Consider the following 144,179-nt stretch of genomic DNA (forward strand, 5'->3'; position numbering starts at 1 on the left):
AATGACTAAGCTATATTTAACAAATTTCATTTTCTCTAACGCTATGCAATATCCGTAAAAGAATAATTTAAAGACTGTAATTCTGTTGCTTTTTTTGTAAGAAAATGACTAATTGAAGTTTTGACAATGACTACAGGGAACAGAATCCTGCCAGTCCTTTCTCCGTTTAGTTAGTTACATTGTTTACAAAGGAATGAGCTGGCAATCTGTCACTATAGATAATTGTTATATTTCTAAAAATATTAGATACAAAAGAATCAATTGAAATCGCAGACTACGTGAAAACACAATTCATATTACAAGACATCTGTTTTTATTTAATAGCATCTCTGAAATATCTTGGGTTCTTGCCTTCAGTTCTTTAAATCTCTTCCTCAGTAAAAATTCCGTAACACAATATATGTGAATATAAAACATGTTTTTAAATCTTTTTACTTAAAAACATTATTAAACAATTGATAGCATCCGAGATATAGTAATTTGAATTTGCCAAATATCAGAGAAGTGTTAAGTTGAACAATTAAACTACTACCGCAGTAACAAGTCCAGTCTGCTCAGTTTTTTAACTTAAAATCTCAAAATCCTTTAATAACTTGTTGTTGTAATACATTATATTTCAATTTTTTTACTACTAGGACATTTACGGTATCGAATTTTCTTTAGAAAAATTACGATTAATCTCGTGATTTTTCGCAATGATCAACTTTACTTCATGTCCATAGGTAGCTTATTTTTCAACGAAATTTCATACATTCTAGTTATTAGGTGGCACATCTCTTGCTGAAGCTATTGTAGAAAAACAAAACGGCTGGCAGCTAATGAAGGCTCGTAGTAGAACGCTTGTAGAAAATCAAGGATTGTACGTGTACCTACCTACCGAAGCCGTGTAACTGACAATTTAGGGAGGAGACTACGTGATATGGAGTCGGCGACTTCTGGGCGCCATCATCGCGCGCATGGTGATTTTTCAGTTGTTTCCTATTGTCTTCTACCATTGTTTTCAAACTAGTACCGTCGGAGAGATCTTGTAAACGCGCACAACTCCTGCGTGATGGAATTTGTTTTTTTCCTAGGGGCGAAATTAGCCCCCTCTTTCAAGGCGCTTCGAGGTGCCCAAAAGTTACCGACCGCTGTGAGGTTTGAAACGCGGTTTAAAGTTTCTTGAAGCTCGATCTTGAAAAGTGCCCCAAAAATTCAATACTTTTTTGTAGAGGGTTTTAGCGAAATCCATCAAAAAGGCGCCTTTATATAACTGCGGGGGCGTCAGAAGCGGGTACCGACAAAGGAAATGCGGTAGCCTCCTACAAGATCTTGTTGATCGTGAAGTCAAAATTAGCGAATAGAATACTAATCTGCCACACAAAAATGCGGAGAAGTCCATTCGATATCACACGAGGATTTTGATAAATTTTTGTAAGACGAGGAAATACCCAACCTGACCCTAACTAAACGATTAACTACATTAAAAAATTAATAAACCCATAAAGAGCGTTTAAAAAAGCGCCAGAGCACCTCGGTGTGATCCCACGGAGCCATTGGATTTGAACCATTTTCAATTGGCTTGTTACATGTGGTGTATATGTTGTTAACAGTGCAAAGTTTGAACTAAATCGGTCCAAGCGTTAGACAGTTATCGTGTTCACGGACAGACGGACACCATCGACTCCCCTATAAAGCTTTCATCGCTTTGCTCTGCCGCTTAATAAAGAAAATGAATTATATTCCAAAGATCCAAAACATAAAAAAATCAAAGTGAACGCAAAACATAAAAAAGAACATAGTGTTTGTACGCCGTTAAAAGATGTAGAGAAATTGGTTGGAATATATTTTTTCTGACGAAACATGTGGCGCGAACCATCCAAAGAAATTTGGACCCATCAAGACAATCGAGCTAACTGTGCCCAATATCGAGGGATCATTGAAAAAATAAACGGAAACAAAGACGGTTTTTTAGCAGGATGTAGGAAAAAAAGACGGGTTCAGCGGATTACCATAACGAAAAATAAAGCATTTGAGAATAGGAGAATTTAATCAATGGCTCAGTAAGTAGAACGTTTTGTAATAACTGCGAATGGCCATTATGGTAATGACTTTGATGACGATGAAGGTTTTGAAGAAGATGAGCAAACAATGCATGTATTCCTCACTTGTTTACTTACTTTAACACAGGTACCGTTTTGTAAAAATCATCGAGCGTAACATGTACCGTGTACAACTACCCCCCTCCCTCTGCTCCGCTACGGCTGTTCTACAAACTCGTTCCCTCACAATATATCAATTTCTGGAGTCATAATATCATTTTAATTTTCTTTTATTGGTACCTACAAAAATTTTGCGATATCCTTGTACCGTAAAATTTCATTGAAAAAGCGCGCATTCGTGTTCAAATTTTGTTATATTTTTCACAGTTGAAATTACACACGAAATAGTTGATTACTAAAAAGCGATTTATTTGATACAAATCGGTTGAGTAGTTATTTCAATACAAACTTAGTCAGCGCACTAAACATTTTACTCCGATTTATCAATCTTAAACTATAATTGAATATATTTAGGATATTCTGCAATGGTTCTAAGATGGTGCTGGTAGAGCGGCGACTTAAATTTTTAATTGAGCAGGTGGCAGTGCTTCTCAGTATGTACTCAATTTTCGTCGTAATATTTACGAAAACTAAGTAAAATTAGGAATAAACAAGGACCCAGTCAGCAGTCACTAAGGCACATGTTAATGTGGCGACTAAAACAATTCCCAATCAAATTTTTATTATAATTTGTTTTTAAATAATAGGTAATTAAAAATTTAACTAATTATTCATTGTAAGCCAAAATTAACAACAAAATGAAACTGAATTTGCAATAGCACCTATCTTCATTGCCGTAATTCATAGAAAATGAGACGCTAACGTTTGTAACGTCGGTAATACAGAAAACGCATGTATCTAATCCAAAACGTATATACATGCCATATAATCCCATGTATATACATAGAAGATCCTCGTGAGGAGGTATAAGATTTATACATAACAGATGCATACAACGTGTGTGCCTAAACATCCATATCACATCCAAAATGTATATTTGTAGAATATCCATACTGGACATAAAATACATATGTCTATAGTGAATATACATAGTATATATATACATAAGATGGACAGGATATTACCTGTACATTATGGATTTAAAATGTATATAGGTACATAAAATATCGAATGCTATGTGGTAGAGTCTAACAATTATTAATGTCTTTGAAGTATTGAAAAGACAGCCTTTTAGACTTGTATAGGTCCCTTGAGAGCCTTTTCCAAGCTTCTAGTAGCCTGTAAGTGTTTAGCGTATTTATGGTTTTTTTTAATATTTAAGAACCTTCACTGATCGAACCTTTGGAGGTGTTTATTAAACTTTAATTAAGAGTAAGATCATTAAAGAGCTTTTATGATGGGCGGAATTTTAATTCCACCCTACCAAAAATTTATGTTTTTGTGAGCCGCCCGCATTTTTTGGGGATTAAATTAACGACCTCCCTTTGAAGTTTTTCTTACTCTTTTTAGTGCCGAACAATCTCTGGGGGCACGATCCAGCTTTACTGCCTGTAAGTACCCCTTATTCTGCTCTTAAGCGGGATATATTTTACAGAAATTAAACATAATCCTTATGGAAGCTGATTTTTCGAACAAAATTATTTTTAGCAATAAAGCGCATTCTCATTTTGATATGACTTCGTAAATCGTCAAAACTGTCGTACTTGGGGTTCAGACTTCAGAGAATCCACGAGTCATTTTTGAAACAAAATTGAATCTACAGGTTGTCTGTTTGGCCTGGAATAATTATCGGATAGTCAAGCAATAACGGTTAGAAGTGCTCGCTGTCGCGACGTGATAGTCCAGTTTTTGGTAGATAAATTGCGAGATATGGAAGTGGATGACCTGTGGTTTCAATAGGACGAGGCCACATGCCATACGGCCCGCAACATAATTCAGCTACTGCATGAACCCACTCCCTTTTTGGCGATCAGAAAAAAACATGTTTGCTACTAAAATTACTTCTTGCGTGTATTTTGGGACACCCGTTATAACTAATTTCTGCAACATATGCCGCCAATTTTACTTTCATTGAAATGTACTGTGTTTCGCTTTCATAATCCTTCTCTCTGTGCTAATCTCAATTATGTATTCCTAAACTGCATTAATTTATTTAATATTAAATCACATCACATTCTTCGCTTCCAAAGAAGCAAATGTGTACATAAACGTTTAATACAACATCCAAATTTGCTGGTTATTTAAGTTAAACTAGGCACGTTTTGTGAACAATGGAGTTCGTTGGGTTGCGACGTGGGTCACCGGTAGATTTTATGAGTTAGGTACCTAATGTGTGCACGTTTTGGACAGCTCACTCTCAATTCAAAGTATTTTTGATGAAAATTTCAATGGGATTAACGCAAATTAAATTAGGAAAACCTTGTAAGATCTCGATCTCAGTGTTTACGTTAACTAAAATGTCATTGTACCCTAGCATAGATGCCATATAAAAGCGACAGGGTTACATCAAATAATATAAACAAATTCAGCGCCTTTAAACGGTTTAATTACAAACACTTTGTAATTGTAAATACTGGGAACACATGTAATGCACTTAGACTTCATTGGCTTATTTTCGAACATCTAAAGTGGTTGAAATCGATGGACCTATTTTAGACTCGCCACTGTATTCATGAAAATTTCCCAAAAGCAACAACCCCTCTCGTTCCAAATGGTATTGCGAAACTCGATCTACATTTCTACATTATTGTTATTAAACCCGAACATCTTAATCATCATACTGTGTCACGTTCACTCAATTCTGAAAAATGTACTCTGTGAGCACGGCCTTTTCGTTTGAGCGATGAGGTGGTTAGCAGCTGTTGTGGTTGTTTCCGGGTAAGTTTAATGCCATTAAGCGTACCTAAAAATGTCATCTGTCTAGACATTTACTTAATATTCACAATGACTTCTGTAGAAAAGAGAAACAGTGTTAAAACACTACTGGGGCTTTTGTTTTCGACTGACGCTCGTAAAGGAAGTATGGAAATTTTAAATTTCTCCTTTTCGTAGGAAAATAAGTTGATGGCTAACACAGCGCTACCTGGACGGCCTCCAGCAGAATCGATTTGTCTGACCGTTTCCGAGCACGATAGGAACTCCACGACACCGAAACGAAAGCGACGTCTACGAATAAGTCCAGTGACAGTAGCAAATGTGTCTATTGTTCTAATAGGTAAGTCGACTTTTACTTTTACCTTGTACAATAAATCAATTACACGGTCATGATTCATGAAATTCGCTCGTATTCAATTCAGTTACGTCATCATTTGTTAGACGACAAAAGTGCGCATCTACCATGACCGCGCTTACCTACTTAAATGTAGTAATCACACTTGATTTATAAATTACTAGTTTAATTAGAGCGACACGATAAGCTACAGTGATTTGGGCATCGCCAAAAATTTAGCGCGCTTATTGATCCACTGAAAGGTTTAATACAAATAGAAGGGGTAGTTCTACAAATTCGGGTTAGAAAGGTTTCGCGATATCCTTTGCGTTACTAACTTTAGTTGTGGCGTGTTATTAACAACACGCTATCTAATCGGCTAAATTATAAATAATCAGGATATTTGTTTCACTCCCGTTTTTGGAGAGTAGGCTGCTTCCAGTACTGAAATTTCTCTTCCTCTCTCCCAAAAACCAACCAATTGAAACAATTGACCGAAATTATTTCTAATTTGATTCGTAATCATCTGCATTGTGTATAATTTATCATGACTTTTATAACGATGTATTGTTCTCGAATTCGCTACGTAGTTTTAAATTATATGAGCCCATTAGCTTCAATTTCGCCTTCAGATTTCTAAACAGGCCCAATTCTGAAGGTAGTGTAATCTGTACGTAATTGGTGATGTAAAGATTCGGTTCGTTGATTTCGCTGGAAGTTGAAGGACTAAGGTTTTATGTAATTTGGGATCATTTTTCTATATATTACTGTAGGAGAGCCCTCGAACTTCGTACCGCCTTTGAGAAATCTCGTTTTCTTGGATGAGACAAACGTTCGGTTTCGGTGGCTGCACCGCCTCGCGTCACACTTTTCTGGTGAACTTCGTACCGTGTACCAGTCAATGTTTTCTTGAATGGGGTTTCGATTTCCCTTTAGAATCATCCGAAATTCAATTTGATGGCTACAGTGTAAAATTTACTCAAATTCAAAAATTTAGTAAACATTTAGTTACTTTTAGGCATGTGATGTTTCTTTTTACATTTTAGTCCTAGGGGAAAACCACCAAAGAAAATTGGATGCACCACATTAAACATTAACTGCATTAAAAGATACTAACTGCCATTAAATACATTAACTGCACATCTCAGGACGTCGACAAAATTTATTGGAACAAGGTTTTATATTACATATTTGTTAATGATACTCACTTTTGTAACATAAATTGAGGTGGGCTATTTCGCATTTTAAAACCTTTTGCTGTTTGCTGAAAATTTTGATCAAAACGAGGATCAAACCAGCTCGAGGGTATTCATTAGCGACTTCTTTTTTGATTTTTAGATGAAATTTTTATTGAAATATGTAGAAATTGTACAATGTAAGAATAAACCCATAAAGAGCGTTTAAAAAAGCGGCAGAGCACCTCGGTGTGACCCCACGGAGTCATTGGATTTGACCCATTTTCAATTGGCTTGTTACATGTGGTATATATGTCAACTGTGCAAAGTTTGAACCGAATAGGTCCAAGCGTTTGGCAGGGACAGAGAATCGTGACCCCACGGGGTCATTGGATTTGACACATTTTCAATAGGCTTATTATTTGTGGCATATAGGTCAACAGTGCAAAGTTTGAACCAAATCGGTCCAAGCGTTTGATAGTTATCGTGTTCACGGACAGACGGACACCATCGACTCTCCTACTCGTATAAAGCTTACATCGCTTTGCTCTGCCGCTTAATAAACAAGTATAATTGTACACAACTGTTGTACAGATAAAGCGCATTTTTTTAAAACCGAAATATCTGAATAAATGGTTGAGTAATGAGGTAGTAGCATGCTATATTTATCGATGTTTCCTTTCTTGGTAGATGATTATTCTGAAGAGGGCTCTTTACACACCAATATTTAAAGGCCGCCTGGTATATACATTAAAGATCTACACTATAACATGCAAAAAGAATCGAGACCTTAGAGATATTCTCCAAAATTTTGCATTTTGCCTTGTAGGTATAGTGGTATGCCTCGAGGTATACCTTCCTTCAACATTGTCGAGATATTCACATTAGATTTTACATCGCCATTAGATATGTCTCGTCTAGATGATTTTTCCGCCCTTCGAGAACCTCTGTTCTGCAGATATTTGCACTGAAGGTTTTGACATCACCAATAGATATGTTTCATCCTGTCGTTCTACTTGCCCTTTATGAGTACCATCTTCCGACACTTCGTTTTCAAAATATTTGCTTCGACTTCTCCAATGTTTCATCCAGACGATTCATTTTGCCTTTGAGAGTATTTTCCTCCGACAAACCGTCTTCGAGATATTCGCTTGTGTAACATCCTAACTTCCCTTTGTGAGTACACAAATCTCCAACAATCGGTTCTTGAGATATAAGTGTAATTATACACGATGACGATAACGGGCCGAGGAGGAGGACTAGAGTTCGTAGAAATTAATGCTATTCTTTGAGATATTTAGAGTATTATTAGAGTACCTACCAGTTGCGGCCCCCAAACCTCCCCTTTTGCTAACGAATCAAAAAGCCGGTAGGTGATTCCTTTTGGTGAGACCTTTAATTAGAATACCATGTAAGATAAAATCACCCCCCCCCCCCTCTCCGTGCCCGTCCCCGTTCCGTCCCGTCCTGTCACTGAGCTCGAAAAGAATTGCTTGGGAAAGTTATATTTTCTACAAACCAATTCATTTCGATAAGACCTTTCATTAAAATACCAAAAAGGGTAGAACCATTTTCAAAAGTTTTACTAGCACCACTAAAGGTATGCTTGGTTATGTTTATGCAAAATCTGAGATCAATCAGTTGTCGCATGTAAAAGTTATGCACGTTTTACTTTAAAAAACAGCATCTTAAGAAATGTTACGTCTTTAAAAAAATGCGCTAAATACATTGTCAGGGCAATGTCCACCATGGTCACGTATACCTATATAATATACATGCCTCGATCTTCTGGATAAAATTTGTCACGTTTTGCCACGATTGTGGCTCACTTGCACGAATTACGCGTTAGATGTTGGCTTTAAAGTGTCAAATTGTTGTTAAATTATGCTTATAAACTTCATCTTTCATGGTAGTAATCCAATGATGTCAGGATCACATGATTTTAGTGGCCAATTCACCGCGACGTTTACCAAAATGTTGTGCGCAATAAAGGGATTGTTGTTTGACTTGTATGACATGTCCCACCATCTTGTTGAATACCATAAGTTATCAAAAGTTATCAAAAATGGGCATATTTAGCAAGTTAATATTATCGTAATAGTGTTTTTGATGTTATGTAACCAGTAACTGTGGCATGTAGAAGGGTCCTAACAGGATTCTTTCCAAATAAACAGCAGGTCCAGAAGGGTAATTTGGCAATTAACCCTTCAAAAAAAGCGTTTTTCTTTAATTTTTTTCAACCCCAAAACGATCCTAAACGGGAATGCGAAAAAATCTGATCTCGACGAAATCGGGAGATACATATCTGGGGGTTGTTGAACAGGGGAATAACCAAGAATCAAACTTCGAAAAAAATTCCACCTGGAATTCTGTTGTTGTTTTCGATTTATCAAGGTCGAAATTTTTTGCACCCCTGTTTAGAGGAGCAACATCTTGTGGTGGGACTTTTGGAAATATTTTTTCGAAATCAGAGAATGGATACCTAGGCTGCAAGTCTTCCTGTGTTATGGGTGGTAAGAGAAAGTTAAAGAAGATTCGCAAATTTTAAGACTTTTGGTCCTTTGGATCACAAACATAAGTTCTTTTTAGAAATCTCTTTGGAAATATCCTTCCTGGAAATTTTGTTGGATAATTTTTTTTACTCTTCTTTGAAATCATATATAAAGCTCTATTGAAATCCTTTTAAAAATCTTTAATCTTTCCTAGAAATAATCTGTTTTACTAGAAACCTTTTCACAAACTAATAAAGAACGTGAAAAATCACAGGAATTTGGACTAATTTGAAAAATGTTCGATATCCGAAGGACCCACGACGAATTGATTTTGAAAAATTCCCAAGTATATTTGGTATATCTATAATTTAAAGCATCTGAAATACAAGAATGGGGGGAAAAAGGATAAAATGAAAATTCGGAAAAATCCAATTAGCTAATGTCAAGAATCCGAATCCATTCGAACAACTTGAAGGATCGAAATAGGATTCTTTCCTGGATGACAGTGAATATCGTCCTTTCTTGATCCATAATATACAATTTGAATAATTTGAAACAACAAAATTTTGAATTTGAAGATTTATAACAATTAAAAATAGGACGAATTTTAAGAAACTGAAAAATCTGAAAAATTGTAAGAATAACGTTCTAAAAATTAGTGATTTTAAAGAATATCATCGGAAGGTTTCGCACGGTCTAATAAATTTAAGTAAACCTCGTGGATGTAGGATCCAGAAAAATTATAGCCAATTAGCTCGAGATATAAAGTGTCCCAAAAATGGAGGACTATCTTGGGGAGGGTTTTAGCGAAATCCACCAAAAGCGAATTACGGGTGAATGGGACATCAGAAGTGAGTACCGACAAAAGGAATGTAGTAGTCCCCGACAAGATCTTACTGATAGTGGAGTCAAAACTTCAAGCACGTGCGGGTGAACTAGACGTCGGAAATGGGTACCGACAAAAGGAATGTGGTAGCCCCGAGCGAGAAGGTCTTATTGATGGCGGAGTCCAAACTGGCTCATAGAATACTGATCTGTCACATAAAAATGCGCTAAAGTCCCTTCGATCTTACACGAGGACTTTGATAATTCTTCTGTATGCCAAGTTTCTTCTGTTCATGGCGAGGTTCATGGTGTTATTTGAGTTCAGCCTAATTATTGCATTCTGTCTGTTAATATTTCTGCCATCATAAAAGCCCCTCTCAGTGGTAAATTCTTTACTTTTCCACATATGGTATAACACGAGGTATATAACACTATTGGCGGTATTCGAGTGGATTTTCACTTTTCCTGCCACACTCTTAGATATTTGGTTAGGGATTTTCAAATTAGCACTCCACACAGAAGACGAAGAAACAAAGTTTTCTTTATTATTTGTCTGGCTTAGATGAGTGAGATTGTAATAAAAATTAACGAAATGTTCAACTAATACTAATTCTAATGAGGGAAATTTTCACATTATCGTTATCTTTTGTGATAAATTCGCCGCTGGTTTTTCATTGAAATTTCCAATGTACACGTTTCCCTCAATTTTCCTATTATACACGATCGGAAAAAGTCGTCGAACTAAATCTTGTAAACTATTAAGGAATTAGCACATTTGCCCTTAATTAGCATCAAAACCGAATGCATTGGGCTTTGTTATAAAAACGCGAAAAACATTCATTATTTTAATTAAATTATGCAATACTTTTGTTTTTGCTTTGCTTGTTATAACATCCAGCTGTCGTTTTTATCGTGTCGCTTTGATTTCCGCCCCAGGAAATATTGATCGAAATGAAGTTTTCCTTCAGTAAGTTGTTCTTTACTTTAGGAATCCAATCAAAGACTGATTATATATCACAATCTCTTTGAGAGTAAAGATCAAAGCTCGTCTGCAAACATGGCGGTTGTTTTTCCTCTATTTCTCCCTTGATTATTAATATCTACAAAGCGGCAAGAGATCGCCACAATATTTACCGAAGTGTAATTAAATGAATAGCGATTAGTAACATCTTGCTTCTGCAGACCGCTCCCATTTTTTATTGTTTTCCATTGAAGTTTAATTGGGTAACACCGACGGCGACGGTTGCGTTGCGTTGCATTATTTTGCCGTTATGCAGAGAGTATTGTGGGTGAATTGGGCAACTGTCTTGCTTTCTAATTGTACTTTCCGTTTTTTGACACATTTCATTTACATTTCAGCTAATTAGGGAAAAGCCCAGTTTCTTTAATTTCTACAGTAATTGGTAAACTGTAAATGTCGAAACGAAAAGTAGAATCTGCCATTACCGCGCTTTTGCATACTGTCAAATCATCACGCTCACAATGACGAAAGAACTTACAATTTTCAGTCAATGATTACGTCCTGTGAAGACTAGTATGTCACGCGGTCTTCATTTTGGTGCTTGTAAGTCAGCAGTCGTACTCTTCAAGTATAGTCAGTAATTTTGTTTCAGTTTTCGCATCGCTCGTATATTTGGAGTACGGGCCGACTCCTACGGCAAAGCTGGGCTTTTACTGCAGAGATCCCTCCATATCGCATCCGTACAAGGGCGACAGCGTAACGCTCCACGCGATTTTGGGCGGAAGCATCGCCGGACCTCTTCTGATCATCGCCGCTGTCGAATTGTACAGGGAGAAGAACTTTAGCAAAAGATGGGGGTTGGAGATATGGAACTGGTTCCGAGACTTCATGATTGGGTTAACGGTGAACTTGGTGCTCACTCAAGTTGGAAAAGTGCTCATTGGAGAACATCGACCGCATTTCTTCGACACTTGCCTACCAGATGTCGGACATACCTGTTCGCCGGGCGAATTCGTTACGGATTATAAATGTACGAATTCATTTTACAGCAATTATGTGATAACGGACTCGTCGAGATCCTTTCCGTCGGGACACGCGTCCGTTTCTGTTTACACGTCGTTATTCTGTGCCGTAAGTATAACGCTCTCTTCCGTTACCTGCAAACTATCAAGTTCATTTCAGTTCTACATTCATTTACGCCTGCCATCGCATCAGTTGCGACTTGTGATAAAACCTTTTATTATCGTTTGCATTCTGCTCTGGAGTGTCGTATGCTGCTCTACAAGAATTACGGATTACAGGCATCACTGGTGGGACGTTTTAGCTGGGCTTATTTTAGGAATTGCCTGCGTCGTTTACACAGTGCTCACCTTGTGCAAACCGTTCGAAACGCCGCTAGTGGTGTCCAAGACTCACCGGCCGAGCGCGTCAACTACTACCCTTTTAGATGTGAAAAATAAAGACGCGACCAGTGTTATTATATGATTAGTGCGCTACAATTTAGCAAAGTGACCTTCTGAAGTACTGCCTCCGGTGATACAAATCGACTTTTGTGTACCTTTTGTGCTTTTCTATTCAATTTTTCAATCAGAAATCATTTCGATTTAGTCAAGACTAATGGTAAAAATATATTGGTGAATGTGTTTTCTTTTTATCATTTTTATAAGAGCACCTCATTTGAAATGTGACAAGTCATACGCTAATGCAGAAAATGTATGTAGAAGAGCTTTAGTTATGAAGCGATGTAGAATGCTCCGTTTTTGAGAGCGTATTGATTTTAGTATTATGGCCATTAAATATATAGGTTTTCCAATAAACCTCATATAGGGTCAAATGGAATAAATGGAAATTGATTTGGTTCATCCATACATATTCCAAGTTATTTATTATTTATGTATTGTAATGTTCATATTTTAATTACAATTAAAAAGCAATACCACAAGTAATCGTTTCACTTCTCCAACCTCAGCTCAAGGCACACAATTTTCATTAAAACATCTTTCCATGCGACGCAAATTAAACACCCTTACGATTTCCCCACTATTTGTTCGTTTAATTACAAAATGGGATTCAACGTGAAAAGCATTACAGTTTCATTACAAATAGAAAAAGTTTTAGAAACCTGTTAATATCCCTCAGTTTCCGTTTTTATGCCGCACGTCGGATGGCTTAAAACAAATATTGTTAACGTTATTTTATGGATAATAAAACCTCGAGGCGTAAAAATGCCAATACCTTTTTTCGTGTAAACGAACAAAACGAAATGAAGATCAACAAACTCGAGTTTACGTTTAAATGCGCCAATAAAATTTTCTTCTGTATTTTGCGAGGTATTTTGCTTCGCAACGCGAAATACTTTTTCTTAGTTTGATTTAATGCGGCTCGCATATACTTATTGAGTGCATAAAAGGCCGTAGATCTAGGCGAATATCTTAAATACATGTTATTTTTAGCTAATTTAAAAATTTGGCATATTGTTTGATGGTACGGTAGTCGGTAGGTATGCCCAAATCTAAACAAAATCGAGGGTTGAAGCTTATCGCCTAAATCCTTCGGAACCGGAAGACTAATCGCAAACTACTCTCCATAAAAATTGAGGTTTTTTCTTGAAAGTTAGTAAGTATACCATATCAGCTCCACCATTGCCATTAAAAAAATTATTCGACCCAATTTATTTCGTCTAAATTATGTTTTGTAATTTGCAAAGGGGAGAGACACATGGGTGCTATTCTGGAAAAAGAAGAAAATTAGGCAAATTGAGAGTAATTCGGCCAAAATTGTGTCAAGTGCATTTTCTAATAAAGAATAAAATAACCGTTAGAACACAAAAACGAAGTGCAATTGACAATTTGGTTCTATACCAGAAAGGGCTATCGAAAAAACCGATAAAAATAGTTATTTGTACAACTAGTTTTGAAAGTGATACTTTTTTTCATGAATTTGCATGGAATTCATGGAAAGAAGACACTTTCAACACGTGTTGTACACGAAATTTTTTTGCATAGTGATCTATAATACCCCACAATTGAATAATTTGATTGACATTCGCGATTTACTGTCACTCAAAAATTGGACTATTGTTCGTAGGCAGGACTAAACTCCATGGAAACGCATAGTAAAAATCGTGAAAAAAGTACCACTTTCCATACAATTTTTCGTTAAAAAAAGTCCAATAATTTCATCACTATGTAAAAAAAAGTATTTCATGTCTTTTCCCTTTTCGATTTGACACAAATCGTTTTGACTGAATTTAATAGACACTATAAATTGTGATTTTGATTTGAAAAAAAATGCAAACAGTCCATTTAGAATTACTGGTCAATACTTCGATTGAGATTATTTTTTTCAATATAACTATCACAAAGCTCTAGGCGGGATTAATAAGTGTTGCCATTCAATCGATCGATGTAAAAAAATTAAACGATTGTGTAAGAATAATTAAAATTCCTTGTAAATTCGTATGGCCCCTCATCTCATTTCATAATTTGTGGGGGATTGCACCCGTAGCACAGGGCTAAAGTTGCAAGAATTATTTTGGCTACCACTACGATTCCCAACCGCCTCCAGTTAAAAACTTCGAAAAGATGATAACGGAGATATATGAATGTTAGATTTTGTAATTTTAGGCCTATATGTTCATGTGACTTCGCGCAGTCGTTGACTCGCCCTGTATATAATCTTTGCTTCGAAAGTTGGCTAAAAACATAGACATTTGACATGTGGAAACGAACACGAAACTTGGTTTAAGAAATAGTACGGCATTGCCTCAAAAGTCCACCTTAGAACCTTACCTGGAGCAAACAAAAAAAAGTATATTAACGATAAGACCAAACGTACAGTCTTGCCTCGAAAGTCGAACAAAATCGACGAGGAACCACAGCTTTTAATAGGTTTTGGCATGTAGAAAATAAAAACAAAAATCCACGACATAATAACCGATTTTTAAAAGAGTCTGATTTTTCAGAACAGAGTGGTCTGAAAACGGTTAAAGTACTTCAACCGTTTGACTTGAGGATATATGCGATAAATGTCCGGTACTCTCGCGATATGTTATACGTTCACTTTGAGCAAACGTAACAAAATTACAAGTAGATAAGCACACGGTAAACTCAGGTAAAGTAGATGTGGGTCAGGGTGAATAATTGGGTTCTTCTGTATTAGCCAAAACGAAGCAAAAATGACATGTACTAATAATAACCGGCCGGAATTTTTTTTAGCAAAAAGGGGATCGATCAACTCGTAGTCTGGAAAACTTTCCAAATCAGAACAGGCTTCCGCAGAAAATAACGGAGCTATAATGGTTAGATGACCATCAAAAGAATGTTGTAATTAGTTAATTACAATTCGATTGTATCGCAAACCAATATGTCGTCGAAAATAAAAATTACCTTTGAATGGCCCTTTGAGGTCAGAAGGGCGCTTTGCTGCTTTATCTGTATCAGATACAAATACAAACACAAACAAGACGGATAGTGAATAGCGCGGCACATAAATATTGGGGTACCAATGTCTAACGTTTGCCACTAGGGTAAATCGAATACCAAAACCGTAATTAATACTGAATAAGAATCAATAATTCAATTTACGTTAACCAAACAAAAGCAAAATTTTGATGGACAACAAATCGTCCGTACAAAACGGTAAAATAGGCAAAGACGTGATGTTAACTTAGAAAAAACCCATTTACGATGCACAAATAACTAAATTTCTGCACAACAAATGTAATCAAATTGATTCAAAATGTAAATAAACTAAAACGAACAAATTATTCGGAGTGACACAAACAACGTAACTAAAAATCGTAGATATTGGTCTCGTAATTTCAAAAACGAATTTACAAATCAAAAGCAATTCGCTAAATATGTAAACAGATTAATATTATGGATATGAAATGTAATTAAAACGTAGATAAAATCGGGTCTCGGAAGATATATTCTTCGTAGCGACACAAGTAAGTAAAATCAAAAATATTCGGTAATACTTGCAGTTAAACAGGAACAATAAGGAAAGTGTAAGGAACTTTCATGTAAGTACGTCAATTCGGCGTAGATATTTCACAACGGATGTTGACGTAGTAGTAGTAGTAGATATTTAATAACGGAAAAGTAATCCAGAAGGAAAAATTAGGAGAAACATAGAAGCATTTGGTCTTGTGGGGCAGTAATTTCAATATAATTATGTCCTTTTACTGGATTTCTCTCATCACAGACGTAAATGCGCTCTGATTTACCTTCCAGAGAATTGTTTTTAACAACTTTTTTGAGTAATTAAAAAAGTCAAGCACTGTGTAAGGATTTACAGCAGACATCCATACAAACTCACCCCTTTTATTTATTCAATGCATACAGTGATTTCCTGTCCGGTCATCTCTATAAGTTCTGTTTTCAGTTTCCAGTCGTGAACAGCTCGACAACTTCATCCGTTCATAACGCAAACGCCTCATTTATTTGACACGGATGAAGTTGGCTTCGAACTCTTCCACCTAGACCCCCATAGGAAATTATTCCTTTTCTTCTGGTTATTTTAAAGTAGTGGGTGCGGAGTGGATCAGGGCACTTATTCAATTTCCAAATTTCCTTTGCCGTTTTTCTGGCATTGCCGAAAGATGCTCTTCCCAGTTCATACGAAAACCATATCGTAAACGTGTAATTTAGTGTATGGTCAAAACTCGATCTGTTACGCTGGAGGGGTGTTCCCAATACCCCATCTTTTAGCTTGAGTAACATATTCCCTCAAATACGAGCATTCAACAAATTCACGATTCAAGCATCTGATTCCAAAGGTAACACATCTCTATAAACTAGACATCCATTTTTTTTTATTGAATTTTCAGTCTTCCGAAGCGGAAAGCTTCAGGCGATACAGTAACGAGCGTTGGGTTTATTCGCGATATATATCTCCGTGCTTTTGAAATTTTTAATTCTTATAATTGCGAATAATGTAGGTAAACTTGGCACGAAAGCCCCTTTTTACATAGGTACATTCTGAATATGTACTCCATTAATTAGACACTTTTTAAAACGAGTAATACTACCCTATGGAAATAATATAATGGATCAACTTGTTTGTTTTGCCTCTATTTGAGCCAAATTACTTCCATTCGAAATACTCAGCGAAATTTGAGATTGAAAAGCTTTTCGATGATGCATTTGGCAGGTAGTTGTCAATGTGTTTACTTTCTTGGCAAGGAAATATGCAAAAATGTATTCGTATTCACATCATCCGTCACTCGGACTCGATACATTAAATCAATTAAAACTTTTGTGACTCCATACCAAAATGGAAATAGGTGGTTTTGATTTACATCCATTTAACATACTTCACACTGGACGCTCTTCAATCAATAACGAATTCTGCACATGACTAACAATGTGTCTTCGAAGGCGCCCCACATTACTTTAAATAATAAATATGTGCGCTACCCTAACCTGAGCTGTCATGCATTATTTACCAGAGATGCTTGCTTGTTAACAAGCGAAAGCTGTTTGGGTTAAATCCCAAATCTTATTTTTTGCTTTATCAAAAAGTAACCGTAACGACACGAAAAGCATATAATACATTTGTTCGAGTTTTCTGCTTAGCTTGTTTACTAAATGGGCTCATAAAGTTTCGTAATAAATAAAACGAAGGAAAAAAATTATAAAAACATTAAAATGTAATATCTCACAAGTCCGTAGATCTCGAAATCGTAAATTAGGTAAATCACTGCAATTGTGATATATCAAAAATTTTATTGATGGTCGTTATAAATTATATGGACGAATGATTAATTGCGCAAATGTTTCAAATAAATTAATACACCACTCACGGGATTTAAAAAAAAACCCGTCTGCTTGTTATGAAATGCGATTTGAGGGAAGCGTGGAGTTTCATCAAAGGCTAAAATAGTTTCACCCTTACATTGATTGATTGATAAGTTTATTTGTTGGTCACTGAGGCCGCCCGTCACTCTCTGTATCGAAGGATTAAGGAACATTAGTTCAAGTTGAAAAGAGGTGGTGTGAAAACAGGAACTTGTTAACAGTTTTAGTTGAAATTTTGTTAAACACATAGAAATTTGCTTAACAGTCTCCCTTGCAAATAATAATTAAAAATCCAAGTGGTCCTAATATACAAACAATGCTGGAATTTATACATCCTATACCAATTTAATTTAAGCGAATAACTCGACAACTGTAATGCCTTTAATTCAGGTGGGGATTTTATATTTGCTACGGGGGTTGATTGAAAAGTATCCCGTTTTTAAACAAATAGCAATCGCACATAGTCCCATTCATCCTTGTGTTTTGTCTTGATCTAATTAGATTATACCCCAAGTCGAAGAGCCGGCTCTGGCTTACGAAACGGTTGTTTTGATGCCCTTCTAGCTAGGTTGTCTGCTTTTTCTTTGCCTTTTGCTCCAGAATGATCGTTGACCCATACGAATTCAAGGGAGTTGCTCTAGTAAATGATAACATTCAAGCACCTTGTTGCCTAGAGGTGATTTTACAGTAGCCGAGTGCCCGAAAGGCAGCTCTGATATCACTGGATATTCATATTCTTTTACTCTAAACTGAAAACTATCGCTGAGCATTATTCCTAACCAATTCCGTTTGAAATATGGTTGATAATTAATCTAGTGGTTGGGTGTCTGTACCTTCCGTTGCTTTGGATCCATCTATGATGATGGATATATCAGGTTGAGGTGCAACCTCATCGAGCAAAATGCGGTGGTTCCTCACTATAACTGAAGCACTTTCGGGTTCGGGTTATTTGTCGAACCCGTCTCCGGCTCCCGTTACCCTCGCACTAGTTGTGTCGTAATTACACCCCCTAGTGTAGGCCCTATGTCCCACTTCAAGGTATTAAAACCTTTTACATTGTCGCCTTAAAAGGGATTATAAAAGACACGAAGGTATCCATTTTATTTATTGTCAAGAAGTATACAGTACCATAGAGTACATAAACGTGTAAAACATAAATTCTTTTCATGTAACAAAACAGATGGCGCTTACGGTACTAAATAGAAACTATTTGGAGATGCATCAACATTTTAACACCTCCACTGCAGCGAACAAATATCTAAATTTTACTTAAACCAAGTTCAAATAAAAACATCGTATGTTTAACAAAACTCAAACTTTTAGTTAGTATATCAGCTGTCATTTCTTCAGATGGCAAATATTTTAAATCAATTAATTTTTCAGATATTGCTTCTCGAACGAAATGATGTTTAATATCAATGTGCTTGGTTCTACTGTGACCTACAGGATTAACGGACAACTTTTGAGCACTTTGATTATCGTTATGTATCGTTACAATATTATCAAACCCAGTTAATTCTAACAACAATCTTTTTAAGTAAATAGCTTCTTTTGCAGCCTCAGAAATTGCTACATATTCAGCTTCTGTACTAGAGAGACTAACACAAGATTGTTTTTTACTTTCCCAAGAGACAGCCCCATTGCAAAGTTTAAAAACAAATCCAGAATAAGATTTTCTGTCGGTTGAATCACCGCCCCAATCACTATCAACAAAACATTCAAGTTTAAATTCATTACTCTTTTCAAATTTCAAACAGTAATCTTTAGTTTTGTTTAAATATCTCAATATTCGTTTTGCTTGTTTCCAATGAGTTTCATTAAAGCAAGTATTGAATTGACTCATATAACTGACGCTGAAAGCAATATCAGGTCTAGTTAAAACTGATAGATACATCAAACTTCCTATAAGCTGTTGATATGGAAACTTCATATCACAAGTATCTGATTTATCTAAATGTATATTGGATTCTAAAGGCGTGTTAATTCCCTTACAATCCTTCATATTGAACTTGACCAATAACTGTTCAATGTAATCCTTTTGATCAATTGTTACAATGTTATGTTCTTTGTCAAAATTTACGTTTATGCCAAGACAATGTTTCATTTGACCCAAATCTTTAACTTTAAATTTTGAACTAAGTTCTGATTTTACAAAGTTAGATTCGTTCCCATCATTTGAAAAAACAAAAAAATCGTCAACATAAAGAGCTATAATTGTCAATAAATCATTGTTAAATTTCATGAATAAACATGGTTCTAATTTTGATTTGACATAGCCAATGTTCGTTAAAATTTCATCTACTTTCTTATACCATGCTCTCGAGGACTGTTTCAGCCCGTAAATGGCTTTATTTAATTTTAGAACTTTACCTTCTTGTCCCTTAACCTCAAAACCCTCTGGTTGATACATATAAACATTCTCTTCTAAATCTCCATTTAAGAAAGCAGTTGTCACATCCAAGTGACTAACATTTAAATTTAACTGAACACTTAAACCTAACAAAAGTCTTAAAGTCGAGTACCTTACAACCGGTGAGTAGATTTCGTTGTAGTCCACACCTTGTTTTTGTTCAAATCCTTTTGCAACTAGTCTGGCACGATAGCGCACTTTGTGAAGAACGTCCTTTTTCTTTTTGAACACCCACTTGCGCTTCACAATTGTACCTTCTGTCGGTTTCTCCACCAGTTCCCACGCCTCATTTTCTTCGAAACTACCTATTTCTTCTTTCATAGCTTTCCTCCATCTTTCTGCATCTGCTAATGATAGAGCTTCACTCACAGAAGTAGGATCGCACGAGGGAGTTTCATTGCACATATAAACAAAATCATCATTTCGTTTTGGTTTGGGTACACGAGTCGATCTTCTCAACATTGGTTCCTGAACATGCTCATCCATGTCCCCACCCAAAGGCTCCTCCACTGAATCCATGTCTTCCTCCACTGAATCCATGTCTTCTTGTGGAATTTCTTCATTGACAGGGACATCAACGTAATCATCAGCCTTTTCAATAATTATGACATCACGACTGACTGTTACTTGATTTGACTCGTAATCATATACTCGAACACCTTTGATATTATCTGCGTAACCAATGAAAATTTTCTTTTCTGACTTCCTATCCCACTTCTGACGTCTTTCTTTGGGAACATGTACCATACATGGGCTTCCAAATATTTTTAGATTACTCACGTCTGGTTTCTTCCCCGTCCACATCTCGTAAGGGGTTTTGTCAGATAAAGCTGCTGCAATCGATCTGTTGCGTAAGTAAACAGAATGATGTACCGCTTCTGCCCAAAATTTCTTGGTTAGATCTGCATCAAATAACAGACAACGCGCTCTTTCGACAACAGTTCTGTTGGCTCGTTCACTAATGCCGTTCTGCTGAGGTGTATATGGGGTAGTCTTCTGATGAATGATCCCACAATTTTTTAGAAAATCTTCAAAATTTTTGCCGCAAAACTCGCCGCCTCCATCCGATCTTAGAATCTTGATTTTCCTATTTGTCTGGTTTTCCACCATGCTTTTGAACTCCTTAAACGCATCCAGGGCTTGATCCTTCGTTTTCAGGAAGTAAACAAAAGACATTCGAGAAAAATCATCTTCAAATAGAATGAAGTATCTTGAGCCACCAATGGAGTTTTGTTCCATAGGTCCACATAAATCTGTATGAACAATTTCTAACAACTCTCGAGTCTGGGAGGAACTATGCGGAAACTTTTGCCTTTGTTGTTTACCTTCACAGCAGACAGTGCATTTTGACGAATCACCTTTCCCTTTCTGCTCAAAACCAACGATTGCTCCTTTTCTCATTTTGTTTAAATCTGGCTGATTTAAGTGACCAAAACGACGATGCCAAGTGTTTGAGCTGGCCGCCATCAATGAGCAACATTTTTCATCCTTCCCAATATTAAGTTTATAGACATTATTTACCAAATTAGCCGTACCAATCAATTGATCACATTGATTAAAAATCTTACAGCAATCTACGTCAAAAACAACCATATTCCCTTGGTTAATAATTTGAGAAACAGAAAGCAAATTTGTAGATAATTCTGGGACATAATGAACATTCTTAACATCAATAGAAATTAATTGCCCATTGACTGAAGTTTCTATGTTTAAGTCGCCTACACATTCGACCTTGATCTTTTGTTTGTTCGCAACAACAATTTCATTCAAATCATTTGCAACTCTAACATTTTTCAACCAATCTTTTCTTGCTGTCAGATGAATGCTTGCACCAGAATCAACATAAAAATCGTTTGCTTTAAAATTTCCACCGAGAAAAACTGTATTAAATGCCCCATGAGTAGCTGAAGCTGCAGACTCATTCCCCTTTTTTAAATCAGGACATTTATTTTTATAATGGCCAGGCTTTTTGCAATGATAACATTTTATCTCTTTCTTAATATTTTTATTCTTGGCTTTTTTATCTTGCCATTGACTGACAAATGCATTACCGGTTTTAGCTTCTCCTTCCATGTCTAGAAGCTTCGACTTAATTGAATCGGTGGTGATAGAAATTCCAGAGTGTTCGATGGCCATAATCATGGGAGAAAATTTCTCGGGTAACCCTGCCAATAGCAAAGACCCTACCCACTCATCGTCAATGTTAAAGCCCGTACCTCGTAATCTCTGGCCTGTTTCAATTACATGCGTTACATAGGAATGCATCGAGTCGTGGTTTTCCAATCTTGACGAAATTAACGTACGAAGCAAGGAAATTTTCCGTACAAAACCAGTATCAGCAAACATGGTTTTCAATTTGTCCCATAGCTCCTTTGCTGTCGTAGCCCCTTTTACATGCACATACAGAGAGGTATCAAGTGTTAATACTAACTTGGCTTTTGCTTTGGCGTCCTTATCAGCGTCCTCCTCGGTACCTTTGATGCACTTTTGCAGTCCTTCCAATACAAGGAAATTCTCGACGGCAAATGTCCATTCATCAAAATTTTCACGACCTTTCAGGCGAGGCACGTTCGCGATATAACTGTTAGCCATCATTATAAAACCGTACTTTAACACTACTCCACTTCAATAAATGCACATTATCTGATAACAACGTGTTTTTCGCGCAATCTGGGCTCATAACCTATTAAAACCTTTTACATTGTCGCCTTAAAAGGTTTTAATAAAAGACACGAAGGTATCCATTTTATTTATTGTCAAGAAGTACAGTACCATAGAGTACATAAACGTGTAAAACATAAATTCTTTTCATGTAACAAAACAGATGGCGCTTACGGTACTAAATAGAAACTATTTGGAGATGCATCAACATTTTAACACAAGGCATGGTGCCAACCCCTCGCATCTTCGACAGACCCTCGCGTAGTTCTCGGAGTTCCCGCAGTTGAAACAATGGACGCTACGGTCCTCCCCCTTACATTGGGCCGAGACGTGTCCTGGCTCCCAGCATCTATTGCAGCGTATTTGGTTCACGTTAATGCTCACCCTGCATGGGGTTAAGCCCACTCAGGGCTAATGAATACGAGATACTGACTTAATCTTTATTATTTGTGTTTGTTGCGAATTACTGGATTTTTCAATTTGTTTATTTAGAATTATTGCTTATATTGTTTACTAACACAACTTTAATTATCTGATCAGCAGGAATATTTTATTTCCGTTAGAATTAGGTTTTCGCCCTTTTTGGAGGGACCGTAAGAATTTATTTAATACTCAATGCTTAATCATAATAAATCTCTCAAAATAACTGGAAGGTTAAATTTATGAATTTTATTCTTATGCTTATAAGTTTGGGTAAGTATTTTTTCAAGTATTGGTTAAGAGGTTTGGAATATTAATGAGATTATTAGTGAAGAAATCTATTGATTTCTTTCCTGCTGAAAAAACTACATCTGTTAGAAAAGTGCATAAATTTTCTCTGGTTACCGGGAGAACATAAACAAGGCGGAGGTCTTTTCCTATACTCAGCCCCCTCAGTGTGGGCTTTTTTTTTGTTGTAAAAGCAGTTTGTCTCTTTGTAATTTGTGTCTCCTTTTGGCGACCTCTTTGGTGGATCATCTGAACAGGTAACAGAGAATGTGGAAAGAGTAAATGAGTTCATTACGTTAAATTTTCCGGTTCAAGAAGTGGAAATCATGGTAATTAAAGTTTAATGTTTTTTGCTGAAAATAGAAAAATGTTATCGCCTTTTTATGTTTTTATTTTCTATTCCATTGTTAAAAGCACACTTGAATTAAAAGTTTTACCTGCTCTGGTGTAAGTAAGTTATTATCTGACAAAAATTAATTGGTTTTTCCATAAACAATGCCACGTACGGGATTGGCAATGCAGGTGGTTATCAGTTCGGGCGACGGTGCGGAATTTCGAGTGTCACTCGGGAACAAATGTGTTGAATTTATTAGTGGAAGTGGTTTTTCTTTTAAAGAGGAAGAACAAAGAAAAAAGAGGACTGTCTCGGATTTTTTTTAAAGAGGGCGTAACGTGTGTGACGGTTATTTGCACCGGTAGTTTAGTCGGATATGTGATTTTAAAAGAAGAAAAACGTAGTCGTCTTTATGTTAACATGCCGAATTCCGAAACAAGTTTAGTGTTGTGTAAGAAGTTTTTACGCATGCAATTTCGAGTTCATAAAGTTGTGTTATCAAGAAAGCATGAAGAAATAGTTGTAATACGAGAGAAGTTTTATCATCCGAGGAGACATCAATTTATGTGTTTTTTGTCTTCGAGTCAATTTAAATCCCAATTCGAAAACCAGGTAGAATGTTACTTTTCCCTGTCAAATTGTTCTAATTTTTGTTTCTCCGAACGTTATTCCCTGTTCAAAATTCTGATCTGACAGAATAAGTACTAGGCTGGATAGGTAATGTTCATAAATGTAATGACGGTCAAACAATAAAAAATATCGTATATATTATGTAGCTCTTTATTCATTATGTACTTGTTTTATTCATACGAAAATTCAATACTAAATAAATAGAAGTAGTATTGGATATGCAAAAGACGCATAGACAATTACTTTTAATGTCTCGGTTTTTATTACACACAACATTATTTTGAATGTAGTTTATTTAAGTTGTGTTATAAAAACCCTTTTTTTTGATAGAAGTTACTTATGTAGGTACGTCAAGATTATTAGCGATTCACGGTTCCTTTTTATAATAATCATCTCACTTGTAAAAATAAATAGTTACAGTTTCTTTTACATGCGCAAATGAGGAGTGACATGAAAAAGCAGTATCAAAATTATTCATTTCTGGAGCAGATGAGGTCAACAGGCGTTAAATTAAACACTTATATTGCTTGTCTGAGCAATAAAGTTGAGTTAGGAAAGCACAAACGGAATTAACTCAACTTTCCTCAGTTCAGTAAATAATACCGTATTTATAATTGAATTTTCGGCGCTATATTATGCATTTACGATCCAGAATCAAGAGCTTTTCCCAACGTTTTAGGCTGAATGTTTTTACTGTCAGGATGCTTTAATCTCCTAAGGTCGCAAACAAACATTAAACTGAACGCTCGCCGTAGAATTTCGCATACTAATCAGTAATCAAGTGTTAAAACGTTAAGTGCTGCTTGTATATTGCAAATCATAAATTTTACCTTTTTTTACCAAGTGTGGATCTATGGACATGAATTAGGAAAAAAATAGCACTTCATAATCTAGGTCAGTATATGAACGCTATTTCCTATCTTCGTATCCGTGATGCGTCACATCAGATCGTAACAACCCTGTTAGTGGTTAAAGCCTAATTAACAATTCCTCAAAGCATTTGCTTACACTCAAATTCCTTTAGCGTATAAAATTATTGACGTGAGACTAATAAACCAAAACCGCCACAAAAACCATTTAAGAGGCTTGTTCTGAAATTAGTAGATAATTAAAATTTGTCTAGCTTGAACCTTTACAAGGAGAAAAAGGGGGTGTATATTAACTTCATTTTTACTCGTACATTTTCGGCAATCGATCAGAAAAGAATATCGTGCAATGATCAGCAGTTTTTGTATGCGGCATGTTTGTAAAACTAGTTTGGGGATATAAAATTACTTTGCCCTTCTTCGTAAACTTCTAGTTATCTACTTTATAAAGTGAGGCTTAGCTATTGTCACACTAAAAATGTGCCGTCAAAAACCATTATGGTTAAATGAGAAGGGGCAAGATAGGTGCCATATATTATTTCTTTTGGCTTTATGAAACGCGAAGTTACCCTTAAAATTCCATGCTCTCTTAGTATTAATGTAAAGCACAACTAAACTGTGTTGTACACTGATAATTGCGTGATTGTAATTATGCAACACCATACGAATATGTATGAATTATGAGATAACACGATTTTAATATGATGATCAATTTTATGACGCACAAACATTCAAATAATGTATGCATTTGGTGATACAATCAGTTCACGTACATATTAAGGCGAGCTTCTTTACAACAGGGATACAATTATATTTTACGGGGATGATTTCGTGATAAGTCACGTATGTTGTAATGAGCTACATAAAACTAAGGGTAGAACCTGAAAGCGCGTCTACGTAACTTTAATATACCGTTGTTTATTTGAAATTCAACCTGCGAGGGTGTAATAAAAATGTAAATAAGATAAGGGCAATATTTCGTAACGGTGACTAGCTAAAAATATTACATTCCATTATTTTGTAACAACCGACTAACAGACCTGTAAGTCATTATGCTTTTTATTAGTTGCCGTTAAGAGTTCTTAACGGAAAAATGATTCATCTTGGAAGTAAATTTTTCTCACAATTTCTTTGTGATTTTATCAAATTGACGTCCAAATTTGTTTGCCCTTTGCCACTTTCAAAAGTACGCCCTTTTTCTCGGATTAGCAGATGTTGTCTGTCAAGAAATTCGATAATCAAGGCGCAATCATGGTCAATGAACTTTCAAATCAAGCTTAGCAATTTTAAATTAAAAGAGTTTTTAGAACTTTTACTATTTGACACCATATTTTCTAACGTGGTTTTACATTATTAACGAACTCTTGGCGAGTTTATAATTTTGCGGTGTCTGTCCGTCTGTCCGTCCGTTAGCACGACATCTCAAAAACGAATGGACCGATTACGTTGAAATTTTGCAGGTGGATTGTTTATCAAATTTGTAGATCGGAGTTCGTGAATTGGCTATGTAGGCCAAAAAATAAGGAAGGCCCTTTTGACATCTCCCTTAGTCATGAAACGAATTGCATGAAATTCAAAATGAGCATATAGCTTTAGCCATATAATATGTAATCCCAAACCAAGCCATACCCAGGAGCTCGTTTGCTATATTTGTCTAATTTATTTGACCTACTGCAACGTATTAGTAATTAATTTAAATTCTTAAGAAAAGGCCCATGTTTGGTCGATTTCAGATAAGTCGTTTTTTGACAGACTTTAAAGACTACGAAATAGACCGGGAAAAAAGTTTTCATATACATTTTATCCTTTAAAATCCAAAACACCCAGAGCTTTCAATAGTGAACGATTACTTCAAAAGTTACGGGCAAAAAAAACAACGTCCAATGTGAAAGGAAAGGGGTATCACTTTTGATGTAGTGGTCCAATGTTGGAAAATTCTAGTCGTTTTGGATTCTACAGGCCATAATCTATGAGAGAAAGTCTCGCGGTCGATTTCAGACAAGTCGTTTTTCCCTGACATAGCAGCTTGTCGTAAAATAAGCTCAATCTCAGTTCATCATACTAGTCAGGATTGAACTAATGCATCTAATAGTATGGGCAGAGATTTAATTCATCGCGTCAAGTTTATGTGCATACCTATAACATATTAATAAATGTGGGCTGGAGGATGAATATCCAAAAAATATCTTGTTTGTATGATGTGTGAGTGTGTGAGCCACATATCTATGGCTTGATTCCCAAAATTTTGAAATATTTCAGCCGTAGGCGCTTGTCTGGTGAATTTCTTCAATTATTTTCTAAGATCTGAAAATAAACGGAAAATAAAAATGAGTGATTATTTTTCACACGTGGATCGTAGGATTATGTTTTGGAAACCGTTGGGTTTCTGTCCTGCACAGTTAATATATGACAAATCTTCTTGTAAACGTACAATATTTAGATGAGCTGTAATGAAACTTTTGAATCTGAAATGCAGTACAGTAACGGTTCACCGAATGCGTATTAAAATAAAGAATCAGCATTTCAGATTTAACAAAAGCGGACAATTTTAATTTAGGCTAAAAGTACCTACATAAAATGAGAAAATGTTCGTGTAATAATTAAAAAACTTTTATAAAAAGAATTGTAAGATACACAAACTTCGTACAAAACAATGATTATAACTTTATGCAATAGTTTATTTTATGACATATTTTAGGAAAACTTTCAGCAACCACAACGAATTGAAATTAATATCAGCACACCCTTCTATCTTAAATAAAAATAATTTCCATTTTCCTAGGCAAAGAAATCCGCGACAAATATGCTGTCAAAAAGGACCACTAATATATTAAAATATCGTAATTGAAAATGTGGAGAATTTATTTTTAACGCTGTATCATTCCCCCTCAGTGCTATTCCGTGACGTGGTCGTGGTTCGACGTCACAGGATGGATTGGATTATTCCTAATATGCTAACTCGGCCAAATTAGATCCAGCACCTTCGTGTTTGTGAGGTACGAAACGATCCGGATGGCTGGGTCTTGACCTTTAAGTTACATGAAGGGATGGCAATACATTGTTTTGGCCAGAATTTTATCTAACGGGAGATTGAGACTAAACCACCTCGATCTGTCTTCGGGTCAGACCGCGAAGTGGTGGTAATAGACTATAGAGACTGACTGAGAAACAAGACCTGCGTACTGTCTCCTTTGGGAGCTGTATCCTTCTATTAGTCTCCGTGGCGAGTGTAGCCATTGGGAGATAAATCTACTGTTCCTAGCATGGATATTATAAAGTTTAAAAATATAGACGACGTATCTCACGATACCGCTTAAACTCAGTAGCAGTTTCCCGAGCCTCAACAAGAGGCCAGTAAATGACCGTGGAATACGGTGATACCTACTGTGTAATTTTCCGCGTCTCCACCGAATCGCATGAAAATTTGGATTTAGGTTCTACTTACCATCTACTTCAAAGTTGAACTTGCGCCCAGGGTTGCTTTTTATTTTTTAGTGGAAAAAACTACCCCTATTAGAAAAAAATCGTATAATTGTAAATTTAAGCGGGTAATTGATTCAAATCATCCTTTAAATCAGTGAATAAACATCAATTAACATTAAACAACATAACTTATTATTATTATTTTGAAAAAAAAGGCAATTTTTCAAAATTTCAAAATTTTTTTACTTCAACACTACATTTTTTCAAAAATAAGCACTTTGCACCGGTCACACTTACAGATCATATAAACAAGACATAAATAAAGTAAACTGTAAAGCGGTAGCGCTTAATTACAATTGGGGTGCTAATTAGGGGGTGATTTCATCGATTTTTTTTACCAAAAAAAAAGGACCAACTTTATTTTGAGCGTAACTCACCTTTTTGATGCTAGGAACTTTTCTTAAAAACAAAAAGAAAGGTGTTTCAAACACTTTAAAAAAGTATTCATAAGTTTTCCCCGAAAAGTGCTTCATTTTTTGGTTATTTCACGTTGAAGTACTCGATTTGGAATTTGACGAATGAGAACCTACTTTTCATGAGCTACAACTTTGCTTCTACTGGGTCTACAGACTTCATATATAGACCATTTTGTTTTTTTTACAATCTATATTTTTGCTAAGAATACTTTTTTCGATACAATACTTATTTAGTTATTTGCGAAATACCGTCTGAAAACGTGTTTTTTTTTGTTGAAAATGAGCATTTTCACTCGCAAATAACTCGAATACTATTGACTTAGTGAAAAAACTCTACAGAACAAAAGTTGCTTAGAATTACGCAATTTATCAATTTACGGACTTATTTTAAACGTAACTCCCCCCCCCCTCCGAGAAGGGGGGGCATTCACCCCCCAAGTCAAAGCAATCCTGGACTCAAGTTCACCTTTGAAGTAGAGGGTAAGAGGAACCTAAATCCAAATTTTCAAGCAAATCCGTCGAGGCGCGAAAAATTACACGCCAAAACGGTCATTTACTGGCCTACAAACCAAAGTGAAAGATAAGGCGCTGATGTCAGGAAGGCAAAACTAGGTCAAACTGCCCCCTACCACATCTAGTGGCGGTATCACCATCCAGAGAGAGGTTCACAAGACCAACTCCAGGTCGTCCAACTTCACAAAAGGAAAGGGCGATGACACCCGCAAACATAATAGCTATAAGGAGACAGACAACTAAAAATATGTATTGTTAAAAATATGATAACGGTGGAGAGGTGGCATTTGTCCACCTTAATAAAGAGGCAGCCGAGGTACATTACCGCTGCGTTTCTCATTACCTCAGGTGGAGTATAAGGTAGGTTAATTTTAGAACGTTCAATTACGCTGTCAATGTTAAAAGTGGTACCTCGATATTGCTAACGACTTTATAATATCATCTATTTAATAAATGGATCGGTCGCTTACAAAAATATGCACCGCTAAAATAAACAATTGCGCGAAATTAACACAGCCAACGTTGGCGCGCAGACGACTGCCTATTCCCGCACTTCTACGGTCGGCCGGCCGCACGACTTATCTCACATTCCATGATAAAAATAACTTTGCTAAGGGTATAATACTTATGAATTCTTATAATATACAATTCTCTTTCGAATTAGCAATAAAAAGAAATTACTTTAAATTGAAAAAACCTTAGCCGTTACAGTTTTGTAGGTTCAGAAGATTTAATAGATCCTCATGAGCCACGCCGTCTTGTCGGTAATACTACAGAGCTAGGACAATACATTCAGATTTTGTTTACAATGAAAGTTTACCCATCTTTACCCGCATTGGATTAGAAAAGACCAATTTTTGGTAGGCCATGATCCAGCGTGATATCATGAAACTGCTATTCAAAATCAAAGGAAAATGGATCTGGCACAAACTCAGGTATATGTCAAATACTCGAGCTTTTAGGGTCTGTTTTTTGAACTCACATCTTTTTCATCAACTAGCATCTGTTGACAAGGAAAGAACACGTGGCGATAGGAAGGGCACCTTGTCTACGGCAACGCGAGCTGCAGTTGAAGGGTTAAAAAATCCTTATCGTCAACCATTGCAGAACCAATTAGTATTTTGGATAATACATTAGGTGGGAGATAGGCGAATTCTATGTAAGAATATAATGAATCTTAATAACAGACTCAATTTGGAACGGTGCTATGTAAAGTAACATTTTAAAAGAAGTGTATTTGGACTACAGAGCTGTTGGTGGAAAATTGATGTAGAAACTGTTATAAAAGTGAACTTCCTACTAAAAAGTTTATCGTTCAATACAGTAGAGAGGTGTTCTCAGTAACAACGTGGAAACTTGCAAATCGAATAACTAAATTCGGTTTTGGATGAGAATGCGCGTTTGTCGGATAAGGTTTACTAAATGTAGACGTTATCGGATTATAACTACGTAGATTGACAATATTCCACCACATAAGAAGTCTATATTCAGCTGTCAAGTATCCTAAGCATTATACGAAAAGGGTCGCTAATCCTTCATTAATTTAATTTCGCTGATTTTCACCTACAGTATGGAAAAGATGTGTTTCGTGCCTTCAAAGTTTTCGCAAATTGCTGATATTTCAAAATGTCAAAGGTACGAGATCAGAGGAAGGCGAATGAATACTTTGCAGATAAAAGAGTTTTCATAAAATTATAGAAAAAAAGACGCCACAATGCATTTCTTTCCTTTTCATCTTTTAAATCAAAGTAAGGTGCCATCCTTATTTGAAGTTGCGTGTTTTTAGAATTCATAATTTAATCTCGCACATCCGAGCTTCTGGCGTGCTTCGTAAAGTTGGGATTTTTAAATATTTATCGAAATATTAAAGCGTGGAGTAGCAATTCAGTTTTTGTCATCCTTCGCCCCTTCTGAAAGCATAGCGTTATCTTCTATTTTGTTAAGCCTATAAGACTTTTAATTAAAAATTGCGAAAAGTAATTTGAATTTCCTTATCCATAAAATTTTAATTGATTATACCCTTCTCAAGAAAAAGCGCTATAAAAAAGGATATAAAATTACAAGATTATAATTTGGACGTAAGTAGGTACTAAGTTTCGATTAGTACAAGGGAGAATATTTTGGTGGTCTACCCCAAATGTTTTTCAAGTTCCGGACTGGGTTAAATTCGGATAGATGTTCGCCATTAACTCTATAACCTAATGAGACTGGAACCTCGCATTATAAGGATTGGCGAAGGATAATCTCGCACAACAAAGGAAGCTGCGACATAACAAATATACATGTAGGAGATACAGAAGGCCGACATAATAATGAATTTGTTGGCACGGTCCGGACCGCATAGGGTGGGTCGATAAGTTCACCCCGCTTTGCGCGCACTGCGCTCTGGTTCTCGCACTTCTGCAGAAAACGGCGCGATAAACACACGAACGCAAGCCAGGAATATGGCAACAAATCTAACGACGGCGTGCGATTTTTATGTTCTTGTGTGGTGAGTGAGAAGTGTTCCGATATTGTCACTATGTAACGATCCAAAGGGGATGACCCGCGAATTTTATACCTATACTGTAACGTATCCTTTAGATGAATTCTAACAGTTCTTAAGTGTTGCGATTTTAGGTGCCAGGACCAGGAGGACGTATACTAATCACGGGGCAAACGGAATACATGGGGCAAGTACTGGCTGCTCTGGCCGTCTCTTTGGGACCCTTCGCCGCGGGACTCGGCAAGGGATACAGTTCACCAGCGATCGCCTCATTGCAACAACGTGACAATGATGCGTTTCCAGTTAATGGTCAGCAAGCTTCATGGTTAGCCAGTTTGTCTTTACTCGGTGCGTTATTTGGTGCACCTTTGGGGGGCGCGGCTGTACGATGGGGTAGGCGCCGTACTTTAGTGTTGGCGGGTATACCTCTTTCGGCATGTTGGGTGTTGGTAGCTTTAGCGACTAGAGTCGAGGTAATGGCATTCGCGGCTTTCGTTAGCGGTTTTTTAGTAGCAATTGTACAACTTGCAGCTCAAGTATACGTAAGTGAAATTTCGGCACCGACGGTACGCGGAGGTTTAAGTGCCCTTTTAAAAATTGCAGGTCATGTCGGGGTCCTTGTAGCTTTTGCTGCGGGCGCAATTTTAGATTGGAGGCAACTCGCTGGTTTAATGGCGGTTGCACCTGGTGCCATGTGTATAGCCGTATGGCGATTGCCCGAAAGTCCTGGCTGGCTCGTATTACGCGGTTGTGATCAGGAAGCCGAACAGGCCTTGCAATGGCTTAGGGGAAGAACTGTAGATTTACACTTAGAACTCGGGATACTAAAAGCTCACGTACTTTCCCGTGCCGTTCCTTCCAATCCGATGTTATTGTTAAGAACACTTCGTGGACCCGCTTTGATCGCGTGCGGGCTAATGTTCTTTCAGCGGTTTTCCGGTGCAAACGCCTTCAACTTTTACGTAGTAAGCGTCTTTAGGCAAACCTTTGACGGAACAAATCCACATAGCGCCGCTATAGCGGTGGCCATCGTCCAGCTGTTATCGGCTCTCTTGTCTGGCCTTCTGGTGGACCGCGTCGGTAGGCTTCCATTACTAGTGGGGTCCAGCGTTTTAATGTCGCTAGCGTTAGCGTCTTTTGGATCATTTGCCTATTACCAAAGCTCACACAGCGTAGCCATACCGCAACTGGATTGGATACCACTTTTGTGCGTTCTTGTGTTTACGGTCGCTTTCTCGTTAGGAATTAGTCCGATATCGCTACTGTTGGTAAGCGAATTGTTTCCACTAGAGCACCGTGGACTTGGTACCGCTCTGGCGACGGCCTTCAGCTATTTATGCGCTTTCATCGGTGTGAAAACTTTCGTCGATTTTCAGGTGTTACTCGGTTTACACGGTGCTTTTTGGTTGTACGCTGCCATATCCGTATGCGGTTTATGTTTTGTTGTCTGTTGTGTACCGGAAACAATGGGTAGAGATCTCAATGACATGGATACAGATAGGTGACTTCAAGCAAATGACATCAGAAGTCACGCGCACAAATTTAACGTAATCGTACCAACCAAAATGCCTGAATGCCCTAAAGAAAAATTCGTAAGGATTTTAGAAGTTTAAGATAGAGAAGAAAAGCTTTAATTTTGTGCTTCACTATTACTTTAGGGTACGCATTGAATATAGAAACTCGCATTACACCATAGAAATTTATAACTAAATCGAACGTAACCGTGTGTTCAAACTTCTAACCGAAGAATCTCCACGAACGCTGTATATAAGCAAACAAACAAATTTACATTAAAGCATTGTCAACAATGCTTCTTCCAAAATATATTTTCCAAATTCTCCTACAGTGGCATTTTTCTATTCAGGTTCGGCGATATTGATTAACCTCCTTTAAGTGAACGTTCACTTTGACATTTCACTTTTCGTAATACATTGGAAAGGAAAGCATATACCCTGAAAACATACATCTGCATGTTTGCTTCCATTATGTACGCAATCAATTGTACTTAATGAATGTTGGTTTAAAAGCAGCAATTTCCGATGATGAATATTATTGCGGTTATGAATTCCACCCTTAATTATACATCATAATTAGTTATTACCCCCTAGGCTGTTTTGATATAAAAAGCTTTATTAATGTGTTAACCCGATGGAAAATAATCGTGCGCGATCCAATTTAAAATATTCCCTGAATATGATCTTATTAACTCAAAAAACTCAACAGCGACGCATTTAAAATCAATACTACTTCAAACTTTAAAAGAAATGTTTGCTTGGAAACCTTTGAGTTATCGAATTCAATAAAGGTGCCGTTTTTAGATAGTAACTGTTACCTGGCTTGCATTTAAGGCTCTTTGGCATTGACAGATATACAATTTTTCGAAATACTTCGCATAGCAGAGCGTGGTAGATGAAAAATACGAGCGCGATTTAAGAGTGTTATCCATTCTCCACTGATTCGCTGGCGTTTTCCTCTACTCGGATATATTCTATTGTATTATGTCGTTGATTGATAACATTTTCCAATCAGAATGGAACCTACAGTGATGTTCAAGGTATTCAGAAGTTCAAAGACACAATTTGGATAATATCAGATGATGCGATGTCTATACGGTAAAAAATAGCGGAAAACTAATCATTCAAATAAATAACCTCAACCTACAAACGGCGGGGCACCCTTTTTTTAGAAGGGAAATTTGTGCCATAAAGGGCGAGTCTGCTGGACCCTAAACGATTTCAAACCTTAATTTCTGGAAAAATATGAACAGATTGAGGCACCAAATCCCTTACCAAAAACGGACAGTACTAAGGTTGTGGTGGACCGAAGAGGTATACCTGTACAGGTAACTAGCCACTTCAGGCAAACCTGCACAGGTCAATCTACCTGCGCAGGCGACCGAAATTCAATTCTTTTTACCTGCACAGTTGTGCTCACCTGAGCGTCTGTGTGGGCCGTCCGGTATACCTGCACAAGTTTGAAAGTCAGTTGTGGCGAGTACTCAGACAAGCACTAGAGAGCTTCGTGTTGCTGTGTTCGTGTTGTACCTACTCCATTGTCTTTTCTCTGCACCCACCAAACCAATCATGTCATCTTGTTGGCTCGCCAGTTCTCGGCTGTAGAGAACCTTAGCGTGTGTGAACTCCCGCCTGTACAGGTATAATGGAGAGGTAAACCTGCACAGGTATACCTCTCCGGTCCACCGCAACGTGGAGCGCCGACCTAAGAAGGTTAAAGTTGGGCCCAATGTTCATTTCGAAGTTTCACATGTTAAAAATAATTTACTCGGTGTTTGTAAGTACTGCTTTTTACCAGAACAATTCCCGTTTTTTGGAAATGTGAATAAAACTATGCGTGCTTCAGATTGAAATAACATGCTCGGTTTTTCTAACCTTGTAAAAACGTAAAATTTCCACTTTTCCATATTCATATCACAGTTCGTTCAATTTTACTTTATACAAATTTACCTTCAAGCATATAATAAATACTTTCCCTTACAATTGAAATACGATAGCGTTTTTTAATCTTGAAAATAATTTATTTCTCTACTGACTACAATCTAGTTCAGCAATTCTCTAGGTGATTCACTCCATAAAAAAATCACTGGTTTGCTCTTCAAAAAACAAGGCAAATTTCCAACACCGGAGGTAATTTCCAAATTTTTGAACAAAAGAATGTCTTGGGCTCTAGGGTGGATGCGACGATAATTCTATGACCCACAGTTTGCGATAATTGCTTAAACATGGGGAGCTTTGCAGACCATGCAATTGTATAAAATAGCGGTCGTTTTGCTTTGAGGCAAGCTCACCATTAATCGTGGTCACTTTTGCCATATATGCAATAAAAAAAACCTACTCCCAGTCCCAAAAAATGACCACCATCAATTTTCCACGCAAAGACTAGGCTTTTTGCATTTTTTGGAGGTGGAGAACCCCTATGGATCCATTACATTGATTTGATTATGTGATGAGTGTCTTGTGGGAGGGTCACAGTGGAACCCTCCACGTCGCGTCGCCTGTCACAACCCGCAAAATAACTGTCATAATTCAACAAACCGAACAAATGCTCCTGACAAATTTTTCTCCTCTCCAGTTTCTACCGTGCCTCTGGCTTTGAGCACACTTTCCAAACTGCACAAAAAATTTGTCCTCCAAGATCGCTTTGTTCTATAAGAATAATGCAGTCGCGATTATTCCTAAGAGAAACTGTACAGAACTCTTGTGCAAATAAAGCGCATTTTTTTAAACCAAAATTGCTAGAGAAATTATTGGATTATTATGGTAGTAGCATGAGGTTTACCTTCTTGCTAGATGATTAATGGAGAGGGGGATCTTTACACATTTAAAGGCCAAGACATTCAAAATCCACGATATATAATGCAAGAAGAATCAAGCCGACACTCCAACAGTTCACTTTCGAGATATTCACATTCAAGTTTTTACATCGGTAACACCGACCTTTGGAGAGTACCTTCCTCCGATACACCGTTCTGCAAATATTTGCACTGAAGACGTTCTACTTACCCTCTACGACTTCTTCCGACACTTCGTTTTCAGGATATTCGCTTCGACTTCACCAATAGATATATCTGGTCTAGGCGATTCATTTTGCCTTTGAGAGTACTCCGGAAAACCGTTTTCGAGATATTGGCCCATATGAACAAAAGGAAGCAAATGCTTATACTTGCAAAATTCAAAGTAAATACTCGTAAGTACTCCTTCTCACTGGGTGACTTAGCAGCACTGCTGAGCAGCAGGACAGGACGCAGTGCAGCGCTGCTAAACCATGCTAAACAGACCAGTATGAAGGGGCAGTTACGAGTATTTACTTTGAATTTTGCTAAGTATAAGCATTTGCTTACTTTTATTCATACGGGCCAATCACTCGTTTTAACATCACGAATGGATATATTTCTACCAGACGTTCCAATCGCTCTTGGTGAGTTCTCTCCGACAATCTGTTCTTGAGATATAAGGAATTATATCCGATCACAATAAGGGTTCGAAAAGGAGCACTATGGTTGGCAGAAATTCATTCCTTTCGTTAAGACCTTTTATTAGAGTAGCATGAAAGATAAAACCAGTCCCCCAAACTCCCCTTTTTGATAAGGGGTCAGAAAGGGCAGGGTGTAGGGTAGAAAATTCTTTGTTTTGTTGAGACCTTTGATTAGAATACCATGAAGGATAAAACGTGCCTTCCCCCCTTTTCAAAAGATTTACTTAGCACCACTAATTCATGCGGATGCAAAGTCTGAAACAAATTGATTGGCGCATGTAAAAGTGTACGTTTTACTTTCAAAAAAGCAGATCAGGAAATAATTCATGCCCCCCCCCCCCCCCCCCCAGACAGAGAAATTTTATGACATTCCATGTTAGTACTTTAATTTTCATTCGAAAATATAATTCAAACAACACTTTAAGTTCAAGAATTAATCTCTTTCTTAGCATTTGCTCTTCAGAAAAGTAACAAATCTTTATTAAGCTTAATTAATTAATTAATTTATTAAGCGGCAGAGCAAAGCGATGCAAGGTTTATAGGGGAGTCGATGGTGTCCGTCCGTGAACACGATAACTGTCAAACGCTTGGACCGATTTGGTTCAAACTTTGCACAGTTGACCTATATTCCACATGTAATAAGACTATTGAAAATTGGGTCAAATCCAATGACTCCGTGGGGTCACACTGAGGTGCTCTGCCGCTTTTTTAAACGGTCTTTATGGGTTTATTTGTTTGCCCATAACCTGCGTTTTCTGGTATTGTGGATTATCTATGTGCGATAGATATAGAATATGCTACAGGGTGTCCCACATAATGTCTTATACCTAAAATTTAGCAATTTTGACATACTTCAAGGGTGCCAAATCTGAACTATAGGTTGGATAATTGATCTATCGAACCGCATTTTTGCAAAATTGGCTTAATTTTGGCAGCCTTATGCACAGTTCTATTGTCGTGCATTAGAAACATTATCCGATTGGCCTGAGGGAGCTGTTTATCGTCAATGGTTTTGCGAAGATTTTGTAAAGTGTTGCGATAGCCCCTGCAATTATAGTAGCCCCTTTTTTCATGTATTCCATTAGGAGAACACCTTTCATATCCCAAAAAACTGTGGCCATCAGTTCTATACCAAAAAGTGAGCATCGTTTCCCAAAGCTGCCAGATAGCAACGCGAAGTTTGCATTCTGCATAACTTTTGTTCAGGCGTCAACAGTCAAGGAATCCACGGGGCTGACACTGCTCATGTTGAAAAGGAGATGTCTTTTCTAGTATCCCTCGTATAATCGGAAGTGCCACTAAATTTAAAATATTTTAGATGAATTCGTCTTATTAACATTAATATACAGTCAAATTTTAAAAGATCGTTGTTTCGAGACGACGCTTTCGTCGTGGGACACCCTGTACATAAGCTGATGCAGGAAAGGCGAAACAATCAATAATTCGAGATTGCAATTTCCTCTTTACTGATGGTGCCTATTTGGTGATGGTTTTTTTCTATTAAGTACTTTTAATGTAAGTTGCAATATTAACCCACAAAATCTGCTGCTTTTTTGTAGCACGGAGTTACTAAACAGTCTTCATTGATTAAAAACTATCTGCAGCGAATAGCAACAAACGTCGTTTTCCACAATCGACTGCCAATTGGTGTCACTAGCTAGTTATACCAGCGCTACGCGTACAAATTGGATCACGAATTTCTGATGATCTATCGCTATATTGCGATGGAAAGTTTCCAAACCCTATTATAGACCCTTTCGTTTTTTCGTCGAAAGAAAGCAATTTTAATACGAAATGGAGGAATGCCAAGTTCTGTCATAGTATTCCATTTACACAGAACTGAAGGACAGACACTCTCGTATTTATAAATTCGACCGATCCCAACGAAATTTCTCTTCTCCACCGTTCTCTATGTCTTTTGCAGTTCATCTGAATCAAGTTTCGTATATACGTGCCCTTTTTAAGGAATATAGAATTTATCTAACTAAACTTGTGCCCTTTCGTGCACATTTTAGCAACAAATGGGAGACTTACAGCCATGAATACAATGCCATTCAAGAAAATTTCCTAAAGCTTTCAGGTCGCAGTCAGTTTGTCTACTGGAGTAAATTTTATTATGAGTTTTCTGTCGAGTCTCGACCATTATAAGCCGGAAAGAGGCTATTAATGTCAACTACTTTCATCTCATCTCTTGCACTCATTATGAATGGGGAGAGAAATGGCTGCATAAAAGCTTGTTACTACCGGTAAAAATATACTTAGTACAGATTCTCTTCTAATTACGGTCATTTGTTAGGCAAGTGCATTTTATCAATGGCTAATTTGAGTGACATTTGCCTCCCAGTACAATTTTATACAGATTATCGATTTATCGTATGCTGACAGATGCTTTTTTTATAGCTCATAAAATATTTACATACCTACTTTTTACGGTTCAGTCCAGAAAAGGGCTTCAAAGGCGATCAAAACAGCCCAATCGGTTGTAAATGCTGTATAAACATATTTTTTTGTTTCGCTGCACACTTTTAACCTCGATCATAGAATTAGCAAAATAATGGAGCATACAGTCTTCCAATGTAAATATATATTTTGTACAATATTTTCATATAAATAATTAAAGTTTCACCAACAAATAATTTTGCGTAAAAGGCTTTTGTGGAATTGCCTTGAACCGTGCACATTTTCTGTTTAATTCAAGAACTTACACTACAATAAGTATCTTTCTCATTAATTATAGGAGGGAGAATAAATGATCAAAAACCCTCCTGTCAACAAAATCAAAACATTAATTGAAAATGTGATTAATGAAAGGATTGTCTGCAGCAGAGGGCCCTGAAGCTGCACTGTAATTAAATTCCGGATAAAGTTCATCTTTGTGTACCTGACAATCTTAGATATCTATTTATATATTGCAAACTTTAATAAATATCAAGCCAATCTGCAGAATTTGTAATTAAGTGAGATGTCCACCAGGGGAATGGTTGCCATAGGTGAACACATACTGTGTCAATAAAGCATGTCTGATTATTTCTGTTCCAATTCTACACATAAATGTGTCCCCCAAGGCAAAATTATTTGTGAATTCATTACATCCTCATTTTACTAATGCTTTTACGTACTGGCACAGACAACATGTTGTCTGTGGTACTGGTCACACAAAGTGTTGCAAAGTGCTTGGAGACACAAATCCCCAGGATGTGGTAAAATTTACCTTTATCTACAAGATGTTATTTTACTTTTAACTGAAACTTATATACTATACAGAAATAATATACAGGGTGGCCATTTGAAAACGTAACAGAGCCTATTTTGGGGACCTCAAAACATTTACGAAAAAATCCTTGGACCCGTCAATTTTTGATTCAAGGGGGAACCATTTTTTGCTAGCTCCGCCCCCCCTGATGGCAAAGCCATAGGGGGGGGGGGCAAGCGCCCCCAAAATTTTAAATCGAATGGGGGGTCGAGTAATACCTTATTTGGAAGGTATTTTTATGTGGATTATAACTTTTAGTTTTAAATCAAGTAAATGTTGAAAATGTTGGCCTTCGACTTCCATAGAATAATACAGGTTTTGTTCAAACATTTCCCGTACATTTTGAAAAACTTCTGGGGTGATTTGACGACATTCGTCAATTATTTTTTCTCGCAAGTTGTCTAACGATGTTGGCTGACTAGCATAAATTTTAGTTTTTAAATGGCCCCATAAGAAAAATCTAATGCACTTAAGTCCGGGGAACGAGGAGGCCATTCAATAGCACCTTTCTTTCCAATCCATTGTCCTGGAAACGTTTAGTCCAAATATTGACGAATCCTTGCAGCATAGTGGGGTGGCGCACCATCTTGCTGAAATACTAGACTATATCCAAGTACTCATTGTTATTTTCTAGTATCTCCACTAACGCTGGGCGAATCGTCTTCTCCAGGTACATCTCTCCTGTTAAAGTTCCAGGTAAAAAGAAGGGGCCTACGATATGGTTACCAAAAATGGCAGCCCAAACATACGATGAACCTGTCGATTCTGGTGTTGTCGATTAAAGAGCTGGGCAGTTCTATTAGCATTTTCATTGTTTGCAAAAATGAGAAATTATTTCAGCAAGTGAATATAAACCACTATCACTGTTCAATGTACCGATTTTGCAACTAAGGACTATTTGTCACTACTATGATCTGACAACAGTAATTGACAATCACTATTAAACTTCAAAATGCTACTATAGTAATGCCAAAGAGTAATAATGCTTACGAGTATTAAAAAAAAAACAACAACAAAAAGTACGGTTCAGAATGTAGGAGAACAACATTTTTTGTATTTACTGTTGTTTTTATTTTTGTTATTTAACTAATTCATTTACAAGAATTTTTTCATAAGAAAATGTTGACATAGTTTTGTAACTTCTATTAGCCCCTGTATCGGCTAGGCAAATTAGTAGCGATAATCCACATAAAAATACCTTCAAAATCAGGTATCACTCGACCACCCATTCGAATTTAAATTTTGGGGGCGCTTGGCACCCCTGCTAGGGCTTTGGACTCAGGGGGGCGAAACTAGCGAAAAAATGGTTCCCCCTTGAATAAAAAATTGACTGGTCCGAGTATTTTTTCGTAGATGTTTTGAGGTCCCCAAAATAGGCTCTGTTTCGGTGTCAAATGGCCACTCTGTTCGTAAAAATATGCCTAGCGCTATCTAAGTCTTAATTACGCACTTAGAATTGCAGTAATGTAAATCCATTGAATTCATTACCTTATTAAAAGTGTACGTACTTAGAATTCTGGATATTTAAAATACAATTAGGTACCTGTTCTCCATTTAAGATAATTGCATTCAATTAGTTACCTATATATCATTTTAATATAACCAGACCTTTCAGAATTAGTCATGTACTCAGTCATAAAATGCATTAATGCCTTTATATTCAGTCAGGTGTAGTGTAGTCCCTTTTTAATCTGACAACCGGTAAGATATTCTACTAGGAAATTCAGTTTTCGATGGTTTTCGGTAAAAGACATTTCATAGGTAGGTTGTGATTCAAATTCGTAAAAAAACACTTTTTTAAAATTGTGCTAAATCCTTAAGTTTTAGAGATAAATGTTATATAGCAAAAAAGTTTCCTCGTCACAAAAGCTTTCAATGAAAAAAAAAGAAAATTAAAATCGGACTATTAGGAGCAGAGATACAAAAAAATATATTGCGGCTAATGGCGCCATTTTAACGGCCACCATTTTGGTTTCCTGCACGGATTTTCGAGTGGCTCCCTATCTCAAAAGTTGCTTTTTGGTATTAACTATTACCACAGAAAATGGCATATTCCAATACGTGCAGTATTTTCCCCATTTAATCCATGTGCCCGACGTACTATAATAGGGTCGAACTTTCTAAACGTGAACTTTCTTTGGAACGAATTTTTGGCAGCAATCCTGTTCACCACGGATTTGGCTCATCGGAGACCAATTCGCCAGTTTCCTGTAGAAATGGTATTTCGTGGACCTCTTAGTCGATGGTGTGGTGAGCTCAGACAAAGCTAATTTGACATCACGTGGTGTTTTTTATTGATTGGTAATTCCTGTGTAACCTTGGCCTTTTTGACGCCCAGGTTTAACGAGGGATTTTAAAAGGGTTGTCGTCCACATCTTTCCCTAGTATAATTATACAATTGCAGTGGGTGATTTTTATTCACACACGCCTGCTTAGCGAAACAAACAAGAATTAAGGATATTAGGAGAGTCACTAAAAGATCAAAGGGTAGATTGATTACTCCACGTGAAACAATTGACTTTGCAATTTCGAAGTTACTGCAATTTCTCTAAAAACATGGCACGCATTTTCATGATCTAAATTTGTACCAAACACCAGATATATTAAATCATTTTGCATCGGAATCCCAATGTTCTACTCTCCTATACTTACTTATCTTTAATTCCTTTCACGCTATACCCACCTATTAAAATTTGCAAACTTGAAATTTGACACGAATTAATAATGGAATGGAGTTCCTCAAATTTTGCCAGCCACTTTTATTCTATTATCTTATTAAAAATGACCAAATTATCTACGAGTATTAACGTAATACGCGACAATCATACCTAATGTTAGGCACTATAATAACGAATGGAACTAATTCCAATGATTGCCATACAGTTACGCACAGTGGAGATTCTTGTTTGATGGAGTTCGTGAACACACTAACGGCAAAGACACGAAAAAGTACGTATCAATAGTTAGACTCGCATTTTAACAATTAGACGTAAACATATACGTAGCATTTGAGTAGACAATAATATGATTAATCGTTGCAATTTAGTTTTGAGGAAATATTTGTAACTGAATGAACACCAGTGAATTCTTGTAATTGCAACGAATATCAGTATTTCCATATCAAGAGACTATGAATATCATATAGGTAATTAAAATAGATCTGGAAGGTTTTTATTTATACATTATACACTTTTGATGTTGACAATAATACGACAATACTATGTATAATAATTTTAAAGTAGGATAAATGTTATCCCATTTTTATTTCCCAATGGGAAAACATTTATAACGTTTAGGTGCTACTTAGGAAGCTTTAGCAAAGATAATCATATCATATCTTTAAATATTTGACAAAAGACAACGCCATTGTTGGTCCTAATTATGAGCTCAAGAACCAGTAGTGACTTTATGACAATACTTTCTAGATTTAAGGAGCAATGTTATTTTCCAGACGATGTGCACTCGTTTTTGGCTTTGTAACAAGTCAACGATCGTTTTGTAAGTCAGGCTTTACCTCTACCGCATAGCAGGTCTATGGTACTAATTTGTGATATTTTTTATAACTATTATTTATACTAGCTATTATCAAAATTTAGAATTTATACTTGTACCTACTTTATCGATTTGCTTTGACAATAATTTACGATATAATATCCCTTTTATAATAGAGTACTTTATAAAAAGAGAGAGAAAAATTTATTAAGAAACAATAAAATTTAAATTTATACAAAACTTTTGTTTTCTCCCCAGATTTTCGCGAAACCATTCTTTGTTTCTCACCTCGGGAAGTATCTTCAAATTAAGGGCATTTATTAATGGAAGCACCAATAAAGCGCCGCTATTGATTTCATTCAAGTTTCTTAATTAAAGTTTACAACTCGCCTAAAAGGGATGGTGTTACGTAATTATATACATTCTAAATAAATACAAGGAACAATCCATCGATTTTCGGATGTTACGTAAGTACGACACACTTGTGTCTTCATCGTCCTTGTGATGCCATTTATGCACACAACTGAAAGATTTGCTGAGGAACCCCCCGTCAAAGTAAGTAACGGACAGGGCCGTAGCCAGAGGTACGCCAGGGCAGGCTGAGCCTCCCCTGAAAAATTTTAAGCCTGCCCTAGCCAGATTTCCGAATTTCCTATTGTAATTTACTAGTGTGCTAAAATATATAATTATTACTATTGACGATGTTGCGGTTATCAATTAAACGAACATATCTATGTATAACATGTTTTTTAAAACCCGCAACGCTGCACTGTCTATCGGTATAGAATTACGATATATCAACATCTCAAATGGCCGAGGGCGTCTCGTGAAGTCGGTGGTTTATAAATATTTGGTGAAGCTTTGATCTCTTAGCGCATTTTTCAACGAAGGCAAACATATCTCATATTGTAAACATTAGATTCTGCACAGTCCCAACTTCATTATTTATGACAATATTTCTTCGAATTTGTAACCATAGATGCTTCTAGTAAAGAAAAACATATCACATTTAGTAAAAATCGAAAACTAGAAATGTAATTCGCAAAGGGAAACACGTAGTAAAAAATCAAATGTGCGCATGCGCAAACTGCAAAATGACATCTTTTTTACTTACGAAAATCTCTGAAAAATTTTAACCATATACGCTTCTATTACGAGGACGATTGAGAAAATTTAATCTGGTTAAGAATCGGTGATTAAAAACTTTTAAATTTAAAAAATGCGAAGTACTACTTTATTTTGATGTATTTTTCTCGAGCATGTTATTAAATATAAATATAAAAGGTAGAGGATTGCGATTGCTTACCGTGAAAAAACAAGTGTGTAAAAGTAAGTGACATTTGATATCTGCTATCGTCTGTGCTGTTTGATGAGCATTAAATTCGTTCCAGGGTACATTTAATGTAGTAATAGGTCACTCTGAGAAATTCAGGGTTTCATTTTAGGTTATTATTCATTATTTAAAAAAAATTCCACGTGTGTTCACAAACCTAGTAAATTTTGAATTTTTTGTTAATTTAGGCCAGCCGAGTGGTTATTTGCAAAATAAAATAAGTGCTTATGAAAATAAAGCCAGTAGTGTTTTTTTGAAAACTAGAAATGCCATTACCTACATTTCAGATTTCAGTCTGGAGGCATATTCTCGATATCATTGGAACAAGTTTGTATACGTTTCTAACGCCATTTTGACGTAATCTTGAACCAGTGGCATAGCAAACACACGTTTATGTATGCTTGCTTCATTTGTCATAGTTCAGGAATAGGCCGCCTGTCCTGAATGTTTGTGAGCCAGTCCTGATTATACAGTCGGGCTACGGCCCTGGTAACGGATTTACTACTATACCTTTGAATATTCAAAGACTATACTAAGAGAGTGAGCATTGGGGTAACGTATACGTTATTTCCACAACTGCGAACGAACACCAGAGAATTTTGTCCTTCGTTTGCTGTTACCATCTTGCCTCAGTAACACTTGCTGTTTCGAATGTGTTGCTAGTCATTCAATCGCTGAGCATTACACATATAAAGCAGGATGATGTGCATAGGATCACAAAGAGGATACGGTACATTTTTTATTTTTATTTTTATTTTATTTTATTATCCCTCTCTTGTTTTGGGCCCTCAACAGGCATACGCCCAATTACAGAGTGACCCGCATAATGCTATTTAGAGGTGCCTCTGCAGAAGGTCTTAAGATGGTCTATACTACTCCGGTATTTACCTTACGAATTAGGAAAACTGCAGGAAAACCTAATTCGGAGTAGCCGGTAGAATGCTCGGAACTGGCCTAAGGTAATTTCCATCTCATGCGGAAACAAAATTTCAAATATTCTCTGGAAGTGATGGTGCTGTTGAGTTAACATTATAAATTTTTACCTTTTGGGAAACTATTTATTACACTCTGGTTAAGTTGACCAATTTGTTAATTGCAAATTATAAAAAAAAAAAACGAATTTTATCTTCTAATTGTTTGTCGAGAAGTATAGACGGACTGGCATTAATTTTAATTAGGTACTTCTTTTTATGGGAATGAATGTACAAATTTCTCGTTTAAATCTTTTTAATGGAGCTGAAATCCAACTGAACGTGATTTTCAATAAATACCGAGATAACAAACGCCGTCTCCCTTGCATACAGCACAGCAGTCCCGTTCAAATAAAAAGCTGGATGGGAAAAACAGGCAGATCGATATTTTTTACTTTGCTTAAATTCTGTTTTTAAACATGAAATCCGTATGATATGTAGAATTTTTAGACGTGGAGGTTTTTATTACAAATGTTCTACGGAAATCCCTAAATAACTAGGGATTATTTACTTAATTATTCAAAAATACTTTTTTATATAGCATACAATCATACCTACTCCTGTTTTAACGAGTGCTATTTAAATTCATATAATTATGATATTACAAGATGCATTCTCCCGAAAGGGGTGGTAGCTCACCCAACAACAATTACTATCGACGTCCTTACTAGCAAGATAGGAATGTAAAGATGTAATTGTCTTGCGCCACGAACCATTTCGTGAAACGTACACGAAGAAGTAAAATCCGCCAAAAGCACAAACAACGCTCTAGTCACACAAAGTTTGTGCTGAAAAATCCAATTCATTGTTTATGGTCAGCATAACACCTCACATGACGCTCTTCGGATGTTGAGAGATTCCAAACATTTCTGAGAGCTGAAAACCACGCGACTTTCTAGAAGAAGTGGACAGCTGTCTGCGCCGCCTCAAGAGCACGGACGCTTCACAGCCATGGTCTTGGCTCGAAGCTCATTTGGCCATCCGTTTAAGTTTATGGAAATTATGGAATTCCTTGATGTTTATGTAGACTGTAGGTAAACTAACACTTTTCACCGTGAAGAGACAATTACAGTAACTAAAATAGATATTACGTGTAGTAGGTACCTAATACAGTTCGATTTTTTTTTGCTGTATCTGTACTGTAGCCTGCTCGTCTCGTGCTATGGGCATTCTGACACGTATTTTCTTGTTAAATTAATTTATGTTAACGGAGGCTGGAGTAGAGCCACACCATTTTGATGTTTCATATATACATGCAATTTATCATTTTACGAGTTGTTTTATCTCAATTGTTTATACAGGTATTTAATGTGTTTTTGTACTAAATTGATTTATCATGTTTTCCACTGCATTTATGATGTCTGTGTTTTTTTGTTTTTATGAATTTGTTTAATTGCATTTAATTCAATTATCTGATTTTTATGGTATAATTTGAAATGAATTTTCTCTTGCATTTTGTTGCTGTAGTTGATTTATTTCACGTATTTGTGTGTGTTATGCTAGGTTTTGTCCCGTTTTAGAATTCCCTGGTATAGCCTTGTTGTGTGCGTATTTATTTGTTCTTGTCATTTCTTACGCACAAAAATTCTGTCTTTTATTTAATTCCTTTCCCGATTATGTCTCACGTCCCAACACGTACAAGAACCAGGTACACAACGTAGGAGTTCATTCATACCATCTATATCGGGCCGACCGCTACAGAGTTTCAAAAGTACAGCGAAACGTCCGTTGCCAACGGTAAGTATAGGGTAAGTCAACATTTTCAATGTCGGCTTGAGAGACCCCTAGGATCATTACAAAGTGACTGATCAAAATGCGAAGACTTATTCAATATACGAATTATACTGTTACACCATTATTGCGTTTTATTTTGTGTTCCTTTCCTACTGTAGCACTTCAGTTCCTAGCGTTGTTGACAGCTCCCCCAAGTGGGCCGTGCTATAGACTTTAGCTCACGGGCCATACTCTTCCATTTCAAATTTAAACGAGGGTAAGTAGAACCTAAATCCAAATTTTCATTCAAACCATTTCAAGTTACTAAAGAATATTTTGAATATTTTTTACTTACAACTATTCTAGGGGGTGGTTTTAAGGGTGTAATCCAGTAGTACAACATTTATGCGAAAATAGAGCGATTTATATTTCGTCTCAATTCTATAAAACATGAGATGAAAGACGAGGCTAATTTTTTTCGTGTAAATTATACATTTAAAAAGTATGCTACAGAACAATATTTTAATATTTAAGAAAAAACAATTTTTTAGAGCACTGCCAATAAAAAGTGAACTTTTATAGGTAAAATGGCGTCAACATAAATTATTTTAAAAATCTCTCTGTAGCATACTCAGAAAAAACATTAGCAAGCCATAGAGCCATCGACCAACCCTTCACATAAATTACAAAAAATTTTAGACGAAATATGCATTCGAAATTTTTTACGAAAACTTGCAGCGTTTAGTGAAGTCATTCACCATTTATAATTGTACAGTAGGCAACACATCATACAGCAGGCCTGACTTCATTAGCGGCATTGTTGCGTTTATCGGGACTAATTTACAAATAGAAACCGGATTCTTTAGAACGTATTATAATTCCATAATATACTGGGTATAGAATTAGTCGAAATTTTGTAACACCCCTAAAATTTCAGTGTGATACAAATTTGAGATTATTTCCCTGTAGCATCCTTTGTACAGAGATATAATTTGCGTAAAAAGCGTTAGTTCTCATTTATTTTGTGTTGTACCCGAATAAGACGATTTTTTGTAACACATCTAGAATATTAGTAAAAAAAACGTACATTTTTTTAAATCTAATTTATAGGTACTTATTCGCTTACATACGTTATTTTCCAGATAAGGTCAATACAATTCATGGAGTAATTACTGTGTTAAAAAAAATATATACGTCTTATTAAAAACTGGGAAAGTGAATTTATTGAGGATTAGCCGTTGTGACAATGATTTGCATTTTCTAATCGATGTTTAATTATATATGCATATTCGTCACAATGACTAATGACCTGGGTAAATTAGCGTAATTACTTGTTTACTTTATACAATGGTTGGGCAGGTAAATTATTCAATCTTTGTTTATTCGTTACCATTTCATTACAAGTAAATATTATGCAACCCATCATACGTCAAATAGAATTAAAATTTAAGTGGAATACACCCTTAAGTAGTACCTAAGTAACTAAATAAGAATCACTAATCGAGGTCATTAGGAACACGGTAACAATGTACAGGACAATGGCAGGTGGTTTCTTTTGTTTTCCCTTTCAGGTAAAATGAGGTCACCCCTTTAGGAGTTTTCGGTGCAACTTGAGCTGCCTATCAGTACAATAACAAAGGCGGTATTTTAAGAACGTTTGGCTGTTTGTGATGTATGGCGAAACAGAAAGCCAATATTTAAAAACCAGTAACCACATTACTATGTATAAGGTCAGGTCTCACAGGCAAAATAAAACATGTTACGGGCAATTTGATTGGAGCATTTAATAACAATTTTTATTCAATTGGAGACTGGAGTACTCAGAAAAGTTTGCAATAAAAAAGCTGTTGAGTAGACTATGTTGCATATCCGATAGGTAGATTACTGTGGTTATACATCAGTGCAGTTTTTATCCAAATGAACTGTGCATGCAGTGTGTAATTTTTTAATTTAGATTATGCTGATAGTTTATCGTTGCGATAAGTGGACAATTCGTTTATCTTATCAGGATAGGAAACCTGTTTATCGGGTTGCCTATAGGCAACCCGATAAACTATAGTCTGCGAGTTTCCTGTATAAATATTCAGTCAATTTAATCGCAAAAAGTAAAAAAGAGATGGACATATCAAAACGCAATTAGAGAGACGACGACGGCTGCGACAAATGAACACTCGTGCTGGTGACGTCAATTGCATCAACCAATAAGAGAGAGCCAAATACTGTCAGTCAATTTTATGTTGTTAAATAAATATAGAAATTACTATCCAAATAGCTGATGAAATATTAGTAATTAATACATTAAAGTCGCGTACTTTGTGCTTGTACAGTCCTAGAATCAATAATCAAAGTGGAGTCAGAACGAGAAAATAACATGGAAGCATTGCCAGTGACGTTAATAGTTAAAGCTCCTAATCAACAAATAGAGGATCAAACTATCAAGTGCGAACTGTCATGGACTATTAACAAATTAAAACAACACCTCTCCGAGGTTTACCCTAGTAAACCAGTAAGTACTGACAATTCTAACCTATAACTTTTATTATTATGAGTTTTTCAGCCGAAACACGAACAGAAGCTAATATATTCCGGTCAATTGCTGCCCGATGCGGTCGTCCTCGGTGATGTTTTAAGACAATACGAGGGACAAGAAACACACACTGTCCACTTGGTCTGTACGACACGACAAAATTCTCCCCTACACAACAAACCTTCCACGTCACAAAGTATGCCTGATGCTTCGACTAGTGCCGAGATACCTCCAACAAATAACGAAAACCAGCAACAACATGTTCCTAATTTTCAATGGAATACCACGCCTATCGATGTTAACCAATACGCAATGCAAATGGCCTGGATGCAACACGCATATATGCAATATATGACTCAGTATATGAACTCGTAAGTTTATTTGTAAATAATGCTATTACGGAATCTAATTTCGCAAAGGTTAATGATTAAGGTCTTATTAATCTTTCTAAATTTGTGTCTGCATCAAAAAAGTTCAGCAGTAATGATGTAGTGTTACATGTTGCCACGCAGAAAGTTTCATATAAAACAGTTGATAACATTAATTCAGTTATGCATCAAGGACTTTTTTTCAGTAAAGTTAGACAGTCAATTTTCCATCTTCCAACTCTAATTATAACAAAGGGAATACAAAAGTCATTAATTTACCTAATCTGATAGGAGGAATCAAATGTCTCTTGGCGTATCTCCCAATTTTGTAGATAAAGAATCAATTGAGAAATACTAACGTTTGCTTGGCATAAACAACTGAAAGTGTGTCAACATTTTTCATAGCCTACTTCTCTGAAATATGGTTTTGATGTGAAGGGTTAAGCAAATGTGGATTAGATGAACTTTGGGCAATGGACTGGAAATATTTGTCCCCCTAGAAAACTCACCAACAAGTAAATACATTTCGAATTCTTGCCCCCCATTGAGTTGACCTAGTTAAATTTTTCCTCGAGAAATATCACGAGAAAGCTCCAGGGCAAAAGAATTACTAATAAAATTCGTCCTCTAGATTCTAGAACATCGTGATCTACCTAAACCGCTTGCTACTGTGATTACTACAGCTTTTCTAATCACCATCTGCGGACCTGAAAATGTGGACTGTGCGCGGTTCCACAAACCTGTAATGGATATTCTGAGAGCGAACTCTTAGGGGGACAAGTTTTCGAACCTTTTTCTGTTCTGACCTGGCAGTTTATGACCAAATATTGACACTTAAAAAAACATCTAGGTACAGTGATATTTATTAAGAAGTAGACATATTTAAAACATAAAATCTCTTCTGAAGGGCGCTTAATTTTATGCATTTAAAGTAACTTATTAAAACAAATGAGGATCTGTCATATTTATTAATTTGAGTATTGTTTTTTGGCTTCAGTATTTTTATTTTCGTTCGTGTGCGATGTATTGAACTGAAGAAAAAGTTGGTATTGTCAATTGGTATAATGCCGCTCACAATCTAAGGAGCGTAAGAGATTTATTTATTGTCTGTGAAGCCAAAGGAGGAATATTCAAATCTCGATTCAAATGAATCAATATGACAGCCAGATCTTTATTTGTTTTAAGAAGTTGCATAAAATTAGGCGCCCTTCAGAAACGATTATGTCATTTAAAAGTAGACATAGGGAAAAATCGCTATGTCTACTTCTTAATGAATATCGCTGTATATGAGACAACAGTTATTGACCGGCCTAAAATAAAAATTTGCAAACGGATTTATAGATCTATTAATTACTGAATCGTTGTCTCTTTCAGATCACCAAGTGTTCAATTAAACAGAAACACAGATGCACAGGAGGCAGTAAGAGGAGATGCCCCCGAAGCACAAGACCCACAACAGGCACCTGCACAACCTCCACGAGATCAAGAGAACGGCGACAGAGACTGGTTGGACCTCTTCTACGTATTAACTAGAGCCATTATTTTAATAAGTATAGTCTACTACTATTCCACCTTGTTACGATTTGTTTTTGTCTTATCTCTTGGTGTCGGAATATATCTGTACCAAATCGGCTTCTTTAGAAATCTAAACAATAACAACAACAATCATAATAACAACAACAACGTGAACGCGGGCGAAGAAATTGAAGATGTTCCACAGTTCTCAGTTTTAACAACAGTTTGGACATTTTTTACTGCATTCTTCACGTCACTAATTCCAGAAGTTCCTCAGGCTGTGTAGCAGCCTCGTTAAACGTTATTTTTAAATTTAGAAAATGGATTATTAATATCATCTTTCATAATAAAAACGTGGTAAATTCAAGGTATAGCTCGAACTTGCGTAAGGTAGTGTTTTTTAAAAGAATGAGTACACCAAATATTAAATGTTCCCAGTGTAACATATGATATTAAGTACTGGTTATGAATTAATGTGTAACACATTTGATAAATTACTATTGTACATATTTTATATTAGAAAATTGTGATTAATAATTGTAAGTATTATAAATAAAAATATATTTGCTTTAGTTAAATTTATTTTTTTATTAGGAAAGCCCTGAGGAATGGTTACAATCGAGCATGTTATTAAAAATTAAATTTTTATTCTTCCTTTGACGAATGTTGTGCATCGGTATCTCAAAAATGAGACCTTGCTTATTTTAAGCGAACACCCTATATATTATTTCATTTTCAGATTCTATGTACAATTTTATACAAATTTCATGTAAAATATAATGTCCCATATGTTCAGCACCTTCTGTGGGCACTTTTTTTCCAAGAATTTGAATCTGTTATCAGAATTTCCATAATTTCTTAAGGCTATATAATACAATTTAATGATAATACCATTGATTTGTTTATACAAGTATGTATAATCAATGATAATAATATGCATTTTCTTGTATCTATTCTAATATCGTTTCTAATACAAGAAAAAAATGTATAGTGCCATTCAACAAACAGTTTCCGGTTTCAAATTTCATTAATCTTAGTTGATCAAACCCACCTTTCAATTTCCAACCCTAGATCAGAGTTCAGAAAGTATTTTTTTAAATTTTTATTCGTTATTCATGCGCGAGTGAGAACGATAAACTGATAGGCAAACACCATTGTATGGTTATTGGCAGATGCGCAATGCGAACTTTCTTTCTTTGAAATCTTAACCATAGATACTTTTAGTATAAAGGAAAACATAGCCATAGCCTTTTGGGAAATACTGATAAAAGCATGGCAAATGCGCTAGCCTTAGGGCGAAACCCTTTTTATTTGTTTATTCAATTACCTATGACATCGCGTTGTTTAAGCTTTGACTTGGAAGTTAAAAACTATAACTCCAAAAGATCTCAGAAATGCAATAATTATATTTTCATTAATAATTAATCCGTTTGCACGCCCAAATTTTCCTCCCAATTAATGACTTCTGGATTCTGGTATTTACATACAGGTGCGGTTCATCTTTGTGCCTGACACCAACCCCAGGGTTGAACTCCCGGTCGCAGGTCATATATCGGTTATTATATAAATGGTAATAAAAAAAGTCAAGACTGTGGAAGAAATAAAATGAACAGTTGCAAATCCATTATACAGTCAAATTTTTGTATATGCCACATATTATCTATATAATTATTAACTTTAAAAATTTAGTTAATGATATCAGTAAATTTCAGCTACAACATTTATTTAACTTTTTTTTACTTATTTAACTACATTCAATAATGATACACAACACCTAGGGCTTTGATAAATCTTCAATTTTGTGAATCTATATCGCTAATTGTAATGTTTCGGCTACCATCTTCAGATGACAATAAACTTTCTTCACGAGGTACATCAACTGGCATTTCAGACTCTTCCATCACATTAGAAGACACCAATTGTGTGTCATTTTGCGTGCTTTCAGTATGATTTTGACTACGAGGCACTTCGGGAAGTACAAAATCAGGATCAACAGGTTGTTGGTTTTGACTGACAGAAGGGCTCACATCGACAGGTGCAGAGATAATCATTTTCTGCCTTCTGATTCTCTGAGCACGTTCACGGTTTATTCGGATTCGTTCCAACATCTCCGACGTAATTTGATTGGCTGGTTCCTGTGTAGGTGCGCTGTTAGCATTTGATTCTTCACGAGAGAATAGCGTGTCGAATGGTTCACTCGCTGTATTCTGAGTGTCATTGGTTTCAGTTTCATTCTCGTCGTCATCAGCATTCGGTATTGTACCATCGATATCGTCGAACAGCAAATTCATCCTGACTCTCTTGATATAAGTCTGTAAGCATGAAATTAGAGAAAGCCAATGATTACAACCACAAACCTGAACTTCTCTTTTTTTGCCTAACCGCTCAATTCTATCCAGGCAGTCGTCGAAGGTAAACTTGGGAAAGAGACGATGACACCAATACTCATATCCTCTCATCAGACTATTTAAATCTTCCTCCTCGTGACCGCGACCTTTGAATTTGATTTTTTTCAAAATACCTTCCACTGTTTGTATTCCTCTGGGTCCTTTCAATCTGTCTGCATTTAATTTCGGTTGCGGGTTACGCACTCGTTTTACTTTCGCTTCTTGCTTTTGTGCATTTTCACCATCGCCATTGGCATCTTCTTGCGCTTCCACATTCTCTGTTTCCTGAAGGACTTCACCTTCTCCCGGTTCTTGTATTACTTCCAATTCGTTCTCGTCTTCGCTTCTAATCTCGCCGCCGATGTCTTCATCAGAAGAGAGTTCATCTGCCATTTTGCCGCCTTTTTAAGACACGATTGAGGTTATGTAAATGTTGTAGCAGAAAATGTTGTTTTATATAAATTCGTTCATTTCTTCTTCATTATTTGTTCCGTTGCTTTGCACGCGAGTTAAATTATTGAAAGGACTATTTATTTCGTTGATGTTTTTCAAAAATGATTGTAATAGTTTCTTATTAAGTTTATCTGTTAACGTTATTTCATGCGTAGGTTTTTGGTTTTGATTTTCTGGTATTTTTGAGATATTTGTGTTTATACTTAAATTTTGTTCACAATTCATTCCAGGCATTTTTTTGTTTAATTTTGGACAATTTAGATTGAATTTTGTACTTGGTAGTTGAATTGAAAATCCGACGTTGCCACTTCTTACTTCATTAACAATGGAGGAAACGCCCGTAAGATATATAGGGCGTGTGATAAATGTTGTGGTTATGTCTGATGTCGGATTATACCTCTATTACAGATCGAAAAAGGGAAATTATCTGTATAAGCAACCCTAAGTCACCGAATAGTAGCTTGCAATCCCCTTGTTAACCCATGAAATTAATTCTACATGTCCCAGTAGCGATTGGCCTTCCACGAGTGGAAAAAGTTGGTTATTCGATCAATGCTCGAATCCAGTACAACTTCACTAATCTGGACAGATACTTATATTTTGAGCGATTGTCGGATTGGTGAAGTATAAATAAGGGGTCTAATGACATAAGACTACCTATTTGTATTGTTATGAATAAATCCTCTGTTCTCTGACGGGTTGAGGCGATTATTAGATGGCTAACTACTGCGAATAGATTTTTGAAATGTTGTATGAGTTCTTCGATAAGACCCGTTTCTGCTATTTCCTTTGTTTTATAATAGCGTTTTCGATTGGCAAAACTCGTACTGCACGAGTGTTGCACGAGAAACTGAAGAAATCCATATGAAAATTGCTCTCAATGGAACATTGATTTACATTCGTAAATATTTGTTGTCATTAGTCATTTGTCCATAACCTCATTTTAGATTTAGGTAATCGACAAATCTCTATTCTAAAAAATGACAAACGATTTCAGTATTATTTATGATAAACGATGAGGAATATAAATTTGAAATTCCTGTAAAGGACCAATTTTTGTCGTTCAGTTTAATGAGTAAGTGCAACTTTTTGTAAAATAGAGGTTATGGCTAGTTCATCATCTTCGCTATCGCTAGATGACGACAAAAAACTCTCCCAACGCAAGAAACAAATTCAAATTGTCGCACGTTTGTTTTGAAAATTTGTTAACTAGAAGCTCCACGAGCTCCCGGACCTCGTGCGTCGAAATTTGCACTGAGTGCGTAATTGTTGCATCACATTTGCCAATGGAACACAGAAAATTGCCCTAAAATTACCAATAGAACGTAAAAATTGCACTCGTGCAGCACGAGTTTTGCCAATCGAAGACGCTATTAGACTTCTTACACAGGTAGTTGGCTTACACGTCATTATTTTAAATGCTATGTCTTAACTTTTATTCATTTTGTAAATTACGCAAAATTTGGAGTAAGTTTGATAAAAGAACCTAAGTCGAGTGGCTTTTGAGTTTCTTCAACGATTTGGGAAATTGTAACCCTTCATAAAACTCTTTTTATAAGATAAACGAGGTAAACCCAATATATTCAGTACCTACCTATTTGGTTAAATAACGCATGTATAGTTATACTGTTCAAAAATTCATACCAAATTTCGTAGTTTTGAAAATGGGAGGGAAAACTATATTGTTTCAAATGCAACCTCCTTTTTTCACCAATAGACCGTACACTAAAAATTGAGAGTAATTACGTCCCTATATCTAAATGAATGATTTTTGTAAAAAAAATTAACCACCCTACGAAATAAACCATTTTGGACAAAACTGTACATACAATAGGGCTAAATTTTCATAAATTTGTCCGGATTAGTTTTCTAAATGATTGCCTCAATTTGACAGAATTTTTAATAGCTCGCATTTGCAAGGGTGCGAAATTTTTGGAAAAATGTTACAAAAAGGTGGAACAGTGCAAAAAATCAGAAACCTTGAATTTTCAGTTGAGGTTAATAATAAGAAAAGTTGCGCATTTAAAGACCAAGTACCATGATGTAAAGAAAACCAGAATATTCCGAAGATATGTCAGAAAACATTCAAACAAAATCGCCAAATTTCGGTTTTTCAGGCATATCTTCCAAAGTAATAGGAATTTTTTGGTTTTCTTTAAAGTATGATAATAACTCTTTAATTACGCATATTTTCCCTAATGTAACTCTCGTATTTTTATGGTCTCGGACAACCCCATAATAGACATCTTGGACACAGTGCATAGTAGGCGGAGTTCAACATATTGACATAAGCTAGCCAATGTTGCTCTACCACTCAACCTAGTGAAATACTATTCCGTGACCGTGACTTACGACTAACAAATAACCAAAATGAATGACAGAAATATTTACCTACTGTCCGTTTGCATCGAGACGAGTTCAATAGTTCTTGAATAATTTCAGGACTATTTTTAACCATTAAATTTAAATCATACGATTCCAATTTGAAACTGCAGTCCTTTCCAGCTTTCATTTTAAAAAATGAACTAGTAAACAGATTATGTGACCTAGTCCAGAGAAATTAATTGCATATAAACATTAGATATTTCATTTTTCATGGAAATTTTTACATTGTAAAGGTTAGATTGTCGTACATCACGAAGTTCACTCTTCACTTGACCTAAGAGAATTGAAGAATTTTAATTGAATAATTTCTGAACCGAATATATGAATTGTTGGTTCCACTGAACTGTTCAAACAATTTGGTAAAATTGTTACATTTTTTGAGAGAAAAAGTAGAGGAAAGTCAGTGAACTAACACCAAAATAGTGTTATGTTATTAACTACAAATATTGTTTGTATAGGTACCATCCGACCGGCGATTTCTATCACATATAGCATATTATGATGGTAGTAAACAATGTTTTACTCTTACTGGGGTGGTACAGGTTATAAATTCCAGCAAATGGACTTACCTATTCCTATTATTATTATTCAGTCACCAAAAAGTTCTCTTGAGAATGTAAACATAGTAAAATATGATTCAGAAAGAGAGTCAGTATTTAGGACAGTTACTCCTAGAATCAAGAAATCAACTCAAACTCAGGATAGAATCATTTTTATTACTCCAAAAATCTTAATTAAAGCTAAAAATTCCTCATCTTAGAATTGAAACATCCAGCTCAATCTAGAAAACATACATCAATGCAATAAAAAAGTGTTTCATTTTACCATTTCAAAATCCAGGATCCCACTGGACAATGTGGGGCTCCATTTTATACTCGTAACATTTGATCACATCCCCAACTTCGAAGATAATCGATTTATCAATGAATTGCAATCCGCATTCCGTGCCTGCTTTGATAACGTCAACTTCGTTCTTTAAATGACGCATTGACGATAGGGTGCCTGTATACAAACCGTAAATTACCCAATGATGACACGTTAAATGTCTTACTTAACTTCATGTATTACCAGATCGTTGCGGATTATACGATACTGCATACTCTTTTTCAAAATCCCTTTCTCACAACGGCAACCGGCAATAGGTACACTTTTGCGACCTTCATTAATGAAAAATTGTTGCAGAACTTTGGCTTCTCCTAGTAAGCTTTCTACTTGTTTAGGTGGTAATGTGCTATTCATGTCTTCCTTGATGGTATCGACTAATTTGTAGATAACGTTAAGATGTTTAATTTGGACGGATTCCGCCTCGGCTTTTTGTTGTAGTGTGGGTGGACACGTTACGTTAAAGGTGTATATTATTGCTGAAATATTGTCTTTATAGACAGGCAGAAAAAGACACTATTTTAAAAACAGACGGCACATTTTTGCCCTTCAAGTATGAAGCATGTAAAATAAGACTGAACTCACAACTCAAGACTATACTTAACCCCTTGTTTTGGTACTCACTCAATTAAAATTTTAAACAATTTCTACCATGTACAGGAGTGTCCCACTACAAATGCCATGAATGCTAATGTCGATAAGTAGAATTCATGTAAAATATTTTCAAATTGGTGGCATTTGTGGTTATGCCAAACATGGTTGCCAACTTGCTTATTTCAATTGGAACACCCCATATATTATTTTTTTAATGGAGATCCTCTATGCTTATAACTGTGATTTAAATGGTAAAAAACATATTATTTCTTTAGTGCTTGATAGTTGATTGTTTTTTTTTGGTTGCCATTATGTGACCAAGTAAAAAAATTCTTAAAACCGTACTTAATAGCACTTTTACAATCGAAAAAATATTAAACAATATTTCGAAAACTGGAAATCTATGGAATAGCCTACTTTATACAGAGACCAGCAACAGCGCGTCGGTCTTTCCTAGCATCATACCTCGTAAAAAATATTTAAAAACCGTGTTATATGGTTGTGGATCTACAGAAATTATTTTTGAATGTACAAGGTGTCCCATTTTTACGGTGTAAATAAATGATTTTTTTAAATAGAACACCCTGTATATTTTTGCATGTTTCAATGTCATTTGTTAACTGAACACTATTCCCTTTTTGATTTTGTGTTAATGTTGCGAATCGAACTGCGTTTCACGATAGTCCCAATTTCAACGCCGAAGTAATAAATAGTTCACGCTGTTATAAATTGTGCATGATGAGTGACACAAACATGTTAATCAATTACCATAAAGGTAGCTAAATAATTCAAAAATAATGAAAATCGCTTGTAAGTGCATGTTACCATATAGAAACACTGCGTTTTCAACCTTAAAAGGGAGAAATATGTCTGTTTTTGGTATACACTCACTACCTGCCAGTCAATTTACCTTTAAATGTTGCAGCTAACTCAATATCATTTTCTGTGACAGCTCCAACACCATAACTTACAATATCCATTTGGCATTCCGGATAATTATAAGTGCTCAAAGTTTCCAAGATAGCCTCCAACGTTCCATCTACATCAGACTTTATTAGCAAATGTAATGTTGGAGTATCGTCCTGTGGCGTGCTCTCAGGTTTACGTGGCCCTTGATTACGCAACCTAAATCGTCCCGATCGCCGTCTCAATTCTAATCTTTCCTTGTACAGCAATTGATGTTGTTCCGCTTTCGCAAGAATGGCAACCTTATCCACTTCTTGCTTCTCCATCTCTTTCTGGTCCTCTCTAAATTTGATAACGGCTTTTGCTCGCTTCTCCGATTCAACTTGAAGCACCAGCTCTCCAGCCGAAGGTAATTCTCTCCAACCTTCTACTTCAGCGGGATATCCGGGTTTGACCTCGCTTAAAAGGTGACCTTGAGCGTCCCTCATTAGTCTAACTTTAGCCATTACGGTATCCGCCACTAGGACGATTCCCTTTTTCAGAGTTCCTCTCTGCACAACCATCGTACACAGGCGCCCTCTGTGTGGATCGATCCGACTATCAACAACAACAGCTTCGACAGGTCCCGTCGGGTCACTGCCCACCTCTAGAAGTTCGGCTTGCAACGCCAAAGCTTCTGTAAGCTGGTCCAAATTGATTTTTTTAAGCGCGGATATGTGGATCGCTTGAATATCTCCGCCTAACCTCTCCACTTGAATGCCGTGTTGCAACAACATCTGTTCCGCATTCTCAGTGTCTGCTTTAGGCGAATCAATTTTATTAATTGCCACTAAGATAGGAACTGAAATATGAAAAATTAATAAGTTAAAATCTAGTCAATGTTTATAATAATCGGTTAAAAACAAAGGTATATTCCGAGGTATATTCAAAGCCATTTGGAGCCCTTGAGAGCTTAAAACCAACTAAAACTTAAAACTATGCGACCGTACCTATGTCTTTTAATTACTAAAGAGAGAATTAAACAAGGTACCACATCACACGACCTCCATTTTTAATTAAAAATTTTCGAGGGGATGCTTATATAATTCAGTGGGGTTCAGAAAAGATTAACTCGAGGATTAACCTATTTCAGGTGTTACCCAAAAGTCGATACTAAGGCTAAAAATTAATTTATTCCATATGGGACTGCTTAGCACGTACCATGTGCATTCTTCGCCATCTTTATACATTCCACAGTTTGCTCCATCACTCCATCATCGGCAGCAACAACCAACACAATGATGTCAGTCAAATTAGCACCACGTGCACGCATTGCGCTAAAAGCTGCATGCCCTGGAGTGTCAAGAAACGTTACTTCCGCCCCTGATTCCAATTTCACAGAAAAAGCTCCCACATGCTGCGTGATACCGCCAAATTCTTGATCGACAACACGCGAATTTCGTAGTGAATCTAATAAGGTGGTTTTTCCATGATCCACGTGACCCATGACCGTAATTATAGGAGGCCTTGGCTTTAATTCGGATTTCTGAGCAGGTGGTCTGGGTAATGCATCTTTCTCTTCAGTTTTCTCCTTTGTTTCAACAACTTTACCAATTATTCGCATGCGTCGACCACTTCTTCTTATTGCATTATGTAATTCCTTAATGTCGGTAATGGGTGTATGTTTTCCTTGAACTTTTCCCAAAAATAAGTCATTAACGTAATCCAAGTCCTTTTGCAAGACATTGGCAAGCTCGGCCATCGTTATATTTCTCCATATGTCCACTATTTCACCCTTAGATTTCTGATTGACTTCATATGCTTTTGGCAATTTCTGAAACATAAGGTGATTTTGAGAATGAGACATTAGGGTCCTTACCCTTTCTTCCATGGTTTTTCTTCGTTTTAAAAGGATTGGACAAGAATGTAAGCCACATACTGAATTGTAAGAAGCACCTGCACTGGGTAGAATCCTTAAGACATGATTTTTACATAAGGCTCTAGAATGTAGGGGTAGTAATCAAAGTGGTTTGCCACTCAGAGCTATACGTACATATTTTTTGTATGAAAAACAAATTTTTTAATTATCCTTAATTGGGCTACAGAATTTATGCATATCATACTTAATTTATAGAAGAATGTACAAATTCATAACTTCAAAACTGTTTGAAAACAGTGAGGTTATGTTACACAAAAGCTGTGGTTATTATAACTGACAGATGCGGCAACTATTGTGGTTGGTGACACGCGAATCTGGCATCTGTTTATACTTTTGTCATTGATTATACACATACAGTGCCACCATGCTCAGAAAAGCCCCGGAAAATATGCGAACTAATTTTGAAATAATTCAGGCTGCCCAATAGAAAGTCTGCAAAACGACGCGATACATTCCGCGCCATAATTATTAATTATTCCGTTTTGACAGTTGACGCTTTATGTTATTTTAATTTACACTTTGCTTCTTGTATTTGCTTTCTTTTACGTTTTCCGTCTCCAGTTTTATACAAACTCGTCTTTTTCAAGACGCATATAGCTTGGGTCTACGATCTGATAAGGTATGTAATTCCGTTAAAGTGTTTTTAAATTTTGCATCAGAATGTACGGTCTAAATTTCTAGCGCCCTCGGACACGCCCTGTCAGGGACTTTCTGAGCGTGGTGCCACTGTACACAATCTATTAGCGTTTTCGATTGGCAACACTCGTGCTGCACGAGTGCAATTTTTACGTTCTATTGGTAAATTTAGGGCAATTTTCTGTGTTCCATTGGCAAATGTGATGCAACAATTACCTACGCACTCAGTGCAAATTTCGACGCACGAGGTCCGAGAGCTCGTGGAGCTGCTAGTTAACAAATTTTCAAAACAAACATGTGCGACAATTTGAATTTCTTTCTTGCGTTGGAGAGTTTTTTGTCGTCATCTAGCGATAGCGAAGATGATGAACTAGCCATAACTTCTACTTTACAAAAAGTTGCACTTAAGTCATTAAACTGAACGCCAAAAATTGGTCTTTTACAGGAATTTCAAATTTATACTCCTCATTGTCATTTTTTAGAATAGAGATTTGTCGATTATCTAAATCTATAATGAGATTATGGACAAATGACAACAAATATTTGCAAATATTTATGTTCCATTGAGAGCAATTTTCACAGGATTTCTTCAGTTTCGTGCAACACTCGTGCAGCACGAGTTTTACCAATCGAAAACGCTATATGCTTGTGTCTGAAACTACTTAGTCTCTAAAGGCTGAACTACATTATACTATTTTCATACTAATTCAGTCTTGCAAAGTTTTTATACTAGGATGTAAACTAGATTTGTCTACAACTGGCTAGATCACCTGATTCTGGGTCACTGCAAACAGTTTTTTGGTATAAGCCTAACCTCAACTTTTAGAAAACTTATGAAATCTAGCATGCCGTGTGCTGTCAGGATACGCGGCGTCTATGTTACACGTATCGCGCAAAAGTAAATCACCAAAACGAACCAATGAACATCCAAGTTCATTACAAGCTTTCTGAGAGGCATTCCAAGAATCGTCGAGACTATTTTGAAAAATTTTAACCATTTGTACAAATCGGATCAATGAATATATTTTTCCCAGAAAATGTGCATTACTTTCATAATACACCCTGTATGCGAAAAAACCTCGCATTAGTTTCGTGATATGAACACGAAGAAAAAATTCAACATTCATTTTGTGTCAAAATCTTACATTCTCCAGGACTTTCTAACAAATCGCTCAGCCGGCCTGCAGTAATTGCCTCTTACAACATGCAGTCCTCTATGCTGTAGGAGTATTCTTTGTCCCTACATGTGACAAAGGCTTGAATATTTAAACTAATACAAAAATTATGTTATATTAATAATAATCTGTTCAGAAACATACAAAGAACAATTTAAAGATGGCAGAAAAATGCCATATCTGTTGCCATATTTCATCCAAAATCAGCACTGATAGCCCAGTACCTTTACCATACAGGGATTATTTCATCTAAAACATATGCAAATTAAATTCGCAAAAAAGTTGTACTTATTTATTAAATTAATTAAATATCAACTTTTAAGTAACAATATTTGAACTAACTAACCAAATAAATATGAGCTTAACAATCAAAATAAACTGATTTGTTTGTTCCAATCATTTATTAGATTTACCTATTTAAGCTTCTGCATAATGGCAGCATTCAGAAGGCCAGCTTCGGCTATTGTTTCAGAATCGCCTAAATCTCTTGAAGGATATGATGAGAGAAGAGCGAATGGGTTTAAGCCATACTGCGGACGCGCGTTGATAATAAATGATCGGATGTGACCTACAGTATGCATGTGATTAAATTGCGCTACTAATCTCGTACCATCCGCCAAACGTATTTGAATACTGCAACAAAACTGCATTGGAAAAACGTTCAAGATTGTTGAAACCCATTACTTAGTTGTTGGTTGTGATGTGTCAACTGATAACTTTTCTTTAGCTTTAGTTTCATTGAGCGCACTATCTTTTTCTTGTAAGGGTGGCGCTCCAATGACTGCAGGTGTTGGACTTCCTAACGTGTGTCCCTGCCCTGAAAACACCTTGGTCCGTTTTTCGATTTCTTGCTTGAAAGTTTCAGTACGTCTATCTTCCATCGATAAATGCACCTTTAAAAGTACGAAATCATAAAGCACAATCCAATTGCTAAGTTTTTCTTCTTTTAACTGAGATTAGCCTTATTTGCCACTTGTAACTAGAACTTTGTCCTAATTGGCAAGTTGCAATTATGACAAACTTCTACTTAAAAGTAGGACTCACCTCACTATTTCCTTGCCTTAATTCAGGAGGAATTTCTCCTCGACGAATGCTATCTAAAAATTCAGTTTGTTGAGGATCAGTATATTGACGAAGATCGCCATCATTCAAACTAAATCCATCACGCCATAATTTTAAAGTTACTTCCTCTGGTCGTGACGATGAACGCGCACCGGGAATTGTTTCAGAATCGTTGCCTGTTTGACCTAACTTATATCCGGTTCCTGTAAAAGCGCTAGTGTGAGCACCAGTAGCTGCAGGTTCTAGTATTTCGACTCCATGCCTGAAACCTAGGTGTGCTAAAAAGTTAGATTGTTTGGAAACTTACTCTCGCACAGCCTTAAACATATCTGATACCATATCTCTATGTCTTGGTGGCCCCAACACTTGTTGACCGCTATGTTCTGAGCCACCAGCGTAGAACGCCTGACCTTCTTCCTCATCCTCACTGGAACTGTGAACGGTATGGATTGTAGCGAATCTCGAATTTGTTATTTTCGACCTGGGTTTCGGTTTCACCTGTTCCGGCGATGTTGGGGACTGTTCGCTAGGCGGACTGTCACCTACTTCTACAGGGTTTGGTGTTGGTGGTTGTTCAATCTCGCCATCATTTTCATAAAAGCTTGCCAATGCAACCTAATGAAAAATCCGGATAGGTTACAAACAGTGGTGTTTAATGTAAAGAAACTCGTCTCGACCTTTTACTGACTCACTAAGCCTTCCGTATTTCACCTTAGACAAAAAATTTTACTCGATTTGCCACACAATTTTGTTCAGCGGCATTTGATAAACTAACCTCCAATTGCCAAGCAGAAGATTCTAAGTAAAAACGAGCCCTCTCTTCATCGACACCAGTAACAGTTATAAATTGTTGCAATTTTTCATCATTATCTGCCATTTTTACTAATTGTCGTTTGCAATTTGTTTATTAACAACTACTAATTAATCACAGAACACACAACCCCAATGACGGATTGAAATTTTTGCTGTCCTTTTAAATTTTGACAGTCGTCAAATTTAAATTACAACAGTGTTGCCAGTAGCATTGTATGATATACCTTACAATATACATACACGGTGTTACATTAATCCATGGGCTAAAAAAATCACTTTGACCCGGCGGTTCGGACGGTGAACCTAATGCGTTCAAAACTGTTTACCGTCTCTCCTTCCATTCTGTACTTCGTCTTCTCGAAATTGCAATTTCCTATTTTTTCCTGCGGAACTCCGTGATTCGCCAAAATTCAATATCTTCTCCAGATCAGGAAATACACGTTTTTTATACCTCTAACGGCAGTCCCCCTCACGCTCCGTCATGCGGGACGATTTTTTCCCGGTTACATTGATGTATCACAACATATATTTTTTTTTATACAGGGTGTCCCTAAAAGGTCTGTACAACGCGCTACCAGGGGTTCTTGGTATCAAAATAGGACGATTTAACCAAACTTACCTCTATCCAAAAGTGCTTCGGTAAGGCGCTATCTACCGCCAAAGATTAAAAAAAAAATCGTTATTTTTATTTTATCGGAAAATGGTTTTGCCGATTAAAATGAAATTCGGGATCTGAATGTCTAATGTAAAAAAGGTCTTTGTGATATCATCGTTTTGATTGTAGTTGCTATGTAGGTGGTAAAATACTGACCATCCACATCTGAAGAGGTCTAAAACTTTTTAACTACAATTTTGACGGTTCTGAATTTTTAGACACTGATAGACAGTTTGCAAGCATTTTTTGTCTCTTGATGAATATCGCTATCTGTGATGGTTTACGAAAAAAAAAAAAATTTAGGCATGATGAATGGCATGCACCATACATGCGATTGTTCCTCAAAAAATCAGAAGATGGCTGTGAAACCTTAGAGTGGCGTAACGTTTGTTTGTTGTTTCTTAAACTTTAACAATTTACGTTTTTTTTGCGACCATTTCCACGACAGTATCCAAACACTAATAGCATATCAGTTAACTCTGCGTTACTGTATTGAAAGGCCATATTACAATTTTAACAATGAAATTTTAAGTCTTCAAGCAAAACGTAAATTGTTTAAGAAGTTTAAGAAACAACAAACAAACGTTACGCCACTCAAAGGCTTCACAGCCATCTTCTGATTTTTTGAGGAACAATCGCATGTATGATGCATGCCATTCATCATGCCTAAATTTTTTTTTTTTGTAAACCATCACAGATAGCGATATTCATCAAGAGACAAAAAATGCTTGCAAGTAAACTGTCTATCAGTGTCTAAAAATTCAGAACCGTCAAAATAGTAGTTAAAAAGTTTTAGACCTCTTCAGATGTGGATGGTCAGTATTTTACTACCTCCATAACAACTACAATCAAAACGATGATATCACAAAGACCCTTTTTACATTAGACATTCACATCCCGAATTTCATTTTAATCGGCAAAACCATTTTCCGATAAAATAAAAATAACGATTTTTTTTTAAATCTTTGGCGGTAGATAGCGCCTTACCGAAGCACTTTTGGATAGAGGTAAGTTTGGTTAAATCGTCCTATTTTGATACCAAGAACCCCTGGTAGCGCGTTGTACAGATCTTTTAGGGACACCCTGTATATGTATTATATTTTTCAAAACTTTAAATACTTCTATCGTCAGCGATTTTTATTGGTCTTAGTTACCATGGATACAATAAACAAAACTATTTAAAAACTGTAAAAAATAAAGTTTTTAGTTTTCATTTATACCTAGCTAAAATTTAAAAAAAAATGTAGGTTGTGATATATCAATATAATCAAGAAGAAGAATGAAAAAATTGACGTTAAGCTATACAGGAAGTTGCATTTAAAAAATACAACCTTTGGGTCAAATCTCGGAAACGATTTCCAAAATATTTTTTCTGATTAACCCACTGGATTCTACATTACAATATCTAAAATAAACAGTGTTTACCTTTTTTCTTCAAAAAATCTACGGCCTTTTGAGAAATCTCTTTAATTATTGATGGTCCATTTATAGCGAAGTGCATCAATCAAACTCTACAGAGCTGAAAAGGTCACATAACAGAACACCTAATATTCACCTACAAACGCTCTGGAAAGCGGTATTAAAGCGTGTTTAGAAGGTTTTCCAAAATGTTTTAGTGCTATCCAGCCACAAATCACTCAGGGGCGAATGAGGACAGAGCCTTCGCCCTACTGACAGGGTGATCAACTATCGTGCCAAAACTAACTCGTTGCTGTATTTATTAAAGCAATATACAAAAGTAAGAAAGGCTGTGGCCAAACATATAGAGTCGCATAAAGTTTGGAATATGGAGAAACGTGTATCAATGCGACCGTTTACACAAGGGAAATCACAATGATACTGATACCATCAGATTTTTTATGCCATCAAATAGAGAAAACCCTCTCCTACGACAAGGTACAAGGTCCTGAAAAAGGTTAAAGAAAATCTAAAAGCTTATTTCTTGATATTGAAAACAACTATCACCATCATGAAACCAGATGCATGTAGCAATTGTTTAAGAGATTGGCCCAGTTTGTAGGTATCTAGATTTATACCGTTGGGTCTGGTGGTGAAGTAGATAGTCGATCTTCCCGATGATGGATGTACCTACATTCACACAGTTAACATTTGACAGAAAAGCTACAAAAGATAATGTAGCAAATGTTAATCCCAATACTGTAACATATAAGCCACAAAAATAAGAATTGCTTAAAAAAGTATGAATTATGGGCGTATGCACAGAAAAAGTTTAAGCGCAGCTTAATATCCATGGTAACAATTATTGGGACAATGGTTGTCAATGATTTTAAGCTAGACCCAGCTTTAATTTTTTCGGTGCATATGGCCATAACAGTGTAATCTAAATCAGTGCAAACATAAAGTATATAAAAGTTTTTAAAATAAATACTCACACCAATATGTTAATTAAAATCCCAGTGCCCTAAGCATATTTCGACAAGAAGTGTAGTGGTGATTCCAGCCTTTCAAACAGGTGAGAACACCCAAATCTAAAGTATGTTAATTCTCTTTTATAATTTAATACAAAATTTGCTGCACACATAAAAAAGCTTATTCTATAAAGTAAGGTAACTATAAATGAAATACTTTATTAGAAAAATAATAATAAAGATAAAGAAATTTAAAGTAGCAATGAGAGCACTGTAAAACCTACGCGATAAATATTAAAATACAAATACTTTACATTTTTACATTGTATACCTATAATGTATAGGAGTATATTGCTCAAAATTTTGAGAGACGCATCCACGTTTTAAGATCATTCCAGGGAAAATTAGTCAGAATTCATTACGGTGCATTAATGGATCTTCTTTGTGAATTGGTGGTGGAGCACTAGTCATTTTAGATGAACCGCCCTGCGTAAGATATCCTGCTGTTTTTGGTGTGCCAGCTAGACAAAAGATAATTAACTTGAGACAATTACAACCCTAGACAAAAAAAATATATGTACGTCAAGTGTTATGATGATTTCTTCTAGCCGGTTAGGTAATAATTTAATGCATAAAAATGAGGTGTGGTAATTTTAAAATTATTACAGTACACAAAGTGGCTCTTTTGTTGCCCCATGTCTAATACACTGTGACAGACATATGTTCTTCTTTTGTCTAGGCTACAACGCAGTTATTTACCTGTCAGATAACCAGAAATGGGCGTGTTCGAAATGAAAAGGTCATGCTTTTGATCTCGGTAGTCAGCCCACACTGCACTTTTATTTAGAATTGCGTTCACTTGTTCTCCATATGTTAAACTTCGGCTCATACATTTCAGTGCTTTCACTATTTGCGCTTTGGTCATGGCGGGATTATCGAGTATCTCCAATCTTGCATCCAGTAAAGTCAACAGGTAAGTAACAAGGTCCGCGTCTAGAGCTTGTTTAACTAACTGTTCTTGACCAGTGGAAAATAACCGCCCCAGAGCTTCACAGGCAACTGCTATCATGTCTTGACGGACGTGCATGGCTTGTTTTAAAGGAAGCATGCAATCACTTTGTGCTACAGAGGTTATACAAACCTAGAAAACAATACATGAAAAATTAACTAAGCCACTACAAAAGTAAAAAAATTTAATATGTTAATAATATGATAATTTTTTAATAGTAAATTATACTTGTAAGGCTGATACCATGTTCTCGAAAAAGTTGTTGTACCAATACCGAAAGATGACAATAAATTGCTAAATCAATTTTAGATCAATTCAAGCTCTCTGTGTCAAACAGACAGAAAAATACTAACCTAATTAAAATACAGAATTGCAGAGTTCTAAGCTTGGCATTCCAAAATGAAAGGTATAGGTGTGTTAATGATAGTATGATAATAGAAATAATGATGAAAAAAAAGGTAAAATTAAATATGGTAATTTAAAGTATTTTTAGAATATCACTAAACCGGACCAGTGCGAATTTCACAGGCAAAAAACGGAATGTGCCAGGCGGCGCTAGCCGGGACCAGGCAGCATAAACTATAAAACAAGAGGTTCATCCATCCATCATTAAACTTTAATTTGCAATTTCCATCAAAGACAGTCGATCTACTGTTGTAATATGTGGTCGCTTAGCCGTTTTAAAAAAAAAAGTACTTTTTTGAATACATATTTTGGTAAGCATAATATAAAGATTTACACATGTACCACTTTATAGCGCACAGGAACAAAATTACGTCTGGAAATGAAAGGCGATAACAACGCGTGCATTTTCAATATAAGGTGTGCATTTTTGAGATAAGGGAGGAGAGAGACAGTTTAACAGCTGTTCTATCAAAATTGTGTAAAACATTTGTGCAGCGCTTTGTGCTATAGATATTTTGTACACAACGGCATTGGGCAGCTAACTATAAAAAACGATTAACTAGCACTCACACCATAAAGCTTAATTGGACAAACTTTAATATCAACACAGAGGACCCTTAACGTTTTATTGCAGTGCAAAATAACAATATCGCGAACTTGGAGCTGATTTGTTATAATTTGCAATACCTACGTACCTATGGACATTTTTGTTTGGCATTCAAGCTAAAGTTAATATTACCAGGGTGGTACCAAAAGTCCGCTGTATCTTTAAAGCGGTCTTATTTCTATATTTTTTAAAATGAGCGGCATTTTTCCGAAAGGAGAGGAAGATCAATTGTAACCTGAAAGGAATTTCATCCACGTCAATTACTGTAAGTTGTTCTGAATATTTTGCACTGTGTAACTTAGTGGTTGGTTATTTTAAGGAATTTGCATATTGATTTTTGCTTAAAGTAACTATGATATTCCTGAAAGAAAATGCAAAATTGTTGTATTGGGATTTTTGCCAGTGGTGGTTACCAATGAAAAAGTTATACAGTAAGTTCGAAAAAATACACAAAAAAAAACGAATTCAAAAACGAAAACAAAAGATTTATGTAGCATGGTATTTGGATATCATACTCTTTTTTTTCACTAATTAGTAGGTGTTAGCTGATAGAACCCTTCCCATTCGACCTTTTACACAAACAGCCATGCCTTTCCTGAGCCCACAGTCATTGTATCCATAGCGTCAACAGAGGTAACTAAATGAGCCACACAGGTTTAATATTATAAGATTATCATGAGTATGAATTAAAAAAAATAGACAGAAATAAATAGGGGATCAATATAAACCAAAACAAAGATAAGTCTACCGTCATAGCCTGGCTATCAACCATTTCACCTCAGGTGATGTCAAGTATGGGCATTCCTGTGTAACAAACAAGGAGATATTATCAGATAATGAAAATGAGTACAAACTCAAACAATAAAATAAAAAAAATAGAAACAAAAAAAACTTTTATTTTTATTTAAAAGTATATATTACTACTATTAATATGAAAGCCAGTCCTCCATCTCTGTACTTTTCATTCCCTCGATCGATATTCTTTTGACCTTATAACGCTCCCCACCTCCACAAACCTCGCAATAGACATAGCAAAAGGTATGTAGAGACAACAATAAACATAAATTAAAAAAATAAGAGCTGGCAAATCTTAATGTATTTTTACTGTCACCTGTGTTTGCAGAATTGCTGCAATTGACTTCATTCAAAACAAATATCCTAAACTCTAAAGGCGCGTTTAGACGTATCCAGTAGCTGGTGTCAGTCTTACTGTCCTGCCAGCACTGGCAGATTACTGGCATCGTGTTAGAACGAACAGAGAGCGCCGCTATTTTTCTTGCCAGTAGCTGTCAACCCCTTCCCCCATACACCCATGCCAGTGTTGCAGGTAACACGTTGGCGTCAGCCGCTGTCTCACTGTTATAACCTACGAATGCTGATGTAACCCTCCTGGGCCCTGCGCTTTGCCAACCAAGAATTGGCAGGCGGCAGCTACTGGAGACGTCTAAACGCGCCTTCAATGCAGCACAAAAAAAAGGATGTTATAACACCACCCACCCAACACCCCAGCAGAAATACCCGAACTTTGTTACACTTACAGCATTGGAAGATATGGCATGTAGAATGAGAATGCCACACTTCGGGACGATAGCCTGCTTCAAATTGGAGCCTAGTTGTCTACACAGGCGTGGTATATGACCCATGGATGGTATCAAATCAAGCAATGCAGGCTGAGCTTGCAATAAGGCACATAATGCGTTTGTTCCAATTTCTAATAATTCAGTCTGGAAAAAAAATAAATTAACACATGCGCACGCCACTGAAGCTAATTACTAACACTAGGTTTATCTTTGGCCATTTGGGATAGACATGTTTCGAATAATTCAGACAAAAATTCCTTTGGTCTTCTAAGGGTCCATGCAGGATTCGCTATAAATATTCTCAAATAAACACCACCAATCATAATCTCGTTAGGTGTAACACTGTTGGTTAAACCATTGTTGTCCGGTAGTCGCCAGAGGGCGGAAGGATTTTGTGCTTGCGCCATTTCATGCCTGCAATTTATGTTTACAATTCGCAAGACAGTGCAGCTACTTACTCTCTCCGCAATTTCGCAACACATGTGCATACGCGATCTTTGGCATCTTGATCCCAAATCAACTCGGGATGCTCATGCGCAGATTCGAACATATGAACACAAGCCTGTGGATTATCACGCATGGCGTCGGCGAAAATTGGAGGCAAAAATGACCCCAACGCAAGCCGCACCTTTGGACCGACTAATTTGTCTGCGTTCATTCTCGCCAGTAATTCCGCGCACATTTCGCGTATTTGCTGATTGGCAGAGTTACAAAAGAGATCCATTAAATAAATCACAGCGCCTTTACTTAAACTTTCTTTGACAATTTTTGTGGTCGACATCAAAGCGTGCAAAGTGGCTAGGATTTGTTGTTGCGAGTCTTGTAGAATGTACAAACTAAGCAATAAATGTCCCAGGACTTCGCTCGCCGCTATGTCATTTACACATTCGTTGTTCCTTGTCACTAGGGAAATTACGTTCAAAGCTCGCTTTTGGATGGGTATATGAGAAACTCTCAGAAAATTAAAGAGCAGTTGAAAGTGTCCAATGCACTGGAGCTCAACTCCAGTATTATTCTTGATCAAATTCGTTAATGCTTCAAGCGTTATCACAGTGTGCTGCAGTCGAGTTTCTATTGTAACCGAAAATGCTATGTCAGCAAGTGAGTGTAAATATTGATACTGCTCCGACAGAAACTTAAAGAGGTCCAATGCGAAAGTTTTAGGGTTCTACAACAAAGTTCAACAACAAGACACAAAGTATCAAAATGTCTTACGTTAATAGTATAAGTCGGTTGTTGATTGTAAATTGGAATGAACACACCTCCAACTTGTAATACATCGGAGTGAGCTGAATATTTAAAATCATTTCCTACCGTTACATCAGTCTCTCTACATTGCCTTTGGGTTTCTAAAAAGTCGACCAATTCAGCTCGCGTTCCGTTGTTCCAAATTAAATAAGGCGTTTCGCAATTGCTATTCAACATTTTTAGTATCTAAAAAATAACAAAATAAAAAAAAACCAGGAGAATCTGATTGTATTTGTTCAAGAGTTTCTGTTTTACGTGATCATCAGAAATTAAATTAATACCAACTGACAAGCCGATCCCAAACATTGCTCTTACCACTTCAGGTTGTTCCGTAGCCAGTTGATTTGCAACGTAACCAGTTAACAAAGTATCTAAAATTCCCCTTGTCACAGGATTGTGAGGTGTTACATTGTCATTAGAACCGTAACCGCCCAAACGGCCACACGCCACAACTGCCTCCTTGGCAAGGCGATTAGCAACCTCTTGTTGATTGGCGTCTTCCGTACGTTCTACTCCACCTTCATCCAAAGTGAAATCATAAGTAAACATGAACAGTAGCAAGTGCCACAAAGCTCCCGCTTTCAACAGTTGCATCTGGAGTATGGAATCAATTGCAATCGCACTGACACATTCTGTGGATATATAGCACAGTTTTGTCAAGTGCTAAAATTAGATTTTCAACTTTGATTAGATAAAAGCAGTTGACTTACTTTAAAGTACAGAATTCTACATAGGTCTTTGACAAACTGTGGCAACTCAATCATGCGCTCTCGACAAGCAGGAAATTGGGCTGCTACCGAATAACACCTAGTGATATGCTGACACACTTGAACACCCGTTTCATTAGGTTTTGCTGAATTGTTCAAAACACCCACACAACGACTGTAGGCTTCTAAGAGCACCTACAAGCGCAATTCAAACAACCCACCCAATCAAGTGGAACAATTACCTCCAATCCATTTTCTCGGCGCAACTCCTCCGCGTTTAGCGCAGAACAATGCACCGTGTGGTACGCCAACTCGCTTGCAGCTGCCAGCAGCGGATCACTTTTCGAAAACAACTGCTCATCAGCGGTTTCCATCTGAATGGTTTTAATCAACTGAGGATATCCCGCGTATTTATATGGTTGCAGTTCTAAAAAATACCATCATCATTCAACGATTGTTAATCGACACTTACGGTCAGAATGTCTATGAAATAGAATACTCTGCGTGCGAAGAACCAGCACTATATTATTCGGGTTAGGTCCCGAGGTCCATGAAACACGACTGCACAGAAACTCGTACGCTTGGTTAACTTTCTCGAAGCGATCCTAAAACGGACCTCGTCAATATATAAAAGTATTTAGCATAATCTTACTCTTCCTTCAGGATTCTTGTCTGGATGAAATTGCTGGGCCAATTTATAATACGCTTTTCTTACAATCGCCTCGTCGTGTGGTTCACTATTCAAGCCTAAATTCCTGTAAGCGTCCTCTATCGTCATAGTGGGCGGTTTCTTTTCCACTTCGGCCTTCCACGCCTCCAAAACGTCTTTTAAAAGTTTTATCTACAAAATAGATCAATTAAACGCGGAAATTACATTGGAAGACCTACCGGATCTGGTATGGGCCAATTAGGAAATTTGTCCGTATCACAGAGATGTCGTAAGTAAAATATGTTACAAAACAGTTCGTGTTCCAACTCTGGATACCGTATCGCAGGTATCGCGATGTACTGGTATCTTGCCATCGTGTGACTTCGTAGTCGAGGGGTAAAGTCGGCTATGTGAGTTGAAATTTTTTCTATTAGTTTGCGACTGAAAATCACTATTTAAACCACAAACTTAAATTAAAATTGTTTATACCGCATTTCGGAATTCCATATTGCTTCAGGCGTGTCAAATTCACCGAGAAATATTTGTGCAAACTTTTCTGCACCGTGGTTTTCCAAGTAATTGACCATTGCTTCGGGAAGTAATTGTCCTAATATGCTTCGGGTCATAATGTCTGATGTTGCAGTCTACAAAATTTTGCATTTCATGAACATGGAACAATCCTTATTCAATCATTATTCAAACAAATTAATTGTCAACATTGCATTTTATACATTGAAATTCAGCCGTTCATTTACTTTCATTACGATGGGGGAAACAAGTCACTTAATGAATACTTTCAATACAACAGTGCATAGAAAATGCATTTACATATGAAGTTATCTGCCAGGAAAGATTGATCCCGTGTAAACTACGCCACATAGACGTTATTTTGGTTTTGGGCACCTTCAATAAGGAAGTCCCACCCTGTATATTTCACTTTATTAAGTAAATCTGATTAGTTATGAACGGGATTGGTTCATTTTACTTGAATTTATATTTCATTACTCGTTTTCCATGAGGAAAAGTGCAGATGTTTGGCGCGTTCAGTCGTGGCTGGCGTTTATTGAATCTAAATTGTGATTGGCGACTTATTTAAAAATTCATGAGGAAGGAGATACTGAAGACAACAAGAAGACGAGGCTTTTTCTTTCGTGATGGTTTGAGAGCGTGCACATTTCTTTATGCAAAATGTTTTGGGCAGTAAGTCCGTTATCTGATAACGTAATTCGTCGGTATCGAAATAAAGGGTGCAGAAGAAGTTAAGTAATCTCGTCACGTGAAGTAATAAATGTTAGTAGAAAGTTTTTAAAAACGATTTGTGCGTATTCAGAAAAAGTACAAGTGTTGAGTCAGTCAAGCAGTTGTTGTTAGAGAGTAGTGCGCGGATGTACCATCCCGTTGATGCAGTTTCCCACTTTTGTTTTTTTTTGTGTGTGCGACGTATATCTTAATAATAATAATAATAATAATGTTTATTGCTGTTAACATGCTTAGAATTGTGCATTTACAGAAGTCAAATAAGGAAAATATATTATTTAAATAGCACTTAAATCAGAAATTTCGAATTCATAGACACTATAAAAGGCTTTCTGTAAAAGGAAAGTCTTTAATTTATATTTCAATGTAACTATGTCTAAGTTTCTTACTCTCAATGGTAATAGATTGAAGATCTTATAAGACATATATAGAAAGCTTTTGTGAGTTTTCTCCAGACGATAAAATACTAAGTTCAGTTGCTCTCTATTACGCGTACCATAATTATGAACATCAGATCGTACAATTTGGTTGCTTGAGTTTGTTTTAGCATACAAAACACAGTTCAGTAAAAATATACATGGCAAAGTTAACAACTTAAAGTCTATAAATAGCTTCCTACAGTTTTCTCTGTAACCGATATTACCTAAAACTCTAATCGCTCGTCGTTGTAAGGCAAACACCCTTTAAACATGAGAACAATTGCCCCATATAATATTGCAATAATTTATGTGCGATTGAATTAAAGATGTATATACTTGCTTTAAAAGCTCCCTAGACACGCATTCTGAAAGGCGTTGCATAACATAAATATTTTTGCTTATTTTTTTAGAAATATACTCGATATGCGACTGAAAAGATAGTTTCGGGTCCACAAAGACACCTAAAAATTTAACATAAGGTGGATTCTCGTACTCATGATTTCTTAGTGACATTAACATTCGTACAGTTTTATTGTTATTTAAATAAATTTGATTTGCTAGACACCATTTTTCCGCAAGATGTAGTACGCGGTGGGTTGTTTCCGTTGTGGTTCTAGGATCTTTACCCCTAATGCAGAATGTTGTATCATCGGCGTACTGGATACATTCCGCTGACTGTTGTAGATATGCTGCGAAGTCATTGATGAATATAAGAAAGAGAAGCGGCCCTAGTATCGAGCCCTGAGGAACTCCTCTCTGAAGCGTAAGGAAGCCCGATGTAACACTATTCACCTTGACAGCCTGCTTTCTGTTTTTTAGGTAGGACTGAACTAGAGATACACTGCTCGGATTAAATTTATAAATTAAATCAAGTTTCTTTATCAGAATTTTATGTGGAACGCTATCGAATGCTCGAGTGAGATCAATAAATACAGACATCGAATGAAGACCACTTTCAAAACACTCCAAAGAGTATTTTACAAGGTGACTAACAGCGTCTGACGTACTTTTGTTCGATCTAAAACCAAACTGCTTAGAATGGAAGATACAATTCCCTTCAAAATATCTCATAATTTGTTTAAAGATCACTAGTTCAAATATTTTCGATATTATCGGTAGCACTGAAATAGCGTTGGATTCGTAATAAAAAATGTTACTCAATATTTTTTTTACGGGTGATATAAAAAAAAGTTCTCCAAAACGATATGTTGTATTGAAAATCTCTCAACAGTGTCTTGTAGAGCTCAAAAAGTGCCAATGCGAATGTGTTTTCTATTATTTTATACCTGTTCAAATAACAGCAGAAAAAAACAAAAACCAAATTGACAATGTCTGAGTTTCTGGTATATCTTCGGAAGTAATCAGAATTTTTTGGTTTTCTTTAAAACATGATAATAACTGATTAATTGTGCAACTTTTTCCTAATTTGACCATCGTCGTATCTTCTATGGTTTCGGAGATCACCATGATAGACCTCTAGAACGTCATTACCAACTGTCAAATGTTAAACAACTGGTACAAAAAGCAATAAAAATCAGACTGGTTTCAAAACAAAAGTTTTTTGTCCACAGGACGTTAAGTTTGACATTTCTGATACTTCACAGGGCTGTTTGTTCTGGAAACAACGACATGGAGAAGTTATTTTGGTCTACATACCAAAAATAATGAGGGGACACCCTATATGAGATTATTTCAATTTATTACGTGTAAATCTGGGGAATTATCTACGAATAAGCACAAGGTTGATTTAATTTACTTGAATTTGTCATCTCAGTGTCTATTTTTCCTTTTAGAATTGTTTGTAATTGCGTAATATTTTTGTTTAAATTTTATCGCTTTTGTAAATTAAAATGGAGGGACATCGGGTCATTTGCGATAAGAAGTTTTATTTTGAACGAAATTTGTCGATAAATTATTTCAATTTTAATTATAATATCTATTGACGTGTGGAGGCGGCTTTAGTTCAGTTTGTAGTTTCAATACCAGGCGACGGGGGCAGAAATAATGTAATTGGATTGTGCGTACACATTTCCAACTATGAACCTGTAGGTTACAGTGAGAAACAATTTTGAATTGTTGTGGCACGACGCCTGGTTTCAGTGAGATTTATTTAATAAACGATTTCTAAATTCGTATGTTTGCACCATCACCTACCCTCAATATTACCTCTGCAAATTTAATTGACGCACGTGTTTTATGACTGTTAAGAGATAATAGAGATGCAGATGTTAAGATGTGTGCGGTAGTTCGGCGTAAGTGGCGTTAGTTCCTTCGAAGCTGACGTTATCACGTTGATTGTGATTGGTGGTTGATTTGAAAAATCTTAAGGAAGGAGATTATCTGATGGTGGAAGTGGTGTTTTTTTAAATACTGGAATCAACATAAAAACTAGGCTGCTGCTAGCTGTCAGTTTTCATGACGGTTAAAGGCCATGTCAATTTGTTTACGCTAAATCTGGGGCAGTGGTCCTATTTGTTTTGTTGAAGACGCAGGTTGTCGGTTTCGGAATAATGTGTACAAAAAGTGAATAAAAGATTTAAGTGTTTTTGTGTCTTTGATAAGAGCGCCCGAATATCGTAAAATCGAAAGATTTGGATTATTTAAAAAAAACTGTTTGCGGTATTAACGTACAAACATTTTGTTTTCTGTTTCATGTGTTTGGGAATAAAATGTTTGTCATTGTCAATCAATTATTTGTGTATTTGTCTTCATGTCAGGTTTTCTATTCGTGACTAGGATTCATTTTTGGTGTGAATCAAAAGTTGTGTAATAATTTCTTTGGAATTTTTGGAAGTGGATTGAACTCACATTTTGATTCGTTTTGAGCTAGTTGGACAGGTGTTTTGAGGGTTGTGTAGTGACCGCCTACCATTGCACACAGCAATATATGAAAAAATAAAAATGACATTAGTGCTACTTGGTGTAGGTATTTTTATTAACTAATTTAAACAGTAATAAAATTTCAATCACACCAAGATGACTGAACTGGGTTGATCCCGAGAAGCTGGCATCCGAAATCCTCCAAACTGCCACTGGAATCATGTTCCTGTGTGGATACATACTCACTGAGCCACGCTCAGAGGTAGGAGGGTGAAATGCTCAATACGCTCCCAAACAAAGAAGGTCTCTTTAAAATCAATGCAGAGTAAGTAGACGTAGAGTCTATTTGCTGTACATATCTACACATCTCTACAGTGTTCCAGTTATTGAAGGTAAAATCTGGCGCTACGTATAATTTTGCTAGGCAGTGCATTTGCACAAAAATTAGGATTTACTTTCTATTTACCCTCTACTTCGAAGTAGACCCTTTGACGGAGAGGACTTTTACCCTGAGGATGGAAATGTAGCAAATTCAAAAAAGTGCCCATAGAAGGTGTTAACTGGAGCAGTCTATTTCGACCACTTAAGTTAGGGAAGGTGAAAAGAAATTTGACATTTTCAGTTTTTCTGTGATATCTGTTTCTTTCAGATTTTTCAAAAATTTCAAGTGCGTTTTTTAGTCTCAAAAAGAAACAACTTTGCCCTCCATTTAGCCTACACGAATTTGATCCACCTTGTACGTACATAGGAATCAGTGGTGGAGCGGTAATTTTTACATGCTTTAATTTCTTTTATGATTTACCATTATTATTAAGAGCAAATATACATTATTTAATATAACGACGAAAAATTTGATAGTAAAAATTAAATTAAATAGATCATCAACATCTGTTATGGAGATGAATGATCATTGTTACAATTGTATCCATACCAATTTTTACCAATCAGACGTGCATTATGAATTTGTCTTGAGGATGTGGCTACATTTGTCCTAGTTGAGTCTAGTTCGTGCAGTAATACAGTCACGTGTTTTAACCGCTAACTAAATACAATAGATAACACACATGTGCTATTTGTATTTCTATGAGAGTTGGACTTCATTAATTTAAAAGTGCGCAATTCCTCTATATCAAAGATTAAATTTACATACAAGCAATAGGTTTTCTTTAACAGACTGCACAATCTTACCTTCTAAAAACAAAAAATAACCCAATTGTCAATAAACGCAAAAATGTAAACAAGTCAACTGTAATGTACTTGAGGAAGGAAGATCATTTTATCCTGTACTTACATCATCAGCTTTAAATGCTTGTTTCATGTGCGTTAACTGCAAAAATTTTGCAATCGGCAACACATTGCTTCCTGTATACATCAATATAAAGAAAAATACTCCAGTGAGGTAAACTTTCGACATTTCCGGATTGTCTTGCATAATTTCGCAGAGAAGCGTAGCAACTTTTTCGACGATAATTGGATCGAAAGTTAAAAGCAGTTGAACAATATGTCCAAGACATAACGAATCTGTAATCAACCGCTTCACTCTTGGCAAAGGACGAATAATTGCATTGTCTTCATCTCTAAATAAAAGAAGGTTATACAAATTACACAACAAAGACAAAGAATTTGAAGTCATACCTGCTAGGAAAATATTGGCACATCTTAATAAAAATATTAAGAATGAGAGTGGCCATGTCACTTTCGTTAAGTACAGGTGTGCCTTTTGCAATAATATACCATTTTAATTGAGGTAGCAGAACCATCGCGCGCCAGACATCTAAACCACTTGCCCAAAACAAGGTGGCGCTCTTAATCACCTTTTTTTCATACAAATCCTTAACCTACACATTCACGGATTACATTACGTATTTATCGAGAAATACCAACCTCTTGGAAACTCACAGGTCCTTGCCTCACACTATCTTTATTAAAATACCATTCCTTTTCCTGGACAATTTGCATGCCCGGTCCGGCTTCAATCACGTTTGTTTGCGTAGGTATCACAGCACGAGAAGTATGTAAATGAGCTAAAGTAAGTAGATCAACTAAAATACGGATTCCACCCGCTTCAAGAAAATCACAAACATTGCGATGATGCAATATTAATTTATTTATAAACATTAATAAACGATCACGCTCCATTTTATCTACACACTAGCAAGAACGTTTAATATATGCACCTGTTATACAATTACCAAATATACTTACGCGATCTAGCATTCCTACAATATATTTAGTATCACTGAATGGACCTATATCTTCAAAGTATCTCCCATAAACTATCGACATAGCTTGCAAGCACATACATTTCATTTCCACCTTAGTGGTAAGTAAAAATCTATGATACAAATCATTAAAAAATTCATACCTACAAAACCATTATATTAACGTAGGACCCGCTTACTCGGTTCACTTACGATCTACGAATAGGAGAATTGTCGTTATCGTCCAATTCCAAAAGCAGTCTTAAATAGTAGTCGCCAATCTTTACTTCGTCGGCTAAACATTGATAATGTAGTTCGAATTCTTGGTGATTCCAGGCAATAAGTGCGGACCCTGATAATTCCCTGTCGGATTGAAACGATCGCACTTCATTTTCTAAGGCACATCGCAACTCCTCTCTAGTCTGAGAAAATTTAATCACCATAACTCAACAATTACTTAAGATTCAAATTTTTACTGAATTTGTTTACTTTTAATTGTAAATGAAATAGCTGGTTGCAAAATTAACAACCAAAAATCCTCACTAATTTTAGCCTGAATCTCTTTGGTGAACCCAAGATATATTATCATTTTTAATCTGTTAATTATTTGCAGACATTTCATTAGGTTTTAAACTATAAAGATGGATCAGATATTAACAATTATTAATCGAAATTCAGCAATTAATCAACACAGTGAATTTCATTAATAGTCAATATTTTAAATTAAATAATTTCGTAAATAATTAAGTTTACTTTATTGCAGATGTTAAACTGGCATTTTAATAGGTTTGAATGTGTAGGCTCTCTTTAACAGTAATAGTGGTTAGTGACCTCTATAACCGCAAGGGTAGATAAAGTGAAACAAATGAATGTGCATTCTAATCGCATCTGTCATTCTTACTAAATGGGACGCGGAGCATGTAATAGAATGAAGTTCAGAACAGATAACGATACTGGTTCCATGAAAACGACAGAAGACCCAAGCTAGCTATTTTTCACGTCTTAAATTCAGAATTTTTGAAGTTTTATGATTTATACGGTTTCTGCTAAAAAAGTTTTGTACTATACACGACGGGGGAAACTAACTATCATCTAATTCTTACCAAAAATGAAGACTAACAACAAATAAAACTAGAAATGAGACCCAGATATTACAATTAAAAGTAAACTAAATTCATGATTCCTACCTGTAAAACTATTGGATACACACCTTATGATTCCAGATTAAATTAGGAAGTTCTTGGTCTTGATTAAATTTCCAATAAAAGTAAGTCCAGTTGGCCTCAGCTTTGATTCGCTCCCGTCTCCGTCGCAGTACAATAGGCCTCTCCTTGATCTTCTCCTTCCTTTCCAACGTAATACCCATACGCGCACCCCAATGTTGCATAGCAAGTGCAGTGTAGTGCTCCACCTGTTTCTCCACATACTTCAGTTGCTTCTCGACAGCTAGCCAATTCGGATTACGTTTGTTTTTATTGGCGTGATCGACGGCCATTTTCAGATTATCCCGATGATTTAGCATTTCCTGTTCTATAGCGGACTCCGGAACTTTTTCCTGAGAATCCAGGTAGGTGATTAGTCCGGTGGGCTACAAATTTGCGTTACAATGGTCCTTTATTACGAAATAACCGTACCATTATTCTTTTCAAAAGTCCCATAGCGATTGGGTTGCCTGTTATCCACAATCCTACAAGATGCCTGGAAAGTTGGCGGTGAGCAAGGAGACGACCATCAGAACCTTGAGTGAATAATGCCGCGAGCAGATGTTGTGGTAACGCCCCTTCGCCCAGAGCCAAAGATTGCATTCGCGCTGCCACTTCCGCATCTCCTTCTTCAATTAATGCTCTCATAACCAGACCCGCCCCCTTTACAATGGCCAGGGACGGATGCTAAAGCAGTAGTGTCAACGAGAAGACTAAGAGTAGGGAAAGTTACCTGGAATAATCGAAATAGTGACCGTCCTCGTTCTGCCACCATTTCTAATAACACATCAAACTGTTTGCCATCAGTAGTTTCACTGTACGGTACACAAAGAGCAAAAGTTAGAAAGTCTAACATAGCCGAAACAACTAAAGCTCCAGTCCCGAGTTCTATATGCGCCATCCACATGTTCAACAGACTTTCAAGGAATGTTTTAGTTTGAAGAAGAGATGATTTGTTGAGCTGCTCTTGTCGAAGATCATAGTCATCATGCATGGGATGCATGAGCGCACATACCATATCTATCGCTGCATGATTAACGCCATACTCGTTGCGTTTTAACGCATTTACAACTTTCATACCCACTGCCTCCCGAAACCTAAAATTAAAAAAAAATTACAAATGCCAATACTCTCAGATTGTGTGGTCTGTATAGCTAAGGATTGAGTATGGTGGTGACTGAGAATACAAAATTTTCAAAATGTACGCAGACGGACGGACTGCTTAATAAATAACCTACCCACAACAGCAAAACGTACATCTAGCTAGCACAGAAACCATCCTGCGCATGCGCGATTCTCCCCTTTTATGTCTAAAGAATATGTACCCAATTTGGTTTCAATCAGTTTAGTCGGAAATGAGAGTATGGACCAACAGACTGACATCATCGAGATATTGTCTGAATCAGATTCCTGGTACTTCAAAACGTTCATTTCCGTAAAAGTGGGGAGTTATTTTTTACCCCCAATGGAATACCTCCCTTAACAAAGTGCAGGTGGTAAAAATGGCATTTCGTCTGTCTATTGTGTGTACAATATACGTTATTTTATGAAGTAGCCTTCCTTTTAATTAACAATTACATACAAGTAAACAACTGTTATAACTTATTGTTAAATGCGTCAATTTAAATACTTACATAAATAGTACATTCGTTACATTCAATTAGTATTTTCACTAATGTTATGCGTTATTCGAATTAAAACCAATTAAACAAACGATCCTAATATGGGAATCCACATAATAATGGCCGAGATCATGAATTAATGAAAATTGGAAGACTAGGGGCTCCTAATAAACGCATGCACCAAATTATGATTGAACCAACACACCATACATTGTACCATGCCCCTGGCGATGAAGAGAATCTAACTGATTGGTAAGGGCACCAGAGGTTCTGCTGGTAAACTCGAGCCAAACTAAGCGAAAAACGCATTGGTAGCAAAATTACGAAATACAACGGTGGTGGCATATAAAAATCCTTAGGGGCAACAATGTAGAGAAACATGATCGGCGGAAGCGCTCAGAAAATCCTACAGTGGAATTTCCATTCAGATCTAGAGGCTGTTCCATTTAAAACAAGTTAAAAAGTAATCGTAAACGATTTACATAAAGCGCATTTCCCATTTGTAAGATGCAACTTCTGTTAAAATCGTAAAAATCCGCCCACAAATATGAAAGATAGCGTTGCACATGGGCAATCCATTTTTGACGTGCTACTTCAAGTTCAGTTTATGAGAAGAATTTCATTTCAATGCTTTTCTAAATAAGAAAGTTGGAACTGCGCATGCGCAAACCTAAATTTGGAAACTAATGTTAGATTTTCCTTTGTTCCAAGCGCCTAAATATCAAATTTCACTTAAATGCTTCCATAGATAAAAAGGTTGGCACTGCGCATGCGCAAAATAAAATTTTGAAACTGGCGCTAGATTTTCCTTTATTCCAAGCACCTATGTATCAAATTTCATTTAAATGCTTCCATAAATAAAAAAAATTGACACTGCGCATGCGCGAAACCAAATTTTGAAACTGGCGTTAGATTTTCCTTTTTTCCATGTGCGTATGTATCAAATTTCGCTTAAATTCTTCCATAAATAAAAAAGTTGGCACTGCGCATGCGCAATTTTGAAATTGGCGTTTGATTTTCCTTTATTCCATGTGCCTATGTATCAAATTTCGCTTAAATTCTTCCATAAATAAAAAAGTTGGCACTGCGCATGCGCAAAACCAAATTTTGAAACTGGCGTTTGATTTTCATTTATTCCAAATTTAATTTAAATACTTTTATAATTAAAAAAGTTTGCAATTCGGTTTATAAATGGTCGAGATGCGAAAAGGGCACTGTGAATTTTGAATCGATTCGACTCAACTTTTGGCATTGCGTATTATATGGCTAAAGCTATGCCCGTATTGAATTTCATGCAATTCAGTTCATAACTAACGGAGATGTAATAGCTATTTGTGTATTAAGAGCGCAAAATGATATATTGTCGATTGAAAGAGACAGTTGACGCGCGACGAAGGAGCGCGGCAATCTCTTGAAATCGACAATCAATTTGCGCTCGAATTACACACAAGATTTTTTCTACAATCGAGCAGTTCACATATTTCCAGAAATTTAAATTTTTCGCTCAAATCATATTAATCTTATGCCCAAATGAAAGATGTCATTCACAGAATAAGACCTTCACAGAACATAAACATAAATGGCGCTAAATTGTCACTGATTACAGCGTTTCCCGTGGTTGTACGGAGAACTATTTATCTCAGACTCAAATCTCGTTACAGGAAATATTTTTACCGTCGATTTTATACGTACACAGGTTTTCCACATGTCAATTTTGACTTTTGAAAGATTTAAAATATGAACAAGTTATGTGACCGTAAAAAGTGTTGTGTGTCGGATTGTAACAATAAAATATCAAAAAGGCATCGTTTCCCACATTTTGAAACAGGTTGTATTGTGCTTGAAACGCGAAGAGGGTTGAAATGTGCTGTTATTTCTTTCCTATTTATGCAAGGTAAGTAACAGGTACAAATTGACGCAGAATTATTACCAACTGTACCTATAGGCGCAAAAGGGTGTAGACTTGAGTTTTATATTCATATAGATGTAGATACTTATATTGTAATTCGTTTTAGATAATTCAACAACTTCCACTCTCGCTTCTCAAGTAACCAGTAAGCACCACGATCAAGTTAACATTTGTTGTCGAAAACTTGTGTGACAATTTGCTGAAACGGTTTTATCACCTCTTGGAACAAAAAATTTAGTTCTAAAGATATTTTTTAACAAACATATTTAGTCCAAACAGCAATTAAAACCAAATATTTCGTAGGACAACTCGTTACGTAAGGATCTTTTTGCAAAGTGTTAACTTCTACAAAGCGTAAGTTGCACTTACTTCTGAGTTTTATATGTAATTTGTAAACATGTAATTTAAGATGTCTGTGTTAAATAATGTAATGTGATTGTATCTAAATATACTTGCAATTTAACAACTGTGTATTCTTTATCTATATTTGTGATTTAGATCGAATTGGGGAAATTATGGATTTAGAAGCTGGTCACCAGATGGCGCTACTCTGATTTTGATGCTTTAGTTCACAGTACACCCACCAGGGTACGCCAAAATACCATACAAATTTGTAACATTGCTGTTTCTATTCTGAGAAGGCCCTATTCTGTGATGTCATTTACTCGTTGTCATTGGATACTCTGAGCAATGCATATTTGATTTATAGTTAATAATTGGGAGAACGAGCGTTTTTTCTATTTTGTCGCTTATAAGCGACAAAGTGACATTCCTCGAAAAAGATGACGTTTGCGTTGTCAAATACGAGCGCAAATGCCTACTTTGGATATCTATTGTAGAAAAAAAGCAATCGGACATTTCTAAACAAAGTTATCGTTCACACGGACAGATAGAGGGACAGGCAGACAAAGGAACAGACGGACAGACCAACAGGCAGACGACAGACAGCAATGCAAAATTATAAACGATCTCTAGGATCGTTAATAAACGGCAAAAGTGTAAAATTATGGAACATGTAAAAAACGGTTTTTTGTTTTTTTACAATAACTTTTTTTGTAAGCGGTACAGAAAAAAATTCCTTCCTTGGTGCAAGACTCGACACCATAACGAACCAAATAGCGAAAAAAGTAGAACAATAGCTCTTAAGATAAAGAACTAGTAGCGTCGCAAAACGAGAGGACGGACGGACAAAGTAAAGTGGCCACAATAGCGCATTTTTTTTTTTGTGGAAATGCGCTAAAAAGGAGATTAAGCCCATAACTTTTTTTTCCTGACCTCGTATACTTATTCTGAAAATGGTAGATTATTCAACAATCATCATAAAGACATTTAGTTAGTTAGAATGAAAGCAAATTGATACTTTCGTTAGAAACTCCTACAATCCTTCTAAAGCAATGTGGACAATTATAATTAATTCACAACGAAATATTATGTGTTGTTGTGTGCAATGGTACACAGTCAACTACACCACTCACAAAAGATCTCCTCGTACACTTCCGGCATCTGCTACAAAGAAAAATCCGAAAATTGATTTAACAAAAATTGGAAGACTTAGTGGTCACGATCAGCTTCCGAAAATTCCAAATAATTTATTACAAAAACATTTTATCAACACCTGAAATAAATCTTGGATATGAGGAGGTAAATATGACATAAAAATTCTATCGAGGTTGCACAATGGGTTCGAATAAACACACAATTGATTGACTGACAAAAACCAAAATTTTTTTCGAAACACATGAAATGAAAATTAAAACAAAATTCCTGGAGAAGCTTACAAAAGCTTGTACATAGTACCCTGTAAGAAAACAGTCGATAGTGAACCAAATAAAAAATCTTAATCGTTGCGTCGTTGCGACAGCGGCTAGCATCAGCCTCCTGCTTGCAGTATTTTAACGAAACTCGTCGTATAACAAAACCTCTTACCGCAAATGGCCAGACATGCGTACATTAAAGCATCTTAACTAATTGAATGAATTATAATATTACAATTCTAAAATGACAAAGAAAAAGAAGACTACGAAAATACAAATTCAAACGAAACAAACCAATTCTGTGCTCATTCGCAAACAACCCCCGGATATTTACTTTACTAAATTGAAATACTTCTCATATACAGGATGTCCCGTCATTGATGTTTGAACAGACGCTGTTTACACAACAGTACTGTACCTCGGTCCAATTTATCTTGCAATGAATTTATTATACATGGTGTTTGTAAAACATGCGGCAAAAACTAAAAAGATGATTGATTATTTTATGTTTTTTGTCAAGTCTGTTAAGATTTACTGAGATTGGGCTATTGACTCCTTACTTATGTCGCATCAAACACTTACCTTTCGAAAAACTGTGTCGTGCGGTATTTATTTATAGTTGGCAGTTGTTTTAAATTGGTATTCTAGTTATACCTCGAGTTATACAAATGCTGATATTTGGTCTGGATTGATCTTTGTATTGTGAATCCAGAGACACATAAGGAATAAAGGAACATGCCAATTGGATCTAAGGCCGCATTTTTCCTATGAAAGGAGAGTTTAGTGTACTTATGCTGCCGTTTCATGCATGCTACCATTTACTTAAATATTGGTTGAGGCCCTAATCATGTCCGTCCGTCTGTACGTTTTACACAGCTACTCCCAAGAAGTGAGAAAGTGAATGAATGATGAGAAAGAAAGAGGTAAAACGCCTCTTATGCTTACCCTAGCGACTATATTACTACACCAAGCTTAGAAGTTTATTTAGATGCAAAACTATGAGTAACAAAACCTTACCCTGGCAAAGTTGTAAAACACGAGTACCCAATTTTACTTGCTACCAATCGCCGCAACGCTTGAAACTGCGCTTCCAATTCGATACTGCTGATAGCTTTCTGATCCCCTTCTTTTTGAACTAAAGCTTGTAAAGCGCCGGTAATTAACTTATCCTTATTTTCAGAAAAAATACCCTAAAAGGTACATTGCAGTTACTAACAGAAACGCGGCTCGAAACTTACATCCTGAGTGACACTATACAATAAACCACTGTATGGTACATTTGCATTAAACCTATGGACGCATTCTGAAAATGAGTGTCTCGGGGGTGGATTTAATAGGAATTTTACGTGCGAACTTTCCACCTCTTCGTCCACTGGCAAGTGCAAGGGGCCTAGGCGGAAACCACGCATTGTTGGCACCATGACTACATGAACATCTCGATTGCCGGATGCACGCGCTCCGTCGTATAAAGAAGCAAGTAAGGCATCCCTGTAAAAATACAAAATAAAAATTGTACCCAATAAGCGGTTTCCCTATAAGTAATGATAAAGAGAAAATTTCTACTTTTGCGCCATTCCGTCATTTATGTGGTCACAGAACATGTATTTCTAAAATCTATTAACAACACTGTTAAAAAAACAAAAGCTAAGGTAGAACTTTTATCTTTATTCTTTCAAGTTCAAACTTATGCCAAAACCGTCTATTGGAAAGCTCACCTGTCAGTAGTTGTATAACTTCGAATATGCCCATTAAAATACTCGATCGTAAACAACTGCGGATTTTCATTGTTTCTCACCAACGCAAATATTTCCCCAAGCGGCCTTAATGTACACACACTATAGGTTTGGGGATCCCTCTCCAACAGACAAGTCTCCGAAAGACACAATATCCTACGCACCGGCTCTCGATGCCTAACCTTGTGAATTTTGTAAACATGAAATTCGGACACTGACGTTAAGTGCTCATCTTCACTATACTTCCCAAATCGTTGACTTTGAAAGTGCTCCAAAGCGATCGGTTTGGGTAATACCTTGATATTAATACCAAAATTAGCAGCCGCGTTATCCAAAATTTTCTGCCTAATATCTTCAAAATTTGAAGCTTGAAACAAGTGTAAACGGCCGAAGCCGCCACAAACCACCACGAATCCACCTAAAACAATTTGTATTTGCTAAAATCCCCTTGCGATTTAAGCAAGGGGTCAACCACACACAAACATTTTGTACATAAAAAAAAAAATTTACTACTATGTCCTAAATTTTGAGGTTGTACGTAACTTGGTACGCTGATAACTCATAAATATTGTGAATATTTGAATTATTATTCTACAATGTCTACTAGGCAGTAATAATTTTAATTATACAGAGTTGGTCATAACGGCGTAGCACTCCAAAATTGCATTTTTGAAATGGGACACCCTGTATATTATCGATACTTCAAATCTCTTAATTTTAAGGAAAATTTGTAAGAAGCATAATGTATCCAAATTCGATCGTTTTCGGGTTATAGTTTTGAAAATAAACGCTATTTAAAATTTATTGAATGATTGAATAAAGAACAATAATTATTAATGATTCCAAACAGCATAACAAACATTACAATCGATTCTTTTCAGAGCGACATAATGTTTTCAAAAGAAATTCGTGATGTCATTAATTATTGTTCTTCATTCAATAAATTTTAAAAATCCATTTATTTTCAAAACTTGATAATCTAGAAACGACTGAATTTGGGTACACTATGCTTCTTACAAATTTTGCTTAAAATTGAGAGAAGAAATGAAATATAAAAGTAGCAATGGCAGACTATTATAGCGGTTTCAAGGTCATGGCAGACATTTTTTCAGTTCTGACATCCCCACCTTATAGCATTTTAGCATACATTTAAAATAACATAAAGCATCTCATACCACATTTATGGAGCACCCTGTACATAAAAAATACTTTTGCATTATGCAAACAAGCAAAAAGCAAACAAGTTGGACTTATTTTAACTTTTTTTTGTAGCCTCACCCTGTAAATAGATGTACTTTGTTTCAGCAGATATTGCACTAATTGAACATCCTGTATAACAGGTATAGGTATACTATGTACATTAGTGCTCATTTGTTTCTTCACGTATTTTCTGATGTGCTTTGTTTCAGCATATAATGGAATACAGGGCGATCAAAAATGAGTTGCTGTCAAGTCGCCTTTGGAAGTTCAAGTCCAGTAGGATTTCCCATGTAAACAAAAATTCCAAAGGTGACTCGGGAGCAACTTATTTTAATCACATAGTACTATGTCTATAAAATGAACTCAATCGAGCAAGCGAGTACTTATCTTTCATATAGACATACTTAAGTACAATTGAAAATAACCCACAAACAACTGGCCTGGATTTACCCTCAGATTTACCCAATACAAACCACAGGTGTTTGTGTTTGTGCCAGGTCAACCTGAAACTTTCCCTATATTTACCAAATGTAGATAATGTACATGACATTTGCTACGTGCTTGACCCCTTGAATTATAGACGTTTACCTGTGCAATCCGCAATCTGACATATTCCCTCGAAATCTTTAAAACAGTAACTTGCCAATACGTGGTTCGTAGTTGGGTCCAGTTGATCAAGGGAGTAAGGGGTAATTTCCAGCATAACTGGAAGAGTTGTGTCTGACCAATGATGTTTGTAAGCGTGAAATCTCTGCAGATATTTACTAAGGGTTACGTTTTCCTCAGTCTTGTCTTACCGATATCTCCTTTGCTTTCTCACAGAAGTACGGTCGAAATCGCAAAGCCTGCGTTAACAAGTCGACGCGATGATCGGTCGAGAACTTCATATGTTCACACTTCCCCTTCTCATTTTTCATGGTAATTTGAAACTCATTGGTCGTCGCCTTCAGGGCAGTTATCGAGATAACGTCACTGTAAGCCCAACGGTTTGTAACCTCCAACGATGACGGATTATACGTGGTGATACCCAACGTCCCCACCGAGAAAATACGTTTGTATCTTGAAAGAAGAGGTTAGATTATAAACATATTACGAATAATAACTTACTTTCCTTTCCAGGAGTGCTTCGTAATAAAGAAACACGCCACATCATAATTGTCTTTGATTGGCATCATTCTGTCACCTTTACTTTGCTAAACAAATCGCCAAAAGTTAACTTTACATTGCGGTTATTCTGCTTTTGTAATTCATTAATTCAGCACTTCTTTATCTCTTGCTAAATAGTAGATATAACCTTCTGTGGCGAGATGTGACGAAACGTTTCGTTTATCATTAAGTAAATCTTCCATACAAAATAAAATATATTTCAAACTTCTAAAATTTTAAGTTTGAGGGGGTGTCAGCTGTCTATTTGTCAAATTTCCAAAAAAAAAAGGTCGGTAGAGAAGATTCTGTTGATAAATTATGGTAAAATAGGAAATTTTCGCACTTATAATAGTTAAGTAAAGATGTCAGCACTATCGTATGTTGAAAGTTTATGATGGATAGGCAACTATACTCTGTTTTTTAACTAGGAAGACGGATTTAAAAACCTGGTTTACACTGAAAATGTCACTAGAATCTAGTAACAAAAATAATACTAATTTTATACAGACATGTATTGTGGGTTGCGTGATGTGTTTTTCTTTCACATTTGGATAGATTTCATTATTTATGCTTTTGGGTTATTATTTGGTACGAACTTCTTTATATTATGCATACATCATACTTTTAAACGCAAATTATAAAAAATAGGTAATACATTGATAAGGTAATCATCCTGCATACATTTTTTGGCCTTTGAAACATTATTTTGAATTGTAGTTTTAAATGTTTTATCAGTTGTAATACTACACAATCCACATTACAATTTACAACAAATGTTGTTATTGAACAAATTCAGAACAATGGAATTATATACTCATATTATTAAACAGCATTATACATAAAGCAGTGAACTACTGCTTATGTATAAGCGATTTAGTCACTGTTTTCCGAAAGTTCACTAAAACTGTCGCACTGTCCTCCGATCCGAGTGAAATAATTAATGGTTCTATAAGTGTATCCATTAGGCCATCCAATCTACACATCTTATTTTCTTCCTTAATAATGTGTTGCACACAATTCCGCCAATCGTCAGAGCTCACATTTGCAACAGCCTTATGACCACCGGGACGTTTCGAAGGGGTAACAATGCCAGTACTTCGATATTCTTTAATTATCCAGGATACTGTAGATCGTGCAACTCCTAAAATGTGTCATACTTTAACAACCAAATATATACCTACCTACATCATTATTTACGTTACCTGTGGTCGATGCAATCTTCAACACAAGCGTAGCAAAATTCATATCTGGAATATCAGACAACATTTGTTTATAATAAACTGCTTTTCGAAGACTGATAAAATGACCCAAATTTAAGCGATTACGTTTTTTCAAAGGAGACAAGCTTGCTTTACTGGTACTTGGAGTTGAATCCATCACTAATACCAGTACACTTAGGACGCGAAATATCAACTTTAGTTCTTATAAGAACTGTTTTTTTTTGTTAAAATTTATGCAAATGGACTCAGAACACACAAAAACTCAAAAATAAGTACAACTGTTACGGACGAGAATCGCGATTAAATTTGACAGTTAAATCATGTCAAAAGCAACTTTACCTGGGTGTAAAACGGGCGCAGCGGGAGCCAATAGAAACTAAGATTTTTTGCGGGAACTTTTAAATCCGTCTTCCTAGAACTTGCCCAAAACCATCCTGCAATAAAAATCTTCCTTTAAAATGAAAAAAACAAAAAATCAAAATCTACAGCGGAAATTTTTCTAAGTTGCATGTTTTTGATTAAATCAGACTATCATTGTATATTCCATGGAACCTGAAAGCAAACCAAGTTACCTTAAGCTTAAGAAAAAGAATGATATTTTTGCGTAAATTTAAAATTAAAAATTTTTATTTGTTACTCAGTTCTAAACGTTCATTAACAAGACAAAACGCAAACGGGTAAACGCTACTGACTTGTAAAACTGACAGCAGACCTGACCTAGTGGCCAGAATGAATGCGAATTACATGGATAACTTAGTTAGTCAATTTCTACGTATTGTTTATTGAGTAACATTGGCCAGATTATCTAGGAGATGACAAGCGCCTAAAGTCAACTTCTCTTATCGCCAGTTCACACCTGGATAAAATACATGTTCAGTACTGTATAATAGTAGGTATAATTTCTTCCGAGAAGTCCCAGATAATAATATACTACCTGAAAGCACCTATCAACCTCATATTCAAAATCTCCTACAACCCTAATGTGATTTTGTCAAAGGTGCCTATTTGAAAGACTGTTATTTAAAATAATCAAGGCAATTGTAGCCCTTGACCTTATAATACCATTTTACCAATTCGGATCCGAGACTCCAAAGGTAGGTATATCTGAGAGTCTGGCGAAATGCACGCTGTTTACGCGCGTATTTTGAATTCGCGTCGTGGTTCTGAACGCTGAACAATGACTAAAACCACTTCTGCCAAGATTGCTTTCGCAGATTCAGAGGGTACCTACCTAAAGGAGTGAATGTACCTTCCAAAGATAAGGGTATAATTAAGCAATTATGTTTGTAGCAGGTATGGATAGATTCGTCTCTAGCTCATTTATTGCGTGACTTTATACAAATCAAACATAATTGCAGAACTTTTAATTCTACCCCTATCTTTAGAGAGTAAATTCGTCCCTTTATAGCATCTGAATCTGCAGTATTTGTGTTAGCAAAAGTGTTTCTTCTTTTTTGCATAATTTTCTAAAAGTTTTCCAGCTTGTTGCAAAAAATAGTTTCAGAACTTATAATCCTACCTCTATTTTTGGAGGATAGATTTGTGCCTTGGGTTTAGCCCCTGAATCTCAAATATCTGGGGTGCACTCGTGAGCTACTCTGTTCCGTGTCGCATCTCTAATTGATTTGAAAGTTTATTTTCGATTTTATGTTTATAGTGAAGTTAATATCCTTATTGTTGAAATACTATGATCTTAAATAAACGAATGGTTCAAGCACAGATACCGTATATCTGTGGTTCAAGGGAGTTCGTTGCCATACTAAGCATTTCCAACCTAGGTGCATCCAACATTTAAGTAGGTACCTACATATAAATAACTACCAAGGATTGGTTTTACAATTTACATTATTTGCATAATATAACACTTCCTTAATTATCTTAGTCATGCACTGATATAATTTAAAAGTAACGGTATCTTAATAGGTACTATCCATTTATTATTTTCCGACAAACCAGTGTCCTGAAGTAAACCCAGATAATAATGATTGCTGAGCCTGGAAAACCACCTAATCAACCCTCATATTCTATAAAGTCTCCTACAACCCTAATGTGATTCTGTCAAAGGTACCTATTTGAAAGACTGTTATTTAAAATAATCAAGGCAATTGTAGCCCTTGACCTTATAATACCATTTTACCAATTCGGATCCGAGACTCCAAAGGTATATCTGAGAGTCTGGCGAAATGCACGCTGTTTACGCGCGTATTTTGAATTCGCGTCGTGGTTCTGAACGCTGAACAATGACTAAAACCACTTCTGCCAAGATTGGTTTCGCAGATTCAGAGGGTACCTACCTAAAGGAGTGAATGTACCTTCCAAAGATAAGGGTATAATTAAGCAATTATGTTTGTAGCAGGTATGGATAGATTCGTCTCTACCTCATTTATTGCGTGACTTTATACATATCAAACATAATTGCAGAACTTTTAATTCTACCCCTATCTTTAGAGAGTAAATTCGTCCCTTTATAGCATCTGAATCTGCAATATTTGTGTTAGCAAAAGTGTTTCTTCTTTTTTGCATAATTTTCTAAAAGTTTTCCAGCCTGTTGCAAAAAATAGTTTCAGAAGTTATAATCCTACCCCTATTTTTGGAGGATAGATTTGTGCCTTGGGTTTAGCCCCTGAATCTCAAATATCTGGGGTGCACTCGTGAGCTACTCCGTTCCGTGTCGCATCTCTAATTGATTTGAAAGTTTATTTTCGATTTTATGTTTATAGTGAAGTTAATATCCTTATTGTTGAAATACTATGTTCTTAAATAAACGAATGGTTCAAGCACAGATACCGTATATCTGTGGTTCAAGGGAGTTCGTTGCCATACTAAGAATTTCCAACCTAGGTGCATCCAACATTTAAGTAGGTACATATAAATAACTACCAAGGATTGGTTTTACAATTTACATTATTTGCATAATATAACACCTTCCTTAATTATCTTAGTCGTAATAATTATAAAATAAGATTAATATGCGAAGAATATAACCAATGGATAGTCTCCCAAGAATCCATTTAAAATGTCTAACAAAGAGTTGACCAATCACAGCCAAAATTCCATAAATCAAAAATTAAATTTTACTGTGCGTTCCAATTTCAATTCGTGATAGCCTTTTTCGTCGTGCGTTTTTGGTAGTTTAAGCGTAGTTTACAATCCATGGCAACGATTATTGCGACAATGGTTACTCGGCTTAACTTTGTCGATGCAAACGTTCATTTTTAGTGTCCTGATTCCTAATTTCCTACAATATCTAAGGTAGATCTTTTACTTTTACAATCTAACATTATTTCATACATAAGTATTGTACCTAGGTATATCAAATATCCTCGACCATTGTCTAATCTCTCAGCAATTTCCAATCACACTTTTGAAAAGGGTCTGGAGGAACTCTATCTTTCTGTGTCGGGTTCCAATTTATGATTTATTTAGTGTCCCACCTTCTCCACCACTTTCCATTCTTATCCTCTAGGTTCGGGGCTGCTATAATAGCTATTTATGTTACAAGTACATAATCTATGACTTTATTGGACGAGTCGACTTTATATGAAAAAGACGAGATAATAAAGTCTGATTATGTACGAGTAACATACTTAGCTTTATGTTCGACTCGGAAAATGTAGTTCATGTATGTATTGAAAATTTGCTGAAACTTGGTATAGATTTCACTATTTAATAACCAGAAATAACATAGTGTGCCTTTTGTGTTGTCATAGATACGTGTTGTTTGGAAAAAAATCTGTTGATGTGTAGTGTCAATTTTGTTGGGTATTAACTAATTCTCTGTGCCTAATTATGAATCCAGAAGAAATTGATGGGTCCAACAGTATACAACAATTAGCCTGCAATGCCAGAGAGATGCTTTTACCAAGCAAATCAAAAACTGTATACGAGGCGGCATACAGGGAATACAGAAGGTGGTACTGGGGGAAGAAAATCAATTGCACCACGGAAGACTGTATATTGGCGTACTTTAATAGTGAGTTGGTCTCCTATAAAAGTTCTTCTTTATGGAGTAAGTACTCGATGTTACGATCGACAATTAATTTAAATGAGGGAGTGGATATAAGCAAATTTCCCAGCCTAATTCCTTACCTTAAAAGAAAAGGAGAAGGTCATAAAGCTAAGAAGTCTTTGACATTGGACAGAGAAAATGTGAATACGTTTTTGCTGAAAGCTAGTAATAAAGAACATTTGTTAAAAAGGTACCTACATGTCTGTTAAGGGTATGCCCTGAATAATAATTTACTATTTTTAGATAGTTCTTATATTCGGAGTAGCTGGCGGATGCAGGCGACAGGAATTAGTTTCATTGGAGACCACGAATATTGAAGATCATAAAGCTCACTTTATAGTCAAACTTGTGGAAACGAAAACAAAGACGGATCGATCTTTCATGATTGTCATGACTTAATTCGAAAATACATGGCACTTCGTTCTCCAAAGACACCTCATCGCAGGTTTTTCGTGAACTACGCGAAAGAGAAATGCACGGTGCAACCAATAGGGGTACACAAAATTGCAAGTGTACCAAGTATTGTGGCCAAATTTTTAAAGTTAGAAAATCCATCAGCGTACACGAGTCATTGCTTTCGTCGTACATCGGCCAATATTCTGGCAAATGCTGGAGCACGACTGGAGGATATAAAGCGCCATGGAGGATGGCGTTCATCAACTATTGCGGAAGGCTATATTGACCAATCTGACAATTCTAAAATTAGTGTTGCCAGCAAAATTTTGGGAACGGAAATCGTTATGGCAAATTCTTCGTTTATAAATTTAAAAGCCATAGAGACCACAGAAATATTGCATCAAAAGGGTACATCGGGAATTAACATTACTAACAATAACAACTGTGTTATTACAATTAATTTAGTATAATTATTGAAATGTATAATAGCTATGTGTTTTTAAAATTATAACATTCTGTTCCGTGTACTTCTTCTTTAAAACAGATCGTTATTTTAAAATGCATTTTCCAAAGAAATTGACAGTGACAGGAGTCCAAATTACTTTATCATTATGGACTAGTCCAATAAAGTAGCAGATTATGGACGCTAAACAGTGTCATAACTCAGCGTATTATGATCGAGTCGAACATAAAGTAAATTATTTTCATTTTTGACATTTATGTTAACTCCCAAGGATCTGTATTTCGCGTACGTAGGTATAGTTATTTGCAGAACTCTTGAAAATAAATTACGTTTAATCAAATTGCAATTTCTTGGTGCAGCATAACACCTTCAATTGAAATAAACGCTGCTTCGAAAATAAAATCATGCATCTAGTTATAACAATTCAGTTTGAAACAAAGTTTCTGGAACGGAATTCAGTGTAATTTCCGTTCAAAACCGCTTCAAGTTACAGTAACTGAATATGATATTAAAATACAAAATTCAGTATCTGGAAATGAAAACCACATATTATCCTATTTTCATTTCAGTACGGTACTACAAAAAATACGGTTTTGTACCGATTAGCCGAGATTTTATAAAATGCAATCTCCCTAAGGCATGGACAACTGTACTTAGTATTCTGTATTGTGCGGCCAAGCATGAATCGAGCATTAGATAATAATCGTTCGGTATTGATCAATACGCCTTATACCCAGCATTACAGACAGAAGTGCAATTAGTGCCTGAAATCGACAATGCGCTCACATACACCATTACCGCAATGAATAAAGAAATTCATCTTTTAGAATACCTCTTGATTACGATCCATCTTTTCCGCTGTTGGAAATTCTTACAGATTAAACATCATTTCGAGTCTCATTTTCTAGATAATTAAACGTCATGTTCGTTTACATAAATGACTTGACGTTCATAAATTTAAATGCAACGTCACATTTACATTGTTTTGTCATTTCACCCGCTCTCTTTTACACGGGCGTTCGCTGGCTCGGAATTATATTTTATTCTTCAAAGGAAAATTACGTTGATGTCGTTATTTTAAAGATGATATAAAAACCCCTTTTTGGTGATATTCATATTATTTTCTTAAAATTAAAGAAACTAAGGCAGTGGCAGTGAGACGTTATTCTAATCTTTGTCAAAAATATTTAATGCACAATTTACTGTAACAAAGTAAATGCTTTATTGTTCGCGGTTTTTACGCGGAGATCCTCATGGCCGCATTTAATTAACTGAAAGTTAATCTAAAAGGGGTTACTGTTTAAATTAGAAAGACAAAAGAACGAAACATGTTTCGGATATTTATACCGTGTAACGAATCTTGATGGAATTTTAGAATGTATTTAGTTACTAACAATATTGTATACTTAACACCTTTTATTATTCTGAAACTTTACCTTCCCATCTATAACACAATTATTAACGCTGTAATGCTCTCATAAATAATAGGGATGAAACTAATTAAAGTACGTAGAACAAACAAGAATCTCCTGGGATCGACTGCCAAGTTCACTAGCGTTAAATTTATTTATTTAGTGTCTTGTTCAAAAATAAATGAGTCTTTACGAACGTTCTACGCTTGTACGTGTATGAGATTAACAGTGTACTCGGTAAATTCATTTACCCTCCACATTCAAGAAATTATTAGTGTCATTTGTACAGCGTTCTGCAAATGGATAACGTGCTTTATTAAAAACAGTACCATATGATGCGCTTTTAGCAACATCGTCTATTCCATTTATCTCGGTTATTATTAATGGAGAGTCCCCCGTTCGATGCTGCTACAATGTTACCAATAAAGGCTAATGTTTCGTTTTATTGTAATTGCAAACCCATTATCTTTTAGAATTAAATTCGGAGAAATTGAACTCGCTGTTTACACTTCAAAATGTCTTTTTGAATGATTGCAAAGACCTTTTTCGCCTTTTTCTTTTAGCACTCTTCACAAACTGATCTAAAATAAACCTCAAACTTTCTAAAGTACACTTTTATAAGATATTCTAGCGATAGGGTAAACAGTGTAGATGCGTATAGTATAAATATTTTAGAAACACTTTTAAATTCATTATAGGTTGTTGTGGGATGCTTGTACTTTCCCAGTGTTCTCTTTTTTTAAGGTTTTCCACTGCAAAGTGTTCCTGGCGCGTGTTGCTTGATAGCATCTGACTACTCGTAGATAGGACAGACCCGCGACTTTTATGTGTACTGTAACATGAATATAATTACGTGATTTATTTATTTACAATTAATTAGCAATTAATTTATAACAGTTAGTTATTATTTATCACTCACTTGGACACCATTTGACAATGTGCGCAAACTATTTATCACCTCAGCGTCGATGTTGGGACTGCCATTAAACACAATTCAATTTACTTATATAGCAAACAATCCTTATAGAACATTCTAAAATACTCCCGAATATTCACGAACAAATCACATCTATAACAGTCGATGGAACCTCATACGACTCACAGACGACTGTTAAAAATTATTTATTTAAAACGAAACATACAACCAAAACTGTCATCGTCTAAAAAATCACACACTAATTACAAAGTATTGGTGCGTCGTTTTCCAAGTCGCGTCGATTCTCTACAGAGCGGGTGCAATGGATGGAGTCACATCCGCCTTCCGAGTCGATGACTAATCATTTATGGCGCTTTGATGGCAACTGCTGTTGTTCGAATGTCTGATGAAACGGAAGAAATTGATGATAATGGGCTCTTCGTAGGAGATTTGTTGCAACTACGATTATACAGGGTGTCCCTAAAAGGTCTGTACAACGCGCTACCAGGTGTTCTTGGTATCAAAATAGGACGATTTAACCCAACTTACCTCTATCCAAAAGTGCTTCGGTAAGGCGCTATCTACCACCAAAGATTCAAAAAACAAATAGTTATTTTTATTTTATCGGAAAATGGTTTTGCCGATTAAAATGAAAGTCGGGATGTGAATGTCTAATGTAAAAAGGGTCTTTGTGATATCATCGTTTTGATTGTAGTTGCTATGTAAGTGGTAAAATACTGACCATCCACATCTGAAGAGGTCTAAAACTTTTTAACTACTATTTTGACGGTTCTGAATTTTTAGACACTGATAGACAGTTTACTTGCAAACATTTTTTGTCTCTTGATGAATATCGCTATCGGTGATGGTTTACGAAAAAAAAATAAATGTAGGCATGATGAATGGCATGCACCATACATGCGATTGTTCCTCAAAAAATCAGAAGATGGCTGTTAAACCTTAGAGTGGCGTAACGTTTGTTTGTTGTTTCTTAAACTTTAACAATTTACGTTTTGCTTGAAGACTTAAAACTTTAAAAAATAACGTACCAATGTTGCAAAGGACACAGTTTAATTTATTACGCCGTATAATGCTTTGTATGCGTGAAAATGGTGGTCACTTTGAACATTTAGTACGTTTAAATTAATACATTACATTGACTTACTCTGTTGTGTTCGTTTTATTCTACATTACTTGCTTGCACTACGGTTTCATAGCCTACTTCTTGCTTGCACTTATGGTTTTTGAGGAACAATCGCATGTATGGTGCATGCCATTCATCATGCATAAATTTTTTTTTTTTCGTAAACCATCACAGATAGCGATATTCATCAAGAGACAAAAAATGCTTGCAAGTAAACTGTCTATCAGTGTCTAAAAATTCAGAACCGTCAAAAATAGTAGTTAAAAAGTTTTAGACCTCTTCAGATGTGGATGGTCAGTATTTTACCACCTACATAGCAACTACAATCAAAACGATGATATCACAAAGACCCTTTTTACATTAGACATTCACATCCCGACTTTCATTTTAATCGGCAAAACCATTTTCCGATAAAATAAAAATAACGATTTGTTTTTTGAATCTTTGGCGGTAGATAGCGCCTTAACGAAGCACTTTTGGATAGAGGTAAGTAGGGTTAAATCGTCCTATTTTGATACCAAGAACCCCTGGTAGCGCGTTGTACAGACCTTTTAGGGACACCCTGTATATTACCTACTTGAGTTGCCGAAGTTTGAGTCTCCCTTTTAATAATCATAAATGTGGTAACATTATTTATGCAAAATTTTCCTTCGTTGTTATTGACCGTATTTCTATTCTTTATGTAAAATGTGCATTGGTCGTTAATGACCGTATATATGCGTTGGTCATTCAACATTAATTTAAGCGTAGGTACATTATTTGTGCATCTTTAATCTTTATGTCCTTGATGTATTATTGCATGTATTTATTGTAGCGGGTATTCTGCTGGTGGACCTATTGATTTTATTTTTATTACTTGTTAAATATTTTTTATTGCATTTATCGATTATGTTCCAAAGCTAATTCCGTTACTGTATGGGTTCACTTGAAACAAGGTCTTACAGGAACAGCTATTCTGATTATTACTTTGCACTTTGATATAGTACAATATAATCGCATTGATATTACTAAGATACACAATTGGTTACTTTATAGTTGAAATTAAATGATTGTATGACAGCTATCGATGATTATTCTGACAAAAAGTCAGATCCCCTAGTACCAGAACTTTGCAAATTCGTATGGTCATTCATTTTTGTTTTATTTTGTTTCATTTTGGTAGGGTTTTGTGCCTATCTGGCGCACACCCTATACGGGTCAATCATTAGTAGTGTAGATTTAGAATGCTTGCCAGGTGGCCTTTAAATGTTTATGTATAAAGAACCCCCTCCCCATTACTTATCAACCAGTAAATGTTGCATGCGCTACTATACCTTATAACAACCCAATAATACTAAAGGCTATAATGTTTTACATAAATACGCGGCACAACATAGCCGATTTTAAATAACGGTTCTTATTATAATTATTACCATAAATAGATTTACTTAATACTTACGAAATACAAACCACAATGTCTTTACAGTTTATTTTTCCGAATTAAAACACTAACTTGAAGTGTTAATATTAAAAACCATAATTCTATTACATTTGAGAAAACGAATTTCCAACAGCTATATCTACACTGCCGAAAAGAGATTAGTGACGGTTTAGCCACGCTACATCAAAGAGTAATGTTAATTATTCTTTGGTCATATGCAGTTAGATACATTTTCGATTGTATCTAGTTTTTTTAATAAGGCTTACTACTAGGTACGTAACTATATTAGATATATGTAGGAGTAGACAACTTATTGCTCAGAGAGCAGCAAACTTTTCATGCAGTCGGGTGATCTACATTAAAAGTTTAAAGTAAATTGAATTGAATGTGGTACAAAGTTTTAAGTAAATGTTCACATTTTACCTTTTGATCTAAAAATGTCGTATATAAAGTTTTTAAGTGAAGTCGTGTGAGTCAATTGCTAGTAGTATTTTCATTCATTCTCCTGCCACATTCAAACCAAAGCAAAGGAATCTTTCATTATAGAGAAATCATCCGTTTCTGTCGCTAGTTTGCTAAAGCATTCTATAATCATTTGATGAAAAAAAGAATTTACTCGCTATTAAGAGAACCTGTAGCATGACTATAATTTATAAGCGATTTTGTAAAGGAAAATTAAGTGCCACCAAGTTACAAACGCCTTAGGCCGCGCTTGGCCATGATAATGTATTTTGCGTCACTGAAACGAAATTCTCTTTGACAATACTTTTAAAGGTACAGCTTGGAAAGGTATAAATTGGTATAGAGTTCGTTAGGCAAGAGAAACTTTTAGAAAAGGAATAAAAAATGATCTGTCACAAACTTACCCAAGAGAAGCTACTGCTGTCTTTATCTACAGGAACCACCGAAAGGAATGATTTTTAAATGAATTAACGTTTGGTTTGAAGTGGATCATCCATATAGGCTCGAAGTTCATTTATCAGAAATTAGAGGTATTTGCGAAGTTGCATTATATTACCCAGGTGCATCAAGTGTATTTGCACATCTGACCGCTCCATGAAAATGGAATTAGCGACAAGCTGAGAACACAGCCCTATCCGAAAAACTTTATACACCACCCGACTGGCTGTAAAACTGGCCCCGCCTTTGTTTTCATTTGACGTTTGTTAGCGACATTCCCTTTTATAGTGGCTGTTCAAATAGACGTAGAGATTGCGAAAAGGCTCTATATTATTTCAGTTACTAACAGCGGTACTAAAAAAACTTTCATTAGCAATATTCCAGACTGTAATTCCTAAATGCAATTTACTGGATTTCCGGCACGTTACCGAACGTTCAAAAGATAGGTAGTTGTTAAAACGCGTTGTAGCTTTCTGACAAAAAAAGGCCTTTTTACACCTCACGTGCTCCTTTTGTTTGTATAAGCACAAAATTGGACAGAATTTCCAATTATTGTAAAAGCGAATGGTTATTGGATACCTAAACATTTACTAACTTTTCCAATTTAACTTACAACGGTGGCTAAATACATTAACTTAGCTCTAGGGGTATGTAATGTACGCGACACAAAGGAGCATTTTATATAAAAATTACTTGATTTAACCCATTGTATTATCGCACGGCAGTAAATCCATTTTATATAGGTGCTTTTGTAAACTGAACGCTCTCAGATGTTCCTATCATCACACTATCACTGAGATTCCAAAAATAAAGACTACCGAAGGACATTGTGATCGATTGATTTTTTAATACTGCAATTACATTCCTTAAATTTACTGTAACGTATGTCATTACTATTTTTGTGAAGTGTACCTACCGTTCGATGAGCAGCAGGGGTGATAATTCCATCATCCGCCAAAAGGGATCGATAAAGTATATTTATTTAAGTTATCATAAAAAGAGCGTGTCGTTTATTACCGAAGCGAACAACTGGGTTGTTTTTGTTGACTGATGATGACAGCTTTACCGTTGAGACGCGTTTGTTTTATTAAAGCTTTGGTGTGTTTTTGTTTACAATAAGTATAAACACATGTACTTGGATGTAATTGTTCTGTGATTGAAAGTACACGGCGCCATGGTTTTCACAGCCGTGAAGTTTCACCACCACTCTTTCATTTTTGAATGACTTCAACTGTTTGTACTTTGCTTACACCTATAGTCCTATATACCAAAATTAATTGTTTGAATGCGGATATACGAATTCCATCACGACTTAGCGGATTTTTTGTGCCAAAGAAGTTAACTCTATACCCTACGGTAATTAAGGGTGCAATGCTTTAGTGAATTACACGAGAGCTCCTCACATTACAAGTTCTGGTTAACACGTGGTGGTTTGTTTTGTAGCTTCGTTTCACCTTTTTGCACCAAAAAATTACCTATACTCATAAGTTATATTGCAATAAAAGATCTTATTTTATTTTTCCACCTAGGAAGGTTTACATAAAAATTCGACATTTTTGAATTTCTTTGCGTGCCTTTCCATTTATCGCTTTAGAAAAAATCATTCGTTGTCATACTTATTTTCTCTATCTTGTCAGATGGAGTTTCTGAAACATGTAGCGTTTTCAAATGAAGTCGGTGCTATTGCTAACTTTATTTTTATTTTTGGTACTAAGCAGTCGATCAAAATATGTGAGGCATATTTCTCAGAAATAAAATAGATAAACCGTGAAAGGCGAGAAATCCCTGATTTTACTCAAAAGTCTGATGTGGGTTGGGTGGAGAATTTGGTTTTGACCATAAAATACAGATTGGACATTGAAAATATGGACAATGCTTGAAGTATAAGACAGTAATGCAATAGTAGTAGGTATACTGTGCTTCAGTTTTCACAATGATTTATAAAAAATAATGAAAAAACAAATGCGTGGATTTCGGACGATTGCCACATCCATCTTAATGGATTTTTCAATCGATAGACAAGTCGTTATCTTGGATTTAAACGACAATGTTGTCGTAGAGAAACTTCATCTTAGCGATCGTGTAACGATTTGCTACAAGAAGTAACTAAAACATGGCATATCTCGGAAACCGTTTGATGCAGCGTTTGACATTTTGTATCAAATTAGTCTCGGAAAAAGGAAAACAACAGTGAAGAAAAAAAATGTGGGTGCCATTTGAAAAATTGGAGTTACGGTTATTTAAGAATTTAAAAGTGGAGAGCCTTGAAAAAGTGACGTAGTCTCACTTTTTTAGACCGTTCCCATATCCTAAAAAATTCGATCCTTTCTTAATAAAGCATTCAAAACTGTTTTGCAATATCTCTTACCGTTTTCTAATAATACATTTTTAAAATTACCCCTACAAATTCAATTGTTGATTGAACATCGACGAAGCCCTTAGAGCCAAAAGAGTCAACTATGGGGTATCGTTGTACTCCAAATTCGACGTAGAATCCGAAAATCTAGAAAAATAGGGGATCCCTATTTAAAATAACAAAGTTGATGGCCAGTTCCTGTATTTGCGGTAACATCCACTCCACGAGACTGCCCTTAAGACTGATTCTCGAAAATTGTGAATACTAAATAATTTCCAGTAACACATACTTTTCTTACTTCTCATTCACTTAATTTAACAATTCTTGATGCTCATGTGTGGCTAATGCTGAAACAAGCCGAAAACCCATCGGCAGCTATTAATGAACGCCCTGGAAAAATGTCAACCTTTCTCCGAAGAATGCAGGCTATTATTACCTACAACATTCTTGGCAATGTTGTTATAAATGCTACTTCGAACGCAATAACGAGCACATTGAAAACATTCTTTATCGGAGAAAAAACGGCTTCATTTTTTATTTCTGATCTACAAAGTACATTAAAAATAAAAAGACCAGTGTGTCCTCAATTTTTATTTGCGAGTAAAATAAACCCAAAATAAATTATTGAAGAATTGTCCGAATTTGAAACGCTTCAGTCTAAATACGTCACAAACCTACAACCAATCACGTAGAAGTGAGCCGGCAACCTTGTGCGAGGATCTGACGTTTGTCGGATTTGACGTTTAACTGCATCTAACGCGTAAGAGAACGACAAGTGGCAAGTGCCTTTGACAGGTGACGCAAGTTACAAATGACATCTCCTGCAATATTGCCAATTCGTTGTCATTTGAATGGTTCTAGGAGCTGATTGGTCAGGCTTATTACGTCACAGAGCCCGCCACAATCATATCGTTTTGAATAAACCCTTAAAACCGCACATGTTCATTATTTTTTTGCTAATCAGCCTCTATTTTTAAATAAACTCTTACTGTCCAAAAAAATGTTTTTTGGTTTCAGGTACACGCTTATTAAATTAGAACTACGGAATTCAACTATACTGTAAACCCCCACTATTGCGCTATTTGATTGTTTGTTATTTACATACCTATACTATACTATACTATACTATACTATACTATACTATACTATACTATTTATCCAACCGTAATAGTTAAACTCCGTTCAAAAAAAATTGAAGACCGTGCAACGTTTATAGTCCCTGCGCTACACATCGTGCCATTAAAATCCCCGTGCTTTAAAGACTTGAATATACACTTCTCTCGTAATATACTATTTTACATAACTATCTAAAATGTAAAATGTTGACCAACTGATTCTGCTCACTACAACTTCGTAGTACCTATAATTAAGACCGCTATCAAACCTAAAATTTTTGCACCGAGTACAATTTTCACGGATGAGCCTGAACGGATGTTACTCAGAGTATAGATATCGCTGTTTTAGTGGAGTTTAGTTTCAGGTTATTGGCTAATAACCACTTGGGAATTGCCCTAATAGCTTCGTTGGACAAAAGCCAAGTTGATATATTCTTATTAGCTGACACTAAAGTCCACATAAAGCAAACAAGAAACTTCGGATGGAACTCGTTTAAACAAGGAACTTTTCTTAAATGTATACACATGGGCTATGTATACTTAAAAAAACGGATCAAATGTATGGAATCAGAATACTTAGTTATCACGGCATGGAATAGATGACTGTAGGCAGATCGGCAGGCAGCCAACATTACACGCAAAAAACTTATACATTTGTTTCCTTTGTGTACTGTACTATTCTTTAACCCTGGTGGTCTATATCTTTCATGTTTTTAAAGTCTCCAATTGATAACTACAAATTTAACTGGCCGATGTTCGTTTTGATTAAAAATTAAAATGTATTCACTATTATTCAAAGCTCGTTTTTCAAGTGTTTTAGAATGAGTATTCCATTTTTCGCTTTTAATCAAGTAGAAAGGGATTCTTGGCATATTCTGTATACCAAAACATAACACCTAATTTGAAAGCAAATCGCAAATGAAATCCAGTATCAAATGAGAGCAGCGAATTTTCCTCTAATTTGAAAACGGTGTTGGAATGAGTATTATTATAAGATCGATAACAATTAAAAACGTTGCGTTCGTTTTAACATCGAAATACAAAAACAAAATTTAGATAAAAGGTTAAAAAATACGGGTAGAGTGAAAGGGTATCAAAGGAGTTACCTTTGTATTTTCTTTGTGCCTATTCAGAACTTTGCCTAGTGCTTTGTAATGTTGTAAAGTTGGAATAAGTATGAAAATAGTAACGTCGTCGACTAAGTTGCGCCGTAATTTTCCTTTATTACCGATGTATTGTTTAATGCAAGTTATATAGGAATCACACGAGACGTGCTTTATACATTGGTAATATGAGAGCAGAAGTTTCTAACATCTTCTCAGATATTATCATTTTATGTCAACCCATTTACAGGAAATGAATCGGTACGCGATCTTGTTTGCAAGTTTATGGCTCGGCATAGTAATTGCTTCATTACAATAGTTATCCTAGCCACCCGCAAATGTGAATGCGGCTTGAGAAATAGACCATCAAAACTTGTTTGTTAACTGTAAAGTTGTATTTCAAGGGGTCGACTAGTACTGCTGAAATTTGGACCTGATAAATTACGTCAAATCACGGACGCAAACTTTTAATTACCGGCTCGATTTTTATCTACCTTTCCCGTGAATACGTTTATATACCGAATGTTAACGGCGCCATCCTGCACAAAACAAACTAGAATGTGCCAGGAAATTGTTTTTAGGTAATGATATTTTCTATTTCTAAATATACCTGCCAGGAAATTTTATGCCATAGTTTTTAGGAAACACCTACATAAGGAATATTGCTAAGATGAATATTTCTGTATAAAATTAGTAAGGAAAATTCGCAAGAAAAATTCATATCAAATTTAATATTTCCTTTAACATTGCGAGGACATGAACAGCTCCCAATATTCCTATTCACTAAACCGGATTTGCTGCCTTCGAATTTGTACACGTTAGCATTCTGTTGAAGCTTTCCATTTGAATAGATTCGAGAGATATTTCTCAATGAAACAGATCTATATCCATCTTGGTCTATTGTATGAAAATTGATCCTTCTTTGCGGTATGAATGGAGCTTTAAATATAACTATATCGACCATTAAAACTTTATTAATACCGACCACACATGACAGTCTATCAACTGTTCTTAGCCTTTTCTATAACGCGAATCTCTTGCCATGTTTAACCACGTCACGCATCGAAATGCTATTATTTGGTACGTGCCGATTTGTCATAGACTCATAGACTTCCAATTGTCATAGATACTTTTTTAAATGCCTTTTTGAGATGTCGCCAATTTTGGCCCACAGTTTAAACATAATTCTACAATTAGACATTAGGATACACGTTTCACGCTCTGGGGTCGATCAGAGCACCTTCATATACAACACAGGTAGCTGGTAGGTCACGGGAGAAAGGAATATGGCAACTGTATAAAAAGGTTATTAGTACCTAGGTCAAATATATCCTTATCGTTCGTCGCTAACACGGAAATTATATTAACATCAAACACATCATCATTCATCAAGTATGATCAGCATTACGCAAACAATTAAAATATATATGGTTAACCAGAGCTGGGTAAAGTAGAATGCCCTTTTTATTTTCTATTTAAAATACAAAATAAGAAATGCTAATTTATTTTAAATACAAGATACTAAATAGGTTTTGTATTTCTATTTAAAATACCAGAAAATGCTCATTACTTTCATAATGGACCCTGTATATTTATTGAAGAGTCGGGAACACTAACCTATCCTAAAAAATTTTAATAAACGCGGTTGTTCTCTTTTAGTTGCCGTACTACGTCAGAATTTTTGATGAAGTAATTCACTCGATAATTAAAACTTACTGTGTCATAAACTTTTAAATTTGGACCGACATACGTTTTTTTACACAACTTGGTAACGGGGAATGGGTTTCATAATTTGCATTATTATTCTGTTAATGAACACAAATGCATGGTATGTTGTCGGCTCAGTTATTACGAACAGGTACAGCAACCCTTATATTACTTTAGATAATACACGCGTTGAAACAAATCTACTTCTCAGTAATAACGCGAACAAAGAAAAACGTGTTTGGAATTGTTTCTTTTTTATAGTCGGAAATAGTTAATATTACAACACCGAGTCGAAGAAAATACAAGTACTACGGCATCGTAAGGCGTATCTGAATTAAAACAAGTTTCCTCAAAGATAAAAAAGGCAATGAATTTGTCCATAAATTGGGTTTTAAAAGCGTTTATACTAAAGAAAGCGCTAGCTTAAAAAAGGCCCCCAAGTATTTCTTTATTATGTAATTAAATCCACGACGAGACGAAGGGCTAATGAATTTTCTTTTTATAGTAGCTACGAAAACTTCAATGGTGTTGTGCATGGCATAATAAAAGCGATAATTGTCCATAAAGTTTACAATTGGCACAGTACAATGTTTGAATTGAATTTAAGCGTTCTTAGTTATAATGTAACTATAACGTAATTACACCGTTATACAAAGTTTCTTTACCTCTTTTTAGAGTTTGTCACGTACTTTTTTATTTTTGGTTGCTTGCGACGAAGAAAAACTTAATCCTAACTAAAACGTCAAGTACTTGGTATAAAATATTATCTCAATAAATATGAAAGAAGTTCACTGCTTTGCTGAATTTTATTTTGTCTAACTTTCTGAAACTAGTTTTCAATTTTGTTTGCGACAAAACTACTGTTCGAGACGATCAAGAGTATTGAATACATCAAGTACTTTAAATGTTATACTACAACTTCAAGTGTACTTGTCTATGTATTTCGTGCTAAGAAATTTGAAATAGATGATTATTTTCGCACCAATAGCGGAACTCTCCTCAAAATCGGAAGGAGTTCAAAGCACAAGGCACGTACAGGTTGATAGTTGCTTGATCAGTAAAATTATCGAAGCGAGTCTAAAGACAATTGTAACTAATTGCTACAATCGGAAATATTTTTCACGTTTTCCCAACAGACGTAACATGGAACCTTAGCTCAATCGAATGTATTACAAAATCTTCGCACGTTTTATTCCAATAATGCTTGTTCTGTTTTCCTATCGCGACTCTAATTAATCTTCGCGCCCTTAGTATATACGATGTTGGTATTTTAGTCTTCACGAACACAATTAAACTTATTAATTTCCGCGTGTTCTCACCTCTCGCATTCACGTATACGTCTCGGAAAGTTAAATTGATGCGGAAAAGGCATTATGTTGCGTACTGAACCAAATAGTAGTAGGAAATTAACAAATTGGTGCAGATATAGAGGACTTGCGAGTTTATTGCGATGTGCCTTGTCGTTTTATACATCATTAGCATTTGTAAATGCAAACATTTTCAGATGCAACTACATACCTGTCTACATATTAACAGATTGTGTATCTACTCTTTTAGTACTAATCATTGATATCAATATTTGTGATGGTTATTTTATCGCCGTGATGGGTAAAATGTTTCCAGATGGTACTATTGCACCCTTAGATCAACATTTAAATCCTTTACATACCTGCTGATTTGAGATGTTGTATATAAAAACATTTGAGCAAAACATAACGGTAACTTGAAAACAACTTAAATAAGAACTTGCGAAGAACGTCAAATGTTAGGGAGATTTTATATGACATTGAGTGCAATTTCTCTCTTGGGAGAAGCTGAAGATAAACTTGAGGGGAGCAATTTGACAGCAGATTATGATGAACTTTAACTTAGGGAGGATATGCACAGAAGCCGAGAGGAACTTAAGGTTAAGAGAAAGTTGAAGAAAATGGTTTAAGCGGTGTGATGTAAATTAAGCGGGTGCAAATAGCGGCAGTGTTGAGCAAGTACTCACCAGCGATGCAGTGGCGTCTCAGTAGTAGGCAGTAACGATGCAAGGTGCAGCACACTAACATAAACTTTTTAATTTTCAGCGCTTTAGCGGAACACAAACATAATAATAATTCTTGCACTATGTTGACCGAACGACGCAAGCCCCCCTTTTTCCCGTCCCTGGCCGTGAGTCCGAAGCTCAACGTGTTTAGATAACATTTAAAAATTAAATAATATTCAAAACAAAATTCAAAGTAAATTCTCTCGCTGCTTCCAATATTTAACAAATAAATAAAAATATTCTTTGGCAAAATAACAAAAAATTAAATATATTGAGAAGACCAAACAAAAATATTAGGGAGAATTTGCGGTAAAGTACCTGAAATAAACTTGAGAGAAACATCGAAATCAAATTGATTTTTTTTTAAATCAAAAGCACCACATTTTTTTGAATTAAATTCGTTGATTTTTAATTAAATTGTTTATCTTGTAATTATTCAAATTTTATTTGTTTCTTAAATCGTCATCTGTTTCATATGTTGTATACATTTTTTAAGCTGCGCATGAAAGTAAGTATGGAGATAATAAACTCTTAAAACTAACTCAATCACGTGGTAATAAAAATTAAACTCTTGGGAAATACTATTAGTTACCAACTTGTAAACGTTTAGCGGTCTTAAAAGATAATCACGATAGTCCGCTGCACTCTGCAGCCCATCTTGGAGTTTTTAAAACATTTAAAAGAATATCTGAACTGTATTACTGGCCCCGATTAAAACACATTATAAAACATAAAGAAATGCACATGTCACAAAGAGCACCAATTACAACGCCAATGGTTTAATAAGAAATTATAAAGACGTGCCTATTCCAATATCTCTTCATATTATAGGTCCTCTCCCCAGAAGCTCTACGGGAAACCAATTTATTATTTATCATTATTATTAAACTTTTTTGGGTAAAAACCGTGGAGTCTATAGTATACTTAGCTTTGCCATTGAGAATAGTGGTTACTCAAAGTAACATGTGTGATGGGAGTATACAATAAAGCATTGTAACACGTGTAACTTTTTTTTTCTATTTCGTTGCTTTAATTTAATTAAATAGTAATTATCAAAAACTACAGAAAACTTTAGAAATACTATGCCTTAAGTTGGTATAACGGCTTTTACGTTGACAAATTTTAAGTTGGCAGCGTAGATAAACACAACACTGATATTTGGAAACTTTAATAGAGCGTACTATGTTTGATCTATGTACTAGGTACGTACTGCAAATTGAAAAAACTGACTTCTTCAATATTTCCCTCAATCTCGTCTAGCTCTATCTGCTGTTCTGGGGGGTCTATGTTCAAAACATCGTCTTGCAAGATGCATTTTCAACATGCTATTATATAAGGCGGAATCCATGATATACACTTCACATCCAAAAACTGTAAACATCTAAATCTGTTTTTTAGAAGCCCTAAAGCTCTTTCATTAATGGTTCTTGTGGAAGAATGGATGGAATACAAGGATAAGCCTTATTCCCTAGCAGATGTACATTACCAGAAAACATCTCATTTTAATACTTTGGCATCGTGCAGAGATCCCACTTCTTCTGCATAACAATGCGTGAACATCAAACCATGATCAGACACGCTCTGTAAATTCATAAATCAACTTTATCTTTGTGCAAAAATAGAATACATATCACTTACTTGGAGAATGATACATGGGGAATTTTTTCTGCAAATATTAGCCCATGTTCTTTTGACAGAAGAATGGTATATAGGAACCATCAATGCATCCAATAGCATTGGGAAATCCCATTTGTTCGAAACCGCGTATTACTACCGGATTATAATCTCTTGTTGGGTACTGGATTATCCTTAGACTTAATATCAACAATACCTTACATGACCGACAATCCTTAATCCAGTGGCTGTACCAATATTAAATCGGCCACAAATTGATCTACGAGTATGAATATTATGCGTTATAAACACAGGGTGTTTTTTGGGAGATTTAGTTTAACGTTTCTGGGAAAGTAAAATAGGTAGGTTTTTATTGGATTTTTGGATTCTACGTGAAATTTCAGTTCTTTTGATACCATATGTCGATATCTGCCATTTACGGTTTTGACTTTAAGAAAAAAAATTGCGGATGCAGAAGGTACCTTGTTAATTGATTACTTGAAAACGTTTGTAGTCATGGCAACCTATTTCTATCAGATGCATATAGAGAATGAATAGGGCTTTCTTTTAGTGCACTTAAAAAAAAAGTTAAGTTGCGTACGACCGCCTCTATGGAGATTCAAATTTATGAATCTTCAAGGACTCGGTTTTTTTTAATGGAATGACCATTTTCTTACTGTTGCATGAGATAAAGAATCGAAATGAGCATATTTTGACAATACGTGTTCCTGTAGCTATCTTTAACAGTTTCTGACTTATTCCCAGTTTATTGAATTGACACTATTTTTTTCGGATTTTCTTTTTAGTAGTCGGCCATGATTGTATAACAATTGAATGTTAAACAAATCTAGTGACACTAATCCGTCACCTACTGTTATAGGTTAACATAAGTTTTTCAAAAATCGAACAATAACTCGCAGTGGTTTTATCTATTTTGGAATTTAATTGTTATTTTATGGTGAAATGGATAGAATCGCGGTACGTGCTTGCCATACATTCATTCGAACACTGGAACGAAATTGTATGAATTTTGGAAATATAGTACCCCCAAATGCACTACAAACCGTTGAAGCACAAGCGATGCAAAGCTCTAAAAGAGAATATTTAAGAAAATGAATTGAATTGCAAATGCAAGATTAACAAAATAAATTCAATGCAAAATATAAAAAACTTCGTTGAAACATTTTTGGTATAGAATTGTTGCTAGAACAGATATCGCATTACCTCTCTGAATTTCCAGACTTATACGTTGTTTAAGAAATTCAGTTAAACGACTCTGTCTAGATTTCTCCAAATATTGCTTCCTATAACCATAATAAATGACTCATTTATTTATGAATTTTTAGACTAGAATCAATGATATTAAAGAATCCTTTCCTTGATTTTTTTAAAATTCGATTGTTATAAAATCATGGCCAACTACTGAAAAGAAAATGCGATTCAATTCAATGAAATGGGAATAAATCAGAAACCTTTAAAGATAGCTATAGGAACATGTAATATCAAAATATGCCAATTTCGATTCTCTATCTCATGCAATAGTAAGAACATGATCATCCCATTTAAAAAAACTGAATTTTTAGACTTTGAAGTTTCGTAAATTTGGATCTCCATAGATGCGGTTGTACGCAACTTAACTTTTTTTAAGTACACTAAAAGAAAGCCCTATTCATTCTCTATGCATATGGGTTACCATGACTATAACCGTTTTTAAGTAATCAATTATCAAGGTACCACCTGCATCCGCCATTTTTTTTCATAAAGTCAAAATAACTTACAAACCATAAATGGCAGATATCGACATGTGGGTATCAAAAGAACTGAAATTTTGAAAATATTTTACATCGATTCGGCCTTCAGAGTAACTCCTAAGTACAAATTATCAAAAATCTACCTATTTTACTTTCCCAGAAACTTTTAACTAAAGCTCCCAAAAAAACACCCTGTAGAATTAATTTATTTCATACCTATACGAATCTGGTGTTCCGAAGTACCATTATAGCTACAAGGAGCTGAATTTTTGCATCGATTGCTTGTGCACCCCTTGCCACTATACAAGTTCCAATTTCATCCTTGATTTAATGTAATAGGTGGTGGAACTTGTCTTTCCTCATTCTAAAATTTTTTCTAAACTCGGAATCAGAGTATCTGCAGACAACGCATTCAACAAATACCTCCACTTTATGGTGAATTGCTCTCGTTTTAGATTAATTTCAATTAATCGCTTATGGGTTACTTTACTTACTATTTGAAAAATGTTGCTGTTGCAATCCATCATCGCAAATACAAATGTGCCGTAAATATACCCTTTTACTAGTCAAGGTGCTTGACACTGAAAGGCGTGGCTGTTTGAAGTCGTCTAGTATCAGAAAAGCATAAAAAGTTGGGAATACAGCAGTGGATTTGGAATGTATTAATCTCTGGGTGTACCAAAAATCAATGAATACACATAAATTATATTCGCGTCCAGTCCGAATATATTATCTTGATTATTTACCATGTAGTCCGCTTCCAGCGCTACTCTGCGTGCACCATAATAAACTAAGAAAGCAAACTTACTCCCTTTTCCCCTTACCACGTCTAAGCGGCCACCGCCGGAAACCCGTTACTCATTCGTTTTTGGTGCACTCTTCTGTGCGGTCGTTTCTTCCGTGCCTACGTACTGTACTCCGTTTGTTTTGCAGCGTCATCTGGTTCTTTTTGTTTTTTTCCATTTACTCAGCGGTACGTAGTTTTTTAGACTACGATTACGTAAGTAATTTATTATTTCATCTATTATTTAACACAGGCCAATGGGTAAACATAAAAGAGACAGATCTAGGAGTAGATCGTCGACTAAGCGTTCTTTTAACAAAGAAATTAGAGATCTCAAGAGGAAATTGGATAAGTTGGAAAAGGAGAGAGACAGGGCTAAAAGAGATTTTTCCCGCTTCCGCGAAAGTTGTTCTCGTAATGAAACAATTTCACGAGGGAATAGAGAATGCCGTTCTCCGAGTGAGTCGGATTCTTCAAGGCGGCGGCGGCGGCGCTCCAGGTCCCAACGTCGTTCTCCCAGTGAGACGAGTTTGAATCCCGGGCGCGACACTCAAGGTCGCCGTGAAGGTCGTTCTTCGAGTAAGGCGACTTCTACAAAGCTTCCCTTTCGAAGGGAACAAGAAAGCCGCAGCCCCAGCGTCGCTCTCTCTCTCTTTACTCGTACTGACACGAGTCGCGCAGCTAATAGCGCAACTATCGATTTCGTTGGACCTGGCGGCCGTCACTCGAGTAGTGCGGCGCTTGTGGCTAGTTCTGCTGATTTTTCTCCCCGAAAAGAGGAGTCTCCTGCTCTAATCTTGCTTGATGATGCGGGCATCTCTGAAGAAATTCGACTTATTTTGGGTCCCGATCCAAACCAGCAGAAAAAGTCAACATTTAATTTACACAAGGCTGTAGAGCCAATTTGGACTCATATTTTAGGTTTTGGCCTTCCTAAAGAAGAGTGTGATGAGCTCTTCAAAAAATACGAGCTCCCTATCAATTGTAAGTTTCTTACACCCCCTCGTATTAACCCAGAGGTCGAGGCCAACTTGAATACGCTTCATTCTACCAGGGACCAAACGCATTCACAATACCAATTTCGGCTGAGCAAGGCTTTAGCTGCCCTGGGCATTTCTTTGAATGTGATTTTGGAGGAGGAGGAGAATATTCCTAGAGCTTCCAAGGATAGAATTTTATCAAGTATCGCGGATTCTGGACGCTTGCTTTGTAGCCTTTTCAACGATATTTCCCTTAAGCGACGTCAACTTATTCTTCCTCTCATGAATAAACATATCAAGACTTTAGTGGAACAAATCCCTCCTGGAGATTTTTTATTCGGGCCCGATTTAGGCGACAAGATCCAAGCCATTAAGACTATGGAAAAGGTCGGAAAGGAGATTCGTGTACCCCAGCCCCCCTACAACAGATACCAACAGAATTCAGTTGCGTTTCAGAAAAAGAAGGGAGGGGGGGCAGAGAAGTCACATACAGCTACTAGTGGTCAGTTAAACCGGAGACGCCCGACCTACCGAAAGAGAGAGGCAAGGTCACAGAAAGGGCGACTCTCGATGCCCCAAAAATCATCAATACATCAGAAATACCGTTAATGGTAGGTAATAATTTGTTTTTAGCAGGCCGTCTGCAGTTTTTTTAAAATGTCTGGAAAACAGTGACCTCAAATCCCACAGTCTTGTCTTGGGTTGAAGGTTATAAAATACCTTTTTCCAAGACCCCTCCATTTTCGGATGGTCCAATTAAACATAGTTTTTCCGCCAGCGAAATTATCCCTTTGGACGCGGCCATCAAAGAGCTTCTAACCTTAGGAGCCGTTTCAAAATGTACTAGTTTACCGGACCATTTTGTTTCGCCAATCTTTTTAACAGAAAAATCTAACGGAAAAATGCGGTTTATTTTGAATCTTAAGAAACTAAATGTCCATGTTGTTGCTCCTCATTTTAAATTGGAGGATCACAGAACGGCTCAAGGGTTATTAAGAACAGGTTTATTCATGACAACGGTCGACCTCAAAGACGCTTATTTCTCCATCCCGATTCATCTAGATTATCGCAAATATTTAAGGTTTAGATTTGATAATCAATTGTACGAATTCACATGCGTCCCTTTTGGACTTTCAGTGGCGCCTTACTGTTTCACGAAACTGATGAAACCAGTAACGTCTACTTTACGTCAACAGGGCATCCTATGTGTTAACTATCTGGATGATTTTTTCATTCTTGGGGATTCTTTCAAACAATGTTCAGATAACACACATTTGCTGGTCGCTCTGTTGGAGTCTTTGGGTTTCTTTGTCAATAAGGAAAATAGTTCTCTAACCCCCAGCAGATCGCAAAGATTTTTAGGCTTCATTTTTAATAGCACCGATATGAAAATTAGCCTTCCATTAGAAAAGAAGCTAAATATTAAAAATTGGGCTTCACTTTTTAAGAAAACTTCCACATGCAAAATTCGAGAATTTGCAAGGTTTATTGGTTTCCTAGTTGCAGCTTGTCCAGCTGTTAAATACGGCTGGCTCCATACTAAATCTTTGGAGCGACAAAAATTCTTAGCTCTCTCTCAAAATGGCGGTGACTTTGGAGCGTCAATGTCTATTCCACTTTCCTTACTTCCGGATCTTCACTGGTGGGAAGAAATGATTTTAAACTCATTTAATAACATTAGAAACGACGTTTTTATTACTGAGATTTTTACTGACGCTTCCTTGTCAGGTTGGGGAGCATGTTGCGGCTCTGAGAAAACTCACGGCTTTTGGTCCGAATCAGAAAAGACACTTCATATAAACCTTTTAGAACTGAAGGCTGTTTTTTACGGTCTAAGATGTTTTGCAAATCTTCTTTCTAACTGTAATATTCTTCTACGATGCGACAACACCACCGCCATAGCTTACATTAACCGTATGGGCAGCGTTCGATTTCCAAAGCTCTCCAAGTTAACGAGAGAGATTTGGCAGTGGTGCGAAGTTAGGAATATTTGGATTTTTGCATCGTATATAAGCTCTGCAGACAATTTTGTAGCGGATCAAGAGTCCCGACAGATTTTCTCTGAAAATGAATGGTCATTGTCCCAAGAAGCTTTTTACCTTATAACCGACAATTTGGGAAAACCTGAGGTTGATCTTTTTGCTTCACATATTAATAACAAATGCGATAAATACGTTTCTTGGCATAAAGACCCAGGATCCTTTGCTGTTGATGCATTTACCTTGAACTGGAAAGACTTAAATTTTTATGCGTTTCCTCCTTTTAACTTAGTTCTAAGGAGCCTACAAAAGATAATCCAAGACAAGGCCGAGGGCATGTTAGTGGTTCCCTTTTGGCCCTCTCAGGCCTGGTATCCACTCTTTTCCAGACTAATAATAGGGAAAAAGTTATATCTAAACCCTGCCCCTAATTTGTTGTCTTTGCCTTCTAGCAGCAATCATCCTCTGGCCTACCAACTTTCCCTGGTGGCCGCCAGATTATCCGGGAGTCTTTTTTAAGAAAAGGTGTCCCGGAGATTGCAGTGGAAACCACGATGGCGTCGATCGCGGAATCTACATTTAAACAATATAATTCAACCTACCGCCTTTGGTGGGCCTTTTGTCTGGCAGAGAAGACCCCAGTGTTTCAACCTTCGATCAAGGAGGTGGTGACCTTTCTACAAACAACTTCGGAGAAGCATAATACCAAATACGGAACTATTAATTGCCATAGATCGGCACTAAGCCTTATTTTAAATCAGGATCTAGGTTCAGATCCGATCATTAAAAGATTCATGAAAGGAATGTCTCGTTTAAGGCCTTCTCAACCAAGATATTCAAACACATGGGATCCTCAGTTGCTGCTGTCGTATTTCGAAGGTTTACCGAAGGAATTGAGCCTCCGAATGCTCTCTCAAAAGTTAATTACTCTATTGGCGCTTATTACTGGAGGTCGGCTTCAAACTCTTTCCCTGATTAGGCTCTCAAATATAAGTGAAAGTCAGGAGGAAATCCAGATTAATATCACGGATCCAATAAAAACATCAGGACTTAATAAGGAACAGCCCACGCTTCATATTCCGTTCTACAGTGAAAAGCCCAGTCTTTGCGTAGCGTCAACTTTAAAGAAGTATCTCGCAACAACAAAGCCCCTTAGAGCACCGAATCAAGACTTTTTGTTCGTCACAACTAAGAGACCTCATTCCACTGCATCTAAACAAACATTAAGCAAATGGGTTAAGCATGCCTTAGGCTCAGCTGGCATTGATACTTCAAGATTCAAACCTCATTCTACGAGGCACTCCTCTTCTTCAGCTGCTTTAAGACAAGGGGTTTCTTTAGAATCAATATGTAGAACCGTAGGATGGTCAGAGCAAACAGGGACGTTCGCTAAGTTCTACAATCGACCCCTTGGCGATAAAACTGCTTTTGCCAATGCAATCTTAAGGTTATCCAAACGACCTTGAATTATATATAAGTGTATCTACATACATTTAATTTATACTTACCTAAGCTTTACGAAGTTATTAACTTCGATTTGTTACGTTTTCCATTTAAAGTTTTTTTTTTCTAGAATTACTTTATTTTCTGACTTAGTTTTCTGTAACAATGTATCTTTATAATATATTTTTTTCACAAGATTACCTGTGTGGGGTGTTCATCTATTCGCAACTATTTTTCTTTGAACATCTACATGGTAAATAATCAAGATAATATATTCGGACTGGACGCGAATATAATTATACGATTAAACGAACTTACCTAAGTGAAGTTCGATGGTAATTATATGAGGCGTCCAGTCCGAATATATTATCTTCCCGCCCTCCCGTTCGAAAGTACCCCAAGTTGCTCATAGTAAACACTTCTTTAAAGAATGAGTAACGGGTTTCCGGCGGTGGCCGCTTAGACGTGGTAAGGGGAAAAGGGAGTAAGTTTGCTTTCTTAGTTTATTATGGTGCACGCAGAGTAGCGCTGGAAGCGGACTACATGGTAAATAATTAAGATAATATATTCGGACTGGACGCCTCATATAATTACGATCGAACTTCACTTAGGTAAGTTCGTTTAATCGTATAATTTTACGCAATTTGATTTGACATCTGATGATTTGATGCATATTTGACGTTGAAGTTGAAAGATGGAGGCACGTGTACGAACTGCCAACTTAGAGATAAAAAATTACCAAAAACAGTTGTACAAAATTCTCAATGTAACCCCGAAATAGAAAAAAAAAACTCTTTATATAGAGGCGCTGTGGCCGAAGTAAAAAGTAGCGATTTAGACTTATTCATTTATAAGGCCCCTTTTTATCGCTCTCTTTATTAACTGTCAGGTAGGAATTTTCTGCCTAACAGATGGTTGCATTTGAACATCCATTCGTAATTAGAAGTGTTTGATAACCTTTTATCAGGAACATACCATGCCCGTTTGCCATTGTCTCTATAATCATCAGCACCAATATGAGACGAGCATTCTTTGTGCCTGGTATTTAATATACTAGACTGAAAATCTTGTATGTCTTTACAGACATATTTTAAACAAGGGTTCTTATTAAGAAAATTCAACATACAATTTTTAACGCCTGCACAATCACTATGAAAGTACTTGTTACACATTCAATATACCAAAACAGTGCAGAAAATTTTCATTTTCAATTTTAAATCGCATTTATAGAACAAAAGATCAGACAAGATGAGACAAGTTGACGGGAAGCATACTAAACAAGAGCAACTTTCTTAGGAAATTCATGTTTAAATGAACATTGGCGCAGGCAATAAGTTTTAAATAACTTATTTTGCTTGCATCACAAAACCTTCCGTGCCGAATTGTATGCAAAACATGACGAGTTTATACATTTCTCATCCATTTTCCAACTATCACACACTATGGGTCAATGGGTTGTACGATTATATAGAACGTTATATATTTTATTCAAATATTGCTAATTGTAATATTCACAATTAGTGCAACTCGTTTTGTTTGATTGTGCGATTATGTTTTCGGATCCAATTTGAAATCTCATTTTGGCACATCCAATTTCGTTCTATTGACGCTTGAGCTTATTGACTGCGCGAATTACGTAACGTAGGTTTGTTGCTTTTAATAAAAAGCAACTGTTGCAAGATTTTGATTGCCCTTTTTCATTTGCGTTTAGTACTTGCCTACTGCTTATTTAATTAGATATGCCCCTTTCAATGGTCGTCCAATAGTAGGATAATCGGCTTTGCATTTTTTTTTTTTGTTAAAAGAAACACGTTTGCTTATTGTCCGTTAGTACCTAAAGTTAATCTATACGTAATCCGTAATAAGTGAGGTAAATGCATATTTGGTTAGGGCTAATGAATGTTGGGGTGGGAAACAGGGGAAGCGTTGAAGGTTTTTAAGCAAGATGTTAAAATTTTGGTAATTGTTAATTGAGGTGTTATTGCGGATGAAAGCGGAATATTTCTTGTGATTGACAACATGGAACTTGACCAAACGGTAATGAATCGGGACCAACACAGAATAACTACTTGGGAAATGCATACCTTCTTTATCCAAATTCCTTTTACAAGTACCGGAACTTGTGCTACACTCTATATGAATCAATTGTTTAACTTTTAAGAAAACCTGTATCAGTTCTCATAATTTGTATAAGCTCTGCTAATTAGTCAATTACCTCCAGTTGTAGAAGTGTTTATCGCTGTACCAATAGCGATATACCAACCCTATACGCTTTGTCGAAATCTGCAGAATATACACCCTAAAAACGGTGACAACAGGGACGCCAATTTCCATAATTGAACATTTAGATAATGAAAGGTCGGCTAACCTGCAATAATTGAGCCATAACTTTGCATTAAACGAAGTTTCTGTTTTCTAGCACCCAAAAAAAGCCCTCGCAAACACACGAATAAACGAAGTATATAATAAAAATGAGGGATTCCTCTACAATTTACAAAAACATTGTGTAGAACAGACCGCAATTAGGTTTTAAAATGTAATTCTACATTAACGGAACTTACACGAATCTAAAGTGAGTTTAATACCCTTGATATTATAAATTCATAACGTTGAGCATGGCTTGATTGCTCGATGTTTAATATTTTAACTATGGAAAGTATAAATTACCTTGTCTTGTTTATCTTTAAAGATACTGCGGCAGTTAATTAAAGTAGAGTATTATAAGAATATGAATTTTGTTTAACCCTTTGTTGTAATTCCTTTTGTGTAGTTAACTTTTAGTAAGCTTTATGCCCCTGAGGAGTTTGTCACCAGTGCAATTAATACTCCTTATTTAATTATTTAACACTTTTTATTACAAGGAAAAAGTACCTAATAATTTTGTCATGTAACTAAAATACACATTTCCGTTTGCCAATAATAACGAGTACAAAGAGCGGCGAATTTGCCTCGGCGAATCTCTATAATTTTGACACGCTATGGAGATTCAAATAGTAATTACGTTACTACTAATTATCCCGCTGCATAGAATTAGCGTGCATTTTAACGCAAGCACTACCGTGTCATTATGACTATTTTAGTAGCCGAACTTTAAAATTAGGGAAGTGAAACGAAATTTCTGGTGGTTAATTTTATTGTGACACATTCTGAAAGGTATGAAATAGATGGGGAACTCTCAGTTTACGCCACTTAATTGTATTTTGGTGAATTATATTCGCGAGTGCTTACTGCATAGCTAATTAATACGTCGTTAGGATATAGGGCACCAATTACCATTCATCGCGTCCTGGTGCAACGTTATTCATACTCGTAGCGTGTTGAGATGCAAGCTTGGGTTTATGAGGAGCATATGCTTAAAACGTGAGGATAATCCGTAGGAGGTGTTTCAGACCTCTAATGTATGTATCACGTTAATTACATCGTGTTATTCTTCTCATCTTCGAGTTAGAATTGTTTCTGAACGAAAAAATCTCGAATATTCTCAAATACTTATACTCAAAGAATATCCTTAAAATAATTTTACATCGTATCGTTTAACATGAAGTTCAACCTTAACTATATGAGGAACACTTCAAACACTAATGAGAAGTTAATACTTTCCCATACTAATACAGCCCTCCACCCTCTTCTACGGTCGCGGTACACTGAATTTGTCAACGTGTGTAATGTCTGTTTTAATGAATGCATTTACGTTCGCGTGGAACTTTAAGGACCCGCTCAGCGCAAAGAGCTCTTCAAGGTTTATAACAAGAAATCATTGTTAGAATTATAGGGTTAACGGGGTCCTGGATAAAACATTTCATAATAGAATCTCTTGCGTGCAGAGACTTGCTATAACCTTGCGTGTAAAATGCAAATGCAAAATGGAGCAAATTATTGTTAAATTGGGTAAACTATCCCTTTACCTACCAGTATTGCCGGGTCAGTAAATCCTTCGTTGTGCAGCCAATCTAAGGTTATATGAATCTTTGCTGAATTTGCTAATTAGTCCATGGTGAACTTTTGTATATTTAAGTTAAATGGCCGTACTAATTGCAGCGAAGATTTAGTAATAGAAAAAGTTAGGTTTTGGGAGTTTGTCATTGGATGGTGGTTCCTCGTGTAACCTCAGACAAGGATCGAAGACCTCACTTGCACAAAATAAAATTGAAAATCTGCGGCGCTGGCAAAAGTTTTAATATATCGCTCAATTTTTAATTTACCCACGGCTAGCTCAGTTATTAGTTTCGAAACCCTTTACTTGGTAGAAGTTTGACCTCTTATCTCCCCTTAAAATCTGAAATTACTGTTAGCGGTGCGCAAAAAAACCTCTCTGTTTATCACAATGAGTTTTAAATTCAGTTTTTTACTCTCGTTTCTATTTGAAGAGCTTGTCTCCAATTCGAAAATGTCTCTATTATGTTGGTAAATTCTCTCTTCATTGGCCCCCTCTTCCAGTTCACCAACAACACCCTTTACTCGTTCTCAGAAAATTCCGTGTTTTTCTTGCATTTCCAGTATGGTATGGTCTTTGTCATCCGGCCTATCGGTAATTTTCGCTCTGTGAGCTTCTAATTTTTCTTCCCACCGGTCGCAGATTTTTCTTTGTCTTTGGTTGATTTCTGCATGGACAGCTTGGACTTCTAATCGATTTTCCTTAATTCCTTCATTGTTTCGTCCCGCCGCTTTTCTGGGCCCGCTTTGGTCTCTCTTTCCCATTTTTCATGGTCAGATCCTAACTCCTGTCCCACGACCTCCATCAGTCCTGCCATTTCTCGTTGCTTCTATTTTATGGTGATCTTCTAATACTTCTCTTTTGGTTGCTTGTTGTTCTCTCTTTGCTTCTTGTTGTTCTCCGATGAGCATCGCGATAATGTTGGTTAGTTGCTGCATGTCCCCTTGAATATTACTGGGTTTCTGTTTCGTTACGTCTTCTTCTTTTGCGCTCATTATTGCTTATTCACTTGCCAGGGGATGCTCCTGTAGCACTTATTCATCCCCTCCTAAATTTTCTTGGAGAAATGGTGACTGACGCCACTCAACAACCCGTTTATTATGTTTTTCTCTGAATCAAGTGTCCGCACACAAATGTTGAAGAGGACTTTCTTTAATAGAGCATCAAATTTTCTATCAGGCATCTGGTAGATTAAAAAAAGCCCACTACCTTGGACCACAGCATATGACGTCCTGGACTCCGATATTCGGAACTGATCCTGATAAAGACACGGCTTCTATTTAACGCAAAAATAAGCCCCGTTTCAAACATTGTCTCCAGTATTTAAAAGATCCACCACTTCCACATAGAATAATCTCATTCTTAAAGTATGTTCCAGTGCTCCGCCAATCAGAATTAGACTTGAACAGCATCAGCTTCGACGGAATGCGCATATGTCCGTAAAACACCTGCAACTTTTTATTAAAACCACATGCGCATTAATTAAATTTCGCCTAGCTATACAAACTCTGATCGCGAACGTACCTAAAAAATTTGTAAAGGGAAAAACAAATACTGAAATACATATTGAAACGAAACGATTATACTTTGTGTTTATTAATTCGTATAAAACACGTTAGTTTTACACTTTTGTATACATAGAAAAAGTTACCACTTTGCCTATGAAGAAATGCTAAACTTTCTAACTGCTCTTAGCCTGTAAAATCCAGACAATTAATAAACGACAAGTTCTGAACATCAAAAGCGGAGATAGAGCCAGAGATTGAAAATTTAGTAGTTTTAAGATTGTGATTTGTCCTGTTCTCCTTCGGATGCACGTTTTCTTTTCTAAATTTTGGAGGAGTTACGTTAGCAACAACAGATAACCCGGGAGTTGGAGATGATTTAATTATTACACTGGTGATGGCAAGTCCACACACTTGTATCCGTGGAATTGAAATCATTAATGGTAAGTTCTTCTCTAATGCACGTCTCGCAGGTAGCTATAATTCGTTTGCTAGAGCCGTTTTAATTTTGATAATACTCTGCTTAAAGTGCGAAAAGACGTCGTTCTTTCGAGCAGTATATTTAAAGACGCAATAATTTTCATCATGTGTTCAAATCCAAGTGAAAAGTACCTAACAACTGATTAATTGATATCTTCCACTCCAAAGGGGCAGACTGTAAAAATTCGAAGGGTGATTAGAAAATAGTGGCATATTTACTAACCAGCTGTTAGAGATTTATTTCAAGTCAATCCCTCGGGAATCTAGATGTGAAATCTTAATTAAACGTTACAAAAACCCCTCGTTTGCATCAAGCAAATAAAGTGCCATTGCTCAATTTTGTCAAAATGATTAGATCTAAGTCTAAATTAAGAGTTATAAGAAGCGATTGGGAGATATAAGCAGAAATTATGAGATATAAGACGAAATTACGTGATATAAGCCGAAATTACGAGTTATAAATAAGAAATCACGATATAAAAAAATAAAAAAGATGTGACTCCGGTAAGCTATTTTAATGTAGAGAATGAGGAGAAAAATTTGCTAAAAAAAAGTCTGAAAATACGGAGTATCAAGTAAACAGTATACAAGAATGGAATAAACAGGCGTAGGTAATATATGTATTTTTACTACTATATGCACTATTACTTTGAACTATGTTTTTGTTACACTGCTATTTTTATTGTTTCAGGGCCAACTACTTGTGTTTCGGTCTGCAACCTGTGTGGTTCCATGTTACCAATATTGGTCTCCACGCGGCAGCTTGCGTCCTGTTTACTCGAGTGTGTCTATGTGTGGCGGGATTAAAACCGCCATTCGCCACCCTCGCTGGCTTGCTGTTTGCCGTGCACCCCATCCATACAGAAGCGGTAAGCGATTTTTTATAACCCCCTATTTAAAGCGTAGTGTATCATGCGTGAAAAGATCAAAATCTAGAGTAGATAAGAACGCACAGTATCTGAAAAAGTTACGGCTTTCCGTCGAAATGTAAACTAGTGTTAAAACCAATCGAGTCGTTTTCGAATCAGATTATCTTTGAAATCCCGATCATATATCAAGTAGGATAATGTGGTAGGCTTTATTGTAATCGCGGTATTGATGCTTCTCTCGACTCCCAGAATACATTTACTCAAACACATTGTCTTGATTAATGTACACTCCGTAATATAATGAGGATGTGTTTCGATTGTGGCACCCGTGTATAGTGCATCCCCATGGCATCAATCCAATTTATTCTCTATGAATATTATATAATTCGAATTGATGCCAAAATAAAAATTCTGCATTCCGATAAAAAATCTAATTTCGTCTCCAAGATATTGACATAAGAGCGGCACTGGCGATTGGACCTTATAGCGGCTTCATTTACATGAGCTAAATTGAAGTAATATTCTTTGTGCTACCATTTCTAGGGTGAATAATTAAAATTCTAAATAAAGAAATTGCTATAATTCTGATTTTAATTAATTTGGAATGTATTCTCGCAATTAGTCAGACTGCACTATTTTTGTGGAGCAACCATTTTTTATATGGAACTATTTTCACAGTGATAAAGGTTGACGTTACCCCATAACGATATGAATGCACAATAACAGATATAAAACGCTTTCAAGAGAAAATTATACTTTGACAGTACGAATTCATAAATCAGCAGCATTTGCAAATAACTCCCAATAGATTTTTAATTTATGTTCCGTTCGCTAAGGGAGTGAAAATTTATTATGGAAATGGAATATGAATCACTAACGTTTAATCTCTATACGTAAGAGTTTTGTAGATTTCAGTATACAAACATTGCAATGCTTTGCATTTACAATTAGCACGCTACCGATCGGAATAAGCAATTAATTTTGGACGCATGAGACACCGAGAATATAACGGTTTCGCGCGTAGTGCTGATACTCTTATATGGAGTGACGATTTATGGACAAATTTTTCATTTACTAGTAAGAATCCACGCATTTCTCTTAGAAATAATTCTTACTGAGAGCTCGAAAGCGGAAAATTGTATTAAATACGAGTTGTGAGTAAACTGTCTCCGTGGAGAAACGGCTGTGAACTTCTTAACCCCAGCTTCGATACTACAAATTAGAGTTACATATTAGTCGTCAATTTTTATTTTTTAGTTTCATTGAAATTTTGATACCTACTCTAATAGAACTTTTCCTTTTCCATTCAAAAACGGTTAGTAGTTTCCTTCATTGTTGGCGACCGTGGCAGTTTTACGATAATGCTCTCAAGTCAACCCAGAGCTGAAATCCTGATTTAAGCTTCATTCAAGCTATTTTCAATTCCCTTACTAGAAAGAATGATGAATTAGTCTAATAAGAAAATGCTTGATGCTGAATGTTCAGCTGAAGATATAGATCTGGAAATTGAAACTAGTGCTCAATAGTCATTCAAAATTAAACACTATGAAATATATGATTGATAGGCTTATTATGAATAATCGCTTTAAGGACTGTGAGAGGTTGTCCGTGTAGGAACCATCCTCTCGTATGAGGCTAGTTGGTTTATAATATGAACGATTTGTTAGAATTTTATTTAGGCGGGATGTGGAGGAAGTTGGTTCTTAAGAGCTGCAAAAACTCTTCCATGCCGCTCTCTAACGCCGCTTAATATCCTCAGAGGACATGCCTGTTCAAATGACTCCACAATGTAAGTCGACAGGACCCGAAAAGCGTCCCCGAAAGTCTTTCTCCAAATTATTCTACGATCTGAATAGAGGTCCCACAAGCCAGCAGAGCCATTTTAGAAAAATGAACGACGAAATACATCAGAATTATGGGCTGATTATAGGCCCTTTTTGGACACTTGAACAAATTTTCAGGCGGCATCCTTTAAAGAAAAAAACTATGGCTCTGCTGGCTAAAGACCCTGCTAAAGACGAAGCTAGCTGATCACATGTGCGATACGTTATGCGCATGCCCAAAATTTTTGCCTTGTAATTAATATCGATCCATTAACAGTGACTGTATAAAGACAGTGTGGTCATATGCTCTATATCCGCCATGTTTTTCCCAATTGGTAGATTTTGGCATTTTTCTATGGTTACAATATTATTGCCACAACTGTTTGTGACTTGATCATCTTGGATTCCAAGTTAATTTCCGCCAACCCGATTTATTTGGTTAAAATATGGCGGATATCCCACCTACCAATAAAAGAACAACACCAAAGTATGACCAAACTGCCTCTATACAGTAGGTATACGGTCACTGTAGATCCATTATAAGTCACTAAATATAGAAAGTACCGCAATCCATTGGGCCCGTGTGTTAGAGAGAGAACGCATGTTTTTTGCCCAAAAATTGCGGAAGTTACCAGATTCTAGTAATTTTAATGTTAGGGATTGTTCGAAGCCACCATATTACGGTGGCTTCGGATTGTTCCACCTGTTTGGAGACATCTGTCAAGTAGGTATTTGAAATTTGAATTTTCTTTTACTAACAAATCAAATTATTATTATTGGTACTTTCAAAGCAAGCAAAAAATATCATGAAGAATAAATTTTTTTCATAAATCAATATTTAACGAAAAATTCCCTCTTGTATACCCCATCGCTTTACACACTGTATAGCAAGTTGTTGTGTTTCAGGTTTTAAAAAAAGTAATGTTAAAAGTGTCTTAGTTGTCTATGCATCTTCTCTTATATTATAGGAGAAGAAAAGTTAAAACGGTATTCCGGAATTGGAAAGAAGTACAAAAAAAAATTAAAATTATTCGTCTCATTATATTATTAACGAACCTCGAGATCGTTTATAATTTTGTATTGCTTGCCTGTCTGTGCGTCTGTCTGTCCGTCTGTCTGTCAGTGTGTACGATAACTTTGTGTAGAAATGTCCGATCGCTTTAAAATTTGATATACACATGTTCTTCAGGATATAACAAAGTTCGCAATTGTTTTTCGGCTACGTAGACCAACGGGCCAAAAAGTTACAGACCAAAAACTGCGCAAACCTCCAAAAAGGGTTTCTAACTCTTGTTACAAAGTACATATGAATGTCCGGTTTTCTGTGTTAGTAAATATTCTTTAAACTTCAGGCAACTATGCAGATGCAAACAAATACTGCGCATGCGCATAACAACTTTTGTATTTGCGCAATCCTAATTTTTTATTTGTTAATATATTTAAATGAAATTCTGTATCTAGGCACCTCGAATAAAAGTGAAACTAATGCCAAATCAAAAAATTTGTTTTTCTACAATCGATATCCAAAGTAGGCATTTGCGCTCGTATTTGACAACGCAAACGTCATCTTTTTCGAGGAATGTCACTTTGTCGCTTATAAGCGACAAAATAGAAAAAAACGCTCGCTCTCCCAATTATTAACTATAAATCAAATATGCATTGCTCAGAGTATCCAATGACAACGAGTAAATGACATCTTTCATTTGGGCATAAGATTAAAATGATTTGAGTGAAAAATTTAAATTTTTGGAAATATGTGAACTGCTCGATTGTAGAAAAAACCTTGTGTGTAATTCGAGCGCAAATTGATTGTCGATTTCAAGAGATTGCCGCGCTCCTTCGTCGCGCGTCAACTGTCTCTTTCAATCGACGATATATCATTTTGCGCTCTTAATACACAAATAGCTATTTGCGCATGCGCAGTCGGTTTTCTTTTATTTGTTAAGGTATTTAAATGAAATGTTGTATTCAGGCACCTCAAATAAAAGTAAAACTAATTCCATTTCAAAAAATTTGTATTACAAGCCATGCTGATCAGGTGGGACAGACCCTTAGGGTGTATTGTAAAAATGATGTATGTGTGAAGATCTCGAGGATCGTTTGGTATTCAGTTGTATCGGATTTTTGAAATATAAGTTAGAGTTTAAATAAATATCTTAATTGGGCGAAAGCCCGTTGAGGGCCCAGAACAAGAGAGGGACAATAAATAGCCAATAAATAAATAATTTTTATTTATCCACTACATCTCCGAGAGGGGCAAAATCAAACTGATCGGGATGATAGTTTTTTTTGTTTAAAGGATGCCGCCTGAAAATTTGTTGTAGTGTCTAAAAAAAGCCTATAAATAGCCTATAATTTTGTGATCTGAATTTTTCGCCTTCGAAGCAAATCTCACAAGTGGTCAGCTAGCTTCGTCTTTAGCCAGCAGAGCCATAGTTTTTTTCTTTAAAGAATGCCGCCTGAAAATTTGTTAAAGTGTCCAAAAAGGGCCTATAATCAGCCTATAATTCTGATGTATTTCGTCCTTCATTTTTCTAAAATGGCTCTGCTGGCTTGTGGGACCTCTGAAATAGTCGCTTCTAAAGTGACTTGCCAGTTATGTGGTCAGAGATACTCCATGACTTGACTGAAATCAATCACAGTCTGGCTTCGGGTAGTTACAAACATGGGTTCACTGCCCTGGTTGAGAATCTCTAGATTAATATTTCTCATATATTCAAGTAATGATTTATTATCAGTTCTACCATCTCATTACTGGGAGGTAGGCTAACAGAATCTCCCGCGAGATATACTGCAGCTACTTGAGTTGAGCTTTACCCTGTATGCTACAGCTTAACTGTATAGTCGTGATATCAGGGCCACCCAGGTGTGACAGCAGAAGAGCTTTATGTTCTAGGTTTTTCTTGCAGTGTATCAAAGAAAACGGTTCCTTTTGTGTCCCAAGGCCAGAAACCCTTGATTTAACAACCCAGAGGGTTCTTGAATAAGGGCAATGTCCTATTTTTCAGTGAGGCGTCTGCCTAAAACAACAGAAATCGCTCTAAACTGTTGCAGGTCAATTTGTATAAAATTCTCTTTCATACTTATCATGTATGTAGAGATACACGTCTATAGTTTATCCCTAGGTTTATCCAGCGTTGCTAGAATCAAACTCCAGCAGCGCCTCAATATTAGCGAACTCATCCCAGTTCGAGATCGGCCTGGGCGAGTTGTTAACGCTCGAGCAAACACTGACCACAGGCAGCCTGGCGGGTGATGCTTGTGTTGTTGTGGTAGTTCCCCACTTCAGGTTTGGCAGGGTCACTAACCCTCAACTTTAGAGAGGAAAACCCATAACTGAACCTTCCCCCTGGCGTTTAGGTAAGTTTGGTCCTTTTCCTCAATGCCGAAAACTCAGCATCCCTTGAGGTTGATCCTTCACGGCTCCATTTGGGAAAGAATCGCCTTCTTTCTCCTCTTCTGCTCCGCGCTGGAGATGCGCTTGCGTGATTTGGTTTGTTGTTGAGGCGCGGTGACCTGTAACATAGGTTAAGGGGTATCCTGAGTCGATCCCCTCTGGTTTATTCTTTTGATCTGTCTCCATTCGCCCCTCTAGCTCCCCGCCTAGCACGGAGCCCAACAAGGGGACGTCTATCCAAATTCCAGGGCTACTAGGGGAATGTCGCTTCTAAAGGGTAGCAAAAAAACCGGCCTGATTTCGCTTTGGAGTAGGTCATTCCAGAACGACCTACCTCCATCAACTCAGTCTGCTGCCACTACCCTACAGATGCTGACCCACCCGCCGATCTGACCCGACGACACAGCCCATTGATCATGGTGGACGAGCCATGACCTCCCGATATTCCGGTCAAAGTCGGGGTCAAAGTAGTGTGTTGTCGTCACTTCAAGTAACTCCACTACCAGGATCCGTCCATCTGCTATTACGGGTCTCCTCGCATGGGTTAAATACGAGAGTATTTAGTCTGCATTCTCACTTGGGGCTGTGGTACGCTGGGTCAAGCCTGGCGTGACGAGACCCTTTGATCACTAAGCCACTCAAGCCCTACAAACACGACAAGACCCAACACTTACTTTTTGGTGGCACAGATACCTCTGGAATCTTAGTGTGTCACGAAACACTAATCCAATAGAGACTAAAACCAAGAAAGATGGTAACGTAACGCTAAGCTAACGACAGGCACAGGAGCTTAGTAAGACCTGTACAAAAATTGTATCCACTAGAAGTTTCCTAGAAAGAAGTAGTGAATAGGAAAGATTATAAAATTGCAGAATGAAATTTCTTCATTATCTTCAAGCGCATCGAACTGACAATACGCTAGAATTTGCTTATATAGTAAACCATAATTGTTCTAGAATGATTCGTAATGTTCTACAATAAACACGATATTTTTCGCGGAAAGATTGCGTCACATCCGCCTTCGCTCTTATCGCCGGTGACTAATCTTTCATGGGGCCTCAATTACCATCGAGATTTATGGAATGTTCGCTACAGTACTTTACTTCAAAATTTCGTCAAACATATTTTAAACAGCTCTTGATATTTTGTTAGGACATTTTTTTGCCCAATAACATAAATACTAAGTACAGAGTGAGCAACAAAGATTGAAGCGTGCCGCTTCAGCTAAATTGGCAATGTGCCGCTCATAGCATATGCTGATTTGATACAAGATACGAAATACGAATAGACGCACGTCACTGTGACAGCGCAGAACGTCATTTTCGTATACAACTCCATACAAAGAAGGTAGTTTTGATATTAATAGGAACAAGCGGTGATGACGCACGCTTCAATCATTGTTGCTCACACTGTATTTTCTGGGTTTTGCATCCCCTATGACTTTTCCGCATAACTCCTGCGATTTTGGGTCTTTAAATGATGGAGCGCCGTACCAAAACTTATCTTTTGTCACTATGAAATAGTCATTTTTGTGTAATACCGCCTACTCATTCCTTTTGTTGCGGATTGGAACGTGCGGAAAATAACTTGACGTGCATTAACATGATTACCTCACCCACATTCAATCAATTGAGGTAGATAAACAGCTTGGTGTTTTTTACCTCTCTTTGTAACATTTTAATCCACAAAGTGGATTAAACTGCAATTTCGTAATAAACATAATTTTCTACCTTCATTTTCGCCGTGGGAATAATGAAAAAACCTATTATATTAAAATCTCCTCGCGTCCTCGTTTTCATCGAGCAGGAATTTTTTTGTGCATTCATTTATTTTCAAACTTAAGTTATTAAAGTTTAAAAATAATTTCCCAGATGTATGAAAATTGGTAACCCATTCTGAAACTTTCACCGAATACATAAAAGGCAAACGTGGCATTACCGATTTAAATATTTTCCGTGCGAAAAATTGCGAGAGAAAAAATAAAAAAAGCTTTTACTTTTAAAATCGTAAATTGTCTGTTTTTGTTTCTATTTTCATAATAAATTTTACGAGAAGAAGTTGGGCAAGCAAAATGTTAGTATTTGAACCTGAATTCTACCAAAATCCAGCTTTAGATAATAAAAGTGCCCACACCTTTACATCGCATTTACATTTTTATTGCCGGGGATGTAGAATATACGATGTAGACGATGCATCCATAACTAAGATGAAAATGGAGTTTATACAAACTAATTCAATCGGCCATGCTTTTTGTTACTTTTTCCTGGATATTACCGTATCAGGCGATACATCGTCTCATTCAAATCGAAGCGTTAAAAATGCCTAATGACTTGTTAGTACCGCAATAGGTGTAGAAGTGTTATCATAAAAGTTCCTTCGTTGTTTTTCAGGGTTGATGCTAAATATCTGAACCGTCCCAGATTTTGTGAACAACTTTGTCCCTTTTACTTTTGTGACATTTCAAAAACATATCGATTCATTTAGACAGAAAAAGTGAATCGAACACTTTCAAATTTTTATACACAGCGCGCCCCATGCGTTGTACTTTCAGACATGTCCAAAATTGAAATTATGATCAGGAATTATTTTCAAAGAAATATAATTCCAATTAGTGAAATTGTTCCGCTTGTATCTAATTATACCAAGCGAAACATTTCATCGATATTAATCCAGGGACTTGCAATAATCAATCTGAAATTGCTCCTTCTCCAGTTAGGGAACGGTAAACGGGCTAATTGAATGTCAAGGGAGAAATTCAGAATTAAATACGCAAAATTTCTTAGCGTTGTGTTTTTTTTATTTTTCATTTGCCTATTATATGCCAATGATATCTGTCATATGAGATATATAAAGCAGTCTATGACGCTCAAGGGCATAATGGATTGTTGTCATCTCATTATGCCCTCCAACGGCTTGTCAAATATATTGATGGAGTTATATTATGTAATAAAAAATGATGCTACTTGATTCGTATGAAGCACTTGGTCAAACAATAATAATTACATTTGTATATTGGAAATGCATTATTTGGAACGATGAAAAATAAAATTTTGTATGCACCTCAGGCATTACTCGATATTTAATACTCGGGCTCTCTACGTGAAATTGACGGAGTGATCAAACTGCACTGGGTGTTCATGTATCTATGGCGGCCAGTATACATAATTTTTTTCAAACTTTGAAGGCGCCTGGCAAAGGGTTAGCCCCGATACTCCTCAGCCAGGTCTTCAATTCTGTTTGGGTATTGGAGAACTATTGAACGAGTTTTCAGCGTGCCTCAAGTACCCACTCAAAAATTTTTACTAGCTCTCCTACACATAAATAGCAATTGATAGCCGTATGTGAGTTTTCGTTTCGTTTTAAAACGAAAATGAACCAACCTGTGTGAGATCAAGAATAGCGCCCCTGGGGGATTCCAAGCACTGCTTGGCTTCGAATTTGGCAAACCGACGACAAGGGAATCTTCAACGTTAATTAAATTCTTCCATTTCAATGGTCATTGTATTAAATGGATAGGATGTGGAGATACCTCTTCTTTTCGCCAAATATTGAACTAGAACATCTTTTTTATTCTCATTGTACTGTCACAATGAAGGTTTCTAAACATCAAAGCCTAGACTATACATTGTTCACTTTCAGGACTCAGTGAGGCGTCCGACCAATGGCAACAATAAGCTGAGCTGACCCTTTCTATCGACAGTAACAGAATTTTGTAAAGACATACATATTTAATTGAATTCCTAGAGCAATAAATGATAATATACCAAAACTGGGTATTCCGAATCAATAGGACCTTAATTGGTTTCGTGTACTTACCCGTTATCGCATTATTCGCATTGCCTGCTGTTGTTCTGGTGTCACGTGAAGTGATTTTTATCTTTTGTTACAGTATGGCCAAACAATTCATTACAAATGCTCTATCCGTCCATTTAGTCTTACTGATGATTAACTTTAAATAAGCACAATTAAATTCAATGAAGAATAAATGTAAAATGTAGCATTCCTTGATTAAGTCGAGCACCTTCTCCATACATAATAAATGTCATCAGATTTACTAAGAATTCCGACTTCATTACGGTAAAGTGAATAAACCCACTTGACATTCAGTATACCTATTAGTTAATGCTATAAAGGTTTTAAAATACTCTGCGGTACTTGTACCAATAGGCTGTGTAGTTTTCCACAAGGTAACAATCTTTGTGTAAAGTTATTTAAACAAATACTACTGAAACTTACGACTTAATTAGTATTCTTTATTTGAAATAGCCGCATCGTGACCGGTCGAGTAATATTGACGTTAAGCTCACGAAAGTTCTATCCGTCTAAAAATGAAGGCGTTCTTATAACTTTATACCTAAAGTTTTTATCTCCAACGATTTGCGGATGTGATGTTTTTCGTCCATGCTGAGTAGATCGGGCTTTTTTACGAATGAGGTTCGAAATGCAAAACAGATCTCTTGCGGTTGAAGTTTCTAAAATGTAACCGGTGCAATAAAGCTATATTGATCACGGACTCAATCGGTCACTGGGTCAAATCCTTACACTTTTCAGATAGAAAGTGTCGTTACGTTTCCCGGGGATTTTTAAGTGCTCATTTTACGACAGTCGTAATTGTGGCACTCGGTAGGAGGAACAAGCGGTGTATTGCTATACAGAAACTTTCGCTTTACTTGGAAACGTGATAAATGGAAAGTACCAGTTTTTGTATAAGGAAGGGTCAAATCGGATTGCATCACAATTGTAGGTATTTAGATAGTAATTTATGGAAGGGAATTGGAGAAACCGAAACTTTGTCTGTATGGTTAATTTTGTGTAATCCAGCACAGTTGGGAATAGTAGTATTCTATTCATTAGATACATTCTGTTTACATTCCTGCATTTTGGAATAAGGCAACTAATTGGTGGGCCGGTATTCACTTGGTACAATAAGGTAATGTACCAAATAAATTGTTCGAATTGTTTTAAGAACGTCCAATATTATTTAATTTTATTGTATTTAATTGGTATTGAATTCCATCTGAATTGCACTCATTTCGCACCATAGTCCCCAGTATACTTTTCATTTATGTCTAGCTCTCAAAACTAGCGCTTTGTGGGCATTGAGCCTGGTTCGCATACATTCGTTTAATTATTTGCTATTATAGCCCTCTTAATTGAATTTTCAAACTAACGTTTTCGTAATAAATGGTGATGAATCTGAATTTTAATTTTGATACCTTGCAAGGGGCTAGGTTTGCAACTCCAAAAACGTTTCGCACATTGTTTCCCTTATATCTGTAAAACACTTATGGCATTTTTCTAAGACGATCATTCTATACAAAAGTAAAGAAGACGTAATTTGCTATAAATACACTGATACACAAATACTGAAAACTCTGATTTTATAATAAATAGTCTAGGCGATGAAGACATCTAACTGGACATTTTGAGGCGGAAAAGAAAAAATTGGTGGAATATGTTCAGTTAGGTGTCGAAACAACATATTAAAAATCCCACCCCCCCAGACACTGTGCTAAAGGCTCCAGCCACCTCACCACCCCTAGAAACCGTGTTTTCGCCCTTTTTGGCTGATATCTCGCGATCAATGAGGTCTAGATGAAATATTTTTTGCTGAAAATATTTCTCGTGAAATTTTATACAAGGTAGATACTGGAAAGTTAGCGTAGGTCTACCTCTTAGCCTACAAAATTCATAAAAGGAGGCGAAAATCATCAATTTTCGTGTTTTTTACGGTTTTTTGCAAATATATCGCGACCTTTAGAGCTAGATGAAATATTTTTAGCTGAAAATGCTCCTCGTGAAACCTCGTAAAGCGGATGACGAGGAGAACTACGAGTCGGTAATTTCAGACGACCCACTACCACTAGAGGCCGTCGAAGAGCCTGAAGAAGTGGAATCCGCAGAGGAGAATGATTACGTTGAGCTATAAATGAATGTGTGAATATGTTTATATGAAAATACTGTTTTTACACGAATTGGTTGGCGATCGATACGACGACACAATACCCACTACGAAAGGAATATGATTGAATGGATTTACTTGTTGTTTCGAAGAAGGTCAATACAAACGAAAGTAAAAGGCGGCGATATCTTTTTGTTGCTTTTTTTGAATCGACAGCGTGTTGCGACTGATTAAACGACAGCTTCGGTTGTGTTGTACTAATGCTCGATGAAAAACAACTTGTTGCTATTGAACAACCACGTTTATTATTATTGATAACTGTACAGCGACATCTTGTTTTTGATTGTTGTTCGATTAAATGTTGAGTCAAATAATGTATTGAAAAATCGGCATTCTAAATTCCGACAACTGTAAATTTTCTATTGTAACGTGATTTATAAAATTCGGGTTCGATTTATATCAATATTTATTAAACAAAACTAAAACACTATAAAATCCGTACAATTTATATCGATTATTTATATCACTCACACTTCGCAATTTATATTTCCGCGCTCGATGTTTACGTACTCGTTCGGTAGTAGACTGGCGCGATGTTCGGTCCGCAACCATTTATACACGCAAGCAATGTAAGTCCCGAACATCCGCGTACATTCTGGAATAGTCCTACACAATCCCACTATCGCGCGCGTAGAAAATTCCAGAGCGCCAAAGGCGACGTCATGTCTGGAGCATTTCCGTTACACTGCCCCCTTCTTAATTCTGGACGTCTCGTTCAGAAACTGCGTTAGTATTACTTTTTAATGCCTCGTGTCGGAATCTGCAGTCAGAGCCTGCTCGACAAACACCTTTCTTGAAAAAGTAACAGTCCACAGTTTTGCGGAGGGTCGTCCCCTGTGGGTTGAAGCAGCATACTGTAATTCGAACGCTAGTGTTTCTAAAAATCACTTCGATCATGGTTCGCACTATTTTCCAGTGCAACCCATCTAAACCACATCCAATCTTCGGGATCGCCAAGCTATTTATGTCATAGTATGCCATGAGTTTCTTTAAGTTTTTTAAAGCAGACCAGAGGTTTTCATAGGTGGGTTTGCCTTCTGACGTTTTCTTTGAAACCAAGTAGAACAAAGAGCGTTGACTATCTTCCAAGCGCAGTACTTTACCCACTCGTGGTCTTTGCTATATCAACTCGTCTATTCTTCCAATTCCGGAATACCGAAGCTATACCTCTACCCATGCGAAGGTCTTCGGCGACACAATGGGCGATGGAAACGTTAACCGGAAGCTCAAAAATATTTTGACAAATTTCCTGAGTAACGCCAAATCGAGCTTTCTTCCGCTGGGCGTAATTTGACATAAAATCTTCTTCTTCGTTGTTGTTGGATCCGGCATATCGTGCGAGTCATGCCATGAGTTTCTTTAAGCTTTTTAAAGCAGACCAGAGGTTCTCATAGGTGGGTTTGGCTTCTGACGTTTTCTTTGAAACCAAGTAGAACAAAGAGCGTTGACTATCTTCCAAGCGCAGTACTTTACCCACTCGTGGTCTTTGCTTTAACAACTCGTCTATTCTTCCAAATCTTTTCCGGAATATGGAAGCTATACCTCTATCCATGCGAAGGTCTTCGGCGACACAATGGACGATGGAAACGTTCACCGGAAGCTCAAAAATATTTTGACAAATTTCCTGAGTAACGCCAAATCGAGCTTTCTTCCGCTGGGCGTAATTTGACATAAAATCTTCTTCTTCGTTGTTGTTGGATCCGGCATATCGTGCGAGTCGATTAATGTGGACAACTTTCGGTTTCCGGTGGTTCATTCTGATACGATATATCACGTCATTTATTTTCTTGATCACCTCATACGGACCTTCCCATTGTCTTTGTATCTTGGGAGAAAGACCTCTTCGTCTCTGTGGATTGTGCAGCCATACCAGATCTCCAGCTTCAAAAGTTTCATTGGCCGAGCGGAGGTTGTATTGATTTTTCATGCGATCGCTGACAATCTGAATATGACTTCTAGCCAAGTCGTGAATGTCATTCATCTTCGCCTTTAGTTGGTCAACATAATTTTCACCTGCGACATATTCTTCATGGGGTTTACGCCCAAACTCGAGGTCACATGGAAGGCGTAGTTCACGACCCAACATAAGGCAGGCAGGAGTCTGACCCGTGGTCTCGTTGACGGCTGATCGATATGCCATAAGGAACAGGTGGAGATACTGGTCCCAATTTTTCTGATGTTCCGCCACGACTTTTGAAAGATATTTACCCATCGTTCGATTCATTCTCTCCACCATTCCATCTGACTGAGGATGCAAAGGTGTTGTTCTGGTTTTATTGGCGCTTACCAATCGACAAACATCTTAGAACAAAGCCGATTCAAAGTTCCTACCTTGGTCTGAATGGATTTCTATAGGAACACCAAAACGTGTAAAGAACTCCTTTACCAACACTTCTGCAACTGTTGCTGCCTCTTGGTTTGGAATGGCGTAAGCTTCAGTCCACTTTGTGAAATAATCCATAGCGACTAGGATATATTTATTTCCGCCATCTGTCTCGGGAAATGGTCCTGCGATATCGATAGCAACTCGTTCCAGCGGACTACCAACGTTATACTGCCTCATGGGTGCCTTCTTCTTGGAAACTGGTCCGTTTCCAGTAGCATATAACTCACATTTTTGACACCATCGCCGGACATATTCTTTACGGTTGACCCAATAGAATCGCTCACGTACCCTTTGCAACGTTTTCGTAATACCAAAGTGTCCTCCGGAAGCGCCGTCATGCAATTTTCGCAATACTTCCGACACTTTGCTTCTAGGTACTACTAATTGCAGCGTCGATTCGGTGCCATCTTCACTTTCAAGGGTCCTATACAACAGGTTATCTTTCAGAGTCAGGCTATTCCATTGGCCCCAATAACTCTTTACTTCAGGACTTGTGGCACTAATGTCTTGCCAGTCTGGTCTTTGTCCGTGGCGCATCCAATTCAGAACAGTTTTTAAACTTGGGTCGTTTTCTTGGCCCGTTTTGATTTCGCTTGGCTTCCATTCCTCACTCTCTACAGTTGTTCGCCGCAGATGGCCCATCTTGTCTTCTATTTTAGAACAATGTGTGCAGTTGTCCTTGCACGATCTTCTTGACAAAGCGTCTGCATTATTGTGAACTTTTCCAGCCCTGTGTTCAATGTCGTAGTCATATTCCTGAAGACGTTCTAACCATCTTGCCACCTGTCCTTCTGGGTTTCGGAACTGCAAGAGCCACTTTAGCGCTGCATGATCTGTCCTTATCAGGAACTTGCGGCCGTAAAGATATTTATGGAAATGTTCGCATGCCTTTACCACACCCAGGAGCTCTCGCCTAGTCACACAATAATTCCTCTCGGGTTTCGACAGTACTTTGCTGAAATAGGCAATGACTCTTTCCTGTCGGTCTTGCAATTGGGAGAGAACAGCTCCAATGGCGGTGTTACTGGCATCGGTATCTAGCACAAACTTTCCTTCATTTCTGGGGTAGCCAAGGATAGGTGCGCTAGTAAGAGCTTGCCGGAGATGTTCGAAAGCTCTTTGACAGTCTTCACTCCATTCGTACTCATTGCCCTCTTCTGTCACTTTATTAATGGTTTGGCAATGTTAGCAAATCCTTTCACGAATCGTCTATAATAGCTGCACAAACCGAGGAAACTTCGAATCTCGTGCTTGTTCTCAGGAATCGCCCACTCTTGAATCGCTATAATCTTCTCTGGGTCAGCTGTAACACCATCACGAGATACGATGTGCCCCAAATATTTAACTTCTTTTTGGAACATAAAGCATTTCTTGGGACTTACTTTTAAATTGGCCTCTCGTAATCGTCCAAACACCTCTCTCAGGTTCTTTAGGTGTTCTTCAAAAGTTTTTCCTACGACAATTACATCATCCAAATATACCAGACAAGTCTGCCACGTTAGTCCCCTTAGAACTGCTTCCATAAGTCTCTCAAACGTCGCGGGGGCATTACACAATCCGAAAGGCATTACTGTGAATTGCCAAAGTCCAGAGCCTATAGAAAACGCGGTCTTCTCTCGGTCTGTCGATTCCATCCCCACTTGCCAATAACCACTCTTTAGGTCGAGTGTGGAAAACCATTGGGCTCCGGATAGAGTGTCCAAGGTGTCGTCTATTCTTGGTAGTGGATAGCTATCTTTCTTGGTGACCGAATTTAATAGACGGTAGTCAACGCAAAATCTTGTGGAGCCATCCTTCTTCTTTACAAGCACTATCGGTGATGACCAAGGACTATTCGATGGCTCGATGACACCTTGTTTTCTCATGTCTCTGATAATCTCCTCAGCTACGTCTCGTTTAGCCAAGGGGAGTCGCCTTGGCTGTTGTCTAATCGGTTGGGAATTGCCAGTATTTATTTTATGGGTGACTATGCTTGTCTTGCCCTTGTCCTGGTCGTCTACCGCGAACACATCTCGGAATTCCACAAGCATATTTTTCACCTTCTGTCGTTGTCTATTGTCCAAATCTGGAGTGTTTTTAATGACCATATCTATCAGCTCTCTTGGATACTTTCCTTTAGATAGATTTTCCGATTTCACAGAGCGAATAGCCGAGATGGGCACACACTGTCCAACTGCAGTTCGTTTGCCATTTTGAACTTTTACCAGAGCCCTAGCCACTAGAAATTCCTTTTGGTTTAGTGCTTCGACTATCCGTAGGCTTCCCTGGCGACAATATCCATCTAAAGTGGTCATTATAATTTTTTCACTAAGTCCGGGTATAATGACGTCATGAGTGGTTAACAGGCGGATGACATCTTCTTTGTCTTCATGGAAAGGGAGTTCTTCATCGCCGACCTTTAACACGCCCTTTTTCACGTCTAACACAGCTCCGAGTTTCTTAAGAAGATCCATCCCCAAGATGAATTGATCAGAAATATCAGCAATTAGCACCTGGTGATTGATGGTGGTCTTTCCGATGGTGACAGACATTTGTATTTCTCCGTGCGTTTTTATTCTTTCATCAGTTGCTGTTTTTAACTGCACGGTCAAAGATGAGATCCGAGAATGATTCTTCAATAACTCCGTTACACTATGATATGGAATGCCTAAACTTCTGCAACCCCCAAAATTTCAAAATTTCACAAACAATTAATCCCTCAACAATAAGCCAACTATAACTATACAGTACCTTAGAAATTCTGTTGGAACTTCCTCAATCGTTTTCAATTTCGCTTACCATACTTTGTGAAGATACAGGTCTGTTCACAGTCTCATTACTCCTACAATCCTTCTCTTAGGCCTTCCGTTATCTACTCTGCGTTAGCAACAGTCCACAAGACATACGTTTACATCAGTAGGACATACTTTAACGTTTTAATTATATGAAAAATGCTAAACAGATTAATTTATATTCATTTAAACAACAGTTTAAGATTTTAAGATCACCATTTATTTATCTATGTAATTCATGAAAGTAATCACGCTTACTTAAAAAAACCCTTTGTTGCACACAAATCCTTCTGGAAACTTTTAAATGAAATTCCTACAGAATAAATATCGTTAAAATTAACTGAAACAAACATGATAATCGCAGTGTACGAGGGTTCTGTACAACTGACCACAGCTTACTCTTCAAGAGTCCGCGGGGCATTCAACCAT

General features: G+C 36.4%; 9 protein-coding genes across 15 annotated transcripts in view; 5 read left to right on the forward strand and 4 right to left on the reverse strand.

The window, feature by feature from the left end:
- The window catches only part of LOC116182166 (phospholipid phosphatase 1-like), a 27,123-nt gene extending 14,484 nt beyond the window's left edge, over positions 1-12,639 (forward strand). For 3 of the 4 annotated variants that reach the window (XM_031502680.1, XM_031502669.1, XM_031502689.1), the window contains exons 2-4: positions 5,094-5,256; positions 11,356-11,834; positions 11,886-12,639. In XM_031502680.1, coding sequence (XP_031358540.1) covers positions 5,094-5,256; positions 11,356-11,834; positions 11,886-12,188 — 945 coding nt within the window. In that variant the 3' untranslated portion in view covers positions 12,189-12,639. Of the gene's footprint in view, positions 1-5,093; positions 5,257-11,250; positions 11,307-11,355; positions 11,835-11,885 lie in introns of those variants that run through there. The other variant, XM_031502696.1, reaches the window with a different exon arrangement.
- A 19,357-nt stretch (positions 12,640-31,996) lies between these two features.
- LOC116159382 (facilitated trehalose transporter Tret1-like) lies at positions 31,997-34,032 on the forward strand. Its single transcript, XM_031472351.1, has 2 exons — positions 31,997-32,094; positions 32,147-34,032. The coding sequence occupies exons 1-2, from the start codon at positions 32,068-32,070 to the stop codon at positions 33,515-33,517; spliced, it is 1,398 nt and encodes a 465-aa protein (XP_031328211.1). The 5' UTR covers positions 31,997-32,067; the 3' UTR covers positions 33,518-34,032.
- A 15,922-nt stretch (positions 34,033-49,954) lies between these two features.
- On the forward strand, positions 49,955-52,748 carry LOC116177918 (homocysteine-responsive endoplasmic reticulum-resident ubiquitin-like domain member 2 protein). Its single transcript, XM_031497100.1, has 3 exons — positions 49,955-50,272; positions 50,324-50,664; positions 52,036-52,748. Exons 1-3 carry the CDS (start codon positions 50,138-50,140, stop codon positions 52,460-52,462), a joined length of 903 nt encoding a protein of 300 aa, XP_031352960.1. The 5' UTR covers positions 49,955-50,137; the 3' UTR covers positions 52,463-52,748.
- A 1,130-nt stretch (positions 52,749-53,878) lies between these two features.
- On the reverse strand, positions 53,879-55,101 carry LOC116177910 (TIMELESS-interacting protein). Its single transcript, XM_031497088.1, has 2 exons — positions 54,534-55,101; positions 53,879-54,488 (listed from the first exon to the last, which is right to left on the reverse strand). The coding sequence occupies exons 1-2, from the start codon at positions 54,954-54,956 to the stop codon at positions 53,970-53,972; spliced, it is 942 nt and encodes a 313-aa protein (XP_031352948.1). The 5' UTR covers positions 54,957-55,101; the 3' UTR covers positions 53,879-53,969.
- Positions 55,102-58,097: 2,996 nt separating this feature from the next.
- On the reverse strand, positions 58,098-61,956 carry LOC116159042 (translation initiation factor IF-2, mitochondrial). Of its 3 annotated transcripts, XM_031471934.1 has the most exons (7): positions 61,816-61,956; positions 61,642-61,762; positions 60,984-61,596; positions 59,788-60,624; positions 58,457-58,762; positions 58,227-58,403; positions 58,098-58,182 (listed from the first exon to the last, which is right to left on the reverse strand). In XM_031471934.1, exons 1-6 carry the CDS (start codon positions 61,881-61,883, stop codon positions 58,231-58,233), a joined length of 2,118 nt encoding a protein of 705 aa, XP_031327794.1. In that variant the 5' UTR covers positions 61,884-61,956; the 3' UTR covers positions 58,098-58,182; positions 58,227-58,230. The 3 variants fall into 3 exon arrangements, with proteins under 3 accessions (XP_031327794.1, XP_031327795.1, XP_031327796.1); XM_031471935.1 differs by lacking the exon at positions 58,098-58,182 and having other exon boundaries at positions 58,231-58,403; positions 58,453-58,762; XM_031471936.1 differs by lacking the exon at positions 58,098-58,182 and having other exon boundaries at positions 58,251-58,403; positions 58,458-58,762.
- Positions 61,957-63,623: 1,667 nt separating this feature from the next.
- Positions 63,624-65,547, reverse strand: LOC116159868 (NSFL1 cofactor p47). 2 transcript variants are annotated; one of them, XM_031472955.1, is made up of 6 exons: positions 65,350-65,547; positions 64,882-65,189; positions 64,557-64,836; positions 64,197-64,405; positions 63,926-64,145; positions 63,624-63,761 (listed from the first exon to the last, which is right to left on the reverse strand). In XM_031472955.1, the coding sequence occupies exons 1-5, from the start codon at positions 65,449-65,451 to the stop codon at positions 63,926-63,928; spliced, it is 1,119 nt and encodes a 372-aa protein (XP_031328815.1). In that variant the 5' UTR covers positions 65,452-65,547; the 3' UTR covers positions 63,624-63,761. The 2 variants fall into 2 exon arrangements, with proteins under 2 accessions (XP_031328815.1, XP_031328814.1); XM_031472954.1 differs by lacking the exon at positions 63,624-63,761 and having other exon boundaries at positions 63,790-64,145.
- Positions 65,548-68,610: 3,063 nt separating this feature from the next.
- Positions 68,611-92,144, reverse strand: LOC116160216 (dnaJ homolog subfamily C member 13). The gene is made up of 27 exons (XM_031473363.1): positions 91,841-92,144; positions 91,531-91,792; positions 91,322-91,484; positions 89,516-89,951; positions 89,039-89,288; positions 88,818-88,990; positions 83,249-83,612; positions 82,948-83,202; positions 82,524-82,901; positions 81,527-81,735; positions 81,318-81,477; positions 80,997-81,263; positions 80,748-80,950; positions 80,404-80,689; positions 75,106-75,260; positions 74,856-75,057; positions 74,620-74,808; positions 74,440-74,572; positions 74,210-74,394; positions 73,971-74,162; positions 73,576-73,923; positions 73,228-73,446; positions 72,471-73,180; positions 72,210-72,426; positions 71,971-72,156; positions 69,171-69,552; positions 68,611-68,932 (listed from the first exon to the last, which is right to left on the reverse strand). The coding sequence occupies exons 1-27, from the start codon at positions 91,906-91,908 to the stop codon at positions 68,820-68,822; spliced, it is 6,705 nt and encodes a 2,234-aa protein (XP_031329223.1). The 5' UTR covers positions 91,909-92,144; the 3' UTR covers positions 68,611-68,819.
- Positions 92,145-116,478: 24,334 nt separating this feature from the next.
- On the forward strand, positions 116,479-120,724 carry LOC116173198. Its single transcript, XM_031490570.1, has 2 exons — positions 116,479-117,812; positions 119,633-120,724. The coding sequence occupies exon 1, from the start codon at positions 116,479-116,481 to the stop codon at positions 117,808-117,810; it is 1,332 nt and encodes a 443-aa protein (XP_031346430.1). The 3' UTR covers positions 117,811-117,812; positions 119,633-120,724.
- Positions 120,725-127,234: 6,510 nt separating this feature from the next.
- LOC116173283 (protein O-mannosyl-transferase TMTC1-like) overlaps positions 127,235-144,179 on the forward strand; it is a 59,899-nt gene continuing 42,954 nt past the window's right edge. Inside the window, exon 1 of the mRNA XM_031490684.1 lies at positions 127,235-127,411. The gene's annotated coding sequence lies outside the window, so the exon portion shown is untranslated. The remainder of the gene's footprint in view (positions 127,412-144,179) is intronic.

This window comes from Photinus pyralis, unplaced genomic scaffold (assembly GCF_008802855.1).
Source record: "Photinus pyralis isolate 1611_PpyrPB1 unplaced genomic scaffold, Ppyr1.3 Ppyr1.4_LG1, whole genome shotgun sequence".
Lineage (NCBI taxonomy): Eukaryota > Metazoa > Arthropoda > Insecta > Coleoptera > Lampyridae > Photinus > Photinus pyralis.

Coding starts and splice junctions, on each gene's coding strand:
- LOC116173198 (XM_031490570.1), top strand. CDS start 116,479: ATGGGTAAACATAAAAGAGACAGATCTAGGAGTAGATCGTCGACTAAG.
- LOC116177918 (XM_031497100.1), top strand. CDS start 50,138: ATGGAAGCATTGCCAGTGACGTTAATAGTTAAAGCTCCTAATCAACAA. Junction 50,273..50,323: donor AGGTTTACCCTAGTAAACCA/GTAAGTACTGAC, acceptor TGAGTTTTTCAG/CCGAAACACGAACAGAAGCT. Junction 50,665..52,035: donor ATGACTCAGTATATGAACTC/GTAAGTTTATTT, acceptor TGTCTCTTTCAG/ATCACCAAGTGTTCAATTAA.
- LOC116159868 (XM_031472955.1), bottom strand. CDS start 65,451: ATGGCAGATAATGATGAAAAATTGCAACAATTTATAACTGTTACTGGT. Junction 64,837..64,881: donor ATGTTTAAGGCTGTGCGAGA/GTAAGTTTCCAA, acceptor CCTAGGTTTCAG/GCATGGAGTCGAAATACTAG. Junction 64,146..64,196: donor ACATCACAACCAACAACTAA/GTAATGGGTTTC, acceptor GTTTTGTTGCAG/TATTCAAATACGTTTGGCGG.
- LOC116160216 (XM_031473363.1), bottom strand. CDS start 91,908: ATGATGCCAATCAAAGACAATTATGATGTGGCGTGTTTCTTTATTACG. Junction 75,058..75,105: donor ATATGGAATTCCGAAATGCG/GTATAAACAATT, acceptor AGTGATTTTCAG/TCGCAAACTAATAGAAAAAA. Junction 68,933..69,170: donor CATTTCTGGTTATCTGACAG/GTAAATAACTGC, acceptor TCTTTTGTCTAG/CTGGCACACCAAAAACAGCA.
- LOC116159382 (XM_031472351.1), top strand. CDS start 32,068: ATGACCCGCGAATTTTATACCTATACT. Junction 32,095..32,146: donor GCGAATTTTATACCTATACT/GTAACGTATCCT, acceptor TTGCGATTTTAG/GTGCCAGGACCAGGAGGACG.
- LOC116159042 (XM_031471934.1), bottom strand. CDS start 61,883: ATGATATGCATAAATTCTGTAGCCCAATTAAGGATAATTAAAAAATTT. Junction 61,763..61,815: donor GTTTTTCATACAAAAAATAT/GTACGTATAGCT, acceptor CCTACATTCTAG/AGCCTTATGTAAAAATCATG. Junction 58,404..58,456: donor CGATCTGGTAATACATGAAG/TTAAGTAAGACA, acceptor GTTTGTATACAG/GCACCCTATCGTCAATGCGT.
- LOC116177910 (XM_031497088.1), bottom strand. CDS start 54,956: ATGGCAGATGAACTCTCTTCTGATGAAGACATCGGCGGCGAGATTAGA. Junction 54,489..54,533: donor GCAAAAAAAGAGAAGTTCAG/GTTTGTGGTTGT, acceptor TCATGCTTACAG/ACTTATATCAAGAGAGTCAG.